The sequence below is a fragment of the Ceratotherium simum genome, chromosome 4 (assembly GCF_057802395.1).
Source record: "Ceratotherium simum simum isolate JZ-2026a chromosome 4, ASM5780239v1, whole genome shotgun sequence".
NCBI lineage: Eukaryota > Metazoa > Chordata > Mammalia > Perissodactyla > Rhinocerotidae > Ceratotherium > Ceratotherium simum.
The window spans coordinates 28,896,570-29,040,748 of record NC_141903.1 but is presented as its reverse complement, the minus strand read 5'-3'; the positions used below and the strand labels follow the sequence as shown (position 1 = coordinate 29,040,748).

General features: G+C 36.4%; 5 protein-coding genes across 5 annotated transcripts; all 5 read left to right on the top strand.

Annotated features, from left to right (window-relative positions):
* The first annotated feature begins 11,857 nt into the window (after positions 1–11,857).
* On the top strand, positions 11,858–17,154 carry SPINK14 (serine peptidase inhibitor Kazal type 14 (putative)). The gene is made up of 4 exons (XM_087430291.1): positions 11,858–11,905; positions 12,777–12,857; positions 15,733–15,869; positions 17,109–17,154. Exons 1-4 carry the CDS (start codon positions 11,858–11,860, stop codon positions 17,152–17,154), a joined length of 312 nt encoding a protein of 103 aa, XP_087286417.1.
* Positions 17,155–36,020: 18,866 nt separating this feature from the next.
* LOC106803326 (serine protease inhibitor Kazal-type 6-like) lies at positions 36,021–61,731 on the top strand. Its single transcript, XM_087430278.1, has 6 exons — positions 36,021–36,068; positions 41,977–42,082; positions 49,301–49,365; positions 57,247–57,321; positions 60,020–60,135; positions 61,686–61,731. The coding sequence occupies exons 1-6, from the start codon at positions 36,021–36,023 to the stop codon at positions 61,729–61,731; spliced, it is 456 nt and encodes a 151-aa protein (XP_087286404.1).
* A 15,269-nt stretch (positions 61,732–77,000) lies between these two features.
* LOC101393681 (serine protease inhibitor Kazal-type 12-like) lies at positions 77,001–84,085 on the top strand. Its single transcript, XM_004420000.2, has 4 exons — positions 77,001–77,061; positions 78,747–78,772; positions 83,520–83,644; positions 83,894–84,085. The coding sequence occupies exons 1-4, from the start codon at positions 77,001–77,003 to the stop codon at positions 83,937–83,939; spliced, it is 258 nt and encodes an 85-aa protein (XP_004420057.1). The 3' UTR covers positions 83,940–84,085.
* A 12,233-nt stretch (positions 84,086–96,318) lies between these two features.
* MARCOL (MARCO like) lies at positions 96,319–100,378 on the top strand. Its single transcript, XM_087430277.1, has 4 exons — positions 96,319–96,428; positions 96,815–97,298; positions 99,222–99,343; positions 100,333–100,378. The coding sequence occupies exons 1-4, from the start codon at positions 96,319–96,321 to the stop codon at positions 100,376–100,378; spliced, it is 762 nt and encodes a 253-aa protein (XP_087286403.1).
* Positions 100,379–121,904: 21,526 nt separating this feature from the next.
* LOC106803317 (sperm-associated acrosin inhibitor-like) lies at positions 121,905–127,090 on the top strand. Its single transcript, XM_014794426.2, has 4 exons — positions 121,905–121,977; positions 123,454–123,491; positions 125,570–125,685; positions 127,045–127,090. The coding sequence occupies exons 1-4, from the start codon at positions 121,911–121,913 to the stop codon at positions 127,088–127,090; spliced, it is 267 nt and encodes an 88-aa protein (XP_014649912.1). The 5' UTR covers positions 121,905–121,910.
* The last annotated feature ends 17,089 nt before the right edge of the window (positions 127,091–144,179 follow it).

The following is a 144,179-nucleotide window of genomic DNA, read 5'->3' as shown; positions in this document are numbered from 1 at the left end:
AAAAGAGAAGAGTGGCCTGTCCCAGTTCTACCTTTTGGTTAATCCTTGGTGACAGGGAACAGCAGATGGGAGTTACCCAATAGGGACCAGCAAGCCAGGGAGTGGGTAGTTCAGGGAGGAGCTCAGAAACACAGACAAGGTAAAAAAATGGACAACTTTGGAAAAATCTAAGGTTAAAAAATAGTGTTTCTACTTTATGCTAGAGGAATTGCACCTCTGAAAGATAGGAAGGCTGACAGTAGAATTGTACAAGGTTGAACATGGGTCTTAGAAAGAAGGAGTATAGGTAAAACAACCAAACAGTGATTCTGTCCAAAGAGAAGAAACAAGAAATCTTGTCTTATCTGGCATACGAGATGGTCCTATCAAAACAAAAATTACACTGGACAAAGTTAAATAGTCAAGGAAGACTTTACTCAAGGCTGTTGCAACAGGTGAGGCGCCCAAACTCAATCTGAGATCAACTCTGCTGAAAAAAAGGAAGAGGAGCGTTTCTAAGCTCTGGAGTGAGTTGGTGGAAAAAGTGCCGGAGGAAGTTGGGGGAAGTCATAGGCCATCTGTGTTTGCTAGCTGGCTTTAACTAAAGGAAACATAAATTTCTCATGTCTTTATGGCAAGAGGTAGTCTTGCAACTTGAAGTCAGGCATCTGTCCTTCCACAGAGACTAGGAGATAGCCTGTATTGTCTTCTTTGATGGTAACTTTTAAAAGAGATGGCTCCCAAATCCTTGAGAAAGATGTATCTGGATGATAAAACTGGCAAGAGGCTTCTAAAATATTTACATCTCAAAGGAACCGAGAAAGAATTTACAATTACAAGTTTTCTAAAGTAAATGCTGTAGGATAAGAGAGATCGGAGGCCTACAGTCAGGTAGAAGCCTGTCTAAAATTGAATCAAGCTGAGGGGAAAGTTAGGGCCATCTTGGTCAGTCCAAAGAACAGGTCAGGAATTCTGTTACCCAAATCAATGCTCAAGACCAGAGCAGGAGAATATGCAAGTGTGGCTAATGCTGTCCTGTGGCTGCCACAGAATCCCTGAGAAGGGAAACACTCTGTCCTATAGCCTGGGGGGAGGATAATAATCTGTGTGAGGGCTGTTCTGTGAGGGACCTCAGGGAAGGCAGCTCAGTACTGTGGTGGAAATATAATTGGTTACCGGAATGGGCCAGATTATGGAAGTTCTATAGTTTGGGCAGTGGAGTTGAGACTTTCCTTTCTGCAGGAGAACAATGGAGCTGTAAATTAAATCCTGTGAAGGCATCCCTGAAAGCTGATAAGAATCTGCTTTGGACTAGATAGTGAGGAGTTTGTTTGTGAAATTGTTGGTTTCAGGTGACATTGGAACACACAAATCGAATTATTTCGTAACTAGGAAATGGAGCCTGATATCCAGGAACACAGCCCCAAGTCGTAGCTTTTGGAAGTAAGCCATGGGTGTGACAGATGAAGAGGAAGTCACAGCTAAGGATTCTCTGAGGGACATGTGATTCCTTAGTCTCACTTATTCTCTGCTCCCAGTATTAGCTCAACTGGAATTTGGGGGAGTTTGGAAAAGCTAAAGATATTTTAGCATTATTTCTTTCCTGTGATGTTTTATTTTTTCCTCTGTGTGCTTTAGAATTAAATAATGTTTATAGACCACTCTCTGTTATCTTATTTTTGTATCTATTAAATAGAGCCACATGGTGATTAATATGCAATTCCTTTTATCTTAGGATATTTTGCTTCACTTTTACCTAGTCAGTATACTGGATTTGTGGAATTTGTTGTTTGATTTCTCAACGCTAATATGGATGAGAAACACAGGGATTCATACCTGAATGTCACAGGATTCAGAAAACTCAAATATTGGAAATTATTTCCTCAAGTCTGCCTTCCATGAGTAATTATTTGTTTAATGATTTTCCCCTGATGTGGTACAAGCTTCATAAGGTAAGGAAGATGCCAGTCTTTTTCACTACTGTATTTCCAGTGCCCCAGCTCCTGACAACTCAGAATCCCAGAGATTGGAAGGTCTATGGGAACTCACTTAACCAGTGATGCTCTACTAATAACAAAATCTGTGACAAAGCATAGTTGAAAAGTGTAAATTATTTATTCTCAGGTGAGAGGTAATTTCACGATGATTATTTTCTTTGAATATTCATGCAATGCAATGAATCTGTGGCTCTGGGCCTACAGGCCCACATCAGTCAGTAGCTGTGGCAAAGAGTGAGCCAAAATAAATAGCATTTATTGGTGGCTAATGTAGGTCAGGCAGTTTTCCAAGCTGTTTAAATGTTAGCTCAATTAAACCTCCATTAAACCTTCAGCCCCTTAAGGAAAGTTTGATTACTCCATCGTGCAAATGGAAAAATTCAAGAGAGAAGAAATTACTTTCCAAGTTGACAAAATATTCTAACTAGATCTTCTGTTTTTATGCCCAGAATCCTTTCTAAACAATGGAGTGCCTCTCCCTCTCTGAATGGGGGGGGGAAAGATTCACTTAGGAAACTGACAGGGTATTTTCAAAATATTCCATGTTAGATTATAAGCACAGAGTCCACAAATTAGATGAAAACCACCTCTTTCATATTCTAGGTGATCCAGGTCCTTTCTGGAAGTTTCCAGTAGTTTGTTTTTAGGCATTTATTAAAATGAAATAATAAGAGATAAATTAGGAGAGAAGTCAAGATGGCGGCGTAGGCAGACTCTGAACTCACCTCCTCCTGCGGACACAGCCAATTTACAACTACTCGTGGAAAAATTACCTCTGAGACAGAACTGAAAACTGGATAAGAGGAACTCCTGCAACAACGGACAATCCTAACTGAGGTGGAAGAGGCAGAGACTCCCTTCCGGAGAGGAAAAACGCCACCTTCACAAGCCGCCAGCTTCACGGCCCCCGGGAGCAGCCCACAGGTGCGCAGCCTCCCTGGAGGCGCAGGGCCCTGAGCCGGTGAGCGCCCCCGCTGTGGGCATTTTGTGGACCCAGCACAATCGAGACCAGCGGCATAAGATCTGACTTTGCCTGCTACTAAAACATTGGGGAGACCCCCAGAAAACCCGGTTCACAAAGAAACTAAAACCGGCTCTTAAAGGGCCCATGCGCAAACTCACCCATTTCAGAAAGCATCCTAAAATCACCAGAAAGAAAGGTGCACAATGCTGTGGTGAAAAGAGACTCACCTAATAGGCCCTGAGTGCATCTTGGTGAGGGGGTGAGACCTCTCCAGGGACTGGGACATTGGCAGTGGCCATTGTTGTGGCCTGGTGTGGGTGTGCTGACACAGACGCCATTGGAGTTCTCCCTGAGGCCTGCTAGCCCAGGTCTGCCCCACCCGCTAGAGCACCGATTTAATCCAGCTCTGCCAGGGCAGGCAGCCCACCCTAGAGACTGGCCCCACCCAACAACAAGCCCTCAGGCAACTTGTGGGCCTGCATAGAATGGTGACTGGATGCTCTGCAGCCTGGCAACTGAGCCGACTTTAGCGGGGCAGGGTGTCCCCAAGGAGCAGGTGGAGAGTGTGGGGCAGTGGTGGAGTGTGTGGGGCTCCTGCCGTGGAGAGACTGGGTCTACTTGGGGAGGTCAGGGCGTGCACACGGGGCAGGACTGTGTTGACTGTGTGTGTGGACCTGTGGGCGGCAGGGCTTGTCAGCTGCAGAAGACTTGTGCTTCTCAAAGACCCACATAGGAGGTTTGCCCCACCTTCCAAAGCCTGAAACAATTGGGTGCTCCTGTGCCTGAGGCCAGCCCCACCCAGCTGCAATCCTCAGAGAGCTGACAGGAGACCTAATAGGCTAGAGGTTTACAGGAATTGTAAGGCCCTGAGCCTAACAACCTGCCACGATGGGGGCCTACTCACTTAAAAGAAACACTGCAACACAAATGTGGTATTAGAACTTGCAACCAACAGTGCTGGGGCTCTCCACACCTTATAAGGAGACTGAAGGGCCCACAACAACTACAAGCAGCTGAGCATTACAACAGCTGGACAGGAGCATAACTCGGCCTCCCTGGGTGCCTACAGGGAGGGCAAACAGGCCACAACAGAAAGACACATGTAGCCCACATAGCGGTCACCCCTGGAACATTGAGAACTGAGGGAAGCACACTGGAAGCCTCCTAAGGCATCACTTACATAAGGTCACCTATCCAAGAACAGGAGACGTAGCTGACCTACCTAATACATAGACACAAGCACAGGGAAAGAGTCAAAATGAGGTGGCAAAAGAATACATTCCAAGTAAGGGAAGAGGACAAAACCCCAGAAAAGGAACTAAGTGAAACAGAAATGAGCAACCTACCCAACAGAGAGTTCAAACTAAGAGTGTTAAGGATGTTGACTGATCTGGGGAGAAGAATAGACGAACTCAGTGAGAATGTCAACAAAGAAATGGAAGATATAAAAAAGAACCAATCAGAAATGAAGAATACAATACTGGAAATGAAAAATTCATTAGAGAGACTCAAAAACAGAGTAGAGGATAGAGAAGAATGGATCTGTGAGCTGGACGTAAGACTAGAAGAAATTACCCAAGCTGAACAGGTAAAAGAGAAAAGAATTAAAAAGAGTGAGGACAGTCTAAGGGACCTCTGGGACAACATCAAGCGCACTAACATCCATGTTATAGGTGTCCCGGAAGGAGTAGAGGGAGACAAGGGGGCAGAGAATCTATTTCAAGAAATAATAGATGAAAACTTCCCTAACCTAAGGAAGGAAACAGACATCCAGGTACAGGAAGCACAGAGAGCCCCAAACAAGAAAAACCCGAAGAGGCCTGCACCAAGACACATCATAATCAAAATGTCCAGAATTAAAGATAAAGAGAGAATCCTAAAAGCCGCAAGAGAATGTCAAGTTACATACAAAGGAAACCCCATAAGGCTATCAGCTGACTTCTCAGCAGAAACCTTACAGGCTAGAAGAGAATGGCACGATATATTTAAAGTGCTAAAAGGAAAAAACTTATAACCAAGAATACTCTACCCAGCAAGGTTATCATTCAAAAAGGAAGGAGAGATCAAAAATTTCCCAGACAAGCAAAAATTAAAGGAGTTTGTCACCAAGAAACCAGTGCTACAAGAAATGTTAAAGGGACTGATTTAATGGGAAAAGAAAAGACCACAAATAGGAAAAATTATCTATTTCCATGATAAGAGGGTAATGGATACAAAAGCACAAAAAAGAGGTTAGATATGATATCAAAAACATAAAAGGAGGGAGGAGGGGAGTTAAAGAGTACAGCTTTCAGACAGATGTCAAACTAAAGAGACCATCAATTCTGTATAGAAGAAGAAAGGAACAGAGAAGGACTACTAAAACACTGAAGAAAAAAAAACAAGTTAAAAAATGGCAGTAAGTACATACTTATCAATAGCTACTGTAAACGTCAATGGACTAAATGCCCCAATTAAAAGGTATAGGGTGGCTGATTGGATAAAAAAACAAGACCCATATATATGCTGCATACAAGAGACACATTTCAGACCTAAAGACACTCACAAACTGAAAGTGAAGGGATGGAAAAAGATACTCCACACAAATGGCAATGAAAAGAAAGCTGGGGTAGCAGTACTCATATCAGACAAAATAGACTTTAAAACAAAAACTGTAAAAAGAGACAAAGAAGGGCATTACATAATGATTAAGGGAACAATCCAACAAGAGGATATAACACATGTAAATATCTATGCACTCAACGTAGGAGCACCTAAATATATAAAGCAATTATTAACAGACATAAAAACAGAAATAGACAGTAACACAATATTATTAGGGGACTTTAACACTCCACTTACACCAATGGATAGATCATCCAAACAGAAGATCAATAAGGAAACATTGGCCTTAAATGACACACTAGAACAGATGGACCTAGTAGATATATACAGAGCATTCCATCCAAAAACTGAAGAATAGACGTTCTTTTCAAATGCACATGGAACATTCTCCAGGATTGATCACATATTAGGGCACAAAACAAGGCTCCATAAATTTGAGAAGATTGAAATAATACCAACCATCTTTTCTGACCACAACGGTATGAAACTAGAAATCAACTATAGGAAGAAAATTATAATAACCATAAATACGTGGAGATTAAACAAAATGCTACTGAACAACGACTGGGTTAAGGAAGAAATCAAAGAAGAAATCAAAAAATACCTGGAGACAAATGGAAATGAAAATACTACATGCCAGAATTTATGGGATACAGCAAAAGCGGTTCTAAGAGGGAAGTTTATAGCGATACAGCCCTATCTCAACAAACAAGAAAAATCTCAAATAAACAATCTAACAATGCACCTAAAGGATCTGGAAAAAGAAGAACAAAGCAAGCCCAAAATCAGTAGAAGAAGAGAAATAATAAAAAACAGAGTAGAAATAAATGAAATAGAGACAAAAAAACAATAGAAAAAATTAATAAAACCAAGAGCTGGTTCTTTGAAAAGATCAACAAAATTGACAAACCTTTAGCTAGACTCACCAAGAAAAAAAGAGAGAAGGCACAAATAAGTAAAATCAGAAATGAAAGAGGAGAGTTTACAACAGACACCTCAGAAATTCAAAAGATTATAAGAGAATACTATGAAAAGCTATATGCCAACCAATTTGACAATCTGGAAGAAATGGATAAATTCTTAGAATCATACGACCTTCCAAAACTGGAACAAGAAGAAGTAGAGAATTTGAATAGACCAATCACCAGTAAGGAGATCAAAACAGTAATCAAAAACCTCCCCAAAAATAAAAGTCTAGGACCAGACGGCTTCCCTGGTAAATTCTACCAAACATTCAAAGAAGACTTAATACCTATCCTTCTCAAACTCTTCCAAAAAATTGAGGGGAGGGGGAAGCTCCCTAACTCATTCTACGAAGCTGACATTACCCTGATACCAAAACCAGACAAGGACAACACAAAAAAAGAAAATTACAGGCCAATATCACTGATGAACATCGATGCAAAAATCCTCAACAAAATACTAGCAAATCGCATACAACAATACGTTAAAAAGATTATACACCATGATCAAGTGGGATTTATTCCAGGTATGCAGGGATGGTTTAACATTCGCAAATCAATCAACGTAATACACCACATTAATAAAATGAAGAATAAAAATCACATGATCATCTCAATAGATGCAGAGAAAGCATTTGACAAGATCCAGCATCCATTTATGATAAAAACTCTGAATAAAATGGGTATAGAAGGAAAGTACCTCAACATAATAAAGACCATATATGAGAAACCCACAGCTAATATCATCCTCAATGGTGAAAAACTGAAAGCTATCCCTCTAAGAACAGGAACCAGACAAGGATGCCCACTGTCACCACTCCTATTTAACATAGTACTGGAAGTCCTAGCCAGAGCAATCAGGCAAGAGAAAGAAATAAAAGAGATCCAAATTGGAAAGGAAGAAGTGAAACCGTCACTATTTGCAGATGACATGATTTTATATATAGAAAACCCTAAAGAATCCACCAGAAAACTTTTAGAAGTAATACATGAATATTGTAAATTTGCAGGATACAAAATCAACATACAAAAATCAGTTGCATTTCTGTACACTAACAACGAAGTAGCAGAAAGAGAAATTAAGAATACCATCCCATTTACAATTGCAACAAAAAGAATAAAATACCTAGGAATAAACTTAACCAAAGAGGTGAAAGATCTGTACACCGAAAACTATAAAACATTTCTGAAAGAAATTGAAGAAGACACAAAGAAATGGAAAGATATTCCGTGCTCTTGGATTGGAAGAATTAATATAGTTAACATGTCCATACTTCCTAAAGCAATCTATAGATTCAATGCAATCCCTATCAAAATTCCAACAACATTTTTGACAGAAATAGAACAAAGAATCCTAAAATTTATATGGAACAACAAAAGACCCCAAATAGCTAAAGGAATCCTGAGAAAAAAGAACAAAGCTGGAGGTATCACACTCCCTGATTTCAAAATATACTACAAAGCTATAGTAACCCAAACGGCATGGTACTGGCACAAAAACAGACACACAGATCAATGGAATAGAATCGAAAGCCCAGACATAAACCCACACATCTATGGACAGCTAATCTTTGACAAAGGATCCAAGAATATACAATGGGGAAAAGAAAGTCTCTTCAACAAATGGTGTTGGGAAAACTGGATAGCCACATGCAAAAAAATGAAAGTAGACCCTTACCTTACACCATACACAAAAATTAACTCCAAATGGATTAAAGACTTGAATGTAAGACCTGAAACTATGAAACTTCTAGAGGAAAACATAGGCAGTACGCTCTTCGACATCGGTCTTAGCAACATCTTTTCAAACACCATGTCTCACCGGGCAAGAGAAACAATAGAAAAAATAAACAAATGGGAGTACATCAAACTAAAAAGCTTCTGCACAGCAAAGGAAACCATCAACAAAACAAAAGACAACCTAACAATTGGGAGAAGATATTTGCAAACCATACATCTGATAAGGGCTTAATCTCCAAAATATATAAAGAACTCATGCATCTCAACAACAAAAAAACTACCAACCCAATTAAAAAATGGGCAAAAGACCTGAATAGACATTTCTCCAAAGAAGATATACAGATAGCCAACAGACACATGAAAAGATGTTCAAAATCACTAACTATCAGGGAAATGCAAATCAAAACTACAATGAGATATCACCTCACGCCCGTCAGAATGGCTATAATTAACAAGACAGGAAACAACATGTGTTGGAGAGGATGTGGAGAGAAGGGAACTCTCATACACTGCTGGTGGGAGTGCAAACTGGTGCAGCCACTATGGAAAACTGTATGGAGATTCCTCAAAAAATCAAGGTTAGAACTACCATATGATCCAGCTATTCCACTGTTGGGTATTTATCCAAAGAACTTGAAAACACCAATTTGTAAAGGTACATGCACCCCTGTGTTCATTGCAGCGTTATTCACAATAGCCAAGACTTGGAAGCAACCTAAGTGCCCATCAAGGGACGAATGGATAAAGATGTGGTATATATACACAATGGAATACTACTCAGCCATAAGAAACGATGAAATCAGGCATTTGTGACAACATGGATGGACATTGAGGGTATAATGCAAAGTGAAATAAGTCAGAGGGAGAAGGTCAGATACCGTATGATTTCCTTCATTAAGTAGTAGATAATAACAACAATAAACAAACACATAGGGACAGAGATTGGATTCGTGGTTGCTGGGGGGAGGAGAGGAGGGAGGGGGGTGAAGGGAATGGTTCGGTACAAGTTTGTGGTGATGGGTTGTAGTTGGTGTTTTGGTGACGAATATGACGTAATCTGTGCAGAAGTGGAGGTGTAGTGATGTATACCTGAAATTTTTACAATGTTGTAAACCAATGTTACTGCAATAAACAAAAAATTAAAAAAAAAAAGAGATAAATTAACTGATGTAAATAAAAATTTATTCATTTCAACATTGTCAATAATAATGAAAATTGGAATCAACCTAATTGAGAAAGAACAGAAATAAATTAACATAATTAAAATCCATATTTGTGACAGAATATGACACCAGGCATCTAAATTCATGTTCTATATGATTATATTTAAAGATGAAGAAAATGTAATAATACATTTCTAGGTGAAAAAAGTGGAAAACAATATATACTACAAAAATTTGATTGAATATGACAATAAGAACATGTATATATGTTCGTATGTGCATATATTTATTTTAAAAACTGGAATGATATAATTGAATATATGTTTAACAATTATCTCTGGGTTTTGCTCTTATTTCTTTTTTTATATTTCTATTTTTTGAATTTTCTAAAGTTAATATATATTTCTTTGAAAAAGAACAATTGTTCTGGGCCCGGCCCCAGGGCTGAGTGGTTAAGGTCCCGCAAACTCTGCTTCAGCAGCCCGGGTTTGCTGGTTCAGATCCCAGGCATAGACATACTTCACTCACCTACCATGCTGTGGAAGTGTCCCACATATAAAAAAATAGAGGAGGATTGGCACAGATGTTAGCTCAGTGCTAATATTCCTTGAGTGAAAAAAAAAAAAAAAAGAAAAGGATTGGCAAAAGATGTTAGCTCATGGCGAATCTTCCCCAGCAAAAAAACAAAACAAAACAAAACAAAACAAACACAATTATTTCTTACAGATAGGAAGAAAGAAGAAGGATGTTCAGATAACAGAAGTAAACTCAGCTATGATGACATATCTCCCCTGTGACAAAGCTGCAAAAGTCTGGATTGCTGCAGGGACAAGGCTGGACCCATCGCAAATGTCACCCACGGACCTTGTCTGTCATTGCAACCTCCTTCTCTTCCTCAACTGTTTCCACATTTTGCTTTCTGGCTGAAGGCACACGTTGTTGTGGAACATGCTCTGCTTTTTCTGCTGTGCTCTTTCCTACTGTAGTATGTTTCCTCATGCTGTTGCCTCTGTGGATTGCCTGCCAAGAGCTGCCCTGTCCAGTGATCTGTTCCCACGCCCCAAGTCTTCTAGGCAGCTCAGTGCTACCTTCCCCCAATGCCTCCTGCTGAGGGTTGACTTTGACTCAACCCGAATGTGGGGCCTCCCAGGGCCTGCTCAGCCCACCACACAACGCCTCATTGCCTTCTCTCTCCTGTGCAGCTACCCTCTTCCCTGCAGAGGCCCTCACACACGCTCATTAAAGGAGAGGCACCAACCACAAAGGAGCGTGCTACATCTCTCTTCCTTTTCTCTTCTTTCTGAGGTGGGTCAACCAGGGCATAGGAGGTGGGAGAGTGGGCACCTGGCATTGTGCTTTAGTGCAGCTGGATCTTCATTGTTGCTGCTCCATTCCTGAAAGATTCCAAGGAAGACGTCAGAAAGAGAAGGGGGTGTGCTTAGCAAAAACAGGGTGTCCTAGATTGTCTCAGGAGCAGGCAGAGTAGGCAGCTCTGGACATTGCGCCAAGAACCTCCAATCACCCTGAGGAATGGGATACTCTGGTGACATTTCCATGTCTCGGATAACACATGTCACACCACAGCATATCGGCAAAGACTTGATGTAAATTACCTATTGACATATGCTATCGAGCAGAGATAAAGGCCTAGAGGACATAGGGAGGACCAGGTCACTTTTGCAGGATTAGGAAGATAGGGAGAGTTCAATGGAAGCAGCCTAAACCATTCTCGAGGGTCAGAAAGGCTGCTACAAGGGAAGGCAATCGCATGGGAGGATTTGTTCATTGACCTCCCTTTCTGTGTGGACACAAATAGCTTTGGGGCCCCCAAGAGATGGCACGAAATGGTTTTTCTCCCTATGCACTCTCTCAGAATGCTCCAAGAGAGTCTCACATTCCAAGTCAGAAGATTCTCAGCACAGCCAAGTATGCCTGGAATATTAGAAATTTTTGCCTTAATCTCAAGAAGTAGCCTCTGCTTCAAGAGCAAGTACAGATCTGCTTCCTCTGTTGAGAAGCTCCTGTTGTTTAGAAGCCTCTAGCGGTCTCATCATTTTCTTTTTATTCTCTCAAAGAAAAAATGTGGGTGAATCTTCAAGTAAGGAGTTGCCTTTTCAAGACACCTAAAATGCCTTCATACTAAAATAATACAGTTATGCCCATAGAGTAACCTCTGATCACTTCTGTCTTCGAGTAGTCACAGATCTCTCCCTGAGGTCTATACTGCTGTTTGCGACTAAACACACTTGAACTTCTCCTGAGCATTTGTTCTTGGGGAAGGATGGAACAGGTGGTAGACAGAGGTTACAATGGGCAGACTGGGGATGGATATTCACTTCAAAGATGGCCTTAATATCCTGATTATCTCTGCTTTGGTGATTGTGCTAGAGGTCAGCGTCCCGAGGCTATATCTCAGAACCTCATTCTAAGGACACAGCAGGAGGAAAAATGGCCAAATCTTTCCCAGTACTTCTGTTCTTCATGCTGATACATTTGGTGTTACCTTCTGGTGAGTAATTTGGCTGGTTCTGGCAGGTGTGTAAGGTTGATTTGTGGGCTCTGACATTGTAATCCGAAAGAGAATGCTTTGAAATTCTTATTTATTTATTTAAACGTGTCATTTTACTATATCTATATATCTGTATCTACATAGAGAGAGACATTAGAATGTGGTCCAAAAAAAGACTATGGGCCAATGGGTAGGTGCCTTAGTTTTCTTATCTATTAATGCAGATTATGAGATCTAACACATGGGGACCAGGGGACTTGGGTGATTCAGGGAGGTAACATGTGAAAGGGGCTAGCAATACACCTACACCATAGTACATCTCAAAAATTCCGAGCTTTCGAAAATGCTTTGCCATGTATTTGAGTGAGTCATTATCTTTTGTGTCCTCTTTTAGAGAAGAGTCGTGTAGGGAGTTACAAGGAGACCTAGCCTCAAGGACTGGAGAGCTTGGTTTTCCACAAATCTACCGTGAATTCCTGGGCATTTCATAAGCAAGTAGCTTTCTCTCATTTCTGAAATATGGGGATAGTGCTAAAAGATCTCTTTATAATTCTAGCATTTCTTAATTTCTTTTGTATATTGGCTGCCAGTTCTGAATCCTCTCAAGTCCAGGCTCATTACTGTTAATCAAAAAATCATTTAGTACACTGGACAGGCAACATTTATGAGAGCAATGATTCATCTATATAGTCCTCTGCTGATAATTCATCAGGAGTAGAAGAGTTATTCTGCTTTTTGAAAAAAAAAAATGAATGAATACACGTATAAATGAAACAATGTTTTCAATTATTGCAAGCTTTCTTGGTAATAGATTAGAAATCTTTTATTTTGCCAATAAATTAAACTATGATTTACCAGATATTAGACTCTGTAACTAATTTCGTTTATGCCTTGGTTTCAGGCCCTCGACAATGGTGGCCACCACATGGACCTGTTAAGGTAATCTTCCACTAGATTTCCCAGGACTGAGATTCTAATCTGAATTTTCTTTGGAATTGCTATTTTAGAACCTTACTGCAGCAAGGTCATCTGTGACATTCTTCAAGGTCCACTCACATGAGTGGGGCAGGCACACTGCAGGTATAGGAGGAGCTCAGAGTACAGTGATCCACTAAGCTGAGATTTGGTTAAATGTACACCAGAGTACCCTCCATAATGCCTGGGAAATGTTTATGAGTGCCGACAATTGCCAGGGGCAGGGCAGGTTCTTAAGAGCCCAAAGATGTGGGCATAACACAGTTTTTGCTCCCCAGGAGCTCACAGTTTGGGGGAGGGAATGCTCCTAAGTGCCCTGAGATGTGCAGAAAATGCCTATATGAGTTGTGAACAGGGGAAGCTACCTCTGAGATGTGGACTGACGAAAATGTGAAGGAATAGGAAATCTCTGCACAGAGCCTCAAATTATGTGTGCAACTTATATGAGGTTCAAATGAAGGAGACACCTTCATTTTAACCTACCCCTCTGGCTGCTGAATACATTGTGAGGTCAATAAATGTGTGATAAGTGAGGGAAAAGGTGAATGAGAGATTATTATTTTTGATGCAGATTTGCATCACTGTACTTCACTTCAGGAGTGTTTGTACTTTAAGTTTTTGTCTCAGTAAATTTTAAATTTTACTTCTTAAAAAATAGTCAGTCATGAGTTGACTTGTAAGAAAGGCATTTTGGGGGCAGCTTGACCTTGAAGGGACCTATAGGTCAGAGTGTAGAACCCATGAGGAGCTATAGCAAAAGAATGTGTAGAATTTGTCCAGGATTTATACTCTGGTCTCACGGAGTTCAGTCCTAGAATTTTCCTCTTCAGAAGGTTGTCTGCAGGATTAGTCCTTCCCTTGCCCATCAATCCATAAATAAAAATAAACTTACTTATTTTTACTTATTTTCTTTAAAAAATATTTATCACCTGTGCTGTGCCCTAGGATGCAATATTGAGGAAAACAGACATATTCCCTTCTCTCATGAGGCTTACACACAGCCAGAAAAAAAGGAAGGGAACAACTATTTCTTGTGGCAAATTCTACAGATAAAAGAAGTAGGTACAATATCTATTGGGAGTAGAGATACTACTATAAAGAATGTGATCAGTGAAAACCGTTTTGGCCTGAAGGGTAAGCAGGAGCCACCCAGGTGGAGAGCAGTGAGGAAGACTTCGTCTACTTGAGCCACTGATGGAAGTCCTCTGTGACTGGAGCACAGAAGCAAAGAGGTCTACAGCAGATGCTGCAGTGATAGCAGTAGATAGGGACCCTCACTTGACGAACACATATCCTACTCGAAAGAGAAAAAAAAGGAGCTGTGTTTATAGACAATGATACTAACTACTCTTGCTTTTATTTGATTGTCTATATTCATTCAGATTGAACTATTTTATATCTTATTCATTTTCAAATACTTATAGAGCAATGACTAAGTGCCAATATAAGTGCTGGGCGCAAAATGGTTGGTCGATTCAGACACAGACCTTCTTCTTATGGGCTTATAATCCTTTGGGGGTGTGGAATTAATCAAATAATTACCCAAATGCTTTATTACACACTGATTAGAGGTATAAAAAGAAAGAATGGGAAGTTGGGATTGTATTTTGAGAAATCTGTGACAGTGAGTTATAACCTGAGCTCTGAAGGTAGAATGAATTTAGATTCAGAAAAATATATATATATTTGATGGGGTAGTTATGACAAACCAGAAAACCATGAGATGGAGGAAGTATGAAATATTTGAGGAAAAAAAAACTAAACTAAAAAGGCAAAGAACAAGGTGATATAAAGCAAGGTTGGAAGAGTTGGGTGTCTCTAGACCACTTAGGGCCTTTTAGCCCATATTAAGACAGATTTTTTTAAGTGAAATGAAATGCAATTAAAGGAGCTTAATTGCAGGAATAAAATGATTCAATTGATGTTTAAACTATGGAAACTAGAGGACATGAGGAGTAAAGGAAGTGGGGGGATTAGTTGGGTGACAGACATACAGCAGGCAGATGATGGTGGCCTGGCCACAGTGGTGGTGACGAATAAGGAAAAAAGGCAGAAGAGTTTCGAATCTCAAGCATGATTCTTCTTTCTCTAAATACTCAGCCAAAACTCCTTTCCACTTCGTGTTGGAGTTACTTCACCTATCTATCTTACGGCACTATAGAGCCTCTGAGACCACCATCCTCAAGCTCTGTCATCCCAGAGCACTTCTTCAAGCCATTGCTGACACCAGCACCGCAAGCAGACGTGGGTTCTAGTCCCTGATGAGACATGTCCCTTCCTTTGTTTGCAGTTTTCCCTACAAACTCAGGGAGTTATTCTAAATGATCTCACATTTCACGACTTCAGGATAGGAGTTGGCTTGGGAATTTGAGAGTGGATAAAATGTGCTAAATATTTTAAATCAAGGCATATGGATTCCAGTGAAGCATCTTTTCCATCTGGAAGTTATGGGGCTTCCATTTCCTTAGCTGAGTTGGCATAGGAAATCTCTAAGAATATTCCCAGGTCTGTCAGTCTGGGAATAAAGGAGATTGAGAGAGAAGCTAAATTTCCCCAATACATTCTGTTTATCCACTCTCACTTTTCCCACTATTGCATAGCAGGCCTCTGTTCTCTATCACTGTCAGGAGGTCCTGACAATCAGGGCACTACGTTGGTACTAGATGGGATATACATAGGTTCTAGTTCCCTTGCTTTGTGGCAGGGAGAGCTGTGAGAGCTTTTAGGAGACTGGGATATGATCCTGCCTATGTTTAGATTTTCCTAATAAAGTCCAAAGATGACCTACATGTCTATAAGCATGATTCTAATCATATAATTCTTTTCAACTCAATTTCAGGTGAAATGTCCATTTAGGAAAGTAGACTTGAGTTGGTTCAGAGGAACAGTGAACCCCTGCCCTGGTTTACATCAACCCATCTGTGGCACTAATTTCGTAACCTATGAAAACCCCTGCATCTTGTGTGTTGAGAGCTTGTGAGTACAATTTAGGAAAAAGAAGAGAAGAACGACAAGCTTAGTCCACAGCAATTACTATCTACCTCTTCTATCAAGTACATCAGCCCTAAAGCCAGGAATTTGCTCCAGTTTGCACAGATAATAATCAGTCCCCACTCAGAAGAGCGTGTGGTAATACAAAGCCCACTGGAGCAGAAAGCTGACTCATTGTACTCTGTGGTGTTCATCAGGTCCTTTCTTCTCTCTGATTCTTCATATTCCCCTATGCCAATTGATGGATTTTCGCTTGAAGCTTCAAATATCCTTTCAAGTCCTGAAATTCTTTGATTTTAAGACAAATTGTGGTTTTGCCTTCTCTCAGATATCTTCAACCTCTTGTGTATCTGAAACTCTGAGCTAGGATGGGCTGACAGCAAAGTTTGGGTCTTTAGCTAAGAGTCAGTGTTCAGTTTTTTGGATTTATGTGACATGATTGTCACTGATTAGACACTGGGGTCTCACAAAACCATGGCTTTGGGTTTGATCTCTGGATAAGCCAGTGCAGTTCGCAGGGAGAAAAACTCTCCCCATGGCATCAGACTGGAGTCCTCAGCCCAACAATAATTTTGTAATTTTGTACAAGAGGCAATGACAGGAATGTGTAGACCCCAGGTCATCCCAACTAATGAGTAATTCAGCCAAAGTGTGAGAGTATTGATAGAAGATGATGAGGATTGATATGACTTTTATATCACAAGCTCAGGCCTGATTAAATAGCTTATTTTCAAAGAGATTGTAGCACAGGTCATAATATCTTCAGTAACATCTTAGAATCGTGGAAGAATAACTGGGTAGGAAATCCAATAACCTGACTGTCGTCTTTTGTCAGTTCCCTTTATGCTCTGGCTCTTAGTTTCCTAAAATGTAAAATAAGGATGATAGATAAGCTAATTTTTTGTGTGTGTGTGAGGAAGATTGTCCCTGAGCTAACATCTATTGCCAATCTTCCTCTTTTTGCTTGAGGAAGATTGTCCCTGAGCTAACATCTGTGCCAATCTTCCTCTATTTTGTGCTTGGGACACTGCCACAGCACGGCTTGGTGAGCAGTGTGTAGGTCCACGCCTGGGATCCGAACCTGCGAACCCCGGGCCACCAAAGCAGAGCAGGTGAATTTAACTACTACCCCACCAGGCCAGCCCCCAGATAAGCTAATTTTTAAAGTATTTTTGTAGTTCTGACGTTCTATTAATGAAATGTTTATTCTGATTCTTCCTTTAGGAAATCTCGGGGAAAAATTAGATATGAACATGATGGAAAATGCTAGCCAAGTGGACTTAGATGTGAAAGAAGCCATCTTCTCTTTCTCCCCATCATGACAATCCTCCTCTTGCAACTCACCCCTCCTTGCGTGTGTTCTTAGTGACAGAGAGTTGCCCCTACTGAGCTCGTATCAGACGGCTAAAGGTTTCTTCTTTAGACCTCTTCCCTCACTGATTCACTGCCTTCCGTATTCTCCCTAATAAATAAACTTTTCTGAAAGTTTGATTTACCTTGGGTTTCACATCTGTGTCTCAAGTCTCAGAAGTAGAACAAATCGAAAATTTGAGCCAAGGATCAAAGACAAACATTGTGATTAATCAGTTCTCTGATACTCTGAACAGTGGAGTCATCTATGTAGAGGCTCCAGGTGTCTTCTAAGGAACATGACAGAATTTTTTCTATACTCCTTTGGCATTTTTTAAAACCAATTAATAGGAACTATGGAACACTGTGCTCTTCCCATCCATTCCTATTGCTGCCCACCTTCTGCAAACTCCTTATTAAGCAACCTTACTTTCAGACTCAGCCTTGAAGAGATGACATTTATGCATATCTGGCTTAGATCAACATGGCCCAACATTTTCAATGGCCCCACTTTTCTCCATAGAAGGAGGCTTACATCAATGGTATCTATGAGTGTCCCATTGGTCACTGGTCTTTTTTCTTAAATTCTCTTGACACGTTTTAACATCTGAAATATATAGGGACATGTTCTTCTTTGGGTTATATTTCTTCTGTGTGTATATATATATTTATATATATATTCCTAATATTATATATATTCCTAATATAGAGAGAAGACTAATATATACTAACATGCTCTCTTCCCCTCCCAGAAGCTTTCTTCCTGCTGGCTTGGGAGAGAGCATCCTTCCTGCCTCTGAATATCCTGTAAGACTGTGGTTAGACTGTTTATATGTTCTGTTAGCTCTTTGACCTTAACTACCATGCTGACCACATGGTGGACACATGGCTCCAGTAAAAAGCAAACAGTCACATTTGGTCTATCATCTTTAGAATGTGAAAAGCAAATAGCTCTGGGGAAAATGAAATATTCTCTATCTTCATAGCATGTCAATTTCCATTGCTCCAAGTCCTGGGCCATGCAAGAACATGCAGAACTCCAGGGAGGATTATTTTCCAATACCATTGCTTTGACTTCATGTTCATACTATTTTCTTCTGCAATACTTAATCTGCCATTAATGTCATTCTGTAGATCTTTCATATCAAACGTTGTAATTTTCATCCCTACAGTTTTGGTTTATAACTTCCATTTTTCTAACTTTTTAACATCTGGAAAACAGTTAAACTGATAACTATTTTTATAACTTTATCTGCTAATTCTGGTATCTGTGTCAGTTCTGGGTGGTTTGGGTTGGTTGATTTTCTTCTCATTACGGATTATATCTTAGGATACCAGATATTAAGAAATTTGTCTTGTTTGGTTCTGAATATTTTTGTATTTCTAGAAATATTCTTGAGCTTTGTTATGAGACAGAGCTCAATTACTTGGAAACAATCTGATTTTCTGGAATATCACTTTTAGGAGTTCTTAGGTGGGACCAATGCAATATTCACTAAGTGGGCTAATTACTCCTCATTACTGAGGCAAGACCCTTTTGAGTACTCTACTCAATACTCTGTGAATTAGGCGGTTTTCTAGTCTGGCTAATAGGAGTAGGCACTATTACCAGACTTATATGAGATGGGCTCTGTTTTCTCTAATCTTTTTTGGTGGTTCTTTCTTGGCTCTTGGTAGTTGGCTTGCACACAAGTACCAGTCAGTAATTTGCTGAGATTTCTGTCCAGCTCTCCCATGCTGTTGTCCTGCAAATTCTAGCCACTTTGGTCTATCTCCTCAATCCAGGGAATCCACTTGCTCCATCTGGGTTCCTCTTTCCTATTCCTAGAATCTCTCACAATGCAGAGGCCAAGGTCAATCATAGAGCTCATCTATTCAGTTCTCATCTCTCAGGAATCAGTATCCTTCATTGCCTGATATCTAGCGTCATTGTTTCATATATTTCGTCTGACTTTTTGTTATTGTTTCAGGTAGGAGGGTATATCTGGTCTCTCTTAACTCTATGTTATCTGTAAGTAGAAGTCAGCTTATCTTTATCGTGTCATCGTATATTTATTTTCCTCTGATACCTTCTAAAGTCTAGACTAGAGTGCTATGTCATTAATCTACTTTTTCTAAGGATTCCAAAGGATGACTTGTGCTCTGTAGTAATACAAATATTTTCAGTTGATTATGAAGCATTTACTTAAATTTGCTATACACAATAGTAAAAAGGACTTGCACAATAATTTTTTCTGTCATTTGATAGACATTTCCTAACAAGGAAAAGGAGGTCAGCATATTTATCTAAATGCAAGACTTCCCTCCTTTCAACGCAACCATTAGAAGCTGATCACTTCCACACATATCCCACCGCTGCCAACATAAAATGAGCTTCCCCCTTAGCGGTCCTAGTTCTGATAGCCTCTGCCTGTGTTCTTCCTCTCTCTCTCTCTTTCTCTCTTCCCCTCTCTGGCAGAAGTTTTGAATTTTGAAATCCCTCCGTCTGGTTCCCCTTATTTTTTTATCCCCTAATTATTGATCAGTCCCAGGTTTTTGTCATTGCTATCTTCTCTTTCCCCCTCCTACTTCCTCTGCTTGACGATCCCACTCACATCTGTAATTACTCTATTGCCTATATACTTGTAACTCACATATCCATACCACTGTACCCATCTTATAGTATCAGATACCAGCCACCTTAATTCCATTGACTTACAGAATCTTTAAAATCAATCTATCCAATATAAGTTCTATTTTTTTCTTTCTAAAGGTGCTCCCTCGCATGTTTTGATTTAATGGAAGTCAACGTCGCTACTCTCTGAGTTCTTTCTCACTCAAACTCAGTTTCAATATACACATTTTCTATATATTCTTTATTTCATCTTAAGTATAAATTAAACCCGTGAACATGTATTTAATCCAAGTCTTCATCATATTTTAATAGGTTATTTTGATGCTCTCTTTAACTGTTTCCTCAGCCTCCATTTTATCCTCCCAACCATAATCCTGTCTCCATTATATTATCATTTACATATGAGTTGTTTAAGAGATCACTATTCTTTTTGAGTTATAATACCAACAAATATCTTAGTATGACTTACAAGACACTTTATTTCGTCTGCTACAGGCGCTCTCTAAAGCCCAACCTCAACCATAATGAACTCTTGTAGGACTTGTAACAAACTCTGTTTGCCCATAAGGTGGCAGTAAAGCACTGCTGTTTAAACCAGTAACTGACTAATGGCCAACTTGTCACACACCAACCATGTGATTTGGTGCAAGTTGCTAAGGCTCTACGAGCTGCAGATTTCTCATCACTTAAAACGAGAATAATAACAGCACATACCTGATTCTGAGGGGAAGTGAAGCTTCAAAAAAGTTTAAATATGGATGTACAGGTGAGCAACAAACAGTGGCAAAATCTTAGGTAGAAGCAAGAGGGCCCTCCTAGTTGCCTAACTAGGAATCTCATTTCTGAACCCAATTAAGGGGGAGAGCTTGAGATGGAGAGAGATGTCAGCAATTTCTGATGTTGTTTTTCTATTTTTCTTCTTCCCAGGAAGGTGAAATCTGCTAACACACTCCACGCTTAGCTCTTATTCAGGTCTCACGTGGGTGAGAGAGTTAGGAAATGTTCCTATCAAATAATGGACTAAACATTACTCTTCTAACTCTATGGAGTTCTTTTTTTTTCCTTCTGATTAGATCCTTTTTACCCAAAGAAAGTTAACTCAGAGACAGACTTGAATAAACTCTTAACCATATATTTTCCAAACAAAAATTAGAAATGACTTGGAGTATGGGCCTGTGTAGGCAGCCAAAGAGGTTACTTACTGCTTTTTGAAATAACAGGTGAACAACAAGACAACCTACACTGTGGTTAATTTTCCTTAATTTAAATTTTAAGTTTGTATTTTAATATTATTTTGCTTTGAAATAGTAATATATACTCTTTATAAATTTTAATTAAATTTATATTAAAAATAATTTAAACAAAACATTACAACCAAGACTTACTGTCATTAATTTTAGATGAAAATCTTTCCCGAACTCTTTCTATCGCTCTTAACAACTAAGTATATAGATTAAGACAGTAATACAAATGATATCATAAAAACAGGATCATGCTATACATGCTACTTTTGAAATGAGAATCTACTGAATACAAGGTCAACATGAAAAAAGAAAAAATTATATTCTAAATGTGTACAATAAATAAATAGAAAATGAAACTTATTTAAAAGATATTATTTCCCAGAATATCAAAAATAACAAATGTATAAGGAAAAACAATTCTAAAAAAAGGTTATGTATAATCTTGACCCTGAATAATTACAAAATATTAATCAAAGATTTTATTTGAAAGTACATATCCATTCATCAATTTAAAAAATCAATATTGTAAAGAGGTATAGTCACTCCAAATTGTTTTATAGTTTCAATATAATCTTACTCAAATAGGTAGCTGGGTTTTTGTGAGAGAATAACAATTTGATTTTCAAATTTGTATGAAAATCAATAGTAATAAAGAATAGACAAGATAATCTTGAAAAAGAACAAAGCTGGAGGACTTACGCTACCAGGTAACAGGACATATTCTCAAGCAATAATAATAAAGAAAATATATTGGTACAAAGATAGACAAATAGATGAGTGGAATGGAATTTAGAGCCCAGAAACAGACCCACACATATGTGGTCATTTGATTTATGACAAAAAGACACTGTAGTAAAATTATGAAAGGATGTTCTCTTTATTAAATTATGCTGAGTCTATTGGATAGACACATGAGAGAAAACGAATCTCAGCTCAACTTTAATTTAAATTGATACTCAAAAAAACCAATTCAAGAAATCTTTTGGAAGGAAATATATCTTCATGAGCTTAGAGTATGCAAATATTGGTTAGACTGGCAAAAGAAACCCACTAAGCATTAGTAAAAATATGGTAAACTGTGCAATATTAAAATTAAGAACTTCAGTTCATCAAAATACACCAATAGTAGAATAAAAGGTAAACTACCAACTAAGAGAAAATGTTTCCAATACGTATTATCCAACAAGTGGCTCATAACAGAAATATATGAAGTCCTACAGATAAATAAGAAAAACACAAACATCCTAATAGAAAAATGTGCAAAACATAGAATGAGGATATTAAAATAGCTAATAAATATATGCATTATCTCCATTTTCTTTCACATTTCAGTTGTTTTTAGATTGTCTGGTTTTTTATCTTATGTTATAATAAATCTTGTTCTCACATTAGTGTGAAGTAATAAAGAAAAATAAAATTGGATTCTTTAAATTATATTTACTTTCAGACAGTGTTTGTCATGTTTCTTTTGTGTGACGTGTTACTCTCTTAAATTTTTCTTTGGCTATATTATGATTATAGATTGCCTACCTTTCAGTTCTCCCATTTTAATTTCAACTTTAAAGTGTGCAGCTCTATCCATACTTGTCTTTGATCTGACATAAAGTGAATTAATTTTCCTTAATTATCTGTGTATTATCATATGCAACTTTATTATCTTCCCATTTGAACTTTAAATTAATTTTTCTGTTACTTTTTTTCGTGGTGTGAAGTTTTGGAATTAATATAGGGAGAGCTCGCTAGAAAGAATATAAGCTTTCCTGGAACAATTAGGCTCTCTCTGCTTTCTTTCTTCTTTTTAAATTGACATGAGCGGTAATATATCTTATGTACATGGAAAGAATAACTTTGTGATTCATTTAGTCCCCCATTTTGGTGTGAAACTTTAGAGTTTAAGTTTCCTTCAGAGATGACTAAATTTAATTTTTTAATTCACTTTTTTCAACCTTCATTTCATGGCATCTTTTTCATTCTGTTCCTCACCTACCCAATCTACAAGAAGAGGAAAACAATAAGAATGCCCTTTCCTTAGTCCTCAAATAGTCTTATCTGAAAAATTTGCAGAATTTCATAATCTCATCATTTCTGCTTTCTAAGGGTGTTTCAGCTTGGGAGTTAAGCTTTGACATATCAGACTATTCTTTTTCCTTTTTTATTTTCAAATTTTGCCATATACTTCACAATTTTGTCCCCACGTACTTTTTTGATGCTGACAAGAAATTTTGACACCCTTTTCATTTTTGTGATTTATTTGCTTAAATTTAGAAGAAGGCAATTCTGTGATCTGATTTCACTCTGCCACTCTGTTTTGGTTATCTCTTACTGAATAGCAAATCCTCCAAAACTTACTGGCTTAAAGCGATACCAATTTCTTATTTTCACAATTTGGGGGGTTGGCCAGTTAATTCTTCTGCTTCACATGGAGTCAGCTGGAGTGCTAGCATGGCTGGAGTTTCAAAATGGCCTCACTTGCATAGCAGTAGTTGGTACTGCAGGATGATCGGGAGCTCAGGTGTAACTGTCACCTTGGAGCATTTCATCTACGTTCTTCTGTATTTTATCTACATTATTCTGGAAAAAATGACAATTTTTTTAGTTTACTTCTCCCTTCCTTAATCTTATTGATAGCTAAAAGAACCACATGGCAGACAAAGTAGACTTCAAAATAAGAAATATTACCAGGGATAAACAGGAACATCACATAATAGTAAAGGGGTCAATTATACATGTGTTTTCACCTAATAACAATCCTAGTTGTGCATTCCTCTAATAACAGAACATCAATATATTAAACAAAATTTGATGGAAGGCTAAGAAAGAATAGAAAAATTCACATATATAGTTGGAGATGTCAACATTTCTCTCAGAAACTTGATAGAACAAGTGGACAGAAAATCGTCAAGAATATAGAAGACCTGAAGAACACAACCAAAGAAACTGTCCTAATTGATGTTTACAGAACACTTCACCCAACAACAGCAGATTGTCTAATTTTTTTCAAGTGTGTATAAACCTTCACCAAGATAGACCATATCATGGGACATAAAATTAACCTTAAAATTTAACATACACATAATGTATGTACTCTGAATAAGAAGAAATTAAATTAGAAGTCTACAATAGAAAAAATCTGGAGAATCCCCAATTATTTGGAAGTTACATAACACACTTCTAAATAACCCATGAATTATAAAGGAAAACTCAAGCAATTTTTATGTGCATGTGTGAGGAAGATTAACCCTGAGCTCACATCTGTTGCCTCCTCTTTTTGCTGAAAAAGATTGGCCCTGAGCTGACATCCATGCCCATCTTCCTCTACTTTATATGTGGGATGCCACCACAGCATGGCTTGATAAGTGGTGCATAGATCCATGCCTGGGATCCAAACCTGTGAACCCCAGGCTGCCAAAGTGGAGCACAGGAACTTAACCGTTACACCATTGGGCCAGCCCCTCAAGCACTTTTTAATGGAATGAAATATGAAAACATCCTATCAAAATCTGTGGGTTACATCTAAAGTAGTGATTAGAGGGAAATTTGTAGCATTTAATGGTATAGGTAAAGAAATGTATCAAATCAGTAATCTAAGTTTCCATTTAAAGAAACAGGAAATAGAAAAGTATACACAACCTAAAGCAAGTAGAAGGAAGGAAATAACAAAGATATGGCAGAAATCAGTGACACTGAAAGGAAAAAAACAATAGATAAAATCAATAAAACCAAAAGCCATTTAAAATGGTTGCCAAAAAAAGAGAGAGAAACTAAAAACAACCAATATCAGAAATAATAGAGGAACCTCACAGACATTAGTTCAATAATAAGAGAATATGATGAACCCACTCCATGAACATGAATTCAAGAACTTAGCTGAAATAGACCAACTCATTGAAAGTTATACATTATCAAACTCACTCAAGAAGAAATAGATAATGTGAATAGTTCGATCTAGTTAAAAATCTTTTTTTTTTTTTTTTCTGAGGAAGATTTGCCCTGAGCTAACATCCATGCCCATCTTCCTCTATTTTGTATGTGGGTCACGCCACACCATGGCCACTGACAAGTGGTATAGGTCCACACCCAGGAAGCGAACCCAGGCTGCTGAAGTGGAGTGCGCCAAACTTAACCACTAGGCCATGGGGCTGGCCCCTAAAAATCTTTTTAACAAAGAAACTTCCTGGGCCGGCCCCATGGCTTAGCGGTTAAGTGCGCGCGCTCCGCTGCTGGTGGCCTGGGTTTGGGTCCTGGGCGCACACCGACGCACTGCTTCTCTGGCCATGCTGAGGCCGTGTCCCACATACGGCAACTGGAGGGATGTGCAACTATGACATACAGCTATCTACTGGGGCTTTGGGGGAACAAAAGGAGGAGGATGTTAGTGCAGAGCCGGTCTTCCTCAGCAAAAAAAGGAGGATTAGCACGGATGTTAGCTCAGGGCTGATCTTCCTCACAAAAAAAAAAAACAAAAAAAAAACAAAGAAACTTCCTCACCAAGGTGGATCAAAGGTAAATTCTACTAAACGTTTAATGGAGACATAATCCAAATCTACACATTCTCTTCCATAAAATAGAGAGGAAGGACCACTTCCTAACTCGTTTTATGAGGCCAGTATTACCCAGATATCAAAACCAAAGATACCATAAGAAAAAAACCTGATACACATATGTATGTTATAAAACCTGATTATATATATAAATTCTCCATAAAAGATTAGCAAATAAAATTTAGCAATATATAAAAAGGATAATACATCACACCCAAGTGGGATTTGCCCCTAGAATGCAAGAATGGCATTCCCTTGAGCACTGTACTCATCTAAATTGTCAAATGGGTCAAATCACTTTTTAGCAAGTGCGGCTGAAGTTGTATATATACTTCTGCTATCATTCTTTTAGTGAAAATTTATTTACTGGTTATTTATAACAGTAATGGAGTTTATGCAATATGGTTGTTAATGGCAACTATATACCACAAAAAAGGGGGATCAGAATGAGTTTTGGGGATAATCAGCAGACCAGCATATCTAAGAACTTACTTTATAAGATATTTGTAGAATCATGATGAATAAAATAAAATGCTTTAAATGATGTAAACTTGAACTATCCAAAAGGTATTCTTGAATAGGAAGTTTCAATAAATACTCTTCAAACTGGCTACAATTTAAATGTATGATAATATCAGTTGTTGACAAGAATGCACAGGAACTGGAAATCTTATATATTGCTGGTAGGAAGTTAAATTGATACAACAAGTTTGAAAACTGTTTGGCTGCCATTAAAGCTAAATTACCAAAACTAAACCAATATCTATTTTATGACCCAGCAATCCCACTCCTGGTATATATGCAATAGGAGTAAGTCCATATGTCCAACAAAAGACATATACAAGAATGCTCAGAGCAGCTTTATTCATAATTGCCAGAAACTGGAAACAACTCAAATATCCTTCAGCAGGAAAATGATAAGGGAATTGTGATATTTTCATACATGAAGTTCTACCCAGTAATAGAAAAATGAACCTCAGATACACACAATATGAGTGAATCCCAGAAGTTAGGCAGAAGAAAACAGACACAGAATAGCCCACATCATCTGATTCCTTTTACTGTTACTTGAAGAACAGGTAAAGCTAATCAATGGTAAAAATGGCCAGTACAGTATAATGGTTACCACTTTAAGAAGCATTGAATGGGGCAAAGGGAATGGAATCTTCTTGGGTATCATAAATATTCTATATATTGAACTGGGCTATGATTATGTGAGTATTATCTGATATAAAATGTCAAAGGGCACTAGTTAAAATATTGAATAACCATGAGTACCCAGTCCCTTATTCTTTTCTCATGCCAGAAAAGAGACCTAGAACATCTCTGATTAGAATATATTCTTCTAAACCAATGATGAATGAGAGAAAGTTGAAGAATAAATTTATCCTTAGCTGCTACGTAAAGTCTAGGCTAGTTAATATTGTGATGGTTGGAAAGAGGTCCTCCCTGAGGACTGTTATTATGGCCCAAATTGCAATAAAATTCTGCTCCAAGCAATTGTGGTTGTGTATAGGGCACTACTTCACAGGACAGATGACAGAGAAGTCAACTTAATTTCTTTTGATTTTCTAAATACTCTTTTATTCATACTACTCTGTATCATATGGGTGATTACAGTGTTACGTTTAGGAGAAAGTGGACTTTGTAGGAGCTATAAGACATTATGATTCTTTAACATATAAAATATTTGTTAAAGCTTCTTTCTGAATCAAACTTGGACCTAAACTTCACTTTATTCTCATGGTCTGATAAATGTCCAGAGACATAAAATGACTTACGCTTCTTGCCTGTAAAATATGTTTTCTATCTTCATAATAATTACTTTAGGAATTTGAAACACCTGTTGCTAATGTTAAATTAAGATCCTTGGAACTACAGCACATATGTTTTACAGCTTAGTAAATAGCAGGCAGTTGATAAACTGTTGAGGGAGGAACAAAGGAGAAAAGTGAGGAAAAGGAAAGGAAAAGAAAAAGTATTATGAAGAAGTTAAAATGGGAGAGAGGAAATGAATCAAAGGGAGTTTGAGTTGGGATGGCTAATGTGGAGACTGAGAAAACTGATAGCCCTGCTAAGTTCTATTTAGATGAAATGTTTTTGAAATATATATTATATATATACATGTATAGGAATGTTATATATATATTATTGTATACAGGAGTATTATATATGTGTGTATGCATGTGTGCATGTGTTTACAGTTATAGATAGAAAACCTTATGAAAAATATAGAACATTTGGAAATTGTACAGAAAAACCTGATCAAAATCATAAAAGTACTAGAATTATTCCATTTTTAAAATGGGCAAAACTGCAGATATTTAGCCTGTGCAAGAGAATACTGATATAAAGCATGAAATATGTTTGAAAACAAGAAAGAAAGGAAGGAAGGAAGGAAGGGATGAAGGGAGAGAGGGAGAAAGGAAGGAAGGAAAGAAGGAAGAAAGGAGGGAGGGAGGAAGGAAGGGAGAGATTCTACCAAGGGACAGAGAGATACAATGTGATCTCTGTAGCTCCAAGGTGGAGACTGAGGATAATGGAGAAGAAGCATCAGGGAGACAGGTCTCAAGTAAAATTAAGGAGGCATTGTCTAATTGTATAGTCTAACAACCGAATGTTAGTGCTTCATTGAAAAGGAGTAAAGTCCCTGTCCTAACAATATTCAAGCAAATTTTTAATGACTGCTCTTATGGAGGTTGCAGGGAGATTCTAGCCAAGTGCAAACTTTATATGATATCTAAAATCTTTTTCAGCCCTTAGAAATTATGCTTATCCTCTGTAAGGAGACAATGGTGCCACTTGAAACAGAATTTCGGACAACTGAGCACAGAGCAGAGTTTGATCAGTGACCTGAAGAGAGCAGGTTCTGTTTGTGTCTTAGTTTTTTCCATCCCAAACCAACTCTCAAGAGGCAAGCTCCCAGGAGATGCTGGGTGGGAGAAGGATTTCCCAGGACTTGCTGCTAAGAAGCAAGGGTTGATGTCGTAACTTGGGTAGTACCCAGGGGGAGGCAGAAATGTGTGAATCACAGCCCAGCTCAAGTATAGGGCAGAAGCTGGAACTGGAAAATAAAATAATAGGTTGCTGTATTTGTGCTTGTAGCTGTGGGGAGGAAAAGGAGGAGCCATTGTGAGGTAGGAAGCTTCTCACAGCCTTCCTCTACTTCATGGAAGTTTTTCCTGCTTCCAAACTAAATTTAACCTGCATTATAACTATCATAGTGCTAACTACCTGTCTTTCATAGAATTAAACACATATTGCAAGAATAATTATATTAATTCCTTTTTCTGTAACTAGACCATGAGCTTCAGGAGAGCAGAGACATTGCAAATCATCATTTATCATTATCATTATATTTCCTATACCTACTCTAATGCCTGGGGTAATGTAGGCGTTCTTCCAACAAATAAATAAACTGATAAATGAGAATTAATTAGCCGCCTGAGATCTACCACATCATTGAAGTCATAAATACTAACATAAAGTTTGGCTCTAAAAATGTTTCATAATATTTTACAAATTAATATTTTATAAAAATTAATATTAATATTCTTTAAATTTAATAAAATAATATTTTATAAATTTATGGAAGAATCTTTTCAGATTGCCTCTTCATTTCATCTCTTATCCTAATGGCAACTGCATAACAAAAGGTGTAGGAAGAGAGAACTTCCTCAGATTATCATGATGTCTTCTGGTCCTTTGGTGTTCCAAATACGCAAGACAGACAATTTCAGCTTTATATTTTGAAGATTTCAACCTCCCTCCAACCTACCTATAAATGGAGCTGGCCCTTATTAGCAAGATTCAGGAAATGACAGAAAAATAAATAATTATCAAGGAATGATTGTAAAATTAGGAAAGCAACTGGGTATTTGGCATTGATTAAAAAGGTATAGAATACTTATATATTCACAATTTTCTGCATTTTGTGATCTGTTTGACAGCCTTATTATTATCATCAGAACTGTGAAATCAGACCTCTGCAAACTTAATGATTTATGATTCCTCCTTACTTAGAAATATTCCTAAGGAAAAATATGCCATCTTCATGACTGGATAATGTAGAGATATGAAGACTATGCAGAGATATGAATCTAATGTAACTCTGCAAAGAACATCCATCCAAAATGATACCGTTAATCAAACAAAAAGACGTGGAAGGGAAACAGATTCAGTAGAGATCAAGAGGAATTTAGGTTTGAGTAGAATAGATGTTAGGAACTCCTGGGTCTATCAAATAGAAAGTGTGTATATATTAGCATGGTTATATGATTCTTCTTAACTTCTCTCTCTTTTTTTTTTTTTAAATATCTGCATGAGTAAGGGTAATAATGAAACATGTATATTCCAGTGCTGAGGGCCTTGCTCAATTTCCTCAGCTTCCTGGGCGTTCTCTGGCAGTGAGAGAGGGACCCAGGAGACCGCTCCCAAGGAAAGATAAATATAATGTGAAAGGGGTACTTCTGTGTGTGTGTAGTAATAACTTAGCTCCAATGATTACACATTTACTCAACCTCCTCCTCTGTCGGTATTCCAAGGGAAATTATGACTCCTTAGCATCGTGACTAAGCTTTAGGAGAGGAAATGACCCATATTGCAGGGCTGCATCCTAGTGAGTCAAGCAGAAGCTTTGTGTCTCTTTTTCAGTGTAGCTCTGCAGTTTACTCTTACAGAATAACTCCTGACTAAGGGGAGAAGTCATTATATCCTTTCACGGGACCATCTGTTACTCCTTTCTAACACATTTGTAAGTACTTTGTTAAGTGACTACATATTTCATCTTCTGCATAAGAATGTAAATTCTATGCAAGCTGATATTGTGTCAATTTAGTGTCCTTTGGGCTGACTATAGGAAATAATATGTGTCTAACATCAGTTTATTAAGCTATTTATAATTTTGATAGTCAGAATAGAGAGTACAAAAATAGAGCCATACACATATAGATAACTGATGTTTTACAAAGACGCAAAGGCAATTCAATGGAGAAAGATAATCGTCAACAATGGTGCTGGAACGACTGGAAGTATGGAGGTGAAAACAATGAACTTCGATCCATAACTTACATCATATACAAAAATTAATTTAAAATGGATCCTAGAACTGAAATCTAAAACCTTAAAAGTTATGGAAGAAAATATTTTGTGACCTTAGGTTAGCCAAAAGCCTTAGATATGACATTAAAAAAATTATCCATAAAATAACTATTTGTAGCATGGAGTTGATCAAAATTGAAATCTGCTTTTTGAAAAATGCTCAAGTGAAAAAGACACGACATAGGGGCTGGCCCCAGGACCTGGTGGTTAAGCTCAGCATGCTCCACTTTGGTGGCCTTGGTTTGGCTCCCGCGTGTGGACCTATACCCTACGTCAGCGCCCATGCTTTGGTGGCAACACACGTGCAAAATAGAGGAAGATTGGCACACATGTTAGCTCAGGGAGAATCTTCCTCAAGCAAAAAGAGGAAGATTAGCAACAGATGTAGCTCAGGGTGACTCTTCCTCAGCAAAAAGAAAGAAAAAAAACCAAGACATAAACTAGAGAAAGTATTTACAAAGCATGTATCTGATGAAAGATTTGAATTTAGCACATATTCTCAAAACTTAATAATAAGAAGACTAACAACCAAATATAAATGTGCAAAAGATTTGAATGGACATATCAGAAATTATAGATGGCAAATAAGCCCTTGAGAATCAAAGGGATGGATCTCAAGATATGATGGTATGTGAAAGAAGCCAGACAAAGAAGAGTACAGACTGTATGATTCCGTTTATGTCAACTATGGAAAAAAATGCAACCCATTTACATTCACAGAAAGCATATCAATGGTTGTCTGGGGATAGCAGGACATGAAGAAACTTTTAGGATGATGGAGGATACGTTTATTATCTTGATGGTTGGTCTTACGGGTGTATACAAATGTCAAAATGTCAAATTGCACACTTTAAATACGTGTGGTTTATTACAAGCCAATTTTACCTCAATAAAGCTTTTAATAAAAAATTTAAAACACCAACCCCTCTCACGAGGGAAATGTAAATCAAAACCACAGCGAGATATCACCTCACACCTGTTAGGATGGCTATTATCAAAAAAATAAAAGATAATGAGTGTTGGCAAGGATTGGAGAAAAGGGAACCCTTGTACACTGTTCGTGGGAATGTAAATAGGTACAGCCATCATTGAAAAATGTATTAAGGTTCCTCAAAAAACTAAAAATAAAATTACAATTTGATCCAGTAATCCCTCTTCTGGGCATATACCAAAAGGAAATGAAATCAGTACATCAAAGAGATATCTGTGCTCCCATATTCATTGCAGCATTATTAACAATAGCCAAGATATAGAAACAATATTAGTGTCCATTGACTTATGAATGGAGAAAAAAATTGTGGTATATATATATATGTGGTATACATATATGTATATATACACACACACGCACACATACACACACACACACACACACACACTGGAATATTATTTGGCCTTAAAAATAAGAAAGGAAATCCTGCCATTTGCAACAACATGAATGTGCCTGGACGTTATGCTAACTGAAATAAGCCAGTCACAGAAAGACAAATACTGTATGATCTTACTTATATGTGGAATCTGAAAAAGTTGAAGACACAGAAGTAAAGAGTAGAAAGGTGGTTACCGGGGTGAGGAGAGGTGGGAAATGGAGAGATGTTGGTCAAAGGGTACAACGTTGCAGTTACATAGAATGAATGTCTAGAGATCTAATATATAGCATTCTGACTATAGTTAATAATACAGTATTGAATACTTGAAATTTGCTAAGAGTAGATTTCAGGTGCTTGCAACAACAAAAAAATATTAATTATGTGCTAATAACTGTTAATTATCTTGACTATAGTAATCATTTTGCTCTCTCTATATATAAAATCATCACATTGTACACCTTAAACATATACAATTTTTGTTAAAAAGTTAAAGACCAACCCCTTCACCAGTGCACACTATCTCTTCCACCCTTGTCTTCTCAAGAATATTGTTTCAGCAATTCTGTCCATGTCCTGAATTCTTGATTTTACTCTTTCTTCTGGTCCTTTCCCAATGCCTTATATACTTCCTGTTATTTCTCCCATTAAAAAAAAAGTAAAACAAAGACAAAATATATACTTTTTGGATTCCACATCTTCCTTGATTTTTCTTCATTAATTTCTTCCCGTTAGACCAAAATTCCTCTGAAGAGTAGGCTATACACACTGACTCAATTTGTTTACTTCTATTTTCCCTAAAGTCTACTGTGTTGCTAAAGCCAAGGGTCAATTCTTACTCTTCATTTTGTTTTACATATCAACAGCATTTCATACAATTAAATACTCCTTTTTCTATAAAATACGTTTCTCTCCCCCCATTAGGCTTCCAAGACAACTTCCTGTTAGACACTCCATCTTAGTCCTTTGTAAATTCCTCTTCATCAGCTGACCACTAACAATCAGAGTGCTGTACGGTTTCAGCCTTTGGACCTATTCTGGATTTCACCAATATTTAATCACTTAATGATCTCACTGTTTATCCAGATTTATATCTCCAATCTGTATTTCTTCCCTGAAATCTAGATTCTCGTGTAACAGCCCACTCAGCATCTTTATCTGAATATCTAATCAGAATCTCTAACTTATTCTGTCCCAAATTGAGCTCCTGACAGTCTTTCCCTCTACAATTATTTCTTTCTCATTGCTCCCCAATGCATAAAATGGCAACTCCAGTTTTTCCAGTTGCTAAGCCAAAGACCTTATAATCATCCTTGACTCCACTCCTTTTCTCACAGCCAACATGTAATCCATCAGCAAATTCTTTTGGCTCTATTTTCAAAATATAACCTAAAGTTAACTACTTTTCATCATCTTCACTGCTAATTCCTTAATCTAAACATAATTTTTATCATGCCAATGTCTTCCTTACAAATCTCTAATGACCAGGCACAAATTGCTGGTTCTTTGATCAAGGTCCCGTACTGCTTCCTGAGAATGATTCTCTGTTGTTTTCGGTTCTTCCCTCTATTCTTTTGATTTTTCCCTCTGAGTAATCTCCTCCTACCAATAAAAAATGGCCTGTGTTTACAGCTGAGTGATTTTCTTAGCCTACTTTCTGTCCACAGATGTTTTGTACTAAATCGCACAAATCATGGCCTCTTCATTTTTTACTGTCTGTCCTTTTACTCCAGGCTTATTTAATTTCTTCAAAAATGTTTTGAGTTCTTTATGCATCATTTTTTATTCCATTTTCTTGGGCAAAAGGGACACTTCAAATCTATTCAAGAAAAGCCTTTCCCAACGTTTGGTCCTTGTATGGTTACTGTCAGACAATGACATTTAGAGGCTCTATTGGTTCACAGATAATTTATGAGATACATCCTTAAGATCTTTGGAAGGTCTATTGACTAGTACAAAGGGCCTATGAGGGACAGTCTGAAAACTATCTGAGGTTTAAAAGGGCTTGATAGTTCCATACTTGGATTTATCTTTACCTTGAGATGTTTTACTGGCAGCAACCAGTTTTTTGTTTTTGTCTGGAGTCTCTTTTCTGGGACAAACTGAGCATGAGAAACAATTATGGATTCAAATCCAGCAAGTCTTAGGTTATTTATATTTCCTCTAGAGTCTGTTTGAAAACTTAATAATTCTTTATTTAGCTCATCTCTCTTTTTCTGTACTTTATGATGAAATCAGTTGATATTTTCAATATTTAACCTGGAAATCTCCTTATCAAGATCCATCAGTTCATTAGATATTATTTTTCCTATTTTCCATGTTATTCCAGTCCTCAGTTTTGTAAACTTTTCATCACTAAATAAAAAATGTCTCCTTTCCTCCAACTTCCTGTAATATTTTTATTTAAACCCTCTCCAACAGCCACTTTGAGGCTCATCAGGCTTCTGCTAATAGTTTCCTCAAAGCCCTTCTAGCTTCTGCCTACCATCTCATCCCAAAGCCAATGCTACATGTTTTAGATTTTTGTTATTGCCAAACACAACTTCCAGATACTGAATTTGGTTCTGCTTATTAATGCTGCGTTATAAACCAACTTTAAGTTAGTGATATAAAATAACCATTTTATTACATTCACGGATTCTATGGGGGCAGGAAGCAGGTGGTGGGGAAGATAGTTTGTCTCTGCCACATGATGTAGAGCTTCAGTTCCAGAAGACTCCAATGGCTGAGATGACTCAAATGGCTGGGAAGTGAAATCACCTGGGACTTCTGACATTTACCCAGGAAACACTTCAAGGCTGAGTTCAGTTGGGACAGTTGAGTGAAATACTTAGGAACTTGAGCTTCTTGTAGCATGGTGAATGCATTCCAAAAAGTACACACCAAGAAGGAGCATCCTAAGAGCAGGCATTCTAAGACAGCCAGGGGCTCACTGTGTGGACTTACATGACCTGCCCTTGGAAGTCATGTAGCCTCACTTCTGATGTACTCTAGTGACTGACAAAATCCAAACCTACCCAGATTCAAGAGAATGGGCCGTAGACCTCACCTCTCAATGATAAGAGTATAAACTATTTTGAGACTATATTCTAAAACTGCCACATTAAGATAGATTGAAAGCTACACCATATGCCTACTGAGCCTGCAATTCTGGGGGAAAAGATTGGAAAGAGTCAGAGTGAGCATATATTTTGGCTTTTACTTTTCTATTTTAACATATGATAAGAAACACATGAATTTAGAAAAGTATTTGAAGGCTTACTAGTGGAAATTAAAGGAAATATATAGAACACCTAGAAATGTGAGGCTTCAAAAGAGATTAAAACACTGATTGCTTCTAGACCCCCATGGTAAGAAATAAGACTAAAAAAGCCCTTTAGTAACAAAAGCCACACGCATTTTCTCAGTTAAAAAAAGTCATGCAGGTTTGTTGCCAAGATCATATTAAAGATGTTACTTTCCCACCTAAGCTTATTATTTCAGATAGCCACAAACTATTCACCATTAAATGTAGAGACAGAGGAAGGAGATCAAGAAAGAAAAGACACAAGGTAGGCTTCAGAGTTGTGGCTAGGAAAGGGCTTTGAATATAGTTCAAACCTGTGTATGGAAACAAGTAAAAGGAAATAGTTCAGGAACTTTCTACATTTTGAGGATTTGTATTGCCAGTGAAACTATAAGCCCAGATAAAACAGCCTCTTACCTTAAACAAGCTTCAAGCCCCTGAACTTGACCATAAAGAAGTAGGCTTTGAAAGTAGTGAAACCCAAAATGTTAACATGTTCCCCAAACTGCATCTCAGACTGGTCCTTGATAAATGAAGGGCAAGTAAGATCCTATCAGAAGGCAGAGCCAGAAATTACAAAGAACAATGAAAAGGGCATTGTTTCAGATAACAAAATCAGAGTCTTAATGGAAGAATGCGCCCCGCACATTCTTTACAAGGGCAGAAGTCTTTACCAGTCCAGGTAAGCAGATTTTCATTAGTACTATGTGCCAGTGACATTCATGTGTACCTCCTTACTCTTTTTTTTTTCCTGAATAGAAGCTTTAATTGTGGTGATACTGTTCAAATTCCTCTGTTATATATTGAGTATGGGGAAGTAGAGAGAGGCTGATAGTATGCCTTATAATGTATAGGTCTCCATAAAGAGCTACTTTCAGAAATCCTAAATTTTTTGCTAGTTGCAATAATGGACAATGCTTTAGATTGTCTCTTACAAGGAGTCAAAGGAGTTACGCCCCTAAGTGTGGGAAAAACGATGTGCATGGTTATCTGATAATAACAGGGGCTAATTGTCTATAAAATTCATACTCCACTGCTAGAATATAAAATCATTGCTGGGAAGTGGAAGCCCAGCAAAGGGTTTTTCTACCTCCATTGCATATAAATGTGATAATATGACTAGTTCTCAGTAATGATGAGTGTACTGTGTTTCACTTTTAATCCAAGTTGGAAAAGAATCATGTGGGAACCCTTCACAATATTTTTCTTCTTCCCACCACATTGATGCAAATGAGCAAGGCAAGTTTAAACCACGAGTTGAAGCCAGAAATGAAAGGAGACTGGATCTCTTCATCACTGCTTGGAGAAAAGCTGCCTTCAAATCGGGAACAGTCATCTAGACTTCACACAATTGAGAAATAGACTTCCTCTTGTGTAAGTTATTATACATAGGAGTAATTTGTCATATGGACTGATATTATCCCACATAAAACAATTTGAAATAAAAAGTTATAATGCAAAATTTACCTGCATCAAAGGTATGGAGATAAGGGAGTTATTGAGTTGTGCTATCTGATAGATGCAAGATTCAGTTTCTCATATACTTAGGCAACAAGACAAAGCCACACATATTGCCCTCTATATGCAACATAACTAAATAAACTAAATCTAGCTTTTGTGAATTGAATCATACAAGCATTGATCCTTCCACCCGACATAGTTATTTAGCTTCTACTATTTTTTCTAGGGGTTATGAAGGACACTGGAATATGTCAAATAAACCTCTACCCTCAAAGGATATATAGTATTTTAAGTAATGATGAATAACTTTTATAAGGCAGATATATACTCATAATATAGCACATGCTATATGCCATCAAAGGTAAGATGCTATGTTTGATTGTAAGTTGGAAGAGAAAGATTGATTCCTTCTTGGGCAACTGTGGAAAACATTTTAGAATAGGCTTTCTTTAGTTTGGTCAGGACATTGAGTCAGATTCTGATAGGCAGAGGTAGCAACAATGGGTTTTAGACAGAGAAAATATTAATGGGCAAAAAGTACAGGAAAAGAAAAATGCAGATTACTCAGGATTCTAGTGGTTTGAGCCTCTGATGTTTGGAAAGGAAGCTGGGAAATGAAAGTGAGACAGAAATTATGCCAGAGCACAGAAGAACTTTGAATCCCAAGCTAAAGCTCTTTAATATTGTTGGCTAAGCTTTGTTAAGCAATGGTGAGGCACTCCCAGTTATTTTTCCCCTGGGGTAGCCTGTCTAGACCAGAGTTGAGAGGCTTGGGAGAGAATTTGTATAGCAGAAACAATGGGATTGTTGAAGGTAGACATACAAATTCTTGCAGAGGTTTTTCCCAGAGTTTAGGGCAAACCTAATAATGACTGGTTTGAACTAAATCACCTGACCTGGGCAATATTGCTTGCTTGTGGTTTTAAAAGACTTTGGTGAACTTTCCACTCATATTGTAGAGTGTGTTAGCAAACATTTAAGAGGCTTCCTCTGCTGGTTATAATTAAGCTTTAAAGGGAATAGGCAAAGCCAGACATTTAGTTGGGTTGAAACTATTTCCTTTTTTCCATTGTTACCAATGTGCAATTCACCCTAGCTTGTTTTCCATCACATTTTCCAGAAGGTGAATAAATGTTCTGATTTAGGATGATAGGGAAAGTCAGTATGCCAGCAAGAATTTTTACTGCTTTCTGACTCAGAGCTAGCTCTCATTTCACCTTAGGCCACTGTACACTCCATAAACAGCATGACATTCCACGACCCATTTGGTCCTGGCCCATTTTCAGTCTCCTTTCAACCATTCTTACCAGGTATCCTAGGCTTCAGCCTACTGAACTATTTGGTGTTCACACTGTGAATAGTCTTTACACATTCACTTCTATTCTCATGGATTTTAGCTCAGTTTTATCTATACCTGTGCATCTTCCTCCTCTTCTTCAGCATCCCTCCTCCACTTCCAACCAGTCTTATTTTGCCATACAACTTTTATTTATCCTTCAGGACTTACCCTTGTGCAAACGTTACCTTTTTTTTGAGACCTTCGCTGATGATACTCTCTTAGCAAAATTAATTGAATCTTTGTTTATGTACTTTGAAAAAATATATTTTCTAGAATGTTATTACATTATATTTGAAATATATTGTGTATAACTGACTTACTAAACAGGGATAACACAATGTTATGTGTACTATATTCAAGACATTTGCAAGTGACTATGAGAACATAGAGAAAGCAAAGTCAAACAAACCTACAGAAACCATTGAAGAGCCTCAACCTTCAAAAAACAGTATAGAAAATTATGAGGTAGTTTAAATAAGATAACCAAAAGATTAGTAAGTCAAAAAATGTAAATAAATATGAAAAGAGTTCTCATTTTTTCATTAAAAACATATCAATCAGAGAATTTAAAAGAAAAATAAAATAAACCCCTGTCTTGACTTCAAGGTCATTATAATCTCACATTGTAGATAAAGCTACCAAACAAGAAGTGATCAGTAAATAATATAACACAGTAATTTGGTACCAACCTTTGTGGAACAGATTTATAAAATTTCTAAGAAAAGAAAGATAAATGATCCTGGGAATAGATTTCAGCCCTATTATCTTGAACACTTTTATTGATAAATTTGATGCAGTCCTTGAAGGTGGAATTTTACGTCAGGAGTCAAAAAGATATTTACATATTGGGAGTGATGACTGGCCAAAATGAACAAAATGGAATGCTCCCTATGTAAGTCAAGAAAATGAACCACAAAGAGAGGATAATAGAGAAACTACTTCATATTTAAAGCATGCTTTCTATATCTTCGTTTAAGTCAGTTATAAAATTCCTGACCCGGACTGTATCTTGTTCCTCTTGATTATGTTAATTTATACATCAGTACCATTTTGTCCAGTTGTTCAACCAGTTACAGTAGTCTACTCATATATCTTTGGCCTTCCACAATTACAGCATGAGAGACTTTATCTAATGCCTTGCCGATGTTCAATCCATTAGACCTACTAAATACCTCAGATCTTCCAGTCTAGTTACCATGTCAAAGAAAGTTTGTCTAACCTATTTTTTTTGATACCTAAGGATAATGGAATCCTTTCATAGTTCCTAAACCTATAGCATAATAATCTCTTTTTGAATCTTATCCAAACTAATGCTAAGCTGTAATGCTTAAATTGAAAAATAAGAGATTTGAGGAGGCTTAATATAAAATGCATACACAAAATTCAATCTCAAAGAATGAATTCAAGTAGAAATATACAAAAACATAAAAAAGAAATAAAATTAGTAAGAGAGAAATCTTTGAATGAAGAGAGAATTCTTTGAATGAAATACAAATTTTCCTAACACTATGTTAAGATTCATAACATCAGTTAACTTCCAGGTTTTATATAGCTAATTACATACACTTTATGACTTAGTTTGATTTCCATTGTAGCTAAAGTAATATAAAGAAGTGTAGATAACCTTGATCATAGTGAAATGGAATATGAAGGGAGTGTGGATCATGGAGCAGAAGCAATGAATGGTATAGGTTTTATGAATTGGAGAGAGAATCACCACTCAATGACCTGCAAATTGTAAACTTGACTCCCAACTTTGTGGTTAGCTCTCTATGTGCTCTTGTAGAAGAGTCAGTGAATATTTGGACCTATTCCCTCTATCTCATTAGGAAGCAGGTAAGAACGTAGGGATCATAAGTGAGATTACAGTCCTATTGAAATATATCTGTAAGAAATCAAAGGAATGAAAGGAATTGTAGAAAACTAGACATGAGCAAATGTCTACACCCTTAAAATAAGGAAGAAGATAAACTTTGGAAAATGTTGGCTACAATAGTAACAAATGATCTCTGGTGAATATATAGTGCAAATTACTTTTAAAAAATCATATATTTTTCTCGAATAAATGTAGAATACAAGACAGAATTGCTAAATACAAGACAGAAATTTGGAGGATAAAAGATTAATAAGGAATAGATTCTGTTCACAAGGAGCATCCAGACAAATAGAAGAGATGTCAGATTGGCATAATTTTACAAATTAGAACAGTTTCACAGGAAAAGTAAAGATATGTGTCGTGAGAATTAAGAAGACTAAGTATTATCAGTGTCAAAGTGCAAGATTCTCAAACTCAAACACCTTCTAGGACCAACAACAAACAAGACAAATGAAAGAAACAAGGACACATTTAAATGAGGCAGTTACCACTAAACTTCAGCTGACTTCTGTCCTGTCAATGAAGGGCCCAAATATTTTCAGAAAATCTTGGGTTTTATTTTTATTTTTTGCTAAATATTCAAATTTTAAGAGTTGTGGACTATTTTAAAATATTTAAAACCATTGTGTGGGCCTAATAAAATACATCAACAAGCCAGAATTGATCTTCATGCTACCAGTTTAGGATGTCTGCCTTAGAGGATTAAGAAACGTTCTGTGAAGAGTATTGTAATTTGGACTTCTCACTGTACGATATGCAGAATTTAGACAGGTAGTGATTAAAGAAAAGAACATTCCAAGCAAAGGCAACACCATGAGTTCAGGTAAGAAAGTAGGAATGTAATGGAAATAAATGAGAAACTATGAAGAGCTTATTTTGGAAGGAGTGTAGAGTCTATGATGGGGAAGAGCAGGAAATACGATAATTTGAGCATTTAGGAAAGGTGAGGATGACCAGTAGTCTACATAGATTTTTTTTAAAGCAAGTCATGCCAAATATGCCTCATTGTATTTCATAAAGATTTGAGCTTGGTACCATGATGGGAAAAATATGAACATTGATTTCAGTAGCAGAACATTGGAGATAAGTTCGTGAGATATCTTTGAGCCTGTTTTGTTTCACACTTTTTCAATGATATTGATGATGATCAAGAAGACATTTACTAGATTTACAGTAGATACAAAGTTGAGAGGGATCACTAATGTCACAACATACTTAAACCTAAACAATTTTGAGGGACTGAATGTAAAATTTTGACAGAACATTAAAGGTGTTTTTGAGCCAAGAAAGTCAAAGAAATAAGTATGAGATGCATGAAGATAACCCAGAAAGCCATCTTAATAACAATATTAAGACTCAGAAAGGTTAACTAAGATCCCTCAAATCACACAGTTTATAGCAGAAGTGGAATGCACATTCCGGGTCTGTCTAGAATCAAAGTTTGTGCTCTTTCTTATCTATCACAAAACCACTAGGTATAAAAGTACTATGTCTATTTCTCAGGAGAACATTAGATTGTATTTTGTATTGAGTAGATGACTGAGGTAAATGTATTTTAAGGCCACAATTAATTAAAAAGTCTATGTTTTGTTATTTTCTGCTAAAACATTAATGAAGTTTAGACCTAATATACTGAGTAGAGTAAATCAAATTTTACCTAAGCTAAAGTTTATCAAGTGTCAAAAAAAGAAATTTTCTTATTTTAATTGTTTTTTTCTTCATATCACAGTAATAGCAGAAAATACTTGTCTTGACAATTAAAAATATTTCAATCTCAGTTATTTAACAAACATTTTCTGAGTGCCTATTAATTGCTAAGAATGTTTGAATGTATAGTACTGTGGGTACCACAAAATTTCTCCCTTTATGGACTCACATTTTACTAAGTGGGTGTTTCTCCGGTTTTCCCTTCAGATTGATTCTCCTTATGCCTTCTCTCCCCAAAGACGGCATCTGGATCCAAAAGGAAGCTTCACAACATTTGCAGAACAGTGTCTTGTCTACCTTGGCCTCTGCCGAGGTGTTTAGGTGTTTATTACCAGTTGCTTCCTGGATATTGACTTCTATTCCCCCCATGAAGTGCTGCAGTGTAACACGGCTCCCACAGTCACTGTAGTCCCTGCTTGTGTCTCCACACCTCCTCTTATTATCTGTCGGAGGTGCTAGCACTCTCTGCTGAATTATGTGATTTCTCCCATCAAGCTTTAAGTTGTATTATCTCTTAACTCTGAGCCCCCTTGTCCTGAAATCAAAACCCTTCCAGTTCCTCAGTCCTCTCAGCACTTGTCTATCTTTGGGATGATGAATTTCAGCTGCTTTTTCTGATCTTCATTACAGCATGAGATACCCCTGTGAGACGGCTATCAGGCCCAAATACCTGGGTACCTCCCTTGCTGTTGCCGCTCTGCTTCACCCATACCAAGTCAGATGGTGCCTCTTTATCCTCCTCCAAAAGCCAGGCTTTTTGAATAAGCCAGGGCACTGAAGTCTAAACTCTGGAACCTCTTTCTCAATCTCTTCCTAGACACCTCCCTTCAGACCTAAGAAAGGTTTCTCCTCTTTCCTACATGGTCCAATGGAAGTTCCAAGAAAAATAATTTTCACTCTGAACGAAGTTTGATTGCTGCAAATAAAAAATTCTTGATTTTGGTCTATTGTATGCCTAGAAAGGATTAAAAAAAAAAATTTCATAATAGATGCTGTGTAGTGACTTCCTTGATTAAGGTGCTGCTGTCCTTTTTTTAAAATATATCTCTATCTCATGACCGATGCTAAATAGAGGAAGGGCTCAGGGTCTGGAGATAAAGACATAGATGTTTGAGAAGTGACACTTCAAAATAATAGATTTTACTATATATGAACAATATTGGAAAGGAAAATTTATATGAACAAAGAAAATGTTAAAACATACAAACACAGATGTGAGTTTATCCCTGGACCCAGACCTAAGCATTCTAAAAATAATGAAGCTGCACTTTAATAGGAGAAGTGATATTGTAGAATCAGCAACAAAAATTATAGAATCAAAATTACCCTTAAAATCCTTTAAATGTGTATTAAATAAAATGTAGGTGATTTTGCATATACTACCCTGAATGGAAATATTTGTGAGTAAATGCATCACGTTTGTATAATAAACTGTGCTTGGAAAATATAATCTTATAGTGTTTTGTTTTTAATTACATAAAAGAAAATGTGCACAGCTAATTTTTGTAAGGCAACTGTATGTTGGGACTGCATTCTATGTTTGTATAAAAGCCATGACTTTTGCTGCTTTCTCACACACCTCCCTTTCTTTGAGTTTTTTCTGTTTCACTTTTTTTTTTTGCGTGATTCAATTCATGGACATTTACTTACCCTTAAATGTTATGATACTTACAACTTTTCTTATTTTCCTGTCAGAGTGTTACAGAAAACAAAATTCAACCTGTTCTCATCTGTTTACGCTGTAGCCAAAAGACTAGAATTATACACAGCTTCTTTAGTGTCTGTGAATAATTGCCTGTGACTTCTCCATAACCTTCTATTATTTCAGCGTCTCATTTAAGGAGCTAGTTAAGTAATTTCCATAGGATATTTCTTACCTTTTCCTTTAAGTTGTGTAAAAAGAAAAAAAGGTAAACCTTTCACATGGACTCAGAAACCTACCAAAAATTATTGTTCAAGGCACCAGATTTCTTAAGTATATATAATCCTTATAATGTAATAGTCCCTCCTCCACTCCTGTCCAGAACCAACACTTAATTTGTGCTTTCACGCTCTCAAGCTTTGTCGTGGTGAGCAGGGTACTTGTTGAAGGTACAGAATTGAAAACACTCAGAACAAGAGGGTATAATCATTCTGCCTAAGAATCATCCTACAAAAACACCTATCGAAGAAAAGCTCTCGAAGGACGGGAGGGGTAGGGAAGGATAGAATGGAAGATGAAGAGACAAATGCTTTTAGGTAAACAGCGGTTTTGAGAGTTTAGAGCAAAGTATGAGAAGCAACTACTATAAATGAAACTTTGGAACAGGAGAAGTTTAAACAGAAATTTTAGAAAGACCACCATGGATTTTATGACGGAACATCACTGACGGCTGCTGTTACATTGTTTTTTATTATTTGTCAATGCTTTTGAACTTCTGTCAAGTTCATGAGGACATGAGGTTATGCTTACAGTGGCTTTATATACTCTGATCACAGAAGAGGAAGGAAAAGCAGAAGGCAAAAGGAAGGAGGAAGCATTGGGTGTGGAATGGGAAGAGGCAGGAAGGTAGCAACAGCACCTAAAACCAAGCTCATGAAACGTTTTAAAGTTTCCAAGCACTGCGCTTTATATTATATCACTTAACCAGGCAAAAATAATTAAAGATAACGACAAGTAGACAAAATTGTCCAGTTGTTATTAGAAAATTTCATAGCTTTCCTTAAGCAATTTCCCAATTATTCTGTTTTTCTAAATATTCCCAGACTCCTCCTCCCATAAAGTGTTCAAGAAAAATTTAGATACAGTTTTTAGGGTAGTTCATTAGTGTGTTTGAAACTTTTAGTGTCTAACATCTGCTCTATAACTTTCTGGAAAAGACTTTAAGATTATGTGTATGTGAGTGTGTGTGTATTATATCACTCCACATTAGCATGAAAACACTTTTTTTTTAATAATTTTATTTATTTATTTATTTTTCCCCCAAAGCCCCAGTAGATAGTTGTATGTCATAGCTGCACATCCTTCTAGTTGCTGTATGTGGGACGCGGCCTCAGCATGGCCGGATAAGTGGTGCGTCGGTGCGCACCCGGGATCCGCACTGGGCCGCCAGTAGCAGAGCACGCGCACTTAACTGCTAAGCCACGGGGCCGGCCCCGAAAACACTTTTAATACTTGCCAAGCACACACTTTTCCTTCCCTCTCATTCTTTTCTTCTCTTTCTATCTGTGTCTCTCTCTCCCCTCTTTCCTCTGCCCTTTAAGTTCAAGTCTTTTAAAACTGTCAGAGAAGCAGTTAAAAGAAAATTTTTCTTATTTTTATCACAGTCGTGCTTCATTTTTGATTAAACAGTAAAATCTTATTTGATCACCAAAATCAATAAAATATATTCACCATTTTCAAAGATAGAAAATTCATCCTAAATATTGAGATGAATCAAATTAAAGTTTCTAAAAATATGTAATTTCCAAAAAGAAAACAAACGTCCTGAAATAAAGGAGAATGATATCAGAACTATGCATATATTTTCTCAAAGTGACTACTTTAGAAGGAAATCAATTATTTAGATGTATAGTTTCTAAGTTATTTTTACATACATTGCACTAATCACTTGTGTTTAAATTGGACACATTTTGCATATTCTTCCCATACTTTAAATTGTTTTTTTTTTTTTTCATGATGTTTTAAGTAGTTGTTCATGATTTGAGACAGACTTTCTCATTAGAAAGTTATGGCATCACACTCTTTAATCTGTCTTGCAATTAAATTGGCTATGATAGTTATTGGGATTCAATTAACTTATACGAAAAGTATACTTTCAAGGAGTTAAAACATAAAGAGCTTTATTATAACTAGATTTTTATTTTGAAGAAAAAGGAGAAATATTAAATATTCTCGTTTCAGTAACTTTTAAAAATAATTTATTTTTCACAAATTAAAAAATTACATTGACTCGGTTCTTCATTCTCACTTAAAAATTGAAAATCACAGGCATTTGACTACAATAATGATTTAAAAAATTAACAAGCTGATTTCTGCCAGAATCCAGAAAATGCTTTTTCCAATCAGTTCTGGTGACAATGTAGAATATTTATCTCTTTTAGGTACACTTTGGGTGATGTGGACTCTGAAAATCCCAGTTACACCCAGAATTCCATTCCCCTATAGTTACTCATCTGGACCACAGACGTGTAGGACTTGTCTGAAGGAGACGTAGGCTTCAAGTGGGGCTCCGCCAGTGAATCATCCCTTTAATGAGCGAAACCTCTTAGGGAAGAGCAGGGAGGATGTATTGGTCGTCAGGAAAATGTAGACTGCTGGTGGAAAATGACATTCTCTATTAATAAGATCTAAGGTGTGACTCACATAATTGTCCTAACTTTTAAGATTGATGGGGAGCATGAAACATTTCTTTAAGTTGGTGACAGGTCCTAATAAATGCCTAAAGTGTGCAGGTCTGCACATGGTTTTAGAATGTGATTTTATAAAGAAGGTGGAGATCCCAACTCCTTCGATCATGTCTATATATATGTCTGAGTATGTGTTTTAGTGATCTGGGAAGTGTCTTGACAGAGAACCTGATCTGGACAAAGCAGCCTTGACCGGAGTGAGCTCACTGGCACCATGAAAATATCAGGTGTCTTTCTGCTCCTCTCTCTGGCTCTTTTCTGCTTTTTCTCAGGTGAGTTTTATTTTTTTCTTAAAATTTATGCTGAACTGGAAATGACAAGTGTATGTGTCCAACATATTTCAAAATTCTAACAATTTTGATATGAAAGACCAATTCTAAGATCATCAAAATGATTGTGAAAGACCAATTCTAAGATCATCATCATCATAAATGGTTGTGATAATGAAAATGGTGATAATGACAACTTTTTCTTTGAGCATATAATATATTTTAGGCATGTACTGAGGGCTTTTATGCATTATCTCCAATGCACATAGCAAGGTCTTCATATCCATATTCTACATATAAGAAAACTGTGGCATAAAGAAGTTAAGAAAATTGCCAAAGGACTTGCCGCTAGTAATTAGAATTTAGAATTTGAATCCAGGTCTTCTAGACATCATGGTTGATGTTTGTTCCACAGACTAGTCTAGAGGATGGGTAATTGTGTTAAATATTAGTTTGGCTTTCCAAGACAAAGGAAAAATTTTCTGTCCTCATTATTCTTATAATTGGAACTCAAATAATTAAAATTGAAACAAGGGGAAAAGGCAACTCAATTAGAGAATCCTTCATAAAAAAGTTATCAAACCTTAGAATGCAGAATCATATATATATGCTGCTGGTGAATTAAACACTTCTTCAAGCAGAGGAATATCTTTGGCCGCCTTAATGAGCAGTAGTCATATATTCTATCAATTCTGATTGTTCAAAGGACAATTATACTTCAATCTAATGTTTTTCATCACAGGACCACGTGAATGAACAAGGCCACTGTGTCTATTTCTTCTTTATTATTCTACTTTAAGCTGTGGTAGTGGACAAAGCACATGCTAGAGTCCCTAGACCCAAGACCTAGCCCATCTCTTCCACCAATGGCCTGTATCAACTGGACAAACAGCTCAACTCTCTGAGATATTCTCTCATTTGTAGAATGCTAGAAAGGAGACTGAGTCCTGGGGCCTTCCATGTCTGATGTATCATTTTCTGTGACAAAAGTAGTTGAATTTTGATGCTATCAGAGATTTTAAATGCCTGAACATGTAAAAACAATAATTTTTCAATGAGATTGAGCAGATGGAGAAGCCATTGTTCACCAGAAATTGGTCATATTTACACAAAAAATATATTTAGAAATATGAAAAAAATTGAATAATGGACTCCTGTGATATTATGTCTTAAGTTTACTACTAAAGCCAAATAACTTGAATGAGTGGTTCTGTCAATTGCTGAGATGGCATAAAAAAATAGATATGACTATATCAAAATTTACTTGAAAAGATAGCCTCAGAAATTAATTGATATCCTCTTATTTACTTTACAAAGGTAAACTAATATTTTCATTGGTTCTGGTTGACTAATATACTTAATTTACCAAAACATGGTCCTTTATAGATGTAGTGCCTAAGAACCTTAATTTTGAGACCAAGAGAAATAAATTTCAGTCCTGCCTATTTCTATTTTATAGCTGTCTGACCTTTCTGAGTCTCATTTTCCTCATCTGTAAAATGGAGATATAAAAAGACTAGCCCTCTATGAGGAATTAAATGAGAAAATGCATGTAAAGTGCTTAACATAGTGGAGGGGACATAGTAAGTGTTCAATAAATATCTATTAATATTGCCATTATTAAAGTTTAATAATAAGAGTACTAGATTGGACTTGGCATTGTAGATATTAATCCTGCTTCTGTTTGACATTTCCTACATATGAGATATTGAGCAAAATCTCTATTCTTCTAATCAAAGATTTGTGCAGTGAAGAAACGGCTAAAAATTTAACAATGAGTTTTCCCTGGTCGTAAAAATCACTTGGAGTGGTTACAAAAATATAGACTTCCAGGCCCTATTTGGTCTTATATAATGGAATTTTCAAGTGATTGTCCTAAGAATCTGTATTTTTAATAAGCAGCCACACTGCTGCAATAAGGTTGGCAATCACTACAGTAGATGATCATCAACTTCCTTTCAAATGTAAAAGCCCTGTTCTCTCCCTATCCTCATTAATAGAGAATGTCTTTTCAAGTATTTGCAGTTTCCTCCCACAAGTGTTGACCAGCACTGGAGAAGGATTGCACTTATTCATACACTTTCTGCCATCGAGGTGGCCTTGGGGTTACGTGTGAGAGATGTTGCTGGCATTAAGAGTTCCACAGAAGCGACCCGAGACCAAACCTGAGCAGCTGATACCACGCTTCAACCTAAGACTTTTATTATTGCAGTATTTTAAACCACTGAGCTAATTAGCCACAACCTAAAATCACACACATAATCATAATGATGGAGGGAACAGAGAGAAGCAAGACTCTGGACTTTTTTTCTCTTTCAGAAATTGAGAGAGATGTAGCAGGAGAAATGAGTCGCAGAAAAGAGAATGAGTTTGTCCTTGCCTGTCTATACTTGGGCCCTGTATTTAAAGCTGAGTATAGAGGGCAGAAGAGAAAATTGGGGCTCAAAGAACAAACAACAAAGTTAATCTTTTCCCCAACTGCCTGTAACAAAGGCTTTGGGGACGGACTGAAGGCACTGGACCTGGGAATGTGAAAGTGAGAGGAGACTTTCCAACCCAACTTCTCCAACGTAAGACCAGAGATGATAAGGTCATTCCCACAGTAAATGAGTGACTGGACCAGGACTGTAATATGAGTCTCCAGGTCCTTTAACTATTTTCTCTCACCCCACCCAACATCTAGGAAGTATTACCCCATCGGGGTCCATCTCCTGACATCACTTTTCAAGTTTCTACTGCTCCCTAAGAAGTGAGTGGGTATAAAAAATAACACAACCATGCCATGACTTGTTGAGATGGCCAAGAAGCAAGAACAAGTATATCATTCCAGGCTTGGAGATTTCCTATTTTTGCACATCATTTTGCACATCCAGATATTACAGTGTTCAGATTTTGTGCTTTTTTTTTTTTTTCAGGTGTCTTCAGTCAAGGAGGACAGGTCAGTGTATATTTTTATCGATCCTTCAGACCTGGGTGGCGCTTGGCTGGTATTCCTTAGCCAAAGAGAGGTTTGTCAACTGGTAAAAGAGCAAAAACTATGAAAAAGCAGACCAATCTGATATCAGCAGAAGTATTTTTTTTTAACTATCTGTCTATGAGTATACTGTTTTCAGTTTAACAGAGCCTAAATGCCCATTCTCAGATTTTGTTGAAGTAGAATGAATATAATAAAAATAGGATGAATCTGTGATAACATTCATGCTCTATTATTAATTTCACTGTGTGATCTTGGGCCAGTTACTCAGCTTTTCTGAGCTGCAATCTTCACAACTATATTAAAGGTATAATATTATTCACCTCATAGGAATTATATTTAAATAACATAAACCATGTGCAAGATTTGGTAAACTATAAAAGGATTGTTTACTGATTAAAAATTAACAGCTTCTAAAGGAGTTAGGACAGAGGTTATTATTTCCTTTTTAGGAGTAAGGCAACTAAGAGTAGACAGAAAACTTGTTTAATGCTTTGTACTAAGTATACACAAACTGATTCAGTCAAACTTAAATACAATTTGGATTAAAAATTGGAATGAGTACAAATTATCTTCATTGTTTGGCTGGGTTTTTCCAAATTAATCCACCAACTTTTTTTCAGTTTTCTTGTTCTAACTGTCAAAAGACAACACAGACAAACTTGCTCTGTCAGTCCTGCTCCTGTGTCCATACCGAACATTCCTAGCTGACCTTGGCACTGGTTCTTGTTTAGTCTTGTGCCCAAGAACCCTTGGCATCAAAAGTTTCCAGACACTACTGCCAACTGATTGGAGTTGGCAAAGGAGTTGAAAAATATTTTTCAATCCTAATGTACTTATTACATTGGATAAGACTTTTTTTTCAAATTTTAGTGTCTCAGAAATTGGTATGCACCTTACAATGGATGATGCCTTACAATAACTGCCAGTGTGTGTGTGTGTGTGTGTGTGTGCGCGCACTTGCGTGTATTAGTGTATGTACACACGAGTGTTTGTATTGGTATATACTCTTGCACACCTTAAAATTATTTCTTCTTATGGTTAAATACATATGCTATCACAGTCTATGTTAAATATCAAAACAAACAAACAAGGAAAGGACATAAGATCCAGCCAACATATTTCATGTCCCACTAAAATATGAGAGACCATTACACATAGATTTAAAAGATATGGACTTTAATTCCAGTGTTCTCTAACACGTAAGTTGCTTCCCTTCTCTGGGCTTTGATTTCCACGATTTTTAATGTTTCCCAGATTTTTAGTGTTTTCTAAAGTTCCTTTAAAATCACCTATGGGCGATTCCTTAGAGATATTGCAGGTTTGATTTCAGACCACTGCAATAAGGTGAATATTGCAATAAAGCAAGTCACATGAATTTTTTAGTTTCCCAGTGCATATATGTTTACACTATACTGCAGTCTACTAAGTGTGCAATGGCATTATGTCTAGAAAAACAATATACATATCTTAATAAAAAAATCCTTTATTGCTAAAAATGCTAACCACCATCTGAGCCATCAGTGAGTCATAATCTTTTTGCTGGTGGACGGTCTCGTCTCAGTGTTGATGGCTGCTGACTGATCAGGGTGGTGGTTGCTGAAGGCTGGGTTGGCTGTGGCAATTTCTCAAAATAAGAAAGCAATGAACTTTGTCACATCGATTGACTCTTCCTTTCATGGACAATTTCTCTATAACATGTGATGCTATTTCATAGTGTTTTACGTACAGTGGAACCTCTTTTGAAATTGAGGTCAACCCTCTCAAACCCTGCCCCTGCTTCATCAACTAAGTTTCTGTCATATTCTAAATCCTTTGTTGTCATTTCAACAATCTTCACAGCATCTTCACCAGGAGTAGGTTCCATCTCAAGAAACCACTTTCTTTGCTTGTCCAGGAGAAGCAAATCCACATTTGTTAAAGTTTTAGCATGAGATTGCAGCAATTCAGCCACATCTTCAGGCTTCACTTCTAAGTCTAGTTCTCTTGCTGTTTCTACCACAACTGCAGTTACTTCCTCCACTGAAGTCTTGAGTCCCTCAAAGTCATCCATAAGGGTTGGAATCAACTTCTTCCAAACTCCTGTTAATGTTGACATTTTGACCTCTTTCCATGAATCACAAACATTCTTAATGGCATCTAGAATGGTGAATTCTTTCCAGAAGGTTTTCAATTGACTTTGCCCAGATCTATCAGAAGAATCACTATCTGAGGCAGGATAGCCTTATAAAATGTATTTCTTAAATAATAAGACTTAAAAGTTGAAATTACTCCTTGATTCCTGGGCTGAAGAATGGATGTTGTCTTAGCAGGCTTGACAACAACATTAATCTCGTACATTTGCAGCAGAGCTCTTGGGTGACTAGGTACACTGTCAGTGAGCAGTAATATTTTGAAAGGAATCTTTTTTTCTGAGCAGTAGTTCTCAACAGTGGGCTCAAAATATTCAGTGAATCATGTTGTAAACAGATGTGATGTCATCCAGGCTTTGTTCCATTTATAGAGCACAAGCAGAGTAGATTTAGCATAATCCTTATGGGCTCTGGTATTTCCAGAATGGTAAATGAGCATTGGCTTCAACTTAAAGTCACCAGCTGCATTAGCCCCTAATAAGAAAGTCAGCCTGTCCTTCGAAGCTTTGAAGTCAGGTATTGGCTTTTCCTCTCTAGCTATGAAAGTCCTAGATGCCATCTTCTTCCAATAGAAGGCTGTTTCATCTACATTGAAAATCTGTTGTTCAGGGCTGGCCTGGTGGCATAGTGGTTAAGTTCACGCATTCCACTTTGGTGGCCCGGGGTTCGCGGGTTTGGATCCTGGGCACAGACCTACACACCACTCATCAAGCCACGCTGTGGTGGCATCCCGCATAAAAAATAGAGGAAGATTGGCACATATGTTAGCTCAGGGACAATCTTCCTCAAGCAAAAAGAGGAAGATTCACAACAGATGTTAGCTCAGGGCCAATCATCTTCACAAAAAAAAAAAATCTGTTGTTCAGTGTGTCCACCTTCATTAATTAGCTTAGCTAGATCTTCTAGACAACTTGCTGCAGCTTCTGTATCAGCACTTGCTGTTTCACCTTGCACTTTTACTTTATGGAGACGGCTTCTTTCCTTAAACTTCATGAACCAATTTCTGCTAGCGTCAAACTTTTCTTCTGTAGCTTCCTTACCTCTCTCACCCTTCATAGAATTGAAGAGAATTAGGGCCTTTCTCTGACTAGACTTAGGCTTAAGGAAATGTTGTGGCTAGTTTGGTCTTCTATTCAGACCACTTAAACTTTCTCCATGTCAGCAATAAGGTTGTTTCACTTTCTTATCATTTGTGTGTCTGGTGGAGCAGCACTTTTAATTTTCTTTATGAACTTTTCCTTTGCATTCATGACTTGGCTAACTGTTTGGCACAAGAGGCCTAGCTTTCGGCCTATCTCAGCTTTCGACACGCCTTCCTCACTAAGCTTAATCACTTCTAGCTTTTGATTTAAAGTGAGAGATGTGCAACTGTTCATTTCACGTGAACACTTTGAGGCCGTCTTAGGGTTATTAATTGGCCTAATTTCAATATTGTTGTGTCTCAGGGAATAGGGAGGCACAAGGAGAGGGAGGGAGACAGGGGATAGGCCCGTCAGTGGAGCAGTCAGAGCACACAGCATTTATCAATTAAGTTCGCTGTCTTACATGGGCGTGGCTCGTGGCGCCCCAAAACAATTACGGTGGTAACACCAAAGATCACTGATCACAGATCATCATAACAAATATAATAATACTAAAAAAGTTTGAAATATTGTGAGAATTACCAAAATGTGATGCAGGGACACAAAGTGAGCAAATGCTGTTGGAACAATGGAGCTGATAGACTTGTTTGACACAGGGTTGCCACACACCTTCAATTAGTAAATACGCAATAAGGTGAAGTGCAGTAAAATGAGGTATGCCTGTATTGACTGATTCTATTCCTTTAGAATGGCCTAAGTCTCACAGTCTGTTTGCTTTAGGATCACTTGGGATGCTTACTAAATATGTAGATCCCCAGGCACCACGCCAGACTTGCTGAATAACAATGGCACAAGTGGGAGTTTTTGAATCTGCATTCTAAATAATTATCCAGTGCTGGGAAACACTGACTTTGGAGCCCAAATACATTGGAGAAAATATAGAAGAGTCCTAATTCAAATACCTACCGGCTGTGTGATTTGAGGGATATCTCTTCCCTTCTCGTGACCTTTGTTTGAAGGTCTGGATTCAATGATCTTTAAAGCCCCTTCTGGCCTTAGATATCTGAATCAGTATGAACCACGCCTGCCTTGTCAAAACTGCTGTCTCTTTTCTACTCAGATATAAAGTGCAGGGAGGGTGCCACCTTTTGGATAGCATCAGGGCTGCCATTTGTCTTTTGCATGGCTGTCCCAATGCCAGGCAGAAGTTGAAACTAACTTTAGGAGCATGTCTGCTCAAGTCTAATCCAGCTATCACAGAAGGAAGAAAGATTTCCTCCAAAACTCAAGTCATTCTTCTCATGCCAAGAGGTCTCTCCACGATGAAGCATCTGACGGGACAGTACAGTTAGCAGTCTAAATTCTAGATTTGTAAAAGTTTCACATTCTTTCAAAAAGATTATTCAAGCTAAACAAAGGGCATGTTCTTGGACTTTTGGGATTTATAGTCCTTAAAAATTTTCCCTATAAATGGAAAGAACTAATATGTTGCCAACTCGTTGATTTGCCAAGTAGAAACATATACTTAAAATAATAATAATATAACAATTACTATTTTTAATAATAGTTAAAAAATAAAACTGCTATTTACCATTAACAGCCTTCATTACAGAAATTGTAGTATAACGCCAAAATGCTTGAAAGACATCATCTCAGAAGAAGGATGGTCTACAAATTAACTACAGATCTACAACTTGACTGCAGATAGGAAATCTGATTCCTCAGAAAGAGGACCTAGCTGACTCAGGTTTACCAACAACACTAAAGCTGTGCAGACAACATCTCAGGACCCCTGGCTCCATATCGCATGAGCTTCATTGGCTCCACGCTGCCTTTAACCAGCAACAGAAAGCCACTGTGCAGTGCATGTGAAAGTGTTTTGAGCAGTATAACTTTCTAAACAAATATATGAGAGTGTTTATCATCCTGACTTCTTAAGCAAAGAAGTATTATAATGAAAACAGTAGTTTAAAATGTGACCACACGTAGGAGGGATTTTGAAACTTGGGGGAAACGGAAGCAGAGAGAGTAGAATTTATTTCATTGGCTAAGAAAAGAAATGCTGATGCTAGCTATAGGTAGTAAATTTGGAACTGATGAAGAGGACTTGAGGTAAAGAAATACACAAAAGGAAACTCGCAAGGGGAAGGAAATGGCCAGTTTTAATCTGAGGGTAGGTTGAGGAATCTGAAGAATGGTACTATTATAAAAAAATGGAAAAATTAGAATGTAGAACTAGTTTTGAGGGAAAGATGAAGAGTTATATTTTGGACATAAATGAGTATTAAGTATGAATCAAACTGCTGACGAAGGTGCCTGTATATTTCTGACAATTAGGAGTCAGAGTTTGAGATTTTGATGAGGACTCAAGGGAAAAAAATGTCTAGAACTCATCAGTATCTTCTGGGAAAGTATATGTTCTTAAGGAGAGAAAATCAAGTACATAAAATTTTCTTGACAATGACCATAATGAATACTCAGGAGGAAAATAGAGAAGACAATAAAAGGAACACAGAAGAAATAGTTGGAGAGCCAGAGTATTGACATATTACAGAAGTCAAAAAAGAGTTTCAAGAGGTGGAAGTGATCGAGAGTAGCACATACTATAGAGAAATCATGAATGTTTTATAAATAGCCAATGGGTGTATCCTGAAAGGTGTCATTTTTTAGAGTAGTTTCGGTAGTGTGGAAGGGGTGTGAAACCAGGGGAAGTAGAAGCCAAGTCAGAGAGGGGCTAAGAGAACTGGTATGCTAAAGAAAGGGGCTGATTTAACCGCATAGGTCCTATTTTTCAGTAAAAGGAATAAAAGATGAAGTCCTACGCTCTAGGTGTGTATGTGAGTGTGTGACTACAAATTTTCCTTGGCTTTGTTTGTAGCACTAAAATACTAGACTACAATATCAATGATCCTGACTCTCTAGTTGATTTAGTGACCATATACACTCATTTTCCAACCAAGTTAAATAATTTTGTAGTCACCATTAGCAAAAATGACTCATCTGGGTACTGAAAGTGTCAGTCTATTCCAGAATATTTTCAAAGGTACAGTTCTTTGAAGAACCACAGGGAGTCAGGCTGACACTAAACATTGGCACTCAAGTGCCTAGAAGTAGTCTCTGGAAGTTGAACTATCTAAGGAAATAAACGCAGGTGCTTATTAAATCCAACACCAATCTAAAAAACATCAAGAAAATTCACTAAAATAGGGTAAGAAATAGTGGGCTCCAAAAATTCTAGAATGTGATACAATTCACATTGTTAGTGTTTATAATAGCAGTCTTCCACATGATACTCGAAAGTTTGCAGTGTTTTCAAAAGATTTATCAATACAATAACCCTAGAAGATAGGCATTGGCAGCCCCATGTTAAAGATGAAAAAATTTAAACTCAGAGCAGTGAAATGTTTGCACAAGTAAGTGGGAGAAGCAAAATTCAAACCCATTAGAACATTTTGAATAGATTTGGGGTAAGTGGGTGGAGGGGAGATTTCAGCTTTCCTGGGTCTCCTTAATGCCTTATGAAGGAAACTTCAAAGAGAAAAGATAATCCTACTGTCACTGTTGTTCTAGAACTGCTTTGACTTCCTCTGAGAAGCCAATTGTTTGGATTTTATTTAAAGGAGTCTAATACAAAAATACAAAAGAGGAGAGGAAATTTAGGCAGAGGAAAGGCATGGCATTTGGAAATCAGCCTATTTCTCCTCAAGTTGTGCGAACTGTGGTCTCTTGCTAGTCCCAACTCTGATATTCCTCTGCCTCGCTCTTTGCTTCACAGAGGGGATTTCTGGCTGGCTCTGCAAAGGCATTCTTTACCATTCCCAACCTCTGGAGCTCTCAGAGAGTGGCCCTTTTCTGTCCCCAGTCACCATGCTAAAATTTCTCACACAGTGAGCGAAGAGGGGCTTCTAGATATAAAGGAGGAAACATTTGGACAACAGTTGTTATTTCTCCCATCCAGTTGAAGAACTAAGGACTTAGCTTTATTTAAGCCACTTCACTGAAAGAAGTCACTGCTAAATCTTAGATCATCACACCTAGGAGAGTCCTTAGAGACCATCTAGGCTGATGGTATTTAACATTTTGTATGAGTCAGAGACACCTTTCAGAATGTGATGAGAGCTACAGTGAGGGCAGACCTACTGTAAAAAGCTTATTTTCTGCACTCCTAGTCCAGGACTATTTCAAATATTCCACACTGACTTTCTACAAGTCTTCTATGACCACATTTGATCCTTATAACAACTCTGGGAATGAAGTATGGCAACTGTTATTGTTTGAAAAATTTTGGTTAAGAAAATTGAGGTGCAGATATTGAGTGCTTTGTCCAAGATGACACAACTAGCCAATGGCGAATGGCAGAACAAGTTCCGAAACGTGATTATTCAGCTTACTTCACAGATCATTGAATGATGCTGCAATGTAAAAGTACGAAGTGTATCTATGTTTGAAGGAAATTTGCTCACATGCCGTTTGATTGATTTGGTTTTATTTATTGAAATTCTTGGTCTTCCTAGTCTCATTCCCAGGGGGTAGGGGCAGGGCAAAAGTGGGCTTGGGGAGGGAGGTGGGGCCTAGAAACTCTTGAAGTGAACGCCTTCCCCAAGTGCTTCTTCCATATCTGTTTTCCAAAGGACAAAAGAGGCTGGATCACAAGCTCGGAGGGCCGGATGCTCAGGAAAGGTGGCTTACGGAGGCGTCTCGCTCACGTAAGATACTTTCTTTTTTCTTCTGCTCACTGCTCTGACTGTAGAGACACACACTTCTCTGACTGAGATGCTCTTTCCCCGGCTTCCACATTGCCTGTGCTTGTCCCACTGTGGTATTTATCACACACGATGCTGTAATTATCTATGTTCTTCTCTGCTTTGCTAATGCAAATAAGATGGCGAACTCAATGAGATAGTGTTTCTAACTGATTCCTCTTTGTATCACCAGCACCCAGCACCATGTCTTCCAAATATTACTTACTCATTGGCTACTTGTAAAATAAATAAAAATATCAGTCATGATTCTGTGGTTTACAATTCTTTCTTGACTCAAACACACAAGTGCAAAGGTATGCATTAATGATGTAAATACAAAATACATTAGCTTTTGAGAAAAAAATATCCTACGGTTTGTAACGCCCTAAATATTTTCCAGCCTTTTTTCTATTTGGAGACCTAAAGGAAATATTACTAAGCTGGAAGTAGTACGAGAAGGTGGAGTTATCTTTAGAGCAGTGGAGAAAAGTGGGACTGTAGCTGGGACTACAAGATGCCTAGGTATCTTCTACACAACCACGCCCTAAGAAGACCTCCGCTAAGCACCATACTACCCAACCTCAAAAGTACAAGATGCTAAATTTCAACAAAAAATAGTCTTAGATGCCTTAAATCTGACATATATGATAATATTTTTTAACTCAATTTTATGTCTCTTTTGCTGAGCATTTTCTCATGCAAACCTTTGGAGAGCTTTATCAGTGCACAGTGGTTTGCTAACATCTTAAGCAAATGATTCCTCTTACCTATGCTCATACATGTCCCTAATAAGCTGTTTTAATGACATTTACATGCCGTGACTATAAGTGTAGTCAAGGGTACATAGTGACAGTTGGTTTTTATTTCTCTCAATGAGGATGCGTTAGAAATCAACGATAGTAGATTGTTAAAAATTCTGGACCAGCAATGAGAAAGAATATGTTCAAGCACTGGTCTCAATGCTTCCTGCTTGTGTGGCATTGGTAAGCCAATTAATTTTCCTGAGGATCAGAATTTACCTCTGTGAATTGGTTAATATATTACTCAATATACACCTCAGGATTATTGCAAGACTGACTGAGTTGATCCATATGAGAGTAGTTTGAATACTATGAAGCAATTGATAAACGTAGGACAATATTATTTTAATGGAACTAGGATAGGGTAAAGCAGCCTCTATTCATGTTTAAATGTCCCTTCATTCCACACAGCTGAAATTTGGAGGAGCTCAGTTCTACCTGTTGCATATTGCCTGGACCCTGGAATGAAATGGCTAAAATGTCATTTGCTCACTAAATATTGACTCAATTGACATTGAATTGAAAAGAATCTTAAAACTCCAGACTACTTCTGATAGACCACTATAACTGAGGGGATATATTAGTGGCATAGGTGCTACCATTCCTTTTATAGAGCCCATGAAGAGAATTAATCAGTCATAACTATGTTCTCACCAAGGAGAGATGCAACCTTAGAATCCTAAATACAGCAGCTTAGGCAGCCATTACTAAGTTATTGTAGCAGGCACAAAAGTTCAAATTCTACAGACTTGGAGATACATTAATTAACATAAAGACATTACAATTTTGTTTTCAAGAGATGATAAATGGATGTAGCAGCCACGGGGAAAACTAACAAGCCATCAGATAACTTCTGGGAGCTCCTTGCAATGATCCTCCAGATCTTCATAGTAATGCAGAAGGAATGCTATTAGAGTTACATTAGTACAGTAAAAAAAAGAAAAAATTTCACTTAAAAACCAAAAACTACTCTCAATTGGAACAATTTAATGTTGTAGCAAAAAGTTCTACCTATAGCATTTGCCTTACATTTGTAAGGAATAAGCATCTGCCTTACATCATTATCTTACTCCTGAATATAATAACTGCAGAAATGGGTTTCCTGTGTCTCAAAGAGAAAATCTCAATTATGTTTAACGTGTTCTAGTTAGGCAGTTAAGGAGAGCTATTTTCTATTCCAGAAAGCTTTACTTCACAACTATATATATACAGAGGTCGCCAACTTATGATGGTTCAACTTATGATTTTTCGACTTTATAGTGGGGTGAAAGTGATACCAATTCAGTAGAAACCATACTTTGAATTTTGATCTTTTCTCAGGCTAGTGATATGTGGCACGATATTGTGTCATGATACTGGGCTATGATCAAGAGTGTAAACAACCGATACACTGACGACCATTCTGTACCCATACAACCATTCTGTTTTTCACTTTCAGTACAGTAATCAATAAGTTACCTGAGATAGTCAACACTTTATTATAAAATAGGCTTTGTTTTAGATGGTTTTGCCTAACTGTAGGCTAGTGAAAGTGTTCTGAGCACATTTAAGGTAGGCTATGCTAAGCTATGATGTTCAGTAGGTTAGGTGTATTAAATGCATTTTTGACCACGATATTTTCACCTTACGATGGGTTTATCAGGATGTGACCCCAATGTAAGTCGAAGAAGATCTGTATAGTTACATAACTATAGACATATAGTTATGTGTTTATATACATATATATAGTTATATAGATGTGTAGTTATGTAACTATACTATTATATATATATAATTTTAAGTTTACTGTCCAAAGTTTCTATTCTGAGGGATAGTCCCATAAATAGGATGCACTATTAACATCACTGTGCTTACTTCGGTAGATCGACTGTGGTGAGTTCCGGGATCCTAAGGTCTTCTGCACTCGGGAATCTGATCCCCACTGTGGCTCCGATGGCCAGACATATGGCAATAAATGTTCCTTCTGTAAGGCAGTGGTGTAAGTATCATACTCACCAAACCTGTCTCTTGCAAACACAAACTTCCAGAATAAGACTATGACATTTTCCTTGAAGTATTCTAGAAAGTTCTACTTATACCCACCCATAGAGACTGAAGAAAAAAGCTTCGGGCAAATGAACTGAAAACAAATAGGTCAAAAACTAAACAAAACAAATTACATAATAAGTTATTTGAAAACGTAATATTAGTTATTTTAGTTTTTTAGTATTAAATTTGACTCATCCTAGGGAAATTTTAAAAATTTCATACATCTTTAAAATTTTTAATACATTTGTTCCATTTATTTCTAATTAAAATTTCAATAATTTGCATCCAATTACTTTTGTTGTTATTATTATTATTGATTTTGGAAAAGATGGAGGAAAGTTTTAGAGATGCAGCGAAGTTTGAAAATTCATTGAAATCAGAAACATGAAAAACTTGTGAGAAAATTTGTCATCAATAAAAATATTCTTTTATCCGAATCATTTTTAGGCATTTTATTTTATGCCAAATTGTATGTTGCTAAGACACCAATTTTCATTTATTCCTCTCTTTAGTCTGATGAAAAAGGCCTTTCAACAAAGAATAAGGGAGAGAATTATCCTTTATTATTCAGAATATTCAAACTTTACAGATAGCATACTAGGAAGATTCAATCAAGGACCAATATTTATTTAATTTACATGTTTATAAGGAACAGTACAAGTGCTGTAGATTTTGGTTAATTGACTGAAATTCTTGATGGGACATAGTTTATAATTAATAATAATTTGTTCAATCAATCAGTCTTTTAGTCTGATTGCTCTAAAAGCAAGGGAATTATAACCCTTGTTTAGCCCAAAGAAAGGTTACCTTACTTCCTCACCACTGTCATCATTTTCTTATATTAGAATTTATTCTACGAATGACTTAATTTCCCTCAACTTTGCTGTAAAATTCCCAAGCACAGGAATTATATAACTCCCTAACAATAATAACAGGACCAAGCACATAAAATGAAAGTAGTAAATATTGAATCAATACGTAATAAATATATGCCTACATTTATATATAACATATTTGACTAATTAATACCAAATTCTTCTTAGGAGAAGGGCAGTAGGGTAGGATGAGATTTGATTTAATGAACACATCTTACTAGAAGTTCTGGGTATACGGTCCGCTATAAAATTCCAAAGTCTGAATATTTGGTTCAACTTCTTACATCTTCTATCATGATAGAACTATGACACTATAGTCTCTTTACCATTATTTCTCCTGTTAATATTGCCTTTTCTACTTGTATACATATTTACCTCAGGGAACGAACAATTGAAACCGAAAGTCTAAGCCTGATTAAAACTGAAATTTAAGATTTATGTTTCCTGCAATTAGGCCAGATGTCACCCCTGAGTGCATTTAATTAACCTCTGCCAAATCGTAGACATGGATGCCTGTGGAGTCAAATGATTACATGGACTATGACATAGTTAAGCCTTTTTTCAACCTCTGTGATGAATATTTATAACATTGCACTAAGCATATGTTTGTCTTTCTCTTTTATAGGAAAAGTGGTGGGAAGATCAACCTAAAGCACCGGGGAAAATGCTGAATTAGAGCCAGTGTTCCACGCTGACTTGTCAGCTCTCTCTTGCTCTTTTCTCACTTCTGCTTTTACTTTTCTCTAGCGGATCCCTTAAATTTGTGAAGACTCACCTTCTACTCTGTCTGGGTCTTGGGGAGTTCAATATATATATTTCCCTTGATTTACTTGTCAATAAAGTAAATTCTGCAGAAGTATGGCTTGTGTTTTTACTTTGAGATCAAGAAAATATACAGATACAATATGGAATAATTGACCTGGCATCAACTTCGATAAAAAGACCTGTTTTTTGATCTAAATCAACCATGCAGTCGCTGTGGGATCTTGGGAAAATCCCTTCCCATCTCTTACTCCTAGAATTTCCATGTGGATAATGAAGAATTTTTAACAACACGATCATATAATATGCTTACAACTATTTTACAATATCTGTTATTTAAGTCTTAGATCACATAATATCTGTTCTTCCCAATTTTAGGAAATGTATTTTATATAAAAATAAAACATTTGCTCTCTCTGGACCATAGTTTTCTCATCTCTATGGAATGACGGCTTTGGACTACATACTATGTAAAGACATACATTATTTGGTTTCCCACCAACATCAAAGTGTCTAGCAGATAGGAAAAAGAGATTAAATATTTAATAAATAATGAATAGATGCAAAGGTTTTAGAAGTGTGTACATTTAAAGAATGTAATCAATTGATCTTAATCATAGAATGAGAGAACTGGCTGAAACGTGAGGAATCCTAAGTCCCAGAGAAACTTTAATTAGTTACTGCCAAAGGAAAGACCTCCAGTTAGTAAAAGAGTCACAGTTACAACACGGCTCTTTTGACAACCAGCTCAGTCTCCATGTCACTGACTCAATCCTATGAAGACAAGATGGGTATATAAATATCTCATTCTGAGCAATCCAGATGGAAGTACTCCCTTTGAGTACTTCCATGTAGCAGAGCATGTTTTTACAAATAATATCTTCCTGGGTGAACTCACATAGAAGACATCTCTAGGTGATAACCATCAACGAACATTTACTGGGTGCCTACTCTGTGACAGGCTCTGTTCTATGTTCTTGCGATACAGTTACAGGTGGGGGTAAGGAGGGCAAAAAAATCCCTATATTAATGAAGTTTACATTCCAGCAGGGAGAAATAGACAAAAACGATAAACATAATAAACAAGTAAATGACAGTGCAGTTGCGGTACTAAGTCAGAGTTCTTATTGGGAAGATGTGGAGATGAGGGAGTTGGCCAAGTAAATATCTTGGGGAAGAGGAAAAGGAGAAGTTAGAACACAGTGCTTAAGTCTGGAGCACAACTGATTTGGTCAAGGTTCAGCAAGGGAGAAATGGTGACTGAAAAAGAGTAACTGAGTGGGCAAACGATAGGTGACAGGTCAGAGAGAAATGAGTCCTGAATCTTTAAAGACTTTGTAGTCATTGTTAAGATATTTGCTTCTATTCTGATGTATAAAATGTGTTAACTATAAATATTAAGATCATACTCCTGCTTTAAAAATCTCAGTTATATTTTATGCACACAGATGCTGTCCTTTATATATATAATTGAAGAGGACCTAACCAAACTAGGGGATGTAACTGCTGTTTAGATGAAGAGCCAAGGAGTGGATTAGGTTATGCTAGAAAAAATATCTACCTTATACTCCTACAGATGTGGGATTTGTGCTCTTTCATGCTTCAAGACTACTCTCCTTGCTGGAGAGAAATGACCACAGAATATATAATTAGGGAAAGACAATTGTAAGAGGGTGGATCTTTGAGTCACACTGACCAGAACCGGAAGCACGGCTCTGACATAAGCTATGTGTTTTTGAACAAGTCCTTTGACTTCTTTGTATTATGATTTACTCATTTGTAAAATGGGGATAGTAGTATCTACCTCCTAAACGTATTATGCAGATTAAGAATATGATGCATGCAAACACTGATATAGTCTCTGATAAGCAACTAGAGCTCAAAAATCAGTAGCTTTTATTATTATTCTGTCATCAGTTTCAGCATTATAACTGTTTTCACTGAACAGGATATTTTTGTTCTTTTTCTCAGTATTTACGTATTTTTTAAATGTCTATCTTCTGTTCATTTAACATTTTTGAAAATTCTCAAGTGTTTTTTTTCTCTCTCAGTTTTATCTGTATACTAGATTCCCTGCTCATAAGGGAAATTAAGCCCTTTTCTCCTCTTTGGTTTCTACTCCCTGAAGTAATTTAGCTACTTCTAATGTAAACACGTAGAGCACTATGTATAGCTTAATAACTGACTCATTGAGCAGCTTTGAAAGCACTGCTTTGTGATATGGCCCACCCCTCAAGGCTCTCTCCTATTAGAACTATCTCGCCCCGATTCCTGTTAGCTGTCCACACAAAAAGTGCGTTTCCACCACTTTGCCCTATCCTGCCTGGAGTGCCCCTCTTGCCATCTTCTGCCACTCTGCCTACCCTTCTTCCTTCACACAGACCTGTTTTCTACTGTAGACTACCATTTACTTCAAGGCTTATTTCAGGTGCTGTAATTGAGCACATGACCAAAATACCATCTCTTGTCTAGTTCTGAGCTATTCTTTGGCTATGAAAAGGAAACATATAAAAAATAAACCACAGGGGCCGCCCCGTGGCGCAAGCAGTTAAGTGCGCGCGCTCCACTTCAGCCGCCTGCGTTCACATGTTCGGATCCCGAGTGCGCACCCACACACTGCTTGTCAAGCCATGTTGTGGTGGCGTCTCATATAAACTGGAGGAAGATGGGCATGGGTGTTAGCTCAGGGCCAATCTTCCTCAGCAAAAAAAGAGGAGGATTGGCATCAGATGTTAGCTCAGGGTTGATCTTCCTCACAAAAAAAAAAAAACACAGCAGAAATCTTATATTTCTCAGAAAGAAGAGGCAAGTCACACATAAAAAATCAACAGTCAAAATATGGGAGTTTGGGTCAGAGATGTACACACTTGTCAAACCTTAGTGAATATACACTTAATATTTATGCATATCATAGTTTGCAAATTTACATTAAAAGAAAAGAATGTAAACATATAATGTAGTCTTAACCATGATACGTGCATTGTAAAGTTTTTAGAGGAAAGGGTACTGATGCCTGCAATTTACTTTGAATTACATCAAAGATGGATTAATGGATACACAGATGGATAGATATATAACAAAACAAGTGTAGTGAAATATTAATGGTACAATTTAGACGGTGGGTTTACAAGGGTTCACTGTAAAACTATTTTTAACATTGCTTTATGTTTAAAAAAATTCATTAAAAGTGTTTTTTAAAATGATTTAAAAAAACACAGAGACTCTGCCAACAGGAGAATATATTCAAAATTCTGTTTGTGTTCCTCATTATTGTGATATCCAGGACAGAACACACTGTTTCAAGTATGGTTTGTACTCTTCTCTTCAAAGCAAAAAAAATTAATTTATTTGATCTGGACACCCAAATCTATCATTATACCTTCAATGACAATGGGAATGTTTTCAAACGTGGCTTATACCAGGCTTATAAACACTAACTATCCTCAGGCATTATTCTTTCCAAGCCAACCGTTGCCAAGTCACGTCTTTCTCAGCTGTTCTCCCCTTACTGGTTTTTTGAAGCTAAATTCATTGCAAAAACCATGTGATGTGTCAGTGATTAGGCTTAAGTGAAGTGGGTTTGTCTGGGGATTTGTCCATGCCAATGTAAATGTTTCTTGAAGTGGAATACACAAACATATGCACTACATAGACATACACACACTCTAAAATGAAAAGGTAACAACAGGAAAAAAGGTCAGAGAAAATAGTAACTAAGATAAAGACTGAAATAATTTGCCACTAAGATGATAAACCAATCTATTTACTGAGTATTTCCCACGTTTACTGTGATAAGCACACAAACATTATCACACTTAAATTTAGCAATAGCTATGAAGTTGTAACCCCATTTTATAAAAGAGGAGCCTGAGGTAGAGAGATATAAATGATTTGTCCATGATCGTATAGCCAGTGAGTTGCAGAGTCTGGATTTAATCAAGATGGTCATATCGATCCCATATTCCCAAACTACCTATCACGTAATCATAGTAATTTAAATGACTTGGATGTAAGTGTTGAATTGGAGGGATTAGTCCTATATACTTAGAGACATCAGAAATAGAAGTATTCATAATTCAACAAAGGCTTAAGCAAATATGTAAAGAGATGACATATATCTACCATAATTCCTATACGTGAACAATTATGTTAATTTTGTGATGGAGCTATAGCTTTAGCCTGAGAAGGCCTGGTTCAAAAAGGCTAGTAACTCTGAACTAGGTATTTAGCAAAATGTTCTCTGTCTTTCTCTGACTTTCTTTTTTTCTTCCCCAGAGCTGGTATCTTTAACTTTACAGAATTTTGGTTCATTTCAGTCCTGCAGTTTGACTTAAGGGAAAATAAGCAGAACAGATTTCTTCTCCTTTAGTTAGACCTAACCTAGTAAGAAAAGAGTATCCTTGGGTGACCCAGTTTAGCTCTGTACAGTTAACCTTCAGATTTGATAAGATGTGTATGCCAAAAGAATGTACATAATAAAGCACAATTCCATACGTTTTGGTATATTGTGTTTCAACTTTCATTTGTTTCAAGTTATTTTTTCCCTCTTGATTTCTTCTTTGACCTATTGGTTTTTTTGGGAACGTATTGTTTAATTTCCATGTATTTGTGAGTTTTTCAGTTTTCCTCCTGTTATTGATTTCCAGTTCCATACCATTGTGATCAGAAAAGACACTTGGTATTATTTCAATTTTCTTAAATTTGTTAAGACTTGTTTTGTGGCTTAACATCTGATCTATCCTGGAGAAGGTTCTGTGTGTACTTGAGAAGAACGTGTATTCTGCTGTTGTTGGATGGAATGTTCTGTTCCATCTGGTCCATCTGTTAGGTCCATCTGGTCGAAAACGTAGTTCAAATCTGATGTTTCCTTACTGATTTTCTGTCTGGATGATCCATCCGTTGTTGAGAGTGTGATATTGAAGTCTCCTATTATTATTGTATTTCAGTCTATTTCTCCCTACAGTTATGTTAATATTTGCTTTATATGTTTAGATGCTTCAATGTTAGGTTTTATATATTTACAATTGTTATATTCTCTTGGTGAATTGACACTTTTTCATTATTTAATGATCTTCTTTGTCTCTTGTTAAAACCTTGATGAAAGAAATAGAAGACACAAATAAATGGAAAGATATCTGTGTTTCTGTGTTCATGGATTGGAAGAATTAATATTGTTAAAATGTCCATACTATCTGAACTGTTCTACAGATTTAATGCTATTCCTATCAAAATTCCAATGACATTTTTCACAGAAATAGAAAAAACAATTCTAAAATTCATATGGATCCACAAAAGACCCTGAATAGCTATAGCAATCTTGAGCAAGAAGAACAAAGCTGGATGGGTCACACTTTCTGATTTCAAATTATATTATAAAGCTATAGTAATCAAAGCAGTATGGTGCTGGCATAAAAATAGACACACAGACCAATGGAACAGAACAGAGAGCCCAGAAATAAACTCACACTTATATGGTCAACTAATCTTTGACAAAGGAGCCAAGAATACACAAGGGGAAAGGATAATCTCTGCAATAAATGTTGTTGGGAAAACAGGATATCCACATGCAAAAGAATGAAATTGGACCCTTATCTTACACCATACACAAAAATCAACTTGCAATGGATTAAAGACTTAAACATAAGACCTGAAGTTGTAAAACTCCTATAAGAAAACATAAGGAAAATGCTCCTTGGCAATGATTTTTCAGATATGACACCAAAAGCACAAGCAACAAAAGCAAAACTAATCAAGTGGGATTGCATCATGCTAAAAATCTTCCACACAGCGAAAGAAATGATCAACAAAATGAAAAGGCAAACTATGGAATGGGAGAAAATATTTGCAAACCATGTATCTGGTTTGGAGTTAATATACAAAATATATACGGAACTCATACAATTCCCCCCAAAAAATAAATCTGATTAAAGAATGGGTGGAGGAACTGAATAGACATTTTTCCAAAGAAGACATACAAATGGCTGTCGGGTACACGAAAAGATGCTCAACATCACTCACCATCAGGAAAATGCAAATCAAAATCACGAGATATCACCTCATACGTATTAGGATGGCTATTATTAAAAATTCAAAAGGTAACAATTGTTAGCAAGGATGTGGAGAAAAGGGGATCCTTGTACACTGTTGGTGTGATTGTAAATTGGTACAGCCGTTATAGAAAACAGTATAGAAATTCCCAAAAAATTAAAAATAGAATTACCATATGGTCCAGCAGTCCCGCTTCTGGGTTTATATCCAAAGGAAATAAACTCCGGATCTCAGGGATATCCGCAGTATTATTCACAACAGCCAAGATATGGAAACAATCTAAGTGTCCATCAGCAAATGAATAGATGAAGAAATTTTGGTATATATTGTTAAAAGATAAACCGAGACCCATTAAAATTTACAAGAGTTTACTTGGGCAAACATCAATTCAAATCAGGCAGTGCCACGTGGAAAGTAGCTAGGAGTGCTCTGCCAATAGAAGCTAGAGGAAAGACTTTTACAAAGAAGATAGGGAAACAAAGCAGTTATTTGATTAGCGATAGCTTAAGCAGTTGCCTTATTTGGGAAAGCCTAGTTGGCTGTTTGTGATTAGGTTTCTAAAGTTTTGTTTTCTCGGATTTCAGTGTATTGAGTCTGGCTTAGTTTTGGGTTTGTGTACCAAGTAGGCTACTAAGGCAGTGGAGCCACCTCAGTCTAATGGCTCCTTGTTTAATTACTTCAACAATATATACTATTGAATATTATTCAGCCAAAAAAGAAAAAAACAAAACGAAGAAAATCCCGCTATTTTTGACAAGGATTAACTTACAAGACATTATGCTAAATGTAATAGCCAAACACAGAAAGACAAATACTGCATGATTTCACTTGTATGTGGAATCTAAAAAAGTCAAACTCATAGAACCAGAAAGAAGAGTGGTGTTTGCCCGGGGTCGGTGGGTGGAGGAAATGAGACAATGTTGGTCAAAGGGTACAAACTTTCAATTGTAAGATGAATAAGTTCTGGAGTTCTATTGTTCAGCACGGTGACTATAGTTAATAATACAGTACTGAAAAAGTATGTAAGAAAAAATTATGTAACATCATCTGCTGAGAAAGGGAAGCAGCAGTCAGAGAAGGGACTGCACAATTCTCAGGTCAGAGCAACAATGCTAGTTACCTGATTTATTTAATTTTTTATGAGAATAATTTGACAATAAATACAGTCCTCAAGTTCTCATTACACAGAAAACTGTCTGCTTACCCAATAAAATCTAACTCATTTTGTGGTAATAATCTTGTTAGATGTGCAACACTTTGAAAATAGTTTTATAGACTTAAGAAGACATTGTTAAATACTTTCTTACTCTGTATTTAAAGAGGCATTGAGCCCTTCCTACAGGAGTCGTAACTAATTATAGGTTAATTTCTGGGACTTACTGAAAACCTTCATACTCTTTTATATAAGTGAAACCGACAGTCTCGTGAACACAGCACTGTGTAGGATTTCATTCCCACCTCTCTAAGGACACCAAGCTTTTTATCGCTCAAATCCTAGAATCTGGGAAGAGACTTGCTTCTACTTGCTAATAAGCTTTTTACATGTCTGGTTTGAAGGAAACTGTTTAGTGCCATGCTGCCTAGATGTGAAATGTGATACTGCAGAAACACTCTAAGAGAGCTCTATTTGACAGAAATGTGTAGGCTAGTAGACTAAGTAAAACAAAAAGATGGCAAAAGGGAATAAGCATTCTTCTTCATGGATTTCCTTCTTTGCCCCTCTAGCCCAAAAGTCTTCTCTTCAATGGAGGCATTGGCAACATTTGTCTTCACCATCAACACTTGCTGTGTTAGAAATCACTCTGTGATTTTGGTTCTGTGCTCTTGGTTCTTCTGTACTATCGATAGTCATCAGTCTATTTTCTCTAGGGATGCTGAGCCCTTGGGAAGAATTGGATTTGATATTAGACAGATGTCTTTGGCTTGGGTTCTATTAGCAATTGTGGGTTAAATCGTAACTTGCTAATCCTCAATGGTGTCACATGTACAATAATGATAAGACAGATTTAATTTTAGGAAAAATGAATAAATATAATGTATGTAAGTTCTCCAAGCATACTGTAAAGTGTTATGTCATGTACCTATAAGGAAATACAGTTTTGAAGGAAATAATAGTTTTGAAGGAATATATCTTCCTGTTTTGGGGAAATAGCACTGAAATGCACTCAGCATCCTATTGAGAATGAACTAGAGCTTCTAACTATTTTTAGTTTTGTCTTTAGTTTCTGGTATGTTTGTCTCCTTTGTTTAAATTAATAGACTTTATTTTTAGGGTGCTTTTAAGTTCATAGCAAAATTAAGTGGAAATACAGAATTCCTAAATATACTCTCCCCTCGTCCCCCACCATCAACATCCCACACCAGTGAGGTACATTTGTTACAGTCAGCGAATCAACATTGACACATCATTATTAAGCAAAGTTCATAGTTTAAAATGGGGTTCACTCTTTGTCTAGGTTTCAACAAATGTATGAATATGTAAGCGCTATTATAGTATCATACAGAATAGTTTCACAGCCCTCAAATCCTCTGCACTCTGTCTATTCATCCCTCTGTCTCCTTGAACCTCTGGCGATCACTGATCTTTTTACTGTCCCTATAGTTTTGCCTTTCCAGAATGTCCCTTAGTTAAAATCACACAGAATGTAGCTCTTTATCGTTCCTGGATGCTGATTTCAATGTGCGAGGGGGGATGTTCCCCGCACCACCAAACAATTCTAGGACGACAGCTGGGTGTCCTACAGTTCAACTCAACTCTGACACTATGTGGAGACAGCATTAGATTCCACAGGTTCAGGGCTCAGTCCTACAAGACTGCTTTCTGCCCTGGACTTCAGATGCCAGTTGCAAGCCCAGGATGTCACCTGTGCTTCTGACATACTGGCTAGAGATCAGACAACCCCCTCCAACTCAGGATGTCAATCACAATTCCAGGTTGTTACCTGGAAGGTAACACCACAGGCTATAGATCAGAGGTTCCCACAACTCCCTCCTTGGGTTCCATTAATTTGCTAGAGTGGCTCACAGAATTCAGAGAAATATTTAACTTACTAGAGTACTGGTTTATTATAAAAGGATAAAACTCAGAAACAGTCAGGTGGAAGAGATGTATAGGGCAAGGTATGTGGGAAGGGCGGGGAGCTTCCATGCTCTCTTCAAACGCGCCACTCTCTCCAGATCTCCATATATTCACCAACCTGGAAGCTCTCTGAACCACATTCTTTTGGGTTTTTATGGAGACTACATTACATATGCTTGATTGATAAAATCATTGGCCATTGGCTATTGATTCAACCTCCAACCCCTCCTCTCTCCCCTTGAAAGTTCCAACCCTCTAATCACATGGTTGGCTCCTCTGGCAACCAGCCCCCATCATTAGGTGCTGTCCAAAGGTGTTTTTCATTAACATAACAAAAGACACCTTTATCACTCTCAATACTTAGGAAATACCAAGGGCTTTGGGATCTGTGAGCCAGGAACTTGCACAAAACCAAATAAATATGAGAATAAATCACAATATTGCAGTAGCCTTCTCAGACTGACTAATCAGATTGACTTCTTTCACTTAAGAATTTGCATTTAACGTTCCTCCTTATCTTTTTGTGACTGCTCCACATCATTGCCAGAGTTTGGTGTTGTCAGTGCTTTGGATTTTAGCCATTCTAAGAAGTGTGTAGTGGTATCTCATTGTTTTAATTTGCAATTCCTTAAGGATAAATGATGTTGAGCATCTTTTTGTTTATTTACTGTCTGTATATCTTCTTCAGTGAAGTAAAAGTTCAGATCTTTTGCCCATTTTTAAATCTAGTTGTTCATCTTCTTATTGTAGAGTTTTGAGATGTCGATGCAAATAACAAATAACCATTCTATAGATAAGAGAGACAAGGTGCAATTTACTTGAGCCAAGCTGAGGACTAGCCCAGGAAAGCAGTCTCCACAAAGGAAGACAGCATTCTAGAGAAGCATAGTTTTCAGCCCACTTTATACCCTTTTAGAACAAAGAACATACATCAAACACACCCAGGATACATATTCATCAAAGTTTCAAAGAGATTTCAGTCACAGATTAGCAGATCAACACGACCCTGATGTGCAGGAAAGGAAATTTATCTTCAGGAATACTGATACCGGCATGGTAGGAAAGGAAGTAAGCATTCTTATCTTCAAAGAGTGCAATTTTTTACTTTGGGATAGTATTTAATGAATCCTTATCTTTAATGGTTAAAGCAGATGTACAATAGATAACAGTCCTTTTTCAAATATTTTCTGCCAGTCAAAGGCTTACCTTCACTCACATTCTTTTGACAGTTCTCTTTTGCAGAACAGAAATTTTTAAATTTTAATGTAGTTCAACTTATCAATTCTTTCTTTTATAGTTCATGCCTCGGTGTTGTATCTAAAAAGTAATCAAAAAACCCCGAGGTTATCAACGTTTTCTCCTATGTTAGCTTCTAGGAACTTTATAGTTTTGCATTTTACATTTAGATCCATGATCCATTTTGAGTTAATTTTTGTGAAGGATATAAAGTTCTGTGTCTAGATTCTTTTTTTCTTTTTTTGCATGTGGATGTCCAGTTGTTCGAGTACCTTTTATTGAAAAGACTGTGCTATATCCATTGTCTTTTCTCCTTTGTCAAAGATCCTTTTGATATATTTATGTGTATAATTTCTGGACTCTTCATTCTGTTCTACTGATCTATTTGTCTATTCTTTTGCCAACACCATATTATTTTAATAACTGTGACCTTATAGTAAGCCTTGAGTCTAGTAGTGTCAATCCTCCCACTCGGTTCTTCTCTTTCAATATTCTGTTGACTAACAACTTCTAACATTTTATATTCCAGGTTTCTTTTAGAATTTAAAAAAAAAGATTTATTTATTTAAAAATATAATAAAAATATTTGGAGGAATATTAACTTCTAGTAAATAAGAGTGGTGAGCACGTATATGTCTATTTATTGCTATCTGTATTTGACTATATATTTGACATACTTCAAAACTTAAAAATACTAACAAATTTGCTACCAAGATATAAATTATATTCTTTTATTTCAGATAATTCACATTTATTTTTACACATTGATTTTCTCTTTTTACCTGGGCTTCCAGAAAGTTTTACTCCAAACTTAACATCCAACCACGATAAACATTAGTCTTTATAATCAGCACATTTTTGTCCTCAAACTTTTATATAACTTTTCTTTTCCAGTTTCTGTTTTCAAAACTATATGCACATGCATTTTAGAGTGAGCTGCTTTGGATCGTTTTCTGGAAATCAGGAAGTTTATGAGAAATATGCTAATGATTATATGGGGTTGGTTTTCAAAGCTATCTAGAAGTCTTATAGCTAGCCCATATGAGAAAGGAGGCCTACTCATGCTAAAGCCTATATTTTTTTCCTCTAGCACAAATGCAGATTTAATCTTGTCTGTAAATTAGCTAATTCTCCACCTATCTTAGTCCCAGAAAATCAGTGGAATGGCATCCCTGACCAGTTGCTGGGCATTGTAAAACTAAGCACCAGCACCAGCTTCCCTACCTTGAGCAAATCAGGTATTTAAATATTGAAAGAATTGCCTTCTGTAAAAGGCAAGATTTTTTAAAGCAGCATCAAAAGTAAAGAAGACAGAACTAAAGCATTGATGTTACTGGCATAGGAGAAGCAATGAGTTAGAGAGGATGAGTTGTGGGAACGAATATTTAATGTCTTAGTTGAGGACAGAAGACCTCACTTATCATTGCATACTTAGAAAATAATTTCCTAGACTCCACTGCCTCACAATGCTTACTCCCCCTTAACCCATTTTCTATAAAGTAGAAGCAGTGATCTTTATAATAATTATTATTATTATTATTATTTTTGTGTGTGAAGAAGATTGGCCCTGACCTAACATCTGTTGCCAATCTTCCTCTTTTTGCTGAGGAAGATCGGCCCTGGGCTAACATCTATGCCCATCTCCTCTATTTTGTACGTGGGAGGCTGCCACAGCATGGCTTGATCAGTGGTGTATAGGTTTGCACCTGGGATCTGAGCCAGTGAACCCCGGGATGCCAAAGCAGAGCATGTACACTGCCACCAGGCCCACCCCCTTCATAATAATTTTTAATCATGTTACTCCTGTAAATAGAGCTTATCACCTTTAGAGTAAGAACAAGATAAACCAAAATCTTTAGTACAGAATTCCAGTTTCAGCCACGACGAAGTAAGAGGACTGGACTTACCCTCCCACCGGAAATGACTAATAAATTAAGCAAAATGTATGAAACAATGGTTTTCAGACTTCAGAGTCAGGCACAGAACACTGATTTTTGAGGCAAGAAAGGCATGAGGTGAGCTCTAAGACGGCACCAGTTTACTTCTTGGACAGCTTCCAGGTGAAAAGCACAGGAAAAGGAAACCCAAGAGAAGCCTACAGTAGCCCTGAGTTGAGGGCATGGGGAGGACAAGGCAACTAGAGTTCACAGGGCAGAGTAAGAGAGCTCTGAAGATCTCCAGATGGACCCTCTTCAGTCTTCAGGTGAATAGTGATCAGCATTTGTGTGTTAGGAAACTACACAAGGACAAGAAAAGCGCCACCCCAACGGAGCAGATGAAGAACAAAACCCGGGGCTCACACATGGCTGAAAATATTTTATGGTCCCACTAGCTAGATTGGAAAACTTCATAATACATGGGCATCTAGTAGAATGTTCAGAAGGTCATTGTCTCTGAAGTGGGGTAAAATTGTCCTAGATTGAAGGCTAGTCTGGTCCCATTTAACAAAGTTTTACAGCCAGTCTCAAAAAATACACACACACACACACACACGTATATGCATATCAAACTGTTTCCTGTTCCAAAGTAATTTATCTGCAATCCAAGGACAGAGATCAAAAATATTTATAGAAATAGAAAAATATCCAGTGTTCAATAAAGTAACATTCCCAATGTCTGGTATGCAAAGAAACAGAAAAACACAACGCTAAATCTGAAAATGTATCAATCATATAAACAGATCCAGCGATGACACAAATGATGTAATTGATAGATAAGGCTATTAAACCAGTTATCCCTTATGTTCAAGAAGGTAGAAGAAAGATAGAACATGTTAAGTAAATAGATGGAAGATACTAAAAAAGGAACAGAATTGTATTTCTAAAGATGAAAAAAACAAAATATTTGAGAAGGAAAATATACTATATGTTATTAAAAGCAGGTTAGCTATTGCAGAGCAAAATACTAGTAAACTTGAAGACAGAGTGTTAGAAATGAGCAAAAAAAACTGAAAAAATATTGAAGACAACATTAGTAAGTTGTGGGACAACTTCACGCAGTTTGGGAGAAGGATGATGAGGGAATAAAAAATATATATACAAAGAAATAATAGTTATAAAATTTCTAAATTTGATGAAAACTATAAAACCATTAAGATCCATTAAGATCCATTAAGATCCCTGGATCCCCAAGTACAAGAACGATCCTTAGCATAGCCTATAAAACCTTTTACCTTAAAGCTTGTCTCTGCATTTGAGTCTAACCATTACTCTCATTTTCAAAAATATACCTCGGTTCTTATTTGTTTTCTTTTTTTTCCCCATATTTTTCCTTATTCTTGGAATGCTGACTATCACTTTATGTGCCTCCAACTTTCTAATAACTCTGAGGGCCAGATCCTCTGTGAAGCCTGGTCGTGACCACCTCCTCTTGGCTGTTCCTCCACCCTACTCAAACAAATGTGCTCTCTTCAGTGCCCCCTACTTATTTGTGTATAACTTTAATCAAATTGTTTTCTTCTCCCTTAGCTTGTGAGCTTCTCTGACTTGTCTTTAAATTTCAAGAATTTAATAAAGTTCCTGGAATCAGTAGGTTCCACCCAGCAAGTGTTTGAGAAAAGAATGAAGAATGTAAGCTCTATGAATCTGTCTTTGTCATCATTACATTTTCAGCATGTAGTAATATTTGGAATAATTGGTACTCGGTTATTATTTTTGAAGGAAGGAAGGAATTTTTATTTGTTAGCATTTGTAAAATCAGAATTATGTCTACATGCTTCCATGTGCAAGACGTTGTTCTGTGCATAGAGACTGAGTAGTGAAAAAGATCCATGAGCTTATATCCTAGTGTGTATCTGCATGCATTTGTGTGTATATGTGTGTGTATTTACGTATTTATTTGGTGATGGGAAAATATACAAGTAAATAATTAAATAAGAAAGATAATTTTAAGTATTGAAAAGCACTATGAATTCAATAAAGCAGACTGATCTGATTTGGAGTGGGGCTATTTTGTATTATAAGGAAATCTTCACTGAACAGGTAATATTTGAACTTGATATTTCTAAAAAAAGGAACTAGCCATTCAAGTTTCTTGGCCAGGAATTTTCCAGGCAGAGGAAACAGTAAGAGCAAGAGTCCTAAGGTGAAAAGTATATGGTATATTTGAGAAAAAGAAAGAAGTGTGGATGGCATTTATGCATAATGAGTAAAATTCACCTGTGAAATACTTGTTAAAATAAAATGTTAAATAGGAACCATTATGCTGTGCTGCCTAAAAGCAAACGTTGAAGGAAATAGCCCCTCAATTCACATTCACCTTGAATATCTAGGATTTTTATTTTAATGACCATTCAGAGTACGCTCTTTGTCTAATAAATTCCATAACCTCAAAATTCCTCACAGCAGCATTTTCATTTTCCTGGTAATTGTGACACCAAACATTAATATTGTGCACAAATTATACAGACTGTCCCTACAGGTTACTGCCAGATGGAAGCTTTCTGGCCCCAAGGCTCTGCTGGGGGCAGATTCAAAATATGCTAATTGGAAGAAAATGACTTGATTGCAATTATCACAGTATGCTGACGAGGGCAAATTCTGGGTGTGCTACATGTAATTCATTTCATTCTGCCCGAACATCATTTTTGACCATTGTTCTTGACAGTTTGAAAAAGGCATGAAATAAGCTTCTTTGTTTTCTGGTGTCTCTAATCACTGGGGAAATAGATTACACAATCAGGGTGGAGAATCTGGCTGGCTGTATGGGTGCTCAGATACATGCATATGGATGCACTTATAAATACAGCCTGTAGAACATCCACAGTGGTGAACTCTATTAACACATTCCCTACAGACCTCGCAGACCTCATTGACCATGAAGCCATCAGGCAGCCTTCTGCTTTTGGTCAGTGTGGCCTATTTGTTCTTCTTTGCAGGTAAGTGCTATGTATACACAAAATGGAATTCTGGACCAGACTAGTTAACATCAGCAGTCATGATGTGACATTATTAATGATAATGATGATAATGAGATGATGATAATGATTATGATGATGATGATAAGGATGGTTAGTCATGATGACTGCCCATCATATTTTTTTTTTTTTAAAGATACTCTGCATCGTTACTTTATTTATTTATTTTTTTTCCCTAAAGCCCCAGCAGATAGTTGTATGTCATAGTTGCACATCCTTCTAGTTGCTGTATGTGGGACGAGGCCTCAGCATGGCTGGACAAGCGGTGCGTTCGTGCGCTCCCGGGATCCGAACTTGGGCGGCCAGGAGCGGAGCGCTCGCACCCAACCGCTAAGCCCCGGGGCCGGCCCTGCCCACCACATTTTTAATTTAGAAGGAACTTTTACTTACAAATTAGCTTTTTTATCACTATAATACTCTACAAGGGATAGTTTTATCCAATTGCAAAAACAATGTTATATCTTATAGGATGAGATGGCCTGTCCTAGGTCACATGGGCCCCACTTGGCTATCCTAGGAGGTCCAAGCCAATTGTATTGCCCTCAGTAGACCACAATTAACAATATAAGATTACACATAAGTTTCTTCTTCAAGGAAACAATTTATATTGAAATTAGAAATCCTCATTTAAAGTCACCTTCAAGAAATTCTTATCTAAAGAGCTTCAACTGCCAGAATTTTCCTGGGAGGTTTCCATTGTACTGAAAGCTTGAGTATTCTTACTTACCCTCTAGGTAAGCAAAGTAAACAGATAATGAGAGAGAGCGAGAAAGAGCTCAGGACAAGGATTCTGAAATTTGACCTCTAATCGTCATTCTGCTACTACATTTTTCTTTAATATTGAACAACTTACTTCCTTTCTTTGGCTACTGTTTCCTCACGTGAACCTTATATGTTCTAAGACTTCTTTCAATAAAAGGTTATGCTTATGTACATTGGCTGTAGAGTCTAAGAGACCTAGGTTTGATTTCTGGCTCTGCCATTTACAAGACACATGTCCTTAGACAAGTTATTTGCCCCACAGCTCAATTTCCTTATCTTTAAAATGGAATTATTAGTATGACTTAATGTATGTAAGATTTAATACAGTGCTTAAAATGTAGAAATCTCCCAGTAGATGGTAGATATTATAAGTGTTAGTGGAAATGGTGGTAAATGATATGATTTTTTTCAATGCTCTCAAAACTGTGTTATATTTTATTATCATAGTAGCACCTTGTTCATCAGTTGACTTGATTATCCTTTAATCAAATGGCTTCTAGATTTTGGAATTTTCTAATTTTTTTCTGGTTTAACATACGTCTCTTTGACATATATTTTTGCCTTCCTTTCTTCAGGTATAGCCTAGTTTTAAGGTAAGCATTAAAGAAGTGAAGAACATGATTGGATAAAAGCCACATAAATCATAAATATCAAATGTAGTGAAAGAGCTTTGTACTGGTCACTTGTAACCTGACTCCCAGCTCAGTTGTGTAGTTAACAAGCTGTGTGTCCTGGAGAAGTTTCCTTCCCTTCTCTGCGCCTCAGTTCTTCATCCATAAAGCAAGACAGTTGTAGTGGAAGAACTCTAAAGATAATGTTAACTGTAAGATTCTGGAATTTTTCTGAGCTGTTGTAATTTATCATTGTTTGTTCTGTCATTGCAGAGGCTGTGAGCCATGGAGGTTCTCGGGTATGTGCTTCTCTCTCTCCTGGGCCCCTTTCTATTACAACAAGAGGTTGTCTGATAATGGTGATCTTGAGTTGGGAAGTACCGTGGCTATTCCATTGAGGTCTTCTGAGTTCATTTGGTTGGTCTGGTGAGAATGTGGAATGATAGCATGACACACTGATTTAGACAAAGTGTCATCATTGGTGCAGATGCATTTTCCTTAACAGTGGAAAGGACTTGAAAATTATCTCCCATTTTTCTTAAATTAGCCAGATGTCACGTTTCCATATAGGGAGTTTATAAGCCATCAAAGCCTCTAAAACAGCACAGTACTTATAAAAGTATGAGGTGAATATCATTTATTTTCCAAATTAGGATAACTTTTGAGTGAAAGTAGTACTTATAATAGATTTAACAAGAAGATAATCATAAACTGAGACTATCCAGGCAATTCAGAACACATGGTTACTCTAGATCTGAGGACCTTGTTCATAAAAGTCACTACAAATGCTTTGTAAAATGCACCTTCCTGCTCCTTACACGTATTAGACCTATCGATTGAACTGTGATCTCTAGGGATGTTGAGGCCTAGGAATCTACGTTTTAAGAAGCCTGACATTTTGGTGCAAAATAAAATTGGAGAATCACAGCTCTGAATTTTACTAAACAGACAGGTATACAGAGAGAGTATTCGCCAGAGTCATAGATATTGAATCCCCTGGTAGCTGGGGTTGGCAATTAGTAATTACAAGATCTACATTCTTGAGAGGGCAATTAATAATAACAGGGTTTACTTTCATAAAAAATAGCTGTATAGCTTAAAATACAAAAACTATATAGAGAGGCACTATAGCTTATTTTTGGAAACGTGGGCTTTGAGAAAGAGAATATTCAGGTTCATATTCCAGCCCTATTACTCAGTAACTGTTTGATTTTGGGTAACTTACTTTTACTTTCTATGCCTCAGTTTCTTTATCAATAAAATTCAGCTAATAATAGTACTTAATTCAATATTATATGAGTAAATTTATATATATCCTATAAGAGTGTTTAGTGCATAGTAAATGCTAAATAAAAATTAGTTATTAAATCATAACTTTATGATTTAATCTTAATAACTGTTATTTATAATTTTTAAATTATAATAATGTTATTAACTTAATAACTAAGTATTTATAATTTTTTAGATCCATAATTTTACTTGTATAATTGAATATTAAATATTTTGAAGAAAATATTTATAAAGCAATGCAAAGAGAAACAATTGTAGTACTTTTTAAAAATTAATTCATCTACAGACATCCTCCAAACTGATACCAAAGAATATTTTTTCTAACATTTTAACTTTCTTCATATGACTCTCTTACTCCAAAAATCTAGATAATTTCACCTGCCAAGAATATAATATCCAAATTCTTTAGCCTGGCATTCAAGTCCTTTTCCAATCTATTGGCAATCTCCTCGTACAGCCTCATTCATTCTCTACCCACCTATGATCCAAGGCTTTGATCACACTAGATGGCCCGCAGTTTCTAGCATGCCAAGACCTCTCATATGCCTTTGCTGATGCTATTCTTTCATTCTGAAAGACAATTACTAGCCTCTGTCAGCAGCATCATTGAGCGTGATCATTCTCTCATCCGGAAGGACCCTGATACCCCCTCTCATATGCCTTACATCTATGGAAATCTCCTAACAGCCAAATCATTTCTACTCCATAGTCCCCGTGAATGATTTATTGCTGTCTCATCTGCATTTCTATTGGATTTTATTAATATACTTAATTCAACATTTATCATATTTTGTTATGCTTCACAGATAGGCTTCTCTCTTAGAATGTGAACTCTTTAAAGTCAGAGAAAGTGTTTTCTCTCTTTTTGGATCCTAGTGCTTTAATCATGGCACTAATTTCAATAAATATCTCACCTAATAGATGGATAGATGGATGGATGGATGGTTAGATGAATAGATGAATTTACCATCTATGGTTTCCAAAACAACCCAGAAAATCACAATGTAATGGGATATATAAGTTCTAGTTTTAACTCTGTCACCACGTCTTGTGAGATGTTGAAAGAATGTCTTCCAAAAGGAAGTGGACCTCAGTGTCCCCACCTGCAAAATTAGAACATTGGATTTATTACTTTTTGAAAAATGCCCTTTGATTAAATAAAATCAAAAGCAAAATCTCAACAGATAAAGGTGATAGCAGATAAACACAGACTTTCTGTGGTTGAAGTAGGGGAAAGGAAAGGAGGATAGAAGAGGAAAGCACAGAAAGTTTGTTCTCTGTTCTTATGAGGAAAGTTTATAAACAGATTTTATTCCATTCTATCTATTAAATTCTGTAATTACATAATAATGTTTATCCTATGCATATCACCATTCAACAAACTTTACTGAGTATCTGTTATGTTCAAGGCCTACAAGAAATAGAAATATGAAAAAATAATCTCTGATTTTTCAATTGATAATTGCATCAAAAGTCTTAGAAAAGGCAAATTCATACACGGAGATTTTACTTCTAGAAATGTAGCCTAAGTAAAGAATTGAGGATGTACCAAAAATGCATTTATACAGATATTCCTGGCAATATTGTTTGCATTAGCAAAAAACATGGAAAGAGACCAAATGTTTCCAAATGGAGAATTGCTTAATAACTTGTAAACATACAGTAACTATTTAAATAGTACTATAGAATGTATATTACTTGATATAGAAAAATATTGAAAGCATATTTCAAGTTTAAAAAGCCTTATGTAAAATGCTATCAATTGAGTGATCATTTGTTTTTAAATACATAGAAAATGTCAGGGAGTAAATACACAAACTTCTTAATAGTGCAAGTTTCTGGGTAATAGATTATGGATGATTTAAATAAATCCCTCTTGTACTGCTCTGTATTTCTAAAGGTTCTTTTATAAACATGCATTGTTTGTATGTTTGATAGGTAAAGAGATAGCTAATGAAAGCATATTTCAAGTTTAAAAAGCCTTATGTAAAATGCTATCAATTGAGTGATCATTTGTTTTTAAATACATAGAAAATGTCAGGGAGTAAATACACAAACTTCTTAATAGTGCAAGTTTCTGGGTAATAGATTATGGATGATTTAAATAAATCCCTCTTGTACTGCTCTGTATTTCTAAAGGTTCTTTTATAAACATGCATTGTTTGTATGTTTGATAGGTAAAGAGATAGCTAATGAAGAGATCAATGATAGAACTATGATTATATATACACGTATTTTATTATCTCTTTCTTCAAGGAGTTTGAATCCAAAGTAAAAAAAGAAAAAAGGTAAAAAAAAAAAAAAAGTAACATGTTTGCACTATTGAAGATTGGCATCAGATAATAAGTTTGTAGGCATTTTGACAAGGAGCAATCAGTTTTTGCCTGAGGGCTATTAGGAAAATTTCAGAGGATGAGATGGTATTTGAGATGTGCCTCAAAGAAAGATATGAAAGGGAAAACTTATTCCAGAAAGAAGGTGTAGTATTGTGTTGGGAAAAAGCAAAGTGTTTTCAAAGGTTATTAATGGACAAGTTTGGCTAAATTGTTAGGTTCCTCTATGGTTATAATGGTAATGGCTAAGACCATGGGCTTTGGAGTTAAACTGCCCTCATTTGAATCCTGGTTCTACAACTTAATGACTATGTGATCTTAAATAAACTACTCAACTTCTCTAGGTCTCATTTTCCTTATCTGTAAAGTGGTGATAATGATAATATCAACTCTATAGGACTGTTCAATAGAGTTAAATGAATAATTACATTCAAAGTACTTAGTACTGTGCCTAAAATATAGCAAGCACTCAATAAATGTTAGACATTATTATGGGCATTTGGAAAAGTATCCTATATTGCTTAGGATATATAAGATGGTGTGGTGCTGACTTTCTAAGAATCATTGGCAATTGAGCAAGTCAGTTGTAACACTGGTACCTACAATATATAGTCTAAATTATGTTCTCTTTCCCCATTCATTCAACAAATATTTTTCAACATTTGAATTTTACCAGGCCCTGTCCTAGGAAATGGATAAAAAGGTGAATCAGATATGGCTTATTATCTCAAGACGCCTCTAGCTGTGTTCAGGAATGACATAAAAAAGTGGTATAGACAAATTTCTCCAGAAATTCTGAGAAAGAGGTGAAGAATTTATACTTGGATACACACTGATGATAAAGCAATTTGGCAATCAGTATTGGAAGTCTTAAAAGTTATAACCTTTGAGACAGCAATTCTTCTCATAAGAACATATCCTAAGAAAATAATCAGAATGTATACATGTATTTTATACATAAAATGGTCATCCCAGCCAATTAATGTTCAAAAGAAGAAACATGCAATAATGAGGTATTAGTAAAATAAATCATTCCACATATTTATGATGGAGTATTACACCACAAATCACACTTTTCAGAATGTGCATCATGGTATAGAAAAGATAAATGGTAAAGAATAAACAGAAGGTATATATGGTGTGGTTCTGTTTTTAATATTATATGTATGGCAACACAATGCATAGAGAAGAGCTGGAAGGAAAAATAACAAATGATAACAAAGGGTATCTCTGGGTGCTAGGACTACATGTGATTTTCTTTTTTTTTAATTTTCAACATATATTTTAATTGTAATAATAAAATATGAGCTTATAAAAAGAATTTCTAAGCATAAGTTTAGCACATTTTTTCTTTCCTTGAGAGAGCTAATGACATCAATGCTGTTATTCATGAAATAAAAAAGGAACTTCATTTAAATTACAGGCTTTCTGCAGCAACTATGAGAAAACAGTTACAGATGGAAAACTCTGTCCCAAGATCAACAAACCAGTGTGTGGTACTGATGGGAAAACTTACCACAATCCCTGTGAATTCTGCAAAGCAGTTATGTAAGCACACGGAAGCAGATATTGGAACAGTACCCTTAGTTTGGCCCAATAGAATATGAATCAGGGAAATTATTTATTAAGCCTTTATCATGCAAAGTATTTTACAGATAATTCTTATTTAGAATGAGGCAGTGTTGTTATACCCAAACAGACCTAGAAACTGTAAGTACCCTTTCCCAGTTCGCGTCCAGCCTGGGCTTAACCCATTTCCACTGCATTTCATTCTGAGCACCATCTCTTTTCTTTCAGGGGAAGAAATGGAAAGCTTGGTTTCAAACATGAAGGGAAGTGTTGATTCCTCTGATGTTACAATGCTGGAAGTGCCTTCGATTTGCCTTTTGCCTCAGAAGATTTATTCCCTGTTACCCAGTCTCCATCATGTGTGTCGCACCAGTTCTTATGCATAAAAGAAAGCAATTTCAATAAAGTTATCTTGGCAGACTTTCTACATTGATGTTCTTTTCAGGTAACAATGGGGCCACCTTTGTTCAATTTAGTTAGCCTGACTGCTAGACTATCTTAGTATGAAATGATAGAATTTGAAAACAAACACAGGGCATAGAATATTACCATCCTTTTCAAATTCGGAATTCTCCAATCAATGCTTTGAGTCTCAATTCTTCAGAATTTATGCAGATGAACTCAAGGACAATAAAGCCATCCAAGAAACTATACGTTATCTGACACAAATTAGCATTCTTCAATATATGTTATATTTGGGAAGCATTTTGCCTTAAGGGACACATTGAGTTTGTTTCAGAGCTTCTCAACTTGTGTGCTGAGACAAGAAATAAGTACCAGGAGAGACACAATCTCAATGGTCACTTCAGTCATGGGGCAGCCGAATAGGTTCTGGAACAGCTGAAGCCTTTAGCCTAGTTGTCTTTGGATTTATCAATTTACTACAGTGTACTACATAAAATATTATTATTTTCTATGTGTGGTAAATTGTGAAAAATCTTGAAAGTATGGGTTTATTGGTATGTTGTGGGTGCTCAGAAATCTAAGGATGGATAGACAAGCTCGGCATCTTGAGAGTGTTTCTAGACTATTAGGGGAGACAAATGTATACCAACTAATATAGTTTGATATGCTCCTGTTTAAAAAAAATCCCAGTGAATGAATTATTTTATTTGTTAATTGCACAAATAATTATTCAATGCTTATAATATACCAGATACCACTCCAAGCACAGGGCAAACAAAGACAAGATCCCTACTTTAAAGAATCTTAGGGTTTAAGATTTAAGTGGATGCACAAAAATAAATATTTTAAAAATATATTTTCAATTACTAATAAGTTTATAAAGGAAACCAAATTGAGACATATGATGGAGAAAACTGGGTACAGTTTGGAGAGAGGAATTATTTGAAATTGGTTACTTTGAACTGAATCCTGAGAGCTGAAAAGGATTCAGGCACGTGCAAATTGGGAGAAAAGGTGTTCCAAGCAAAGAGAATGATAAACATAAAAACAACAACATACACACACACACACAAACCTCTGATATGGAAATAAGATTAGCATGATCAATAGTAAGACAAGCCAGTTCATAAGCAGATTTGGGAGCCAAGTTAAAGCATTTGGATATTATCCTAAGAATTATGGGAAATGCTTGAAGTGCCTTAAGAGAAGACTTCATAGAAGAGATGGCATTTTAGCTGATCCATGACAAATGAGAAATTTGCCGGGTGGAATTGGATGGAGTAGCAGGAACATCGTGAAAAATGGTATCTTTGAGAAGATTGTTTCCAAAGTCTCAAATTGAGTATATGACAAAAAGAAGATCAGAACTCAGGTAGGGCACTTCAATATTACGCGCTTTAACATACTACTTCTAAAGCAGAGGTCTCAACAAATGATAAAGAAGCTAGAAGTGGCTTAGGGATGTTTCTTTAACCCACACACTGTTACTTCTTGTCAGTTAGATGCCAATATTTAAAAATTGAAAGAGGTCACATTAAAAAAAGGACTTGTAGAAACTCTTGAAAAATTAGAAGATCTGCACACACAGTGCCCATATTCCTTGATAACCAACAGTTGATTAACTTCTGACTCCTTTAGATGAGTCATTCACACAGTGCCCCAGGATCTGCTTCACTCTTTCACGGTAGCTCCTGATTCTTCATGGTATGTGAGATTTGTATCCCTATTTAAGGCAAAACGATTTTGAGCATCTCATGAAGTACTCTTGATTTTGGAAAATTCAAAATCTAAAGAAGCAGCCACTCCATCAATAGAGAACAATTTCTTTATAGCAAGTTAGTATTTGCCTCTTATCACTTCCACCAGATGATAATACTTCTTTCTGCTTTGAAAGCACACATGAAAAATAGCTTCCTAACTACTTTTTTATAACACACACACACATACAGGCATACGCAATGCACACACACAACTTGGACTTCCCTTTTCACATCCTCTTCCTTCAGATATCTCCTAGACTTGCCTTCCTTCAATAGAATATCATCAGCTGCCTCAGCAAGCTTTATTCAAAATCCCCTGTTCCTATAACAACAGCCTACACTAATGATCAAATTATAAATCTAAATGAAAAAAAATAACAGCTAAAATTCGTTGAGTGTTTTCAATGTGCCAGACATTTTTCTAAGGGCTTTACACATATGAACACATTAAATCTTCGCAACAACCCAACGAGATGGGCATTATTATTGTATTTATCTTACACAAGAGGAATCTAAAGCACAGAAACTGTGACCAGTCACCAAGCTAATAAGAGGCAAAGACAAGTCAAACTCGGGCAACCTGTCCCTTAATGTAGGAATTGGGTAATATTCTTTTCACGGTCTTATTAACAAATTAGTGTCTAAAGTGTTCTGAAGTACCAAGGAAAAGCATAGGAAATAAATATACCTGAGGATTTGAATTGTGATTACTAAATCCACAGTGTTAATTATGAGATATTCAAGGACTCCCCAATATACACTGGCGAGTCATACTAACCATGGTGGGCAGCATCTGATAAACACAAAAAGCCTCCTGTATCGTTTGAACTTTAATATCAGCAAGTGATATTTTATAGTAATTAAGAGATAAAATTTAGAATATGGACTCTGTCACAGTATAGTTCTGTGATATTAGTCTCTGTTTTCTCATTGGAGAAATGAAGATAATAATATCTATATAATAGGTTGTTTTAAGAATTGAATGAGATAATTCATATAAAGCATATGGCACAGTGTCTGGTCCTGGATAAGTGTTTAATAAATATTAGCTATTTTTAACATAGAGTATATAAATGGGAAGTAAAATATTATGAAAAGACCGATGAATCAGGATATGAGTGTGACAGAGATGACATGAGAACCAACAAGCTTTATGTCCTTGGGCAATCTGTTTTCCTTCTTATAAACACTCTGAGGACTATGAGGGCCCACACAACCAGGGTTCACAATTCTAAGATCTCTGAGTCTTCTAATGGAAGAGTCTAGAAAGCAGCCCCAAGGATGGCAGTATGCCATGGCATCAAACGCCATAGGCTGTTCTGCATCTGGTCTGGCCACAGAGTATAAATGGCCACATATACTCATAATACACACGTACATAAATGTGGCCATTTATACTCTGTGGCCATTCAGTTAGATGTCAATAATCAAAAATTGAAAAAGTTCATATAAAAAAACTGCATTTCTAGAAACTCTTGATAGACAAGAATACATAGTAATATAGTAAACAAACACTTGGAAGAGTGAAGCTCTGCCATTGCTTTTGGAATTCCAGTGATTATTTTCTTGAGCCTCACTTTCCCATGAGTAGAATGAAAGTTTTGTGCTAGATGGTCTCAAAGGTATCTCATAGTCTTGATATTTTATGATTTAGTCATCTATACATCCCAAAGTACTTGCATACAGTAGGTATTCCCCAGTGTATGAAGAACTGAAATAAAAGAGCAGTATCCTAAAATCCATGGAAAATGCGGTGGTAGAAATATTAACACAATGTTTCTTAAGGTACTGAACTGGTATTTCTGCTATAAAGTATGTAATATGATCTTTTGAAAAAAGTTAATAGCTATACATTTGTTTTAAAGTGGATTTGGAAAAATAAAAGTAGCCCATAAAACAAATGATATTGGTTAAAATGGCTCTGAAAAGAAACAATTTAAAGATAAAAACATAAGTATTAAATAGAATAGGTAGTATGTGTATCTGCCAAAAAATTGTAGACTTTCTTCAAGCAAGACTGATTTTTTTTGGAAACCCCAAATCAGGTGATTATAGAACTGATTTGTTTGTTTGATTTGGTTATGGCCATAGACATTTTGGAAATACAATAGGATCCACAAACTTGCTCATTAGGAAATGTAAATATATACATACACATAAAATTCTGTTCCACAGAGTAATGGAACCATTTATCTCAAATTAAAAATCAGTATGTTAGAGGATGGTAGATTTCCCTGTATCCCTCCTGAGCAAGGACTTGACCTTGGCATCAGAGATGTAGACTGTTAACCTAGCATTAATATGTGAGGTGTGGGCGAGTATATACTAGAGGAGATTCAGAAATCTCCTCCAAGCGGCTGGACCAAGATCTCTTTTCAGCCCTGGCTTGAACTGCAGTCTTTGTTCTGAACTGCCAAAGACTAATTGATCTCCAATTGAGGGACTCAGAGGTCCATTTCTAAACCAAATGCTTATTTTCCAAGTCGCTATTTCTGGGAAGGGTGTTCCCATGCCTCTGGATATCCAGGAATGGGATTCCTTAGACAAATATGTTAAAATATCTTTATTAGGGTTAACTATGTGAAAACAGTTATTTAATGACCCTGTGCTTGAGTTTCTTCATCAAATATTTAGTGTGTTACCAAAGTATTGTTTTAAGTATTAAATGAGATAATGCATATAAAGTGCCTCAATAAATGGTAGCTATTATAGTTCTCATGGGGTTTTGATTCAATGTGAAGTAATTATTGTCTTGTCAACAATACAGTAACAATTATCTGTTGCCGCATAACAAATCACCCCTAACTTAATGGCTTAACACAAAAACAGTAATTTATTTGCCCACAATTCCGCAATTTGGTTGGCTTAGCAGAAATGGTCTGCTTCTGCTCCATATGGTGTTGGCTGGGTGACTCTGTTGGGATCCATGATGACTTCAGTCACATTTCTGATGTTTCAGCGGGATGGCTAGAGAGGTTTCTCTCTTTGTCTTTCTCTGTCTCTCTGTCTGTCACTGTCTTTGTCTCTCTTTCTCTCTCCATAATCTCTCATCCAACCCTGCCAGGCTCTTAAGGTTTAGACCTAAAAATGGCATGTTTTCACACCCATTGCTTTCTATTGGTCAAAGAAAGTCACATAAACAGCTCAGATTCAAGGGGAAGGGCAATGGAGAAATGTGAGGATTTGTTGGTGGCAATCTTTGCAAACGATATTCTAAGAATATACTTCTTATTTTAAAATATAATTATGAGTGGACATTTTATGGAGGGTGACTAGAAGTAAGGTTTAAGAAACGCATAACAGAAAACGTGGACCTGCGTGGATAAGAATAATAAATCTGATGATCAATATGGGGCCAAATTATGTAACTTCTTTTCTCTTAAATATGAACACAAGCTTAAAACAAAAAGCTACTGTAATTATTTATGGTGGTAGTGATGAGGAGTTTAATTTGGGAGTGAGAAAGAGATGATATTTCAAATTTTATCCCTAGAATTTGCAAATTTGTGCATCCAAAGATTTCTACGTAATGAAATTCGCGGGAATAAGTCAATAAATGCCATTATAACCAATTTAGTCCGTGACTGTTATAATTATTCTCTATTTTATAGTCTATTGTTCTCTAGTGACCTCACATATATTCAACTAAAGTGAAGGTGGCAGAGGTCATGTTTCTAAAGTCAAATATTCATATGAGTATAATAAGAATAGCTAACATTAATGGAACATTTTAGTGTATGTATCAGCTATATGCATCATCTCAATAAATAATGATGAAATTGAATATATTTGAATTTCAGTTTGCATTGAATCTTTGTGAGCTGGATGAATAAGTTGACACCCAAAGAAGAGAAGTTACCCAAGATTCTATCTCAAGCATCTACAGCCCTCGAGGACTCAGTGTTCTGAAACTAATGCCTCTATGGGGGCGAAGATTGGGTGAAATGATCAAATAAGTAAGTCAACTGAGTAGTGGCAAAGGGCCTTAAGTTAGATAGCGATTACCTAGTGCTTGACCTTTGTCCTCTTTCTTAATATTGTGAAATATTTAATGAGAGTTGGTAACCAACTGACAAATCTCCTTCTGACAGTTTTGGCAACATGACACTGAATTTAAGAGGCATTATGTCTTGCATGCAATATGAATTATATTTCAAGGACCAAGCAAACATTCGATTTGTCTGCTAGATTCAGTTCAACCTACTTGTGTCTATGTCTGAATAGCCTAACGAATGCCGTGTAGCTGATGTCTTCTATCTTTTACTGTGTTCGATCCTTACACACCTCCTGGAGTTCAAAAAAACAAACTTGACACATGCTATTCCACCCTGAGGAAGAATTGAATGGAAACAGTGGCTAAAGATTCAGTAGGAGAAAACTAATAGGGAGTTCAAAGTTCTCTTCCCTTTAGCTGCATGACAAATGGATTGTTGAGATTAAATCAGGTAACCTGACACAGGATGCTATAAAACAGCCCACAATCAGAAACCAAGATCATTAAACTTGATCTTTTGATGAAGATCAAGGTATGCAGGTATGAACTTTTTCCACCAAACCACAACAAAATACTTAGCAAAATTGGACTCCTTCAGCGGTATTATTACCATGATTTTAGAAACAAGAGGAAAGAGAGATAGAAAAAGAGGTAGATGGAGAGAGACAGACAGATTAATTTACATAAGATTACATAGCTAAAAAAAGAGGGAAGACAGACACCTTGGGTCATCTAACTCCATTGCTATTGTTATTTCCACCCAAATGATGACTACTGAAAGAATAGCCTTGGTCTAGAATCCCACTCCAAGACACGAGAGACACTCTTTCCCTTCTCTAGTATGTGGCTATGGTGAGCATTTTCTAAGCCTACTCCAAGACACATTTTTGATCCTGCTCCCAAAAGTAAAGGAAGATGATAGTGGAAGACGATTCTAAAGGTGAGAGAATTCCCATTATTTAAGGAGAAATTAAATGTCCAATTATGAAAATTGGAAGATTAAAAACAATTATTCAAAAGGCCCTTTAGAATGGTTTGGAGAATCGGTACATAAAGAGAAAGCGTTGCCTTACTCAACGCAACCAACAATACCTTCAACAAATCCATTGAGGCAGTCTCTGAGATCTCAGAGCATAGGCTTCATGAGACTTTGTCTTCTCACGGCAGTATCCCTACACAAGGTACTCAATCCTATTTGTTATTTATATGTGCTATTTTGAAGTATGATAGCACTGGAGTTAGGAAAAAAGCATGGGTAGGACAGATGATGGCACTAAGTATGTTAGAAGCAATTGTTTCGGCAAAATGCAAATACAGCTATTATGGTCCATTTGTTGATATTCGGGAATTTATTGCACTGAGTTCTATACATGAGTATCTGGATGTGAAAATAACTTGCATCAAATTTACCCATTTTGATCAATATATGGTAGAGCAAATGTAGCAAAACATTAATTGAAGAATCTTGGTGGTGTGTATATGGGTTTTCATTGTAAAATTCTTTCAACTTGTCTGTATTTTGAAACTTTTCATAACGAAATTTTGATAAAAATTATCTAATCTTTTTTTTTTTAAGATTTTATTTATTTATTTATTTTCCCCCAAAGCCCCAGTAGATAGTTGTATGTCATAGTTGCACATCCTTCTAGTTGCTGTATCTGGGTCACGGCCTCAGCATGGCTGGAGAGGCGGTGCGTTGGTGCGCGTCCAGATCCGAACCCGGGCCGCCAGCAGCGAAGTGTGGGCACTTAACCGCTAAGCCACGGGGCCGGCCCCTAATCTTTAAAATATATGTATTATATGGGATATATTATATGGGGTATAAATATATATATAGACATATATATGCATAATCTAAGGCCTTCTGATTCACTAAGGCTCTTCCGTCATTTATGTGAATCCCAGTCAGTACAGAGAATAATTATGTAGGAGGAAGAAAGTTGCCTTCTTACTATAGAAAAACTTTAAACCTGTCCTTTTTGATGCCTTAAAATTGTCAGCTTGGTGAAAGGAAATCATTTATCATTTTCAAAATTGCCCTTCTAAATAAGCTAAAGTAAAAATCAAACATGATCCAGAACCACTAAATCTGAGGATCTTAAAATTGTAAGGGTTTGTAAGCTGTATCTAACTCACCTCCCTTCCCAAAGCTGAAATTTTCTGTAGAATTCAAAAATGTTTATCCAGCACTTCCTTGTATTGGAACTAGCTCTGACTTCTGAAACTACACAGATGAAGAAATATCTTCCTTCCCCAAACTACCTCTCTTCAGATGATGAATCCAATGATAATATCACTCCTAAGTCTGTCTGTATTCAAGCTTATATTTCCTACTGCCATCGACCAACCTTATGCTATATGGTCTCTAGACGTCACATTATCAGGGTCATCTTCTTTTGGACATGTTTCAATTAATTCAAGTTTCTCTTGCGTAGGGCAGCCAATCTTGATCACAATATTCCAGTGTTTTATAATATTGAGTTTATGACTGACTAAAAATCCCAAGGTGAATTTTCACATGACGTTCTGTTTGGCATAATAGCTTGAGACAAGAAGGCCAAGAGTGTAATGTTATTCTCAAGCATGAGCTCTATTGTCTCTTGTTACCTCATAAAAACACATTACTCATCATCGTTCCCCACTGGATGCATTCATCACTTACTAATGACCAATACTCAATGCAATTTTACTTGCTTTTGAAATATAATTTGAGGTAAATAATAAGACACGTAATTCATGTACGGGAAAATGTCATGAGAATATTGTGGACATATAACCTTGGAGGGTCCATAACAGTACCGACTGAAGATAAATCTTATAACAATAAAAAAAAGTGAACACTAAATTTACTACTTTCCCAAATGGGCTTCACCATTTTTATTTTTTTCTGTGAGAAAGATATCTGATAGAAGCATATTAAAGTTTGGAAATTTATGGGAGTTGGGGTGTGACGCTAATTTTAAAAATGACAATCCTCTGAAGAAGCAACACCTTTCAGTTTGCGAAAGTTACTGTGCAATTTTTTTTAACACAGTGACAGTGTTTAGCAATTAGGGTGGAGGATTTTTCAAATATATAACGTGATGGTGATCAGTATGATTTATTCAGAAAGTATCTACTGAAGAGTTACCATTAACTCTATCCAACAGACCTGCCTGAAAGAACTAGCTCTAACATGGAGGCTTTCGTTTTCCTTCCATGTTCTTGGCCATGTTCTCAGGTAAGAAAAGTTACATTCAATGACTTCCCTTCCAGCCCTCAAAGTAAAGAGTTAGAAATGTTGAGTGATTTAGTAATACTTTGCCAGAAATTTAAAAAACGGGAAATCTCTGACAGAGAAAAAGAAGAAGGTAATTTCAGACAATATATATACAGATCAGAGGCGTAAAAATAGTGGCCTGTGAGACAACTAGTTTGTAAACAGCTGGGTAAATAGTTTGACGTGGCTGAGGAGAAGCAGAGGCAGGGGAAATGGGAAAAGGACGACATTAGACTGGAAAGAAAATTCAAGCTAAAAGGGTTATTACGAGAGTTTGTAAATACTCAGTTCGTGTTCCATAAAGGATATGGTTTTGTGTGATGATCCAAGGCTGTGTAGTCAGATAGAAATGGGTTTGAATATTGGCTTTTTAATTTTCTACTTACATGCTTTTGGGCAACTTATTTTAGCCTCAGTTTTCTCATTTGCAAAATGGAAATAATTATACACTCCTACAGGTTGTTATATGAATCATGGGTACACTAGCATTAGCCACAATTACTTGATTTCTTCTTAGGTGCATATCACTCAACATACTTCTCTCTATTCCTTACCCCAATACAGTTAGGTTATCTGTTTTTAGAGATGTGAATTTCCAGCTAGAGATGTAAATTTCTCAAGATAATAAATGACGCAGAGAATACATTTCCCAAGATGATAAATTATGGTAAATGAAACCAACCCCAATTTATCTCCAAATTATGACCTCCTACTTGACCATTTTTTTCTTATATCTAATGAAAGGAAATAGTAAAAGTAAAATGCCTGTGACCTTCAGCTGCTTATAGTGGGAATACAAGAAAGAGTGGTTCTCTTCTCAATGAAAGCATTGCACTTAGGTGAGGTTGTTGAGTACAGGTGTGATCAGACCCATTCGCTTAAGAAATATCAGTCTTAGTGATATTGAAAATGGATTAGATGTGGGAAAAGTTGGACAAAGATGCTATTTAGGGAGCCGTTGAAGTAATAGAGTTAAGAAATAAGAATATAAGGCTAAGTGATGGGATGGGAGAAGGGAGGAAAAATATATATGTTTTAGAGGGAAAAAAAGCATACAAACAAAATCCCTTACCAGAACATATATGTTCTATGATGGCAGGTATCATCTCTTATGTACTTCAGTGCCTTGATAGATGACATTTAGTATGTATTCAGCAGGCACTTGTTGATAGAAGAAAGTATATTAAATACCAGATGTAGTGGTTATATGGATTTGGAGGATAAAGAAGAGGAATCAGAAGTGCCTATTAAAATGTAAAAATGATGCCAAGTACGTATTTAGAGTTTGTAAAATCAGAAGAGAAAAACACAAAACAAAAACTGAAGATAATTATTTTACAAAATTTTAACTTAAAAAATGGATGATTAAACCTCATTCTGATATCGTATTTATCTTTTTTACCTAAAAATTCCACCCCTGATTTTTATCCTACAAATTTATCTGTGCGAGAAATAACATATTTTAGAATTTTGATTAAATCATTGTTTGTAATAGTAAAAGAGGGTAACAAACTAGCTATTCACTGCTAGAAGATTGGTTAAATAAATTTTGGTAAACTCATCAAATGAGATTGTATGCAGCCGTTGGAGAAAATAATGAAGACGCTCTATAAGTATTGATATAGAGATAGCCTCACTGTATTGTCAAGGGAGAAAATAAGGAGTGGAACAGTATATGCAGTGTGCTACCAATTGTGTGGAAAGATATATTCAAATATGTTTGTAAATATAGATGATGTCTCTGGAATAATATAGAAAACCCTGGTAGGCGTAATTGTGTCCTAGGTAGGGAAGTGGCTGGATTGGGACAGGAGAGGAAGGAAAAGTTCCTTTAAACTGTTTACCCTTTGGCTTCTTCAGGATTTGATGCAATTTGCTTGTATGACCTATTAAAAAACTAAACATGATTAACAAAAAAAAATTGATTAACCCAATTCATTTTTTTCCCATTTCATTCACATCTCTATTCTAATTGATTTCTACTTGAAGTTAGTGCCTGTTAATGAACAATGTTTGGTTCTTCAAATCATGCATATACTCATCTCACTGCTGAAAATAATTATTTTCTTCCCCATTTTTTCTGGCTATAACTTATACTTCTTATATGTCACCTCCTCCAGGAAGGAGAAATGATGCCCTACTCTCTGCTCTCTTGATTCTGAGTCTATTATCTAATTTACTTTTCACATTATAGCATTGATCATACTACTATAAGTAGCTGTTTGCTTGTTTGCAGCCACTATTAGACTTCCCAGATTCTTCAGGGAAGAAACATAAATGCCGTGTTCGTAGTCGTATCTCTAGATATTACTATAGTTCTGGCATAGTAATGGACTCTTTAAATATATATTTTTTTGTAAATTGAATGAATGGCTAGATTACATCCACAGACCCTACCTCACATTATAACACAGTTTAGTAAATCAGGTTACTAACGGCTAAACTCCTGTACCTGGGCTAGGACCTTAGCCACCGGCAATGTAGTATACCATAGCATGCTCAGTGGATAACAATGAATGATGCATTTGATTTTAGTTAAATTTTCTTGAAGGCACAAGTGTGTACACTCACAGAAATATAACACAGAGCAACCGCAAATGCAAGTGAAACTCTAGGTATATATTTGGAACCATTCACATTGAACTGATTTAAGGTTGTGTAAATTGAAAAAATTACCAAGGAAGACTGTGAAGAATAAAAAGCTAGCCTGAATAAAACTTTTGAAGAACTCCCAAATTAAGAAGGTGAGGGAAGAGAGAAGAATCCTCAAGTGGAAAAGGTGAGGAGGCCGAAAAGAAACATTTGTAGCAAAGCAAGGACAAGAAACATCGGAGCCAATGGAGTACGATTGTACTTAACAGTACAAAGCCTCCCCATCTGTTTATTCATTATTTTCTAGACTCTGCTCATTTTGGAATAGAATCTGAAAAAATAAAATCTGAATATAATCTGCATAGAATCTTTATATATATATATGTAGGGAGGGTGGGTTTCCAAAATAAATTCGAGAAGCAGATTGATTAGATGAAACGTAGGTTTTAAGAAATAGTTACATAATATCTACCATTTCCTTGAGTAGTCTGACCACAAAAGAAAGAAAGAAATAACCACCAGAGAGAGTATGATTGATTCATTGATGTTAGGGCTTTTATGGGAAATGGTGGACATGAAGCTGGCGGAAAAAGAAAGTATGTTCTGAAGAAGAAGGGAAACACTGCCTTTGGGACTGGTGTGTATGGCTGCAAAAAGCAAATATAAAGATGGAAAAGAGAATGTGGAAGGAGGGCTCATGCCTGACAGCCTTTATGTTTGGAAAGTAGATGATGGCATCTTCTGTAGGGTGAGGTTGGTAATACAGGAGAGGGGTGTGATGTGGAGAAAGTTCATAATAGGCATTAAGCAGAATCCACTTGATTAATCAGGAAATCATTAAAAGGAATTTGGGGTAGTCTGAAAGCCCAGTTCAAATAATTCAGACTCTGATTTAGAAATGGGGCAAGCTAGCTTGACCCCATGATTTGTAAACTTTGTAATATGGTCACGAAAAAAATGGAGGAACCTAAAATATTCAGGTTATGATAAGTAATGGGAAGATTCTGTCTTGAGGCTTGGTTAAAAAAAATCAAAGAGGCGTTAAATACGTACTATATCTTGGGATGAATGCTGTTGATTTTAAATTCTTGAAGTTGTATAACTTTATTTTTATGTTTGTGCTTATGGTATCATTCCAGTGCCTTCGACCCAGATTTGAAAACGAGTGATTTTAAACTAGAAGAGAGTCCAGAACCTGCACTTATTCTAGAGAGAAAAAATGAAGCTAACCGTCAAGGAGGACAAAAGGAATCTAATAAGCAAGGAGGTAGCAACACACAAGGAAAACCAGGGACATGGACTCTGCAAGGACAACCAGGGTATTCTAACCAACCAGGGAAACCAGGGAATTTTAATCAGCAAAGGAGGCCAAGAGTTTTCAATCAGCCTGGGGGTCTGCAAAGGAATTCAGGAGAATCTAACCAAAAAGGGAATCCAGAAGCTTCTCATGAGCAAAGAAAGCCAGGATCTTCTAGCCAGCAAGGGAAGCCAGGGTCAGCTAGCCAGCAAGGAAAACCAGGGTCTTCTAGCCAAGAAGGAAAATCAAGGTCTTTTTACAATCAAGAAGAAAGAAAGAATGTAGGCAACCCTTTGAATGGAAATATAATGGAGATTCAGATTAGTGTTAATTTGTTTTTATTATCCCTCAGTCAACCTAGCCGTTCTATTTTCCAAGATTTGAAATAGTTAACAGAATACACTGTACTAACGACAAACACTTTGTGATGATGCTGATCCAGTAAAATGAGGGGGAGTTTGGAGGTGGCTGTTTTCTCACATAACTATGATCATTAATGAGGGTCATGCTCCCCCATTCTCTCTCTCCTTCCCTTCTACTGTGTTCCACTTTCTACTTATACTGGACTAAGTCAGACTCTCATTAACTGAGCCCCCATGTCCACCAGATTTAACTGTCATGCCCATTTGCATCCCATCTGTAACCTGCAAACCACTCAAGTGGTATTTCTAAATCAAAAATCTGATCTGATCCATCACTCTCCCGCAAATTCTTCAGTGGCGCCACACTACCTAGAGGATAAAGTCCAAACTCCTGAGCATGGCATTTAAGATTTTTCATAATTGGACCCCATGTCTGTGATTGCACATGGTTGAACATTTCATGTCATTCTTGCTCACACATCATCCACATCGTACAGAATCCTTTGATTTTCCACGAATGTATTCCTAACACTAATGATAGCCTTTATCATAGAGCTTCCTCTACCTTATTGCTTTGTAATTGATTGTCTAGTCAATTAGAGCATGAACTGCTTAAAGAAATTGCCATTTCCTTTCAAACCTGTATCCCCAGATCCTAGAACAAGACAGGCATATAATATGTTCTCATCTTTGTCAGATGAGTGAATAAATGCGTGATATTTGGCAGCCATCATGGCAAGCAGGTGCACATCCATGACTTTTATATTTCCTTCTGAGTCTTGCTGTGCTTAGCCTTCACTTGCTAGTCTTTTTCACAACTGCCAGCCACCTCATTCCATTTAACATTGACTCTGGACACTCCACTTAATACATCCAAAATAGTTTTCTAGAAGACTTTCTCCATCTTATTTTTTTAGTGGAAACTTCACTTTTTACCTCGTAACTTGTCATTCCTTAACACTCTTAAAAGAAAGCTGCCTGTCCCTCTTGCCTTTATGTCTAGGCTGGCGTGAAGTAGTAATCTTCCAGGGAGGTTCCTGCCATCCAGACCTCAAAGCCACCACGAGCAGGTTTCAGAGTGTTTAGATTGTCACTTAAACTTCTCAACTTTATTTTCTTTCTAAAATAGCGGCAATAACCCTGTCCATTTTACAGAGTATGTGTGAATGAAAGTAATGGATTGGTATGAAAAGGGTGGTAAACGCTAAACCAATGGAAAAGACTGAGGTCTTTGTTCGTCTTTCCTGGCTCTAAGAAGACTAAGCCCCCTAATAAAGATCCTCACCGTTTCATTTAGTGTCTCTGCTCTCATCTGCTTGTCAATGCTTCTTTATGTTCACAGGCTTCTGTCATTCTATAACTTGATTCTGAGGAAATGCTTCAAATACTATTCAACTGAACTCTGCATAATCCTACCTCCTGCCTCATCTTCTTTCACGGGACAAGAAGAAAGAAAGGATCAATAAATTATGAGCCTTCTGTGTTTTGTATTTGCCAGCCTGACTTTTCTCTAATTACTATTTCCTCGGGTAGGGGAAGACTTGTCTACAGAGAACTCAAGTGGAGGCAGTCTGACATGTAGTGAGAGCAGCGACTCTGAAGTCAGGTAACTGGGAGTCTGAACCCCAGCTTGGGTATTTGATCCATATCTGGTCTTGGGCTTGTCACTTACGTGCACTGTAGGCCTGCAACTATGCAATGGGGCCAAATATACTCTTCTTTCAGTATTGTTGCGTGGATTAAATTAAAATACAAAGGATCAATACAATGATTGGTTTAGTACGATGCTTAATCAATAATCAATAGCAATAAATATTTGTTTTATTACAATATCAGAATTAAATTGAGTTTCCCATATTGACCTAGCGGTCTTTCATATTGCTGCAGACTGGCAGTACCAGCAGCAAGAACTCAACTGGAAATATAGCATGTCCATCCATCTACAAACCAGTCTGTGGTTCGGATGGAAAAACCTATGGTAACCACTGTGTATTTAATCAAGCAAAAAGGTAAGAGGGCTTTATGTTTCTTTGTATCAGGAGGAACTATTCTGATCCAAAGGGAGTAAAAGAACCTTTCTCTTTGTGTCTCTGTAGTTTTCTCTCAATAGTGCCTTGGGGGTTTTTCCAAAGAAAACATAAAATGATACTTAATCCTTGAACAGTAAATTCAGTCATTTTCTGAGAGAATGTGATACATTCAGCTTTTTGAGTAGGAGTAAATTTATTATTGAGTCATTCATTTGCCAAATATTCATTAAACATCCACTATGTACTAGGCATTGCTCTAAGCACTGGAGGTAAGGTCATGAGCAAACTCACAGAATTTCTTGCTTTCTGCTTCAATGGAGCTTTCATTTTTGTGGTAGAAGACAGCAAACAAATAAAATGTATCAGAGGGTAAAGAGGACTATGAATCCCATGGGTTACTAAGGGTTGACTACTAAAATATATTTTAAACTTAAATAACAATACTAAAGGTTGGATTTGGTGAGCATGCCAACCTTTAAGAGTTACACTCTGCCTATCTGCAAGAAATAAGATGATTATAAGGCTGTTTAAAATTACAACATGTAGTTAAGAAAGAGTTAGATGTCTCAACTTTCAAAATTAATGAATGTTCATTCATGAAGGTAGGAATAAGGTAAAAATTATACTTCTCTGCTCTTTGATAGTTTCAGAATTTATTAAGCACTTGGTAAATTGTTATTGCAGAAACAAACCAAGGTTAAACGTAAGTGTCGCCTATAGCTGTAAAAGCTAGAGTTGGAGGGAACATCAGATTCCCATTCTCTCATTTTACAGATAAGGCACCTGGCCCGGGGACAAGAAAGGACTGGCACAAAGTGCACGAATTCCCAGAGTAGTGAATGGGACACCAGCGAGCCAGAGCCTAGGCCTGCTTTTCTCACACGTGCTTTTTAAATAATCGCCTTTCCTCTCTTTGGTGGTGCCACAATTTATTTGGTCCTTGATTTCTCTCATTATCTTGTTTTCAGGTTGAGTAAGGGGAAACTGTGTCTGAAACATGAAGGGAATTGCTAAGCTTCTACCATATCCAAATGACCTGGAACCTCAAAATCTACTTTCAATTCTCTTAAACAATAGATTTCCCTGGGAGTTCCACTGAGGTCGGCATGAGTCTCACAGATATGATGGATCCCACCTTATTTTCAAGTTTGTTCCATTGCAAATAAAATCAGTTCCAGGGTAGCTTCTGATTTCTGAGATTGTTTATTTTCTAGACTTTCCCAAACTTTGTATCTACGATCCATCTGTTCCCAAAGTGCCCAAATGGCTGATACTTCAGGACCTACAGCAGCAATTTGTAAACCCTAATAGATATAAAAATCTCAGGATTGCATGTAAAAAATAAAGATTCCCCACTTTAGAAATACTGATGCTATAGGTCTCTGACAGAGCTAGAGAAACTGCAGTTCTAAACCACATTCCAGGTGATTCTAATGAAGGTAGTCTCTGGCCACCTGGTGTGAAACTGATTTGAGATTTGTTAAGGATGCATTGATTGTCTCCAGAGGATCCATGTAACCATATGCAAAATAAATTTTCTGTGTACTTTTTTCTTAAGAGTGTCCAAAACTTTCATTAGATTCTTGAAGGGATATATGAGCACAGATAGATTTTAAAACCATTGATCTACAGATATTGAAATGTAGAAATTTATTGTATATTATCTGAAGTTGTGTTTTAAGTCTGGCATGGTCTAAAACCCAGATGATTAGAAGGCCCTTACCAGGATATTAATCATATTGGTTAGCAACATAGGGCTCAACAAAGTGAATAAGTCCTGACATAATGGTGGGATCAGAGCTGGTAAAAAGGATGGTTTAATGAAAGTGATATCAGAGGGGTTGAGCAAGATCTGGAGGTCAGTGATGAATGCAAGTACTTTTATGTCCAAGGGAACCCTACTTAGCAGTAAGGAACTAAGTTGGCAATTTATATTTGGAATATATAGATGCAACACAACAAACGTAGCAGGAAAGCATACAACGGGATAGAGCACATGGCCCAGACCCAAGTGTAGAGAGAAGCTGTGGTATCAGACAGGATAAGTGGTTAATCTAAGGAGAGGGAAACAATAGAAGCCTAATGTGTTATGGAGAGTTATGGTCTGGAAAAGTGATGAAGAAAAGATGCAGAAAGCTATAATTGAGGGAAATGTAGATTATTAAAAGGCATATTATTAAGGGCATTCTGTCCTGTATCTAACTGGCAATGAAGAAAACTCAGAGATCAATTGTGGGATCCCCTCAGACATTTGGCTCATGGAATATAAGGATTCAGCCAGAAACTCAACCCCAAGTTCAAATTGATAGAATCTAAGTAAACTTTGCTCTTCTTTGTCCAGTCCTCCAGGCTGTTTCCTTATGATTTGATTTAATGGAAGATTAAGTGAAATGACTGAGCTCTGAGCAAAGCACCTCATATAGTAAGAAGTAAATCAATTATTTTAAAATTAATATATGCTCATAGGAAGAATGGAATTTAATTCTGGAAAATACCTCAGGATTTATTTGTTATTTATCTTTAATAAGTTAGTTTAGTTTCATTCAGTTTATTTGCTTGTGCCTAGACCTCAGCCTTCAGACACACTGATTCCATTGCATACACAGCATTTGTAACTTTTTCTTAAATACTTAAGGGTAAAAGATGTAATGAAGTTCTATATTTACCCAGATTTTTTGCACACACACAACAAAAATAGCTATTTCTGTAAGTTTTACCATCGGAATTATCTCAGAAAAGTATTCTGTGGTGCGAGCCACAATTGAGGAAGTTCACTACAATTAGACTGTGTTCACTACAAAGAGGCATTTGATGATAATTAAGATGTTAATGGAATCTTTCAAATATACAATGAGCATCTTGAAGGAGAAAATTTTAGCATTTTTTGTACACAGAAGGAATTCAGTAAAGATCATTTTAGTGAATGAATCAATGAGTGATTAATGCAGGAGAGTACCAGGTGCTGTTAACTTATCTCCTTCTTAACTGCCTGTATTTTAGTGTATGCTACCATTTATTATCTCTTCTCAAAACACTGCAATATCTCCCTAAATGGTTTGGATGCCTTTACTTTTAATCTTTCAAATCCATTCCTCATAGATCAGCAAGAGTGATCTATTTGAAATATAAATCTTATAACATCACTACTGCTATCCCAGCTTATAACTCTTGGGCCCCTAATATTTGGGACAACTTCCACATTCTATACCTATCTGTAAGATATTCAGTGTACTAAAATATTTCTTATATTAAATTTCTCCTTTTAAGCTGTAATTCAGACCTGATGGCCTTTTTTTTTTCCAATTCTGGAAATTTCCATGATTCCTCCAAACAAGTTCTGTGTACATTTCATGCTCTCAAAAACTCAACACACTATCCCGTACCCTATCTTGTCTATTTAAGCTTCACTTAGTCTTTGTTAAGCACTTTAAGTATACTTTATTCAGGGATGACTTCCTTGATGATATCCACTGTCCTCCTTGGTATATAATATCATCCTATGAATACACGATATACTGTCTCTTTATAACATAGACCACTTGTAACTGTACAAATTATTGATTGACATCTGCCTCCCCTACTCCATCTTAAGATGGGTAAAGATAGTGTGCCTGATTCTTTTGACAGGAACTAGTCCTAGCACGAACATTCTAATTTTCCTTTTAGATTACTTCTTTGACCTATGGGCTATTTTGAAGTGTTTTGTTGAGTTTTCAAATATTTAGGGACTTCCCAGATATCTTCTATTAGCAATTTCTAATTTAATATCATTGGTACAAGAATGTAATTTGAATGGCTGGATCCATTTTAATATTTTTTGTCTTGTTTTTAAAGCTCAAAATTTGGTCTATCCTGGTATATATATATATATATATATATTTTTTTTTTTTATGTGCAGTTGAAAAGATGATTATTCTGTGGTTGTTAGGTGATATGTTCTATCAATGCAGATTCAGTTAAGTTGGTTGATAGTAGTCTTTGAGTCTTTTATATTTTTACTGATTTTCTCTCTACTTGTTCTATTAATTTTTCAGAAAAGGATACTGATATCTCCAGCTAAAATAGTGGATTTGTCTGCTTCTCCTCACTAACCTATTAGCTGTTCCTTCATTTATGTGGAAGCTCTGTTATTAGGTTGATAAATATTTAGGATTGTTAAATATTGTTGATGAATTGACTCCCTTATCATCATAAAATGACCTACTTTGTCCCTTGTAATGTTATGTTCTCTGATCTACGTTGTCCTATATTGATATCATCACTCTAGCTTGGTTTCTTTTCATTAGTGTTAGCACAGTATATTTTTTCTTATCCTTCTACTTTTAATCTATTTTTATCTTTGTATTTAATGGGTTTCTCTTTAAGCAGCATTTGTTTGTCTTGCTATCTGATCCAATCCTATAATCTCTGCTTTTGAATTGGGGATGTTTAACCATTTACATTTGATGTGACTATTTATATGGTCAGGTTTATAGCTATCATCTTAAAGTTTATTTTCTATTTGTCAATAATTTCCTATTTGTTCCCATTTTATTTTACTCTTTCTTTGGATTAATTTAGTATCTTTATGATTCCATTTTCTCTACTTTGTTGGCTTATAGGATACAACTCTATGTTTTTGCAGCTTTTTTTAGTGATAGTTTTAGGGTATATAGTATATATCTTTAACACATCTTTGTCTTCCTTCAAATAATTTCATTCCATTATACTTACACTTATTAATGAGGAGTTTGGAACAGTATACTTCCATTTATCTGCTTTCAGCCTTTATTGGTATTCATTTTCCTTCTATATATGCTATAAACCACATAAGTTATAGTTATAATTAAAGCTCTGAGCAATGAATTTTTTTCAAAAAATTTACATAAGACTACAAATGTCTTTTTTAAAATTAACTTGATTATAATTTCTTGTATTCTTCATTCCTATGTAGAATCTGGTATTAATTCCAATCATGGAATAGGAAAAATAATATGACGTTTGATGACAGGAAGAGGAACTAAAGTGATAAACTTGAGTATTAGGATGTCTGATCTCTAGATCCTATTCTGTCATACCTATCATTATGTAAGTTCCTCTCTCTGGGCTTCATTTGCGTTACCTATACAAAAACGAGCATTGGACTAAACCAGGGATCAATTTTCTCCAAGCATTTTTGATATCATAAGATAAGTAAAACTTTTTTATAACATACCTCCCAAATATATGTATATTTATTTTAATTTTATACATTATTTCTGCAGAAATATATTGTGAACAATATGGAACATAAAAATAGAAATTAAAAAGAATATAAAAATTAGTATTGGGCGGAGTCAAGATGGCGGCGTAGGCAGACTCTGAACTCACCTCCTCCCGTGGACACAGCCAATTTACAACTACTCGTGGAAAAATTACCCCTGAGACAGAACTGAAAACTGGATGAGAGGAACTCCTGCAACAACGGACAATCCTAACTGGGGTAGAAGAGGCAGAGACTCCCTTCTAGAGAGGAAAAATGCCGCCTTCACAAGCCGCCAGCTTACCTACCTAATACGTAGACACAAGCACAGGGAAAGAGGCAAAATGAGGAGGCAAAAGAATACATTCCAAGTAAGGCAACAGGGCAAAACCCCAGAAAAGGAACTAAGTGAAACAGAAATGAGCAACCTACCCGACAGAGAGTTCAAACTAAGAGTGTTAAGGATGCTCACTGATCTGGGGAGAAGAATAGATGAACTCAGTGAGAATGTCAACAAAGAAATGGAAGATATAAAAAAGAACCAATCAGAAATGAAGAATACAATACTGGAAATGAAAAATTCACTAGAGGGACTCAAAAGCAGAGTAGAGGATACAGAAGAACGGATCTGTGAGCTGGAAGAAAGAGTAGAAGAAATTACCAAAGGTGAACAGGTAAAAGAGAAAAGAATTAAAAAGAGTGAGGACAGTCTAAGGGACCTCTGGGACAACATCAAGCGCACTAACATCTGTGTTATATGTGTCCCGGAAGGAGAAGAACGAGACAAGGGGGCAGAGAATCTATTTCAAGAAATAATAGATGAAAACTTCCCTAACCTAAGGAAGGAAACAGACATCCAGGTACAGGAGGCACAGAGAGCCCCAAACAAGATAAACCCAAAGAGGCCCACACCAAGACACATCATAATCAAAATGTCCAGAATTAAAGATAAAGAGAGAATCCTAAAAGCTGCAAGAGAATGTCAAGTTACGTACAAAGGAAACCCCATAAGGCTATCAGCTGACTTCTCTGCAGAAACCTTACAGGCTAGAAGAGAATGGCACGATATATTTAAAGTGCTAAAAGGAAAAAACTTACAGCCAAGAATACTCTACCCAGCAAGGTTATCGTACAAAATGGAAGGAGAGATCAAAATTTTCCCAGATAAGCAAAAATTAAAGGAGTTTGTCACCAAGAAACCAGTGTTACAAGAAATGTTAAAGGGACTGATTTAAGGGGAAAAGAGAAGACCACAAATAGGAAAAATTATCTATTTCCACGATTAGAACGTAATGGATACAAATGCACAAAAAAGAGGTTAGATATGATATCAACAACATAAAAGGAGGGAGGAGGGTAGTTAAAGAGTACAGCTTTCAGACAGAGGTCAAACTAAAGTGACCATCAATTCTGTATAGAAGAAGTAAGGAACAGAGAAGGACTACTAAAACACTGAGGGAAAAAAAAAAAAGGTAAAAAAAGGCAGTAAGTACATACTTATCAATAGCTACTTTAAACATCAATGGACTAAATGCTCCAATTAAAAGGCATAGGGTGGCTGACTGGATAAAAAAACAAGACCCATATATATGCTGCATACAAGAGACACACTTCAGACCTAAAGACACTCACAAACTGAAAGTGAAGGGATGGAAAAAGATACTCCACGCAAATGGCAATGAAAAGAAAGCTGTGGTAGCAGTACTCATATCAGACAAAATAGACTTTAAAACAAAAACTGTAAAACGAGACAAAGAAGGGCATTACATAATGATCAAGGGAACAATCCAACAAGAGGATATAACACTTGTAAATATCTACGCACCCAATGTAGGTGCACCTAAATATATAAAGCAATTATTAACAGACATAAAAACAGAAATAGACAGTAACACAATAATAGTAGGGGACTTTAACACTCCACTTACACCAATGGATAGATCATCCAAACACAAGATCAATAAGGAAACATTGGCCTTAAACGACACACTAGAACAGATGGACCTAGTAGATATATACAGAGCATTCCATCCAAAAACCGAAGAATACACGTTCTTTTCAAATGCACATGGAACATTCTCCAGGATTGATGACATATTAGGCCACAAAACAAGTCTCCATAAATTTAAGAAGATTGAAATAATACCAAGTATCTTTTCTGACCACAACGGTATGAAACTAGAAATCAACTATAGGAAGAAAATCAGAAAAGCCACAAATACGTGGAGATTAAACAAAATGCTACTGAACAACGATTGGGTTAACGAAGAAATCAAAGAAGAAATCAAAAAATACCTGGAGACAAATGAAAATGAAAATACGACATGCCAGAATTTATGGGATACAGCAAAAGCGGTTCTAAGAGGGAAGTTTATAGCAATACAGGCCTATCTCAACAAACAAGAAAAATCTCAAATAAACAATCTAACAATGCACCTAAAGGAACTGGAAAAAGGAGAACAAACACAGCCCAAAATCAGTAGAAGAAGGAAATAATAAAAATCAGAGCAGAAATAAATGAAATAGAGACCAAAAAACAATAGAAAAAATTAATAAAACCAAGAGCTGGTTCTTTGAAAAGATCAACAAAATTGACAAACCTTTAGCTAGACTCACCAAGAAAAAAGAGAGAAGGCACAAATAAGTAAAATCAGAAATGAAAGAGGAGAGGTTACAACAGACACCTCAGAAATACAAAAGATTATAAGAGAATACTATGAAAAACTATATGCCAACCAATTCGACAATCTGGAAGAAATGGATAAATTCTTAGAATCATACAACCTTCCAAAACTGGATCAAGAAGAAGTAGAGAATTTGAATAGACCAATCACCAGTAAGGAGATCGAAACAGTAATCAAAACCCTCCCTAAAAATAAAAGTCCAGGACCAGACGGCTTCCTGGTGAATTCTACTAAACATTCAAAGAAGACTTAATACCTATCCTTCTCAAACTCTTCCAAAAATTGAGGAGGGGGAAGCTCCTAACTCATTCTACGAAGGTGACATTACCCTGATACCAAAACCAGACAAGGACAACACAAAAAAAGAAAATTACAGGCCAATATCACTGATGAACATCGATGCGAAAATCCTCAACAAAATACTAGCAAATCGCATACAACAATACGTTAAACAGATTATACACCATGATCAAGTGGGATTTATTCCAGGTATGCAGGGATGGTTTAACATTCGCAAATCAATCAACGTAATACACCACATTAATAAAATGAAGAACAAAAATCACATGATCATCTCAATAGATGCAGAGAAAGCATTTGACAAGATCCAGCATCCATTTATGATAAAAACTCTGAATAAAATGGGTATAGAAGGAAAGTACCTCAACATAATAAAGACCATATATGAGAAACCCACAGCTAATATCATCCTCAATGGTGAAAAACTGAAAGCTATCCCTCTAAGAACAGGAACCAGACAAGGATGCCCACTGTCACCACTCCTATTTAACATAGTATTGGAAGTCCTAGCCAGAGCAATCAGGCAAGAGAAAGAAATAAAAGGGATCCAAATTGGAAAGGAAGAAGTGAAACCGTCACTATTTGCAGATGACATGATTTTATATATAGAAAACCCTAAAGAATCCACCAGAAAACTTTTAGAAGTAATAAACGAATATGGTAAAGTTGCAGGATACAAAATCAACATACAAAAATCAGTTGCATTTCTGTACACTAACAACGAAGTAGCAGAAAGAGAAATTAAGAATACCATCCCATTTACAATTGCAACAAAAAGAATAAAATACCTAGGAATAAACTTAACCAAAGAGGTGAAAGATCTGTACACCGAAAACTATAAAACATTTCTGAAAGAAATTGAAGAAGACACAAAGAAATGGAAAGATATTCCGTGCTCTTGGATTGGAAGAATTAACATAGTTAAGATGTCCATACTTCCTAAAGCCATCTATAGATTCAATGCTATCCCTATCAAAGTTCCAACAACATTTTTCACAGAAGTAGAACAAAGAATCCTAAAATTTATATGGAACAACGAAAGACCCCAAATAGCTAAAGGAATCCTGAGAAAAAAGAACAAAGCTGGAGGTATCACACTCCCTGATTTCAAAATATACTACAAAGCTATAGTAACCAAAACAGCATGGTACTGGCACAAAAACAGACACACAGATCAATGGAATAGAATCGAAAGCCCAGAAATAAACCCACACATCTATGGACAGCTAATCTTTGACAAAGGAGCCAAGAACATACAATGGGGAAAAGAAAGTCTCTTCAACAAATGGTGTTGGGAAAACTGGATAGCCATATGCAAAAAATGAAAGTAGACCCTTACCTTACACCATACACAAAAATTAACTCCAAATGGATTAAAGACTTGAATGTAAGACCTGAAACTGTGAAAGTTCTAGAAGAAAACATAGGCAGTACGCTCTTCGACATCGGTCTTAGCAACATCTGTTCAAACACCACATCTGACCGGGCAAGAGAAACAATAGAAAAAATAAACAAATGGGACTACATCAAACTAAAAAGCTTCTGCACAGCAAAGGAAACCATCAACAAAACGAAAAGACAACCTAACAATTGGGAGAAGATATTTGCAAACCATATATCTGATAAGGGCTTAATCTCGAAAATATATAAAGAACTCATGCATCTCAACAACAAAAAAACTACCAACCCAATTAAAAAATGGGCAAAAGACCTGAACAGACATTTCTCCAAAGAAGATATACAGATGGCCAACAGACACATGAAAAGATGTTCAAAATCACTAACTATCAGGGAAATGCAAATCAAAACTACAATGAGATATCACCTCACGCCCGTCAGAATGGCTATAATTAACAAGACAGGAAACAACATGTGTTGGAGAGGTTGTGGAGAGAAGGGAACTCTCATACACTGCTGGTGGGAGTGCAAACTGGTGCAGCCACTATGGAAAACAGTATGGAGATTCCTCAAAAAATCAACGATAGAACTACCATATGATCCAGCTATTCCACTGTTGGGTATTTATCCAAAGAACTTGAAAACACCAATTTGCAAACGTACATGCACCCCTGTGTTCATTGCAGCCTTATTCACGATAGCCAAGACTTGGAAGCAACCTAAGTGCCCATCAAGGGACGAATGGATAAAGAAGCTGTGGTATATATACACAATGGAATACTACTCAGCCATAAGAAACGATGAAATCCAGCCATTTGTGACAACATGGATAGACATTGAGGGTATAATGCAAAGTGAAATAAGTCAGAGGGAGAAGGTCAAATACCGTATGATTTCCTTCATTAAGTAGTAGATAATAACAACAATAAACAAACACATAGGGACAGAGATTGGATTGGTGGTTACCAGAGGGGAATGGGGGAGGGAGGAGGGTGAAAGGGATAATTCGGTACGTGTGTGGTGATGGGTTGTAATTAGTATTTTGGTGGTGAACATGATGTAGTCCATGCAGAAATAGAAGTACAATGATGTACACCTGAAATTTTTACAATGTTGTAAACCAATGTTACTGCAATAAACAAAAAATAAAAAAAAAAAAATTAGTATTGGATCATCTTCAAGCATTCATCTTTGGAAACCATGCAACTAGATTAATATTTTTAAAAAGATACAAAACTGGGGCCGGCCTTGTGGCGTAGTGGTTAAGTGCACGCGCTACGCTGCTGGCGGCCCGGGTTTGGATCCCCGGCGCGCACCGACGCACCGCCTGTCAGGCCATGCTGTGGCGGCGTCCCACATCAAGTGGAGGAAGATAGGCAGGGATGTTAGCTCAGGGCCAGTCTTCCTCAGCGAAAAGAGGAGGATTGGCATGGATGTTAGCTCAGGGCTGATCTTCCTCACACACACACAAAAATATATATATACAAAACAAGCAAAATATGATCTGCTCTGGTTGAACTGGAGGTAAGGAAACCTCAGCCTCCCACTTGCCACACACACCTAAATTCAGACGGTCTTCTTAATATCTCCACTGTATAAGATTTGGAAGTAAGAGACTAAATACCTCTAATTTCCCTTATCTCTCAAAACTCTATAATAAAGTGAATTTTCTAAGATCTTGTACTCAAAAAGGTCCTGGTAGACAAGAAACGCAGATGACAAGTCAAAACTCAGAAAGCCAGCTAGGGAATGAAGAAATATTTTTGTAGGCCCAGCCAAACAGAGTCTGATTTGTAGGAAGTGAAACAGTATGTGTGAATCTAAAGGCAGGTTTGGTGATTATACTGTCTGCGTTTCTGCAGGAAATGTCAGAGTTCTGAAGATAAATGCTGTTCCGGATTAAGATAGGAAAAGAAGAAAACAAACTATGACATGATGTTTATGGGTACAAACTGAAAGAGATCATTGAAGTATTTATATGAGTTATTAAAGTTGAAAAAAAGCTTTAAATCGAAAAATATTTATTAAGGATGCTTTGTATGTATAATTTGTTATGCATCTATTCAACCAGACAATGAGGTTGTATGTACACTCTTGTGTATTTTCCCCTTAAGGCAAAGGTGTTCAGCTTATCACGATGGAAACTCACTTTGGGAAGGCTCTCTGCTCCTTAACTTCATAGAAAGAGTTATGCTGTCTAATAAAAATTACCTTTAATACCAGAATAGAATATTTTAGTATATTTAAAATCCCTAAAACCCAACTCTCCATTTTTAAAAAAGTGGATTTTATTACACCTGCTTCACATACCTATGAGGACTAAACGAAATAAATCCAAAAATTCTTAGCACAGTTTTGATAATTGGACTTATTACATTAGTAAGAATTCCACTTGGTTTGTCAAAAAAATCTTAACAGCAATTCAATCTTTCTTGTACTACCTTTCTTAAAGGCTAAGAATATAACACAAGGCAACAAAACACTACTTCAATACACTGAGATAGTGTGGTTCATGGGGTTTACATTAATGGTTAACTTAAAATAGAACTTGCATAATCTAATATTAGTTACTATAAAACTCACTTACATCACTTCTTGAGTAACTATAATGTTCCTGAAATATAAGTAATTTTTCAATATAGTTTTCTTATAAGAGCTTTGTACAAAGACCGGTTCTCATTTAATCGTAATCAAATCTCTTCAGTATCCATAGTGTTCTTCACTCAGGGAGCTAGAGTGCAATAACAAGAAATGCTAAATTTTTGCATGGTTAATCTTTTTCATTCGTCATTATTTTCATAGGAAATCATTTATGTTCTGTGTTTTCTAAAGCAGGAGATTCATTAAAAACATGTAGAGTAAGAAATGCTGATTTAAAAAATTTCTGAACCTTAATATCCAAAAAACATAAAGATGAGATTTTGTGTATGCTGAGTTTCCTCACATTATGCAAAAAGCGTAGAAAAACCAAAGATACTTTCAACAAAATAGGAAGGGCAGGAGGAGTCCTTTCAGAGATAAAGCTACATCAAGGAATTAGCGTGGAGAATGAGGACTAATTTTAAGGTTGTCATGACACTGTCTAAAAAGAGAAAGAAAACATGTAGATTATTACATAAGAAATCCTGTATGAGGCCACCATGATTCTCCAATGAGGCTTTTATCTAAAGAACTAAGCATGCTGAAATCGACTTTTTAAAGGTCTAGGAACTGCCTAGTGCCCAGGCTCTGTAGCTATCCTTTCTCTTCTCTAAGCCAATGAAACCACACTTGCTTGCTCAATGCACTTCTATAAGCACGCATTTTGATGTGGAAAAAGAGTGTTTGTAAGGGCAAGAGCCAGCCTTCTCTGCCTCAAAATCAAGTAATGTCATTGCCTATTTAATTCTGTAGAGTCTGATAGTTTTCTGCCTTGTGTCCTGCTGTCTTGGTCCTGATGTTACTCATGCTGGTTTTGCGGCTTTACAAACAACCAATCTACAATGGGGACTATGTCTTCCGGAAGATCCTGGTGGGATTTATCTCAGAGGATTGCTGATATCTCAACCAGACTTTGAATACTTTCTGATCCTGGATTCCTTGCAAATGTTTCTTCCTGCCTTTTAGCCGGCATCTGGAGAAGAACAGGCTCTCCTGTCAATGCTTGATGGACCTACAGGTTCTCTATGACACTTCTCCACCTCTGGCAATCCTTCTATTGAACTTAATTTCCTTGGGCTTTTCTCGTCTAGTATTGTCTCTCCTTTCTATACTTCTCGCTGTTTCTAAGCACTGAGAGTATATTTTCACAATCCCTCACATCTCCTTCCATATATTCCCAAGAACCCATCAGAACTTTGTTGCTGCTGTCCAAATATTACAGAAAACCATGATAGTTTGAATCATCTCCATAGGAAGGGAAACATTTTTTTTATTCTAACGCTTGATTCTAACTGGAACCTTTAGTAGGTTACATCTTTAAACAAGATTTAATTGAATGCTTTTTTTGTGATCAAGAGAATGAATGAAAATAAAGCCTAATTGAAGTTAATAGCATAACAGAATTTTCTGAAATACAATTCAAAGCACAATATTTATGATATATGTCAGCTTTGTACTGTTTAATTTTACTTGCAGTAATTTTGTTTTTCCTGGGTAATTTGCAATTATGGATTAATTAAAATGTATGGAAAGGAAACTCAAAGAAATGTGCCATGCCAACAGAACAAAATACATTTGTAATGAATATATAACTTCATATAATGAAAATAGAAGCCAAAAAGTTGTCTTGAAGTGATTAATCTATATGTACTGCTGTTAACAGCCTAATTAAATGTCATTCATTGAATTAATTTGATGTGGCATGCTGATTAATGAAAATAACTATAAGCATAGCACCACGAAAACCACCTTCAGGAATGCTGGTTCCTTTACATGGATATGGACCTTGTGCTTAAGTTCTTTAAGTGAGGAGATTGTGTTAATGAATGCCAGTATTGACTTCCTTGGGATTCTTGAATGAGGCTTTATGACAAATGAAAAGCAGATATGCAGATTTTATTGCTTACCTAAATTCCATGCAAAAAACACATATGTTAATGTGTGTTTGAGCCATTTGAGCCACAGACAGGCTCATATAATGTGGGATAAGCTATCATCAGGGGGTATTTGTGACAGAAGGGCTATAAAAGTCAAAGACATTATTAGATAAATAATAATAAGAACAATACCAAGAACACTAACTATACGTGACCGTCATTTACCTCGGACAGTGAATATCCTGATTTACTATCTTAGTTCTTCTTAGACTATTTGAATAGTAGAATACTGGCACATAGAAAGGGCTCTGTAAATCTTTTTGAATAAATGAATAAAAGTATCAGGCCACAAACCCTGTTCACATCTCTATTTCCATTTCCACTGTCCTAGTCTGAGCTACTGTTGCTTCCTGAAGGATAATTGCAGTGTTCTGCTAGGTGGTCTGACTATAGTCACTTTTGATAGTTCCCAAGAGTTTGTATTGATACCCTGCACCTTTGCTAAAAACACTGCCCATTTTTTCCTTAAGGTCAACGCCCTAATCCTTAACAGCCCATGAGCCTAGCATGCCCCTGGCTCCTTCCTATCTCTTCAGAGTCATCCTCTGCCTGGATCTCTTTAACTTTCTATGTTCTGGCCACAGAGATCTTTCCATTACTGGAATCAGTTAAGCCCCTTCACAAATCAGGACCTGTGAACGTTCTTCCTCTTTCTGCAACTCCACAGATACTAACTTCTTGAATCTATTCCCCCACCATATATAGCATTTTGTCATTACCTGAAATTGTTTTACAGGAAACAAAACACCACTCTGTAACACACACTGATGCTCATTGCCTAATCTCTTAGTTCTCATATGAATTCACATCCACACACCTGGCAATTTAATTTTACAGAGAATTCTAGTCTCTTGTAACCTTTATTTGATCACTCCTTCCTTTCCTGACCTGTCTTCTTTTGCTCCTTTGCAAGGGCTAGTTTGGTCAACATTTGTATTCCTTTTTCACTGTTACATTTAGTTCTTTTGATGCTTATTTGTCAAGCAGTCTCCTCTTCCCCATCACTCACACCCTTCTCCCAACATTCCAGCTCTGAACATATCTCACTAACTCCTGCCACTGCTCATAAGTCTGCACTGTGCCGCTGGAGAAAATAACGTATGCAACCATGTATTTGATGCCATGATGAATACAAAACTTTGATTTTTTTAATAATCAAAAGAGAGTTTACTGTCATAATTTCATAAACCCCAGAGACAATACCTGTAAACAAAGCAGAAAATTAAAGAAAAAGTTAAATGGCTATTTCTTTGATAAGAAAAATCTGCTGATAGAATAAAGACATTTATTCTCTGTAAATAAAACTAACATACGTATTTGTGGTTGTTTATCTGTGTACCCAAACTATATCTCAATGGCCAAGAAAAATCCAAAAATTTAATCTCAGTCAACAAGTATTTATGTCTACTGTGAGTATGGCTATATTTCAAACACTGGTGTATGGTAGCTTATAAAACTCTAGCAACAACTCTGTCAGAAACAGGTAATTTCCCCACTTTGTAAATGAGAACACTTAAGTGGGCTAAGAGCAATGACTCATATGAAGCCATTTAGCATTCAAAGGGGAGAATATGGAATCCATTCAATATATCAATTCTAAGTCTAGTGCTTCTTAATGGCAACTCCTACATCATCTATTGGTGATGAGTGGCTTTAAGATAAGTTATTAACATGATCATCAGTGATGTCTCTATTTTGACCAAATTTTTGGCAACTACTAAGATCAAAAGTTTCCCATTGACTATGAGAAAAATTATTCACCAGACAAAGTGCAAAACGCCAATATAAAGAATGAATAGTTGAGGGCCGGCCCCGTGGCTTAGCGGTTAAGTGCACGCGTTCCGCTACTGGCGGCCCCGGTTCGGATCCCGGGCGCACACCGACGCACCGCTTGTCCAGCCATGCTGAGGCCACGTCCCACATACAGCAACTAGAAGGATGTGCAACTATGACATACAACTATCTACTGGGGCTTTGGGGGGAAAAAAAGGAGGAGGATTGGCAATAGATGTTAGCTCAGAGCCAGTCTTCCTCAGCAAAAAGAGGAGGATTAGCACAGATATTAGCTCAGAGCTGATCTTCCTAACAAAAAAAAAAAAAAAAAAAAGAATGAATAGTTGAAACTAAAGAAGACTAAATAATGAAAACTAAAGAATAGTTTTAGTCATTTGGAAGAATGCTTTTCAGTCCCTTCAGTGACCTTGTAGTGAGGTTCTGAGAAAATAAACAGATTCGCATATTAACCATTGAGACAAATCCCAGTGTTGAGACTCAACATAGAGTGAAAGAAAATCCAGAGGCTACTCCTATGGTGATATTCACCTCAAAGGAGCATCTCTATCCTCTAATCTATACATCCCTACACTCTCAATTAGAAGTTTCAGCTCAAGAAGAACAAAGCTGGAGGCATACACTCTCTGATTTCAAACTATATGACAAAGCTATAGTAATCAAAACAGTATGGTACTGACATAAAAAACAGACAAATAGATCAATGGAACAGAATAGAGAGCTCAGAAATAAACCTATGCATATACGATCAATTAATTTATGACAAAGGAGCCAAGAATATACAATGGGGAAAGGACAGTCTCATCAATAAATGGTACTGGGAAAACTGGACAGCCACATATAAAAGAATGAAACTGGACCACTATCTTAAGTCATATACAAAAATTAACTCAGAATGGATTAAAGACTTGAATGCAAAACCTGAAACCATAAAACTCCTAGAAGAAAACATAGGTGGTGAGCTCCTTGACATCAGTCTTGGAGATGACATTTTGGATTTGACATCAAAAGCAAAGGCAACAAAAGCAAAAATAAACAAGTAGGATTACATCACACTAAAAGTCTTCTGCTCAGCAAAGGAAACCATCAACAAAATGAAAAGGCAACCTATGGAACGAGAGTATATATTTGCAAATCATATACCTGACAAGGAGTTAATATCCAAAATATGTAAAAGACTCATATAACTCAGTAGCAAAAAAACAAACAGTACAGTTAAAAAATAGGTAGAGGATCTGAATAGATATTTTTCCAAAGCAGACATATAGATGACCAATAGGTACATGAAAAGGTGCTCAATGTCGCTAATCATCAGGGAAATGCAAACCGAAACCACAACAAGATATCACCTCATACCTGTTAGAATGGCTATTACCAAAAAGACAAGAAATAAGTGTTGGCGAGGACGCAGAGAAAAGGGAACACTTGTGCACTGTTGGCAGGAATGTAAATTGGCACAGTCACTATAGAAAACAGTGTGGAGGTTCCTCAAAAAGTTAAAAATAGAACTAACATATGATCTAGCAATTCTACTTCTGAGTATTTATCCGAAGAAAACGAAAACGTTAATTCGAAAGATGTGTACACCCCCATGTTTGTTGCAGCATTATTTACAACAGCCGAAAAGGTGGAAACAACCTAAATGTTTCTCAATGAATAAACGGATAAAGAAAATGTGGTATATATAAATATATATTCCATTTTGTATATATCTGGCATATATATATATATCTGGAATATATATAATGGAATATATATGTATAATGGAACATAATTCAACCCCAAAAAGAATGAAATCTTGCCATTTGTGACAATGTGGATGGACCTTGAAAGCATTATGCTAAGTGAAAAAAGACAGAAAAAGATAAATGCTGTGTGATATCACTTATATGTAGAACCTAAAAAACAAGCAAACAAACTCAAAATAGGAAACAACCAAATGTCCTTCAATGGGAGAACGGGTAGATATTGGTGGTGAACATGATGTAGTCCATGCAGAAATAGAAGTACAATGATGTACACCTGAAATTTTTACAATGTTATAAACCAATGTTACTGCAATAAACAAAAAATTAAAAAAAAAAATAAATAAAACACACACACACACACACAAAAAAAAAAGAACGGGTAGATAAATTTTAAACATCCATGCAATGCAATATTGCCCAGAAATAAAGAGGAATAGACTAATGATGCACACACCAACTTTAATGGATTTCAGGTATATTATGACGAGGCGGGCAAAAATCCAATCTCAGAATCTTACTTATTCTATGACTCCATTCATATAACATTCTCAAAATGACAAATTATAATGATGAAGAAAAGATGAGTGAACGCCAGAGGCTATGGTTGTTGAGAGAAAGTGAGCACCAAGGGGGAATTTATTTGCGGTGATGGACTAATTCTATATCCTGAATGTGATAGTAGTTATGTTATTCTGTATATGAGACACTTTTTAGAGAACTATACACCAAAAAATTGAGTGAATTTTAAAAATGGTGGAATCAGAATAAGCTCTTCAGCTCAGTGAATAGTAGTGTGCCACGTCAGTTTGCTGGTTTCTCTTCTATGTTGTGCTGTGGTTATATTAGATTTTATCATTGAGGAAGATAGATAAGACAAGATAGGGACGCACTATATTATTTCTGTGTCTTTTATGAGTTTAAATCTATTTCAACATAACATTAGTCAAATATAGTAAAGAGATAGAAATCAGTTCAGTGGTTTGCAGGTGCTAGAGAAAGGGGAAAGAATTGACTATAAAACTACACAAGGGAAATTTTCGGAGTTATGAAAATATTCTTCATCTTTATTGTGGTGGTGCCTACACAATTAGAACAAGCTTGTCTAAATTTATAGAACTATGCAACTATAAAAGTTGAATTATGCTGTATACAAATTATAATTTAATAAACATGAGACAATTTTAAAAGTCATATTCTTTAGTAGTTATATCTCCTATACTTAGTTCTGTCAGTATGTTATCTCCATCTGGTATAACAAGAACAGTTTTTTTCTTTCTTTCTTTTTTTTTCTTTTTACCTTTGAGCAATGGGGTTAAGTTCTAGGCCTGCTGAATTTTATTGAATAACTTTTTATGGCTATGACAACCTGGAGTTGTGGCTCTATATAATTAAGAGGGTTTGCAGGCATTTCTGAACTCCTAAAAGAAAATTATGACCCAAATGTATTTAAAGTAAAATGTTCCTTTGTTTTATTTTTTTGGTCTTTTGATAATTAATAACTCACCTGTGTTGGATCAGGTCCCATTACTGAGTATAAATTGTTCGTCAGGCCAAATAACATGATCACCTCTATTTGAAAGTTTTGGCTTGATTTTTACTATTAAAGCCATTTCTGAAATAATTTAACTAAGCATAATTTTCATCATAAAATGATGGCATAGGATGCTAAGTGAAAGGATTCTTTCTTAGAATATTATTTCCTTAAGAAGATGTAGGGGTTGCAATTGCAACATCATGGTGTAGAACAAACATTTTCATAACATTTTGGAGTTTTCTTGTAGTGGACAAGTTGGATTAGAGTATTCTGGCCCAGATACATTTGTAATGATCATTGTATTAATCATTTTAAAACATGGTATATGGAGCCAAGTCACTTGAATCTCTTCTGAGACAGGAGGTAGACTAGAAGACTTCAGTTTCCTTTGAAATACTGGTAAACATGGACTTTTGTTATTCTCTTTTCAACAGTATGAAGTTTACAAAAAAAATACCCCACGTTATTCAGTAATCTGGGAGAAAGTCTCATACGAGTCTTAGTGTTTTACATGTTTAGATAAATTCAGGTAGCTCCTTCCCGTTATTGCCCAAAATAGTGGATTTCTTTGCCCACAGATTATGGGACAGTGACACTGAGGTGACCGGACACTACTCTTACTTTCCATTTTTTCTTTCTCTCTCTTTCAACATCTCTATTATGTTAAAGACACAGTCTTCTTCTTACTTTACCTCTGGTGCAAGTTGAATACTACATTCTTTTTTTTTTTCATGATACTTTTACTTCACACATCTAACATTTCCTTTACTGGCTACTTAAAAAAACAAAAAACACAAATCTTGTAGCGTGCTGTGATTCTTAGGCGGTTTTTCCTGCTCTTAATCTCTGTTGATGAATATTTACACATAGGAGAATTCTAGTATGTGAGATGTAAACGGCTTCACAATAATTTCAACTCTAGGCTTCAGTTTACTTTTTCCTCAAATGTCCTGCACCAGAAGGATTGATTTGTCACATGCCTCTGATGGTGACTATGTAAATAATTCAAAGATGTACTGTAATAATAATATTCACTTAACTATAATAATGGAGCACTTTCTGGAGTCATCGGATTTTGTGTTCTTCCATTGAATTGGAATTGAACAGTGCTACACTCAAGGTTTCCTTTCTGAATCCTAGCTTTTTCCACTGCTCTAAAAAGCAGGTTAAATTAGGATGGCAAATGTAAATCTAACACTCGACTTGAAGGCAGACTGTCTTAATATTTTTTCCCTAACATCTAAGAGACAGGAATGGTTACTCCCACATTTATTTTTTGTGTTTTGTTAATGAAAGTATAGTTGGCATACAATATTATATTAGTTGCAGGTGTATAATATTTGACATTTATATGCATTATGAAGTGATCACCATGATAAGTCTAGTAACCATCTGTCACCATACAAAGTTATTACAATATTATTGACTATATTCTGTATGCTGTACATTACATCCCCATAATTTATTTATTTTACAACTGGAAGTTTGTACTCCCACATTTAAAATAAAGAAGTTGTATATTATAAAATCTAAATACTGTGTCAAGATTACCCAGGGGTAGATGAGATTTGAACTCAGGTCTTTCAACTCTTTCCAGAAATCAGACTGTGAAGGAGATTAGTTAATTAGGGAGACTGTGACTGATTATATCTTACCCTACTTCAAAGCCTCCAATGTCACCCACTCACCTTATTTAATATGTAATTTAAAGTATTGCCCCATGTGGTTTCAACCTCACTCCCATGAGGTTTTTATTTGTTTGTTTGTTTGTTTTTTTGCTGAGGAAGATCCACCCTGAGCTAACATCTGTGGCCAATCTTCCTCTATTTTGTATGTGAGCTGCTGCCACAGCTTGACTAACTAGTGGTGTAGGTCCGCGCCTGGGAACCGAATCTGGGCCACCAAAGTGGACCACGCTGAACTTAACCACTAGGCCACCAGGCGGGCCAGCACCCTGTGAACCTTTTTCTTCCCCCAGTTTTATTGAGATATAATTGACATAACATTGTGCAAGCTTAAAGTATATAACGTGATGATTGGATGCACATATATATTGAGGAATGATTACCACAATAAATTGTTTCTCTTCTGTTTCTAGTATTCATATCCTATCCTCTAGGCTGGGTTCCAAAGCTGGCTGCCTCGATAACCATCTGGGAGCTTTTCAAACATGCCGTTGCCCTGACCTCATGTACAAACAATCAGTCACAATCTTGGTGGTGAGCCTGGACATTGATAAAAGGTCTCCAGCTGATGTCAACGCCTGGTTGGGAACTTGTACTATAATTTCACAAGATGTCCCCATTGGGAGAAACTGGTTAAAGGATACAGGAGAACTCTCTGTATTGTTTCTTACAACTGTGTGTGAATCTACAATTATCTCAAAATAAAAAACTTCAATTTAAACTTTAAGAAGAGTTTACATGTAAAACAAATCTCCAGTTGAGTCTACTGTGCTCTAGTGTTGCAAAATACTAAGGGCGTTTGTCTACAGTTCACAAAACTCCTTCTTTGCTGGCTTTGATTCTCTTGTCCTTTCCAACTCAATAGCTTGGAAAGCTTACATATATTTTCTCTATCATAGGATCTGTAATTATTCTTGTTACCTTTCCTCTCATCAGATCAAATTGTCCCAAACCCCCTGTGAGAGAAGATCTATTGGGATAGATCTTTGTGAGGCAGAACACAGAATACCTCAGGGTCTCATCTGCCGTGGGTCATCTGTTTTACCCCATCAAGCTGCTCACCAACAGGCCAATAAAAGAGACTCCTCAGCTGAGTGGAAGTGGTTGAGAAGGAGAGGTGAACAAGATAGGCACAGTCCCTGGAAGCGTAGATCTCACTCTCCACTGCCTTCTCTGTTTCAGGTAGGTCAGGTGGGAAACTTATGAAGGTAGCCTTGGTGTATGGCATTGCTGTGAGGACAGCTCCAGCTCAGTCCTTCCTGAAATAACTCTTTCTATTTTCTGAGGATAAAATGAGATATATTTCCTTAAATGCAGCCAGGCTCCTTGTGGGCTGAGCCAAGGGTTGGGGAAAGAACAGCTCCTTAAATGTGCGAAGAGGACTTGTCCTGGGATTGCTCTCACGTCTCTAGGAGGCCTTCTGTTTACATATATGTCCTATTGAATCTGAGAGTTGGGGGAAGAAAAGAGAATGGTCCACCTTAATTAGAAATCTAGGAGGATGGAGTGGCTTCTTTACCAATGAGAAACTTTCATCTGGAAATACGAAATTTGTCCCTGTGCTATGTGTTGTAAACGTGCCAAGGTTCCTTCCGCAGACTTGATAAAATGTCTTTCTTCTCATCATGGATCAAAGCTATGTTCATCATTGCCTTGGCATTTCCTCTTTATTCTGGTGAGTAAAATTTCCAGTCCAAGGTGAAACATTTCACATATCTTAGAAAATACAGGAAACAACTGCTGTAATCTAGGAATGGAGGATCTTTTTTTTTTTTTTTTTGTAAGGAAGACCAGCCCTGAGCTAACATCCAATGCCAATCCTCCTCTTTTTTGCTGAGGAAGACTGGCCCTGGGCTAACATCTGTGCCCATCTTCCTCTACTTTATATGGGACGCCGCCACAGCATGGCTTAACAAGCGGTGCGTTGGTGCGCACCTGGGATCCGAACCGACGAACTGCGGGCTGCCACAGTGGAGTGCGCGCACTTAACAGCTTGCGCCACGGGGCCGGCCCCTGGAGGAGTTTTTTTTTAATCGGGTTTGTAAGTCTTAAGCTGATAAAATGAAAATGGACATGTTATAAATGCTTTTTTAAAATTGCCTCAGTGGATAGCTTTTTCTTGTTTCCCGTTGTGGACGAGTGGAGACAGAGCAGTGGGTTAGAATGGGTGGTAGAACTTTACTCTTTGTTCATCTATGACTAAAGAACGTTACCTAAATTCTTTTTTTTTCCTTTTTGGAGGTCAGATTCTATGGTTGTTAAATGCAAATGATGGGGAGGAATGAGCTCTTCTGGGTCTGGTATTGCTCAATATTCTGATTTTTTTTTTTTTTTTGGCGAGGAAGATTGGCCCTGAGCTAACATCTGTTGCCAATCTTCCTCCATTTTGTATGTGGGTCACTGCTACAGCATAGCTTGATAAGTGATGTATGTCCATGCCCAGGTTCCAAACCCGTAAACCGTGGGCCACTGAAATGGAGCACGCGAAATTAACCATTACGCCACCAGGCCGGCCCCAGTATTCTGATTTTTTGATCACCCACTCTGAGTCCCCTAAGACAAGCCTTTGTTTAAAAAGGGAACACATTGACACCTTTGGTGATAGTTATCCTTCTTAGAGGTCAAGGTGAACCATGAATCGCAGAATAAGGCATCTGTGAGGTATTGCATAGACATGCACATTTACATCAGAGCACTGATTAATTAGCTACTAATCGATTTCTTCATATTTAAGTGACATGCTGTAAAGCATTGTCTTCTCTGTCTAGAATGTCTCATCTATAAAAATGGGGAGAAGAAAAATGATATCTTCAAAGAAGGATGTTAGAGATTATTAAAAAATAAACATAAAATTATTTTTCACAAAGAATAATATGGAATTAATAAATACTTCCAAATTTGATATTAATTTGTGAATTTTTTGTTTTGCTAATGACATGAACAGCTTGCCTCATTATTTGCAGGGTCTTGAGAAAGCAATTTGCATAGGTGTCTGCTATTAAGAAATATGGGCCCTGTTTACCAAGGACAATTCTTCTCCCCACCCCCATCTTCCTCCTCCTTTTCCTTCTCCTTCTCCTTCTTTTTCTCTTTCTTCTTCTTCATCATCTTCTTCTTAATTTTTAACTTTTCATCTATGCGTTGGTTGCAGAAACTTCTTTTGCACCTGCACCAGAATTCAGATTTCCGGTAAGTTAATACTGATGGAAGTTGAAAAAGATAAACAATTAACTTTTTTATATTGTAAATTTTAACAGCATAATTCATCAAACAAAATGTACAACTGAGAGATCTTCCAAAAATTAAAAAAAAAAGTGTTATTATTTCACTAAAGTCAAGAAATAGAAACTTAGCAGCTATGTAAAACCATTTGTCATTATCTAGACACCATAAAAATGTACATAACCCATTACACAAAAATTCAATTAATGAGCATAAATGTTTCATACAAACATCTGAGAAGGATCAAAGGGTGTTTAGAGTAGAAGTGTTCATCTTAGCAAAACAAAAGTAAAAAAGAGCCAATCTAAGTATACACTTAAAGGTGGATAAAATAATGATAATTTTCATTTCAATAGTGAAATATTACATAGAGGTGAAAAAATTTAAACTACAGCTCTAAATATCTGAATAAACATAGTCACAAAGAAGTTTGAAAAACAGATGATGTAAGCATACACACAATATTGTTTATTTATGTAAATTACCAACACTGATCAGCACTACAGAAATTGCATTTATATCTATATCTACATATGTTTATACACACATACAGAAACACACACACACAAATAGACATGCACACACATGTATAGTGAAATTATCAGAAAGACAAGGGAATAAATAGACAAGGATAAATAAAAGACAAGGATAAATAGAAAAATTCAGTTTTATGATTTTGTCTTCAGTTTGAAAGAAAAAAGACGGGAAGTGACATGAGGACGGTGGTTGTTAAATTATAAAAACACATTCAGGGGCCAGCCCCGTGGCTTAGTGGTTAAGTGCGCACGCTCCGCTGCTGGCGGACCGGGGTTCTGATCCCGGCGCGCACCGATGCACTGCTTTTCCGGCCATGCTGAGGTCGAGTCCCACATACAGCAACTAGAAGGATGTGCAACTATGACATACAATTATCTACTGGGGCTTTGAGGAGAAAAAGGGGGGGCAAAAAACACATTCAACCAGTTCTATGACTTTTTTAAAAAACAATAGCAGGTTTGTAAAAGCATTAATAGTATTTTATTTTATTTTTTTTAGAAATAATGTATTATTACTTTTATAGAATCATTTGTTTATTTTGTTAATGATGTTTTATTTTTTAATTGAGATATATGTTAATTTTATAGGTGTTAGTGTTGTAGAGATTAGCTTTTTTTTAAATTTATTTTTATTTTTATTTTTTAAATTTCTTATTTACTGCAGTAACATTGGTTTATAACATTGTATAAATTTAAGGTGTACATCATTATACTTCTATTTCTGCATAGATTACATCATGTTCACCACCCAAATACTAATTACAACCCATCACCACACACGTGTGCTGAATTATCCATTTGGCCCTCCCCCTTTCCCCCTTCCCCTCTGGTAACCACCAATCCAATCTCTGTCTCTATGTGTTTGTTTATTGTTGTTATTATCTACTACTTAATGAAGGAAATCATATGGTATTTGACCTTCTCCCTCTGACTTATTTCGCTTTGCATAATACCCGAAATGTCCATCCACGTTGTCACAAATGGCTGGATTTCATCGTTTCTTATGGCTGAGTAGTATTCCATTGTGTATATATACCACATCTTCTTTATCCATTCGTCCCTTGATGGGCACTTAGGTTGATTCCAAGTCTTGGCTATTGTGAATAACGCTGTAATGAACACAGGGGTGCATGTATCTTTATGCATTGGTGTTTTCAAGTTCTTTGGATAGATACCCAGCAGTGGAATAGCTGGATCATATGGTAGTTCTATCGTTGATTTTTTGAGGAATCTCCATACTGTTTTCCATAGTGGCTGCACCAGTTTGCACTCCCACCAGCAGTGTATGAGAGTTCCCTTCTCTCCACATCCTCTCCAACATATGTTCTTTCCTGTCTTGTTAATTATAGCCATTGTGACGGATGTGAGGTGATAAGAGATTAGTTTTTAAAACTACATGTAGACTATATTTTTCCAATTTTGATGCTTGTCATTTCATATTGAGTAAATAAAATTTTATTCAGAGTTCATTCCCTGATAAATTTTATGTTGTCTCTCTATGTTTAACAGCCGAACTGTAAACTATATTCAGATCCTCTACAAATTTGCACCAAAGAGTTGGATCCAGTCTGTGCAACCAATGCAAAAACTTATCACAATGAATGTACTTTCTGCGATGAAAAGATGTAAGCACACAGTAGTACATATTTGTTCTTCCAAGGTATGAAGAAACCATCACAAAGTGATAGCAAAATAACTTAGGCACAATATAGATAGAAAATAACCATAAGATCTTTGTAAAAAATTAGGGGCCATTCTAAAGTACCTTTCCCTGAAGTTCCTGCTTCTGAAATTAATTTTGTATTTAAGCTCTCTCTATAATTTTGCTTGATATTGTACAAATGTATAAGTCAATTAATTTAACTTAATATGAGTTACTAATGGGAGACTAGCAACCAACATGATGTAATTCCAAAGCCCTGATGCAGGATGATAGATCTCTATAGTGGCCATGATACTGACCCTTGCAGACCCCTAACTGCAGGGAACATAATAATCATGCAAAAACCCAAACTGATCATTGTACTCTGAAATCCATCACAATGGGACCATTCATGGTAGAAAGGGACGTCTCTGATGGTTGACTTTGTCTCGTGAACTCCATGACAGTCTCCAAATCTTCCTTGGAGAGCAGGGCATTCTAGAATACCTCCATCCAATCTCCCTTCCCGTTTCCTTCACTATGAAAGAGTTTGTACTCCTAAGGTTTGGTCAGCCTTCCTACCTCCCTCCTCATTTCCTCTCACACGTGTTTCCTCTCACAATATCTTTGCACATTTAATCCCCCAAATTGGCATCTGTTTCTAGAGAACCACTAACAGGATCTCCAATCTCTCCTCTCTCAGATCTGGGTGGGTCCCAAGACTGAGTCAGGACTGAGCATGTAGAAGAGCCAAGTGGCCCCACAGAGGGAGAGGACATGTACCATGCTCTAAGAGCCCAGCTGTGTCCGGAAGTGGAGCACAGCCTCTACATCATGTTCCATGTTCAAATCCTCCTTGCCGAGAAGTGCTTTGTTGTCTCTATGTTCAACATCCAAACTAGATTCTGCCTGCATATTATCTACAGTTTTGCACCACAGAAATGGCTCCAATCTGTGTAACCAAAGGTCAAACTTATAGCAATGAATGTACTTACTGCAATGATACTACCCAGGGAGTTTAAAATATTCCTTTTCTCTAAAATAAAACTTTTATTCTGTAACAATTTTAGATTTTCAGAAAAATTTCAAAGACAGTACCAAATCTCCATATCTTTTACCCAGTATTTCCTAAGGTTAACACCTTAGAGAACCCTGGCAAACTCGTCAAAACTAAGAAATTAGCATTGGTATATCACTATTAACTAACTTACAGAATGTATTTGGATTTCATTAGTTTTTTTCTCCTTTAATGTCCTTTTTAATATTTTTTAAAATGTAGCACACTTCATCTCTTCCTTGCAACGCTTTAATTTCCTTTTTTTTTCTCTTTCTTTCTCTACAGGAAAAATGGTCACAAATTTGATTTTGAACACTTTGGTGTATGTTGAATATAAATGGAGCTGCACATCAATATGGTTTTTATTATAATCACATTTTGTGGTGCATTCTACAGAAAATTAGAGTCTTCTCAATCAGAGCCTTAAATTCATAGATGGCCAGGTGAATCCTATGGAACAGAAGACAGACTATACAGCATTCACAATTTTCTCCAACTCTAACTTCCTGTGATTTCAGGATTTTGATTCTCTATGTTCAATTATTAATGACGGTTTGAAAATCTAATGTCTTAATTGCATGTTTGATAACATAAAAACTAATGTAATTTAAAATAATAAATATTTCACTCATTAAAATGTTAAAATATGTTATCTTTATTAAAACGCCCTTTCTTTGGCTAGGTAATGGGTTAAGACATGTGCGTACTTTGGTAACTATAATCAAAGCAATATTTTCAAAGGTGAACAAGTAATATATTACTTGAGTGTTTAACGAAACTACAGATTCTTGGGCTCCTTCCTATCCTAAAGAGTCAAATTCTCCAAGAGAGGGGGTCTGAGAAATTGAATTCTACGAAGCACCCAAGGTTAATGTTATGACCACAAAGGTTAGACAATATGAACTTCAATTAATTTGTTAATAAGAACTTAAATTCTGTGATGAATTGAAGAACCATTCAAAGACACTGTAAGATTTCTGTGGCTCAGGAAAATTTATCATATTATTTTCTTTCTCTCTCACAAATAAGTCAAGAGGTAGGTGAGCAATCTTCAAATGCCAGATGACACTGCTTTCTTCAACCTAGGATATTGATTTGGGGTGTAAGTCCGATGCTTTTTCATTTCTTACTATCTCCCAACTAACAAGAAGTAGCCTTTACTGAGTAGCCAAATGCTCGTTTAAAGCTCAATTTTAATGACAGAAATGTAGATTGACTACTGAAAGATGGGTATCAGTCTTCCATATATATTACATCAGGCATGCTATTTTTTGGTAAAAATATCTCACATTTTAATTGAAATGTGTGATCTAGGTGGGGGCTATTTCTTTAAGACTCCAGTATTAATTCTTAGTGAAAATATCCATTGGAGTGTCACATTATAAAAACGCATTCAGCCAGTTTCGTGACCTTTTTCCTTATAGAGGTCTTGTATATAAAAAAAATTCTTTGAAAGGAAAATCAAAACCAAAATGAGATATCATCTGACCTCACATCCATTAGGATGGCTACTATCAAAAAAAGCAGAAAATAACAAATGTTGGCAAAGATGTGGAGAAATTGGAGCCCTTGTGCAATGTTGGTGGAATGTAAAATGGTGTAGCAATTATATAAAACGATACGTTGATTCCTCAAAAAATTAAAGGCAGAATTACCATATGATCCAGTAACTCCACTTCTGGGCATATATTCAAAAGAATTCAAAGCAAGATCTCAAAGAGATATTTGTATACCAATGTTCATAACAGCATTATTCACGGTAGCCGAAGAGTGGAAGCAACACAAGTGTCCATCAAAAAAGAATGGAGAAACAAAATGTGGTATACACATACAGTGGGATATTATTCAGCCTTAAAAAGAGGGAAATTCTGACACATGCTACAACATGTATGATAGTTGAGAACATTATGCTAAGTGAAATAAGCCAATCACAAAAGGACAAATACTGTATGATTCCACTTACGTGAGGTACCTAGAGTAGTAGTCAGATTCATAGAGACAGAAAGTAGAATGATGGTTTCTCCTAGAAACCATCCTCCGGGGAGGGAGATGGGTAGTTGCTTAATGTGTATAGAATTTCAGTTTTACAGGATGAGCAAAGATCTGGAGATAGGTGCTCAACAGTGTCAATGTACTTAACACGAATGAACTGTACATTTAAAAATGGTTAAGATGGTAAATTTTGTGTGCATTTTACCACAATTAAAAATTTTAAAAATTCTTCAGTGAACACTGACATATCCATACATATATTTTTTATTTTTATTAAACATATTATATAAAAACCTATTATGCATCAGGTCCTAAGTAAGATGCTAGGGAAGAGTTGTTAAGCAAAAGTAGATATAATCATTGTCCTCTGGGAACTTCCAGTGTACTAGTTAAAATTATTGCCCATTAGTGAATGAAAACCGTTCTTCGTCGAGTACTATTGTCTACAAAAGTTCTATAAACGAGCTTCCCACATGTTATCTAACTTAGTTCTTATAAGAATCCTGTTAGGTAGACCTTGGCTTTATATTCTGGCCATAATGAAAATAAGAAACTGGGAATTTAACAGCATTTAAAACTTGACATTTTGGTAACAAAAGGCAGTTTTAATATAAAATATCTTATTTTATTGCTTTTTAAACATCTTTATTGTGGTATTTACATGTCAAAAAACTTAGCCAGTTTTAAGTATGATACGATGATATTTGTAAATATACGGAGATACACAACCATCACAACAATTCAATTTTAGAACAATTACATCATTCAGTAAAGTTTCCTCTTACTCTTAGATGTCACTTCCACTTCCAACCCTCAACACCAGGCAGCCACCAATCCACATTTTATCTTTATTGCTTTGTCTTTTCTGGACATTTCATATAAATATGTTAAAACACTATGCTGTGCTTTGTGTCTGCTTCTTTTACTTTTCATAATGTTTTTGTGATTCCTCCATATAGTAGCATATATGTAGTTCATTTTTTTTCTAATATGCAACGTATATTTGCATATACCCCGTCTTCATCCCAACAATGTTCTTCCTAGTCCTTTTCCCTTGATCTAGGATGCAGTCAAGCATCTCACAGTGCACTCAGTTGCCATGTTTTCTTAGTCAACTATAATCTAGAACCTGGGGTAAGCTAACAATTTTTCATAACCTTTCTAGTTTCTTCTGTTTGTAGCACAGCTGAGGGACAGTGTGTCTCGCCCAGGAGACACTGGTGGGCAGCTCCTTTCTGTAGAGGGACTTTGATGGCCACTACTTCAAGCCTCTGCCAATTAAAAATTAGTCTATGGCAGAGTCAGGGACAGAAGGTATGTTTATTAGTTTTTAATAATGAGTAATACTCCAATTTGTATTGATGTACCTCATTTTGTTCATTTATTCACTAATTAATGGACAATGGGATTATTTTTACTTTTTGGCTATTATATATAATGCTGCAATGGAGATAAGCTTTCATTTCTCTTGGACAAATGCCTAGGAGTAGAATGAATGATTCATATGGTAATTTTATGTTGAACCTTTTAAGATCTAGCCAAACTCTTTCACAAAGTGGATATACTTTCTAATATCTCCATCAGTAATGTACGAGTTCCTCCAGTTCTAATACTTCCAAATCCTCCCTCGTATTTATTTGAACTCTCTTTTTTTTTTTAAAGATTTTATTTATTTTATTTTTTGCCCCCAAAGCCCCAGTAGATAGTTGTATGCCATAGCTGCACACCCTTCTAGTTGCTGTATGTGGAACTCGGCCTCAGGATGGACAGAGAAGTGGTGCCTCGATGCGCATCTGGGATCCGAACCCGGGCCGCCAGCATCGCAGCGCACACACTTAACCACCAAGCCACAGGGCCGGCCCTGAACTCTCTTTTTAACTACAGCCATTCTAGAGAGTGGCGTTATTATGTTTATAATTATAAAATGGCAGTAAATATAAGATGGCAGTTTAATAAGTACATAAAATTTTTGTATCTATCTTATGATCATATTTTTTTGGAAAAGATGAATAATGAGTAGAAGATAATAAACCCAAATATTGAAAGTGGTTGCCTCTAGAAGATGGACTTAAGATGATTTCTTCTTTCCATCTTTCTATATTATCCCTTTAAAATAATATTGGAGGAGGTCATTGAAAGGACGTGACCACTGGTTAACACTCAAGCGGGACCCAGCAATTGGAGGTTCCTCATCCTCTCCCCTGTCCTTAGAGTGTAGTTCCGCCCACTGTCTCCACAGCCAGAGCCCGAGAGAGTAATGTGTGGTTGAGACCATCCGGAGGTACACGTGAATGAACTCGGTTAAGGCCTCTGCATAAACTTTTCAGATTCCGGCGGCCAGGTGTGGAGATCTATTTGTCTTGCAGCAGCCCAAGACAAGCCTCATAAGTAAGTTCCCTTGCTTATTAAACCTGCCACCTACCAATCTGGAATGGTCTGCCCTTTGCCCTGTCTCTTTGCCCTCCGTGTATGGGGGCCAAGTTCAGTTTTCACCTGGGGAACTCCCAAGTTTGCAAACCAACAATTGGCGAGCCAGCCAGAAGAAATGGGTCCTGGGAAAGAGACATCTGCGAGGGAAGTCCCACCTTGGCCGTTGACCTTTATGTGGGGAAGGGTGACCCATATGTTAGATGCTTGTGGACCTCCGTGTGAGTATGAGGACGCCCCCAAAATGCCAGCTGCTTTAACGCGTTTGTTTGAAAAATTGCACATAGCACGCTGTGGCAAAGAAGGGAAAAGAAAGGCTGCCGCAGGGGGTTGGCCTCTACTGTGGGCTGCTCGCCTGGCCACGAGTGCCCGACCAGAGGCTGAAGCTCGAGTTAGAAAGTTGGAAGAAGAGCTGAGGTTAGAGAAGGACATGCGGTTGTCCACTACTCTGCTAACTTCGGGGCTAGCAGACAAGGTGGGAGAACAAGATAATAAGCTGGAGACCTTAGCTTGCCATTTTGCAAAGCTAGGAGGGCACAAACTGCGGCGGATTAAAATCCAAGTGCTTGTGACAAAACCTAATTAGGGCGCTAAGTGGTGGAATTCTTGGAAAAGTGAGGAGCAGGAAGGGGAGGATGTTACAGTGATTCACAAAAAAATGGATGGAGTGCACCATGCCATCCGACCCCTAATACAAAGGACAATTTTAAATAGTAACCCTAGACTTCCGATAATAGAGAAATATGCCCCAAAACTCCTAAAAGAAAACTTAACATTCTTTCTCTGTCCCTTGAAGATATAAATCTTCTCATGTCTTTGATATGCCATTCCAGGCATAGTGCGTTTCAACAGGTCCATCTTGCAGCAGAACAGTAGGATCCCAGTGGAGATTGAGTAGCACTCCATAACCCAGGGGTGTGATGTAACTCACCCATCCCAGTCAGATATCCCATTGCAAATTCCAGTGGATAATGCCTTTCCTAGGAGTGATGGGGCTTGGAGTTCTTAGCAGCATAGCACATTGACCCATGGTGAGAGTCAGGGCAACGCAGTGATTTTTTATAACTTTACGGTGTTGAGTGTCTCAGCAGGGATCCCCAGTCTGGCATTTGGGGTAACAGGCCCTACTAGTTGATCATTAAAATGTAGTAAAGCCTAGGATAGTACTTCAGTCCCCCTGGCCAAAGGGTTTTACCTGTTAATAATTTAATCTGCTGTTTTAATATTCCATATTTCCTTTTTATTAACCCTGCTGCTTGCAGATCGTAAAGGAGATGGAACCTCCATCAATGTCACGTTCTTTTGCCCAGTCTTGCGTATCATGACCTTTGAAATGTGACCCCTGATCACTGTTCCATGAGGGTGTCTGTACATGGTACTTCTCTGATCTCCTAATGGTGGTAGCCTGGTTTGCATGGCAACAGGAGAAAGCTTGGGTTAGGCCAGGCAGAGTATTCACACAAACCAAGGCATATTTAGAATCCTCACTCAGAGGGAGGCCAATGTAATCAATTTGTCAATCTTTCACCAGTTGGGAACTCCAGTGATGGTTCCAGATTCCTTTGGCAGTTGCCTTCAGATCTCTATTATGTTCCATTGAACTATGTGTCTATTATTTCACCAATAGCACAGTCTTGGATAGTGTAGCCTTATAGTACATCTTGATATTGGGTAGTGTGAGTTCTACAACTTTGTTTTACTTCTTCATTATTGCGTTGGCTATCCCAGAACCTTGACTTTTTATATCATCCTTAGAATCAAGTTGCAGATATCTACAAAATTACTTGCCATGATTTTGATTGGGATCACATAGAATCTATAAAGCAAACTGGGAAGAATTGAGATTTTAACAATATTGAATATTCCTGTACTTAAACACGGTATATCCCTCTATTTAATTAGATCATCTTTGATTTCTTTCATCATTGTTCTGCAGAGTTCTGCAAACAGATCTTGTACATACGTTGTTGGGTAACATCTAATGTTTTTGGTGCATTTATAAATGGTATTGTTCTTTCAAAGTTTTCAATCCAGTTGCTCACTGCTGGTATATAAGAAGGCAATTGACTTTTGTATATTGACCTTGTTTGCTGAAATTGTACACACTTATTACTTCTGGGATTTTTTTGTAGAGTTTGGGGTAATTTTCAATATTGACAATCATGTCATCTGCAAATAATAGTTTTATTTCTTTTGTTCCACTCTTTATTTTAAAAATTTTCTTTTTCTTCTATTGTTGCACTAGCTGGAAATTTCAGTAAGACGTTGAATAGCAGTGGTGAAAAAGGGCATCATTGTCTCATTACTGATGTTATTGCTGTGTCCAGTCTCCCATCATTAAATTTTACATTAGTTGTAGTTCTTTTTATAGATATTCTTTACCAAGTTGAGGAAGTCACTTTCTCCTCTTAGCTTATCAAGCGTTTTTATCATGAGTGGATGTTGGATTTTGTCAAATGCTTCTACTGTGTAAATTGGTATAATCATATAACTTTTATACTTTAACCCCTAGATATGATGGATTACATTGATTTTTGAATGTTGAACCAGCCTTTCATACCTGGAATAAATCTAAGTTGGTCATAGAGTGCAATTTTTTATATATTGTTGGAATTGGTTGCTAATATATTGTTGAGAATTTTTGCATCTATGGTTATGAGAAATATCGTTCTGTTGTTTTCTTTTCTTGTAACATATTTATCTGGTTTTGGTATTAAGGTAGTGCTGGTTTCATAAAATAGAAGTGGTCTCTCTGCTTCTATTTTCTGGAAGAGATTGTGGAGAATTGGTATTATTTCTTTCTTAAAATTTGGTAGAATTCATCAGTGAAACCATCTGGGCCTGGTGCTTTCCTTTTGGAAGATTATTAATTATCAATTCAATTACTTTAATAGGTATAGGGCAACTTCATTTCTCTATTTCTCCTTGTGTTTTAGTAATTTGTGTCTCTCAAGGAATAGATCTATGTCATTAAAATAAATAAATTCATGGACATAGACTTGTTTGTATTAGATAATTTTTTTCATTATCTTATTAATTTCCTAAAGATCAGTAGTTTTGATACCTCTTTCATTTCCAATACTGGTAATTTATATCTCTTTTTTTATTGTTTAGCCTGGCTAGAGGATTTTCTGTTTTATTCATCTTTTTAAAGAAAACAGCTTTGGTTTCAGTGATTTTCTCAGTTATTTTTGTTTTCAATTTCATTGTTATTTCCTCTAATTTTCATTGTTTATTTTCTTCTGCTTACTTCTTTATGCTTGACTTACTCTTCTTTCCCTTCTACAAGGTGGATGCTTAGGTTGTTGGTTTTAGATCTTTCTTTGTTTCCATATATGATTTAATGCTATAAATTTCCTTCTAAAACTGATTTTGCTGCATCTCGCAAATTTTGATTAGTTTTATTTTTATTTGAATTTAGTTCAAAATAATTTTTTAAAATTTCTCCTGAGACTAATTTTGAGTGGACATTTTATGAAAGGTGATTGGAAATAAGTTTTGGGAAATGAGTCACAGGGATCCTGGATCTAAATGGTTAAAATGATAAATCTGAGGATCAACATGGGACCAGATTGTGCAACTTGTTTCCTCTTAAGTGTGAAGATAAGGTGAAAACAAAAACCATTATAATTCTTTATGGTGGTGGTGATGAGGAGGTTAATTTGGGAGCGAGAAAAGATTACATCTCAGAATTCATCCCTAGAATTTTCAAAAAAGATTTCCAAATGATGAAAGTCTCAGAATTAAGTCAACAAATGCCTACTGTGGCATAATGGATGTAGTCCATCACTATTTTATATATATGTACACATTTATATATATAAAACATATTTTATTGTTCTCTAGTTACATCATGTGTGTTCAGCTAAAGGGTGAGTGGCAAAGAGCACATTTATAATCTTCCCAAATGTTGAAATGAGGATAATAACAATAGCTAACATTAATGGAACACTTACTTTAGAGTCATATGTATGCATCATCTCAATAAACAATTATGAAATTGAATATAACTAAACTTCAGTTTTCATTGAAACTTTCTGTGCTGAATGAAGAAATTAAAGCCAAAAGTAGAGAAGAGACTTATCTGTGCCTGGACTAGGATCTTAACCACCAGCAGTGTAGTATACTACAGAACGCTCAACGGAATAGCAATTGACGGAGCATTTGAATTTACTTAAAATTACTTAAAGGTACAAATAGAGTACACTTGTGGAAATATAAAGCAGGACAATTGTAAACTCAAATAAAAACCTAGGTAGAGATTTGGAATCATCCACATTAAAATGATTTAAAGCTGTGTAAATAGGAAAAGAAATTTTTTCCAAGGAAGTTCCTGCAGGAAAAAAAGAAAATCAGGTCTGGATCAAACTTTTGAGAATAACCCACATTAAAGAAATGAGACAAGAATGAGGAATCATCAAAAGAAAAAGGAGAGGAGGCCAAAAAGAAAGTTTCAAAGAGGCATTTGTATGACACAAAGGTCAAGAAATTAAGACCCAAGGAATACCACTGTTTTTAATAGCTATAAAGCCATTCCGTTAACTTACTGCTTTCTTGATCCTATTCATTTTGGAATAGGATTATCACAGGACAATGTTTTCTCCACCTCTTCTTTACCTCATTAGTGAAGAAGGGAATCCTAATCAAGGGCTCTGGGGATGACCAAAATGATAACACCCAACTCTAGACTAATGACAGTATGTTATTCACATATACTCACTACCGGCAGGAGGAGGACACTGCACGTCATGTGGTGCCACACTGGGGAATAGATTGAACAAGTAGGGGCTGTGAGAGGCAGGCTTTGTAGCAACAAGAGGTGAAGTGACCCATGTTTCCTGTGGAATGATGTAATTGGCTTCTTTGAATAATTTATAGACTGGCAGGGAAGTGAAACCTATTAGGTTGAGGACCGGCTGGAGTACAGCGGGTCTTGCTGATAGGAACCTAGCCTAGTGGGGAGCCATTCCCATTGGATGGGAGTCATATCTGGTAAGAGCATGGGAACTCATGGTTAGGCATTTGGGGCCCTATAAGGTTCAAAGATGTCAAGGCAGGATTTAATATTGCATCTTAATTTCAGGCCTTATACCAGATATAGACATACTGCATGACATTTGAAGCAAGGGAAAGGTAGAAAACTGACAATTTTGAATATTAGGATGTTTATTGTCTAGATTTTATTCTGTCATACCTGTCATTCATGCAAGTTTCTCTCTCTAGGTTTAATTTACCTTGCCTACATAATAACGCACTGGACTAAACTAGAGCTCAGTTGTCTGCAAGCATTTTTGATATTATAATCTGATAGTTAAAAGTGTGTTATAATGTACCACTCAAATATATGTATATTCATTTTAATTGTATACACCATTACTGTACTAGTGTATTTTGAACAATATAGAACATAACCAAAAATAGAAATTAAAAAGGGTGTAAAAGTTAATATTGGAACGTCTTCAAACATCCAACTCTAGAAGCCACACAACGAGACCAATGTTGAAAAACGTGCAGTGAACTTGGACTAAGGAAACCTCAGTTTCCCACTTGCCGCCCACGTATACTCAGATCGTCTCTATAATATTTCTACTGTATAGGGTTGGAAAAACAATAGACTAAAAATCTATAACTTCTCTTTTCCTTCAGGAACTCCTTATTACAGTGAATTTTTCACTGTTTTGATCCCTAAAAGGTCCTGTTAGACAAGAAAGGCAAATAGAGGGTCAAACCCAGGAAGCCAGCTAGGTCATGAAGGAATGCCTATTGTAGGCCTAGCCAAGTAGAGAACAACTGCTGAGAAGTTAAGAGTCAGTATGTGTGATATTGAAAGGCAGGTTTGGTGATTATGCCTTCCGGTACATACACAACTGTCAGAGTCTAAAGATAAATTGTGTTCCAGATTAAGGTATGGACAGAAATAAATGAACCATGCCATGGTGTGGGTATAAAGAGAAAGAGATCATTGATGTATTTATCTGAATAATTGAAATTCAAAATGTTTTCAATTGAAATACTTATTATGGAGTCTCTGTAGGGCTATTTCTTATTCTTTTATCTTATTTCTTATTCTTCTATAAATATACACATTTATCTGCATAAATGAAATTCAAAATGTTTTCAGTTGAAATACTTATTAAGGAGGCTCTGTAGGGCTATTTCTTATTCTTCTATCCAATCGGACAATAAGGTTGTATGTACACCATTTCCTATGTCCCCATTTAGGCAAAGGCATTCAGTTTATCACCATAGAAACTCATTTGGGGCAGCGTCTCTGCTCCCTAACCTCATAAAAAGACTAATGCTATTTGGTAAAATTTACCTTTATTACCATAATAGCATATTTTAGTATATTTAAAATCCTAAGTCCTAGTTCCTTATCAAAAAATGGACTTAATTGCACCTAACTCACATTTCTATGAAGACTAACGAATGTGTAGAGCCTTAACATACTTTTTGAAATACAAAATAAATAAGGATTTCCCTTCTCTGCTTAAAAAAAAACTTGAAGAAAATGTCAAACAATCCTTTTTTGTACCAGCTCTGCTTAAAAGAATGTAACATGAGGTAGCAAAGTCAATGTTTAAATAGACAGAGGTAAGGTAGTTCGTGGGCGTGACTTTAATGATTTAACTTAAGATGGAACGTCAATAATCTACAATTTTAGATAATTATTACTTAGTTATACCTAACTCACATATCTATGAGGACTAAAGAAAATAACAAGTCTGTAAAGCCTTACCACAGTTTTGATTAACAGAACATACTTTATTAGTAGGAAATTCCCCTTTCTGGATAAAGAAAAAAACAAAACCCAACAACTTTAAGAACACTTCACACCATCCTTTTTTGTATCAACTCTTCTTAAAGGCAAAACACACGACACAGGACAGCAAAGGCAAAGCTTCAACAGGAGATAAGGTGGCTCGTGGGCTTGACTTTAATGGTTTGAAATAAGATGGAGCTTCAATAATCTACGAGAGTATATAGTTACTACAAAACTCATTCATATCGCTTCTTGAACAACTATAATGTTCCTGGAAATATAAGTAATTTTCTATTATTAATTTTCTCACAAGAGTTTTGTACAAGGACTGTTTCTCATTTAACTGTAAATAAATCTCGTAAGTATCCATTGTGTTCTTTCAGCCACTTAAGGATCTGAGAGTGACAGAGAACAAGAACCCACAAGAGACATGACATTTTTGCATGGCTAAATCTTTTTTACTCAGGAAATCATTGTTTTCATAGGAAAATATATAAGCCCTATGTTTTCTAAAGCAGGAAATTCATTAAAATCATATAGGGTCAGAAATACTGACTTCATGAATTTCAGAACTTGAATATCAAAAAGAAGGTATAGGTCACATGTTGTGTGTGCTGAGTTTCCTTACCCTATGCCAAACGTGTGGAAATATGCTTTCATGAAACAGGAAGCATAAGAGGAGTTGTTTTGTATATAAAGCTACATCAAGGAATCAGCATGGAAATTAATGACTAAATTAAAGTTGGTCACCACGTTTTCTAAAAAGAAAAAAGAAAAAGAAAACATGTAGATCATTACATTAGAAATCCTGTGTGAGGCCCACCACGTTTCCCCCAAATTAGGATTTTAACTAAAAGACTCAGCCTGGTGGAATCTATTTTCTGAAGGGCAAGGACCTGCTTAGTGCCCAGGCTCTGTAGCTACGCTTTCTCTTCTCTAGGCCAATGAAACCACACTTCCTCGCTCAATGTACTTCTATAAAAGCACACATTTTGACCTGAAATGAGTGTTTGTAAGAACAAGAGCCAGCCTTCTCTGTCTCAAAATTAATCGACACTGTTGCCTATTTAATTTCTATAGAGTATGACAGCTTTCTGTCTTGTACCCCACTGTCTTGATTCTGACCTCGCTCTCCACGCAGATTCCTATGGCTTTATTAATCCCAATTTGCACTGAGGAAGTACACCTTGGGGCAGATCCTTTTGAGGTGTATCTCAGAGGCTGGCTGATCATCTAACCAGGTTTTGAATATTTTCTGACCGTCAATTCCATTTGAAGGCATCCCTCTTGCCTCTTACCCCTCTGAGGATCAGGACGACAGACACTCTGCTGCCGCTGCTCGCTAAGCCTACGGTTTCTCTACTGATGCTTCTCCAGCTGTGACAATCTTTCTGCTGAACTGAATTTCCCAGAGGTTTCTTCCTCGAGTATTATCTTCCTTCCTACCCCTCTCCCTGTTCCTAAGCACTGACAGCATATTGATCCAATCTCTGAAAGCCAGGATATTTTGAACCATCTCCACAGGAAGAGAAACTTTGTGTTTTATTCTATTGCTTGATTCTCACTGAAATATTTAATAGATTCATTCTTTAAATAAGACATAATTGAATACTTACTTTGTGATCAAGTGACTGCATGAAAATCAAGCCTAATTAAAAGTTAAGAGAATAACAGAATTTCTGAAATTCAGTTCAAAGCATAGTATTTAAGATACATTTCTGCTTTATACTGTTTCATTCTACCTCCAGTGGCTTCCTGGGTGGTTTGTGATTATCAATGAGTAAAAAATATGGACAAAAGCTAAAAGAAATGTGCCATGAAGATAGAAATGAAAAAACTTTTGTAGTGAATATATTACTTTAGTATAATTAAAATAGAAGCCAAAAATTGTCTTGAAGTAAGTAATTAATCTAAATTAATCTATGACTACTGTTGTTAACAGCTTAACTAAATTTTATTCATTTAGTTAATTTGGATGTGATGTGATGAAAGATGAGAATAATTATAAAGATAGCCCCACAACAAAACTCCTCAGAAATGCTGATTCCTTTACATTGTTATAGTGTTTGTGCTTAAGTTCTTTAAATGTGTTTCAGTTAATGCCAGTACTGATTATCCTGGAATTCTTAAATGAGGTATTAATATTTGAGATAAGCAGATATGCAAATTTTGTTTCTTACCTAACTTCTCTGCAAAAAACACAGGCATTACTATATGTGTTGCCATCTGATCCACAGACAGGATAGTATTCAACAGTGCAACCCATCTTTGTATCTACACACTTGTCACAGTCAGGCTATAAAAGTCAGAGACATTTTAAGATAAGTAATAATAATAACAATAAAAATATGAATACATCCTCCACAAACTGTGAGCTTCTTGGTGTATAAAACTTGGTCCTTTCTTGATTTGAACGTTCTAATTTAAATTCTAATGTGAATATTATAATTTTAACCTTAATTCGAATATTAGAATACTTCTTGGCATGTAGAAAGGGCTCTGTAAATATTTTGAATGAATAAATGAAAGTAGCTAGACCGCAAATCCTATTCATATATTTTTACTTCCTTTTCCACTATCCTATTCTGAGCTACCCTCCGCTCTTGCAGGACAATTGTAGTATCTGTCTAAGTGGTCTGATTACAGCCACTTTTAATGGCTACCAAAAGTTTGTATTGAATCCTGCATCTTTGCTAAAAACACTGTCCATTTTTTCTTAGGATCAACATTCTAATCCTTAACGGCCTATGAGACTAAATATCCCTGGGTCCCATCTGCTACTTCTGTTCATCTTACACCTTGATCTCTCTCTGTGTGCTCCAGCCTCAGAGATCTTTCCATTTTGGTCAACATCTGTACTACTCTTTCATTGTTATTCATAGTTCACTTGCTCCTTATTTCCCTAATGCATCTACAACACACCACCTCCATCACATACTTCCTCAAACGACCCAGCGCTAGCCCAAACTTGTTATCTCCTGCCTCGTCTCAAAATTGTGTCACTGTGCTGCTGGAGAAAATAATATATATAATCATATATTCTGATGCCATAACAAATATCAAGTTTGAATTTTCAGTCATCCAAATGAGAGTTTACCGAACGTATTTCCAAACGCCGAAATTCCAAAGAGAGTACCTGCAATCAGAGCATAGATCAACACTAATAATAATTAATGACTCATTCTTTGACAGGTAGTCATCTAAAAATAGAATAAAGAATATTATTCTCTATAAAAAATAAGGAAGTATGTATTTGTGGTAATGTCTTTCAAGCTAGACATCAGTACATCAGCAAGCAAAAAAATCCAAGAATTAAATCTCAATCAATATTTATTCAGCGCACATTTATGTCTGCTGTGAATCTGGCTACATTTCACACACTCTTACGTGGTGGTATAACTCGAGCAACAACTCCATCAAAAACAGGTGATTTCCCCACTTTGTAGATGAGAACACTGAAGTATAGTAAGAGCATTGACTTACATGAAGGCAGTCAGTATTCAAGAAGTAGAATCTGCAATCAAATTCATTATATCTAACTTAAGTCTAGTATGCTTTAAAAGCACCCTCTGCACCATCCATTGATGAGCATGGGCATCAAGATAAATCATCATTAGGATCATCAGTGAGGTCCCTATTCATAGTTGGCCCAATTTTTGACAACTACTGAATGATTAAAAGTTTTCCATTGACTAAGAGAAAGATTACTCACCAGAGAAAATGGAAGAAACCAAAATGAAAAATGAAATGGCCTTGACCGTTTGAAAGAAAGACGTTTCATCTTTTCAGTGAACTTGTAACGAGGCTGTGGGAAAAGAAATGAGTTCAGATAGTAGTCTGAAAAGACACAAATCCTAGCGTTGGCACTCAGTGGACAGTGAAAGAGAAGCCCAGAGGCTACTTCTGTAAAGGATGCTCACCTCAAAGGAATATCTCTGCCCTCTAATCTACCCATCCCTACACTCCCAATTAGAAAGGTCCCTTTGGCTCAGTCTTCATGAACTTCAGAAAGAATAAAAATATTGATTTTACTGAAAACTGTTTATACTACATTACCATTTATCAAAAAAGCAGGAGTATGTATATACATATGTAGATACTTTTTTTAAAAAAAAATGGAATTGTAGAAAAGGAGGATAGAAATATTATCCCAACCAATCACTGATCTGCTATCTGTCACTATAGATTAGAATGTATTTTTTTGTCTGATTTCAGTCATTCACAATAATATTTTTTGAGATTCATCCATGTTGTTGTATATATGAAGAGGAGGTTTTTTAAAAAACACAGAATTCTATCCCATTTTTATGAATATACCATAGTGTTCTTATCCCTTCACCTATTGGTAGATGTTGGAGTTGTTTCCAGTCTGTGCCTACTACAAACCAAGTTGCTATAACAGTCTTGTGCACAGTTATGTATGATATATATATATTTTCCTCTTGAGTAATTAACTGGGATTTGCATTGTTGAGTTATATGATGGGTATATGTTTTGCTCTTTGAGAAACTGTCAAATTGTTTTACAGAATTTTTTTTAAATGAAGGCCAATGTATCAATTTGTTCTTTTCTGAATCATACTTTTTGTGTCATATCTAAGACATTTTTGCCTAACTAAAGGTCACAAAGATTTTCTCTTATTAACACTTAGCTTTAAGTTTTACATTTAGGTCTAAGATCCTTTTTGTGTTAATTTTTGTATATGGTGGGAAGTATGAGCTGAAGCTCATTTTTTGCATATGAATATCCCAATGTTCAAGCATCGTTTGGTGAAAAGACTATCCATTCTCCACTGCATTGACTTTGCACCTTTGTCAAAATCAGTTGTCCACATTTGTGTGAGTCTACTTTCTTACTCCATAGCAAGTGCCGTTGATCTAAATGTTTGTCTTGTGGCCAACAAGATATGGTCTTGATTATGGTATCTTTATAACACATCTTGAAAACAGATGGTCTTAGCCCTCTGAATCTGTTCTTTTCCAAATTTTTTGTGGATATTTTATGTCCTTTATATTTCCACATGAATTTTAGAATTAGCTTAATATTGATAAGGGTTGTATTACAAGCGTGGATTAATATGGAGGAGAATGAGCATCTTAATAATATTGGGTTTTCTGACCAAATTCAAGTCGTAGCTCTAAATTTATTTAGGTCTTCTTGAATTTCTCTAATCAAATTATTGTAGATTTTAGTGTACGGTAAAACTTTCACATCTTTTGTTAGTTTTATCATTAATAATATAATATTATTATTTTAAACAGTATTTTTTAATTTTAATTTTCTATTGTTGGTAGCTAGCATGTATAAAAATATTTCATATTAGTAGACTTCAACCTTACAACACTCAGCTTATAATTTCTAATATGTTTTTGTACATTTCATTGGATTTTCTATAGACAGTCATGTTATCTTTTGAATAGGAGCAGAATTGCTTTTTCTTTGCAATCTAGATGAATTTTAATTTTTTTTCTTGCTGGATTATTGGCTAGATCTTTCATAGCAATATTGAATAGAAGTGCTAAGGCTGAACATCTATCTTTTTTCTGCTTTTTGTATCTTAAGGGAAGCATTTTGAATTTTACTATTAAATATAAAGCTGTAGTTTTTTTGTAGTTGCTGTTTATCAGGTTGAGGAAGTTCTCTTCTATTCCTAGCTTGCTAAGGTTTTACTATTGTTATTATTGTTAAAATTAAGAATAGATTTTGGGTTTTGTCAAATTTTTTTCTTGATCTACTGAGATGATCATGCTTTTTTTGGTTTGTTTCATGTTTGTTACTATGTTGAATTATATTGATTGATTTTCAAATATTAAATACAACTTGCATTTGGAGATAAACTTCACTGTGTCACTTTATATGTTTTTAGATTAATTTTTTTTTAATTTTTGTTTGAATTTCTGTAATCAATGACTGTGAATGATATTGGTATGTAGCTTTCTTTTTCTGTAATGTTTGTATGGTTAGATGTCAGTTCAACTGGCTTCAGAAAAAGACATGGAAAGCATTCCTTCCACTTCAATATTCTGCAAGTTTTTGTTTAGAATTGATATTATTTCTTTATTATAAGTTAGGTAAAATTTTCTAATAAAGTTTTCTTGGCAACTCTAAGTTATTTTTAGAAGTTTCTTAACTGAAAATTCAATTTACTTAATAGGTATAGGGCTCTTCAAGTTGTCTATTTCTTGTGAGAGACATTTGGTATTGCATGTTGTTCAAGGAATTTCTCCATTTCTTTTTA

Bases quoted from the DNA above. Each gene is read 5' to 3' on its own strand.
- SPINK14 (XM_087430291.1), top strand. From the start codon at position 11,858: ATGGCCAAATCTTTCCCAGTACTTCTGTTCTTCATGCTGATACATTTG. The intron at 11,906-12,776 runs GTGTTACCTTCT...ATGATTTACCAG, and splicing joins TCTTCATGCTGATACATTTG to ATATTAGACTCTGTAACTAA. The intron at 12,858-15,732 runs GTAATCTTCCAC...ACTCAATTTCAG, and splicing joins CACCACATGGACCTGTTAAG to GTGAAATGTCCATTTAGGAA.
- LOC106803326 (XM_087430278.1), top strand. From the start codon at position 36,021: ATGCGCCCCGCACATTCTTTACAAGGGCAGAAGTCTTTACCAGTCCAG. The intron at 36,069-41,976 runs GTAAGCAGATTT...TTTTCCCTTCAG, and splicing joins AGAAGTCTTTACCAGTCCAG to ATTGATTCTCCTTATGCCTT. The intron at 57,322-60,019 runs GTAAGATACTTT...TTACTTCGGTAG, and splicing joins TACGGAGGCGTCTCGCTCAC to ATCGACTGTGGTGAGTTCCG.
- LOC101393681 (XM_004420000.2), top strand. From the start codon at position 77,001: ATGAAGCCATCAGGCAGCCTTCTGCTTTTGGTCAGTGTGGCCTATTTG. The intron at 77,062-78,746 runs GTAAGTGCTATG...CTGTCATTGCAG, and splicing joins CTATTTGTTCTTCTTTGCAG to AGGCTGTGAGCCATGGAGGT. The intron at 78,773-83,519 runs GTATGTGCTTCT...TTTAAATTACAG, and splicing joins TGAGCCATGGAGGTTCTCGG to GCTTTCTGCAGCAACTATGA.
- MARCOL (XM_087430277.1), top strand. From the start codon at position 96,319: ATGGCTGCAAAAAGCAAATATAAAGATGGAAAAGAGAATGTGGAAGGA. The intron at 97,299-99,221 runs GTTAATTTGTTT...ATATTGCTGCAG, and splicing joins TAATGGAGATTCAGATTAGT to ACTGGCAGTACCAGCAGCAA. The intron at 99,344-100,332 runs GTAAGAGGGCTT...TCTTGTTTTCAG, and splicing joins GTATTTAATCAAGCAAAAAG to GTTGAGTAAGGGGAAACTGT.
- LOC106803317 (XM_014794426.2), top strand. From the start codon at position 121,911: ATGTCTTTCTTCTCATCATGGATCAAAGCTATGTTCATCATTGCCTTG. The intron at 121,978-123,453 runs GTGAGTAAAATT...CGTTGGTTGCAG, and splicing joins GGCATTTCCTCTTTATTCTG to AAACTTCTTTTGCACCTGCA. The intron at 125,686-127,044 runs GTAAGCACACAG...CTTTCTCTACAG, and splicing joins ACTTTCTGCGATGAAAAGAT to GAAAAATGGTCACAAATTTG.